Source organism: Barbus barbus, assembly GCF_936440315.1.
Source record: "Barbus barbus genome assembly, chromosome: 24".
In the NCBI taxonomy this organism is placed as follows: Eukaryota; Metazoa; Chordata; class Actinopteri; order Cypriniformes; family Cyprinidae; genus Barbus; species Barbus barbus.
The window spans coordinates 17,270,103-17,391,799 of record NC_136752.1 but is presented as its reverse complement, the minus strand read 5'-3'; the positions used below and the strand labels follow the sequence as shown (position 1 = coordinate 17,391,799).

General features: G+C 36.8%; 1 protein-coding gene across 1 annotated transcript; it reads right to left on the bottom strand.

The window, feature by feature from the left end:
- Positions 1 to 32,809: 32,809 nt before the first annotated feature.
- Positions 32,810 to 119,414, bottom strand: kif26aa (kinesin family member 26Aa; the record flags this gene model as incomplete). The annotated part of the gene is made up of 15 exons (XM_079375202.1): positions 32,810 to 33,197; positions 43,375 to 43,525; positions 48,098 to 48,288; positions 48,899 to 51,926; positions 52,774 to 52,936; positions 53,512 to 53,671; positions 54,756 to 54,939; positions 55,810 to 56,072; positions 56,875 to 56,968; positions 58,117 to 58,308; positions 63,513 to 63,702; positions 78,643 to 78,806; positions 92,483 to 92,962; positions 118,625 to 118,876; positions 119,355 to 119,414. 15 exons carry the CDS (start codon positions 119,412 to 119,414, stop codon positions 33,016 to 33,018), a joined length of 5,754 nt encoding a protein of 1,917 aa, XP_079231328.1. The 3' UTR covers positions 32,810 to 33,015.
- Positions 119,415 to 121,697: the final 2,283 nt, after the last annotated feature.

Genomic DNA, 121,697 nt, shown 5'->3' with positions numbered 1-121,697 from the left:
TAGAAATGTATTTTTTGTTTTCAGGCTGATTTCATAAGGATTTTATATGATTTTGATGCCATTTTATAAATAAAAAAAACTTAAATGTAAACAAAAATTAATTTAATGACTTTATATATATACACACACCATGTTATATACATACACAACCATACAAAAGTTTGAGGTCAGTAAGACATTTTTCTCTTTATTTATTTTTGAAAGAAATTACTTGGTAAGACAGTAAATACATCTATTGTTCTATTGTACTAAAGATATCCATTTCAAATATCTATTAAAAATATTTTAAAACGCTGCTCTTTTGAACTTTCTTTCTAAATATTGATAAAAGAATTTTGAAATATCATGGTTTCCACAAAAACAACTGTTTTCAACATTAATAATGATATACGAAATGTTTCTTGAGCACTAATGATTTCTAAAGCATCATGTGACACTGAAGACTAGAGATATTGCTACAAATTTCAGCAATTATTAATCCCACATGGGATTAATCCCACAAATCCCACATGGCATTTAGAACCCGAGCTTACTTACAATAATACATTTCACAGAAGAACAGATGTATTCAACTTATTGTATTTATGAATTTTCAATAGATTAAGTCTAAAAAATGTCATGTCATTGACCCATATACTTCGTGAACATATATGGGAATTTAAATGCACACACACTGCTTGCTTCAACCATTTTAACCACTCAGTAGTGATCAGAGATCTGACACTGATGCTTGTAATGGGTTACGCGGTTCGTGTCCACATTAACCCAGTTCTGACCCTGGCCTTTGCCTGTGATTAAGTTCATACACTCAGAAAATCATCCATCCTTGTTTAATTAGTGAGACGATATTGCTAAATATGTGGGTAACTGTACATTCATAACAAACCTATTAATATTTGCATGTCACAAAGAGCAGTGACAAAACAATCAATAGAAGCTGCATCTGCACACCCACTGGCTGTCAAATATTGGCTTGCAAATTATAGCAAGAGAGACAGAGTGCGAGACACAATGGAATAAACCAGACATGATCAGGTCGACAAAGGTTGTTTGAATGATCTATCTCCTCACACCCATGCAGTAACATGTATTTCCAGCAAATATCCAATTGTCATTACTCAAAAAAGCTCATTCACACTGGTCAATGGACATATCAGGTTCATAAAGCGTGCCTTTTTCATTTATTTCCATCTTTCTTGGATTCAGCTCATTTCACTGGGCATTTCAAAGCGTGTGCAACAATAAAAAGGACACATAATCAATGTTCCTTTGAAATCATGTGTTGGACATGGCATGGTGCACATCAGTAGCTGTATGTAATAATGTACTGCACTTCGATTAAGTAAAACAACATGGATGTAAGAAAGAAAATTCTGTGCACCTCGCCCTCTTTCTGGAAAATAAAGCAAACTACACAAATTCTAGTCGTTTTCCATTTCAGCCTGAAAGAAACGCAGTGTTCGTCTAATTGTTGTCTGACTAACAGGCAGAAAATCTCTCCTGAATTTGAAAGTCTCACCGCCTCAGGCAGCTTCACACAGCTCGCATAGCACGCAAGTTATTTAGCCTCTATCTCTCTGTTACTCTGTCAAGGCTGATAAACATTGAAAAATGAGGCAAGGTTGGCACTTTTATGCCCATCCTCACTTTCGTGAGAAGTATGTGTGGTCTCTGATGACTGCAGGTACTTGTGTCAGCTATATTTAGAGCTGCATATATAGACCGCAGACATCCAGAGGAGTTGATCTAAAGACAGATGTGAGAAAAAATCCCATCAAGCATGTGCGTTTTGATGAGAGCTGACTGTTGTGTTATGGTGGTGCAGACATTCGGTTGGCTTATTGTCTTGTAGAGTCAAGTTGGTCACAATACTCTTGGACTAGTCTCAGCCTCAGACGTCACGCCCATGGACCGTTGGCTAAACATTTGATTCATATGGCACATAAAAGTGGAAACACTTCAGGAGTTTCGAAGTCGTCATCGGATTGGTTGAATTATACAGGATTTCTGGGAGACGTGTGTGTCGCGGTCTTTAACGTTCTGCCTGGAAACAAAGATGCCATGACACCAAACCCCCCCACGAAAGAAGACGACGACTGCATATCAGGATCAACTAAACGCTGGAGTTTCAAAAGTATGTGAAATATTTAAGGTTCGTGGCATAGAATCTTTAAAATACGTCAGAGAGTTTTACACACTGGTCTGTTATTGTGGCGACATTTCCACACCCCGAAACGTGACACTGAACGAAACGAACTGTGATTGGTTGTTTGACATGCCTCATGGGCGGGCCTTGGCCAATGAAAGCAGCCATGGATCTAGATCTTCAGCTGTCAGTCTGAAGTCTGATATGCGAGACTACTCTTGGAAGAACAGAGTCTATCCTGGCAAACATAAAAAAAAAAAAAACATGGCTCTAAGACAGACAACTTGGTTCATAAAACATAATTCTTTTTTTTTATTTTATTATTATTAAATACAAACAATGCAAGTTTAAAAAGGTTTAATGAAAACATTATTATAGAATTCTAACAAAATATTTTTAAGTAAAAAAAAATGCTAAAATGTTTAAGGGACTTATAATAAGAGAGGTATAAGAATATTTGTGTTATGCATTACACTTTAGATTAAATACATAGGCCTAAAGCATAAGCAAAATGAATAATATAATGAATAATATAATTTATTAATAATTATTACTCATAATAAATCTAAGACTAAGCTATTTTTATTACAGCTGATGTATACTGTTAATTTTAAAATTACACTCAAATAATTTCCAATAAAAAACTTACAATAAAATACTCTTATATTCAATTATTAAAAAATATTCTGAATAATAAAGCAAATATATTCTATTTTTATTGATTATAATAATAATAATGATTGTGTAATAAATAAACCTAAAACTAAAATATATTAAAGCTAAAGTAGACTTAGGAAGGGTTTACCCACCCAGGACACTTTGACAATTCCTTCTTTCTTTCTTATTTATTTATTTATTTATTATGTATGTATTTAGTTAGTTATTTAGTTATTTTTAGTGGAGAAGACTTGAGATGTAAGAGGTTTGCATCCTAGCCTGTGTGTATTCATACACTGACATCAAATTTTTATCTTTATTCATCCATCCATACTCTCACATGTGAGACCAACTGCCCATTTTCTCCATCAGATGTCTCTCAGTGAGCATTCTGTCAGTGATTTAGAGAAGCCGTTTGACATGTCTGAATATCCCAAATCAGTCATGACTAATGAGTTCATGTGATGAGCACAATTACCAATGTCAGAGCTCAGAAGCACACTGAACTGACTGACACAACAGGCTTTAAGCCCACACTGAGATGAGCCCTACCCTTTGGGGATGGGTCATTATAATACAGGCGGGACATGAAAAGTAAGGTAGAGGGGGGTCACCCCGTATATAGCAGCTGAGGGAATAGCTGAACCTCTGAACCTATGATTAATTTTAATGAGGATATTAGCAAGTAGGTAGCATCTCCTCCCAAAAACCTGCCATGCCTGCTGGAAAACTCACCTTAAGCTGGTAGCTGTGTTTTAGAACATGATAGCTGGTCATCATAATAGCTGGTCTGGTTATTAGCTGGTCCAAGCTGGTTATTATTTGGTATAACATGCTAGACAAAAAATAAACCAACTACTAGCTGATGATAATACCAATTTAAGGTAATTAATTTCAAGCTGTTTTTTTAGAACATTGTGCTTAGGTTACCAGTCTAAACTGGTCATTGGCTGGATACCCAGTCACCATTTTCTAAAAATCAGCCTGACCAGTTAGTACAGTAGCTAGTTTGTTGCTAGTCCAAGATGGTCTACTAGTTATTAATCATCTTGACCATAGACCATCTAAAGACCACTTAAGGCCAGCTACAAATGCTGTTCCAAAGCACAGTTACAAATGACCATTTTTGCCTAGATTTTCCAGCAGGATTTTCATTTTCAAGATGATGGGCAATTCTATATTTCAAGCAGGGGTCGACCAATTTTCAGCCTGGGGTGGGTTTCCCAAAAGCATCGTTAGCTAACTATGGTGGTAAGTTCCACTGAACTCTATTGGTAATGACAGAACTTGCGACCATATATGCTTTTGGGAAACACACCCCTGGTCAATTATCGGCACCAATATTAAGCATTTTTATGGTCATCATTTTCAAAACGATTTGCCGATAAAATTATTTAATCCCTGAGAAAAACATCTGTTGACCCCAAATTTCAAGATATGAACTAAGGGTTTGAAATAAAAAATGAAAATATATGATTAGTCACTACTCGTGCCGTTGAAAAAAAATCAGCTATTTAGATCATATGTTGTATTATTTATAGTTTTGTTTTACTTTTTAATCCAATTTTAAATAATTTAGCACAAAACACCCAAATACTGCCTGCTCAACACTTCTTTTTCCCCATTAAGATAATTCCTAGGTAGCAATGAACTTTCATTTTTAAGACCTATAACTAGAGATGATTGATTTTCACAGAAACACTGATTGACACACACAATTCACTTGCTTCAATCACAAGTAATGAACCTCTCTGCCTCTCTGACCTTCTTCTTCATCACCATTTCATTCTATCCATGGGGTGGTTGCACTCGGTAATTAGAGAAAATGGGGCTATTATTATCGTTACACCTTGATGAGTAAAGGACGAAGCATATGTATTCCCCCACACTCTTTCTATCACTCCCACTCTCATCTCAGAGCTGCAGTGATTAATGCCATGCTGTCGTTTGGTATTTGGACTGCGCCGGCATTTACCTGACTAGCATGATGATGTATCTGCTTGCTAACATGGGCTTTAGGAAGAGTTTAAGAGGCCAAGCCCAAAACAACAGCTTTTCACCATATTCTCATAACATGGCTCTTATTTGACAAAGATAATCACGGTAACTCACTTCAGTGACAAAACAATCATATTTTTAAGTGCTTACAGCACTGATGCTCATGAATGTCTGCAAGCTCAGTCTAAGAAACCCCAGGAGAGCTGCTTATTACCTCCTATTCAATTCAGTGTCAGCTTTCATCATGTGTTCACTTGTAGGGTGGTATAGCGAAAAATCCAGTTCTCATTATTCATTCCCTTAAAGCCCATAAAGATGCCCATAAACAGCTGCCCATGCATATATACATGCACAACTGTACACTGTAAAAAAAAATCCACATATTAGGATATATAGGATAGAACAAGGACTGGTTCCCCAGTCGCACTGAAGCCAAAGATTTGTTATTATACCCCTGGGCAATCAGCATTGCAAATAGTTGGGAGAGTGTCAACAATGGATAAAGGCCAATACGCTGACAGGGGCAACAGATCAATATCTCTGCCATTGATTCACCTGTTTGAGAATGCAAAACAGGTGGTAATCATGGGCACCACCTATAAAGCTTGGTGAACAGCATAATTAAAGGCAGTGGAAATGTTTGGTGAGGCGGTGGGGTTATTCAGATTTACTGAGGCTTTATTCTGACAATCTTACTAATGTGCAAAGCTATCACTGGTATCTCTTTTGACCTGTAAAGGAGAAAGATACAGAGGCGCTCATTACTGACAGAGCTGCAGGGGGATGTGACTTTATCAATACCCCATCCTGGTTCATCTTTGTTGCTTTGTCATATTTGTTTGGGGCTAATTTTTAACGGGTACAGAGAAGAGCGGGTTAGAGAGGGAAATTGTAGTCACACAACTGAAGGCTGATTGTAATCGGTTGCTCTGAATTGATTTGAATCAGAACCGTTACATTTTATGAAGGCTGAAAAGCTCCACAGTAAAGACATTACAAAGAAATGGCAAGTGAGAGGGCAAGATGAAAAAAATTATAATTAAATGCGAAACCTGCAATATTTTCAGATAAAAAAGAATGAATGAATTATTTAATAAATCAATTATTAAATTAAATGAATGATCATTATATTTAACAATAAATGACAATTTATTAGCTTTTTACATTAATAATACACTACTATAAAATGATTGATTTAGGTATGATATTTGTTTTGCAATAAAAAAAAGCTTTTAGAAATATAATCAATAATAATTAATATTATTATTATAATAATATAATAATAATAAATTATTATTACTATTATTATTATTACTATTGTTAATAATAATAAAACAAGGTTATCCAGCCCTAAGAAAGATGAAGCAAGGACACACATTATATACTTGCACTTTGATGCACACACACACACACACACACAAATAAAGTAAAAAAATAAAATAAAATAAAAAAATAAACTAGCGGTAAAGTCTTGATTTATTCCCCAGCCCGAGATTGAAGGTGATTCGGGACACACACTGACTGTGTTTTCCTCCATTCAGCCTGCAAATGTTCAGTCTCTCTGTCTCAAATCGAATAGAGTGAGCTCCACTAATACTGTGGTTTGACGTGTGACCTGATTTCGCTAAACTGAGGTCATAAATGCTGACTCAGCTGTACTTTGGTCTTATAAATTAGAAATGTAAAGAAGAGAAAATTACCCGTAAGTGACCTGTACAGTAATGAGGAAGAATTCTACATAGCCAAAGGTCTTTTAGAAATCCTAAAGCCATGAGCAATCACAATGTTTTAAAGCAGGCTTCTGTGGAGAGATCTGTTATAATGAGATCTCATAAGCATTGGCATGAGATGCTCTGCTTCCTGCTTACACTCACTTACAATAATAATGAATGGACTTTGTTGACTGGAGTCAGGGCCTTGTAGCTTGTATAAAACATAAGGAATAGCGTATTCAGTTATCCAGTATGTTTGATTTTTGCAAGAATAGGCTAATACTGATGTTCATAATTCATTATGTTTTATACAACTACATCAACAAATAATAAGCCTAGTTTCTGTAATTCCATAACGCTTACTTTCTATTCGCATAACTCTGATGATTCATTGAAATCACCCAAGGCCAGTAATTTCACATTTGCTGGTGCTATTCGTCAATGACTGGGTGAAGGGAAGCGATTAGTGAGATTAATCAACCATATGGTGTTTCATACTATGTTGAGCCGACATTCTGTTTACTGTTCCCCATTGATCAGCTCTACAAATGCAGAGCACGAGTCCTATGACAGCCTGCAAGTGTGTGCTCATGAAAAGAAAGCCAGTAGCACATAGATGAGAAATTGGGCTTATGAAGGATTTTCAGGGCAGATGGAAAGTTGTTCGTTACACAAAAAAAGGCTCACAGTCTGTGAGTCTGTTTGCTCTCAATTATTTTCACCCTGATGCCAAGTATATATAATTTTCCAAAAAAAAAAAAAAAAAACAGTTGAATAAATCATTAACTAAAACTTGAAATGGAAACTTAAACCAAATGTAAATTAGACTTAAAATAAGTTAAAAAATTGACTAAGTGGAAATAAAAACAAAAATTTAACTAAAAACTGAAATGAAAATGAATTTTACTACTACTACCTTAATAGTAGTAGTAAAATAATAAAAACATAAAAAACAAACAGTGGCAAAAATAAAAATTTAAAACATTAATGGAAACTATAATAGTATATAAATAATATTGAAATAAAGTTCCCTGTGAACAATATTTAGATCACGAACAACCAAGCAGTGAAATATAAAAGTTGGAAATAGTCTTTCATCCCAGCAAAAGATTATTATTATTTTTAAATAATTACATAAAAGTTAAAGTGGAAGTGTGTAATTTCTAGTATCATCAAATGGAATAGCAAAATAATCATTTTAAAGCAGGTAAACACTATAGAGTACAACAGTTTCAGCAGTGAATGATAATTCACTAAAATAAAAATACATAATAAATGCCAATACAAAAATACATATACTAACAAAGATACAGCTTTTATCACTAATAAAATACTAAATAATAGTGGATACATTTGGCTCTCAAATGAGTATTTCGTTTTACTATATTTGGCTCTAATGATACTTTAAGACATGGTGTAAAATCTTGATTGGTATAACTGCATAAAAATAATTACGGGCTGTCATTAATCTGCCGTTTTTGGATACACGTCGGTTGCTGCGGGACACAACAAAGGGGAAGCAGTAATTGGCAATGAAACTGTTGAGATAGTGGCAAACAGCCTTGCGTTCTGTTTCTCTGGCTTTGTATGATGTGTGATTAAATCCCTCTTTGTCTCTTCATAGCCTCTCACTCACTCACTCACTCACTCACTCACTCACTCTCTCTCACACACACTTATACACATGGCCCCGTTCCATAGCAACACAAAATTGAATTAGATCTCCTGGACCCAATCTGAAAATGATTAAAGCTATCTCTGGAAGGCCGGAAATAACGTTTTATTCTAACGCACCTGGCACAAGCACATAATATCTCTCTTGAATAACAGAGTGAAGAACTAACATTTCCTCACAGGTTTTCAATGTTTATGCTTTGTTTTAACCTATTACAGGTCACTTTATTGTTTACAGTCTTTTCTTGATTTTTTTTTAAATGTTCTCAGAATAGATGTTTATATGTTTTCAGGGGCTATCATTAGTGAAAGTGATGAGAAAATATGTTTTTTTCAATGTTTCCATGTGTCAGTCCATGTGAAATAAATACCTGTATATTAAAGCTTCCGCTAAAAAATGTAAATCCATTAACAAACGTCCGAGCAAAGAAAGAAAGAAAGAAAGAAAGATTCAAATATTCAGGCATTTAGAAGCTTTGAAGGATATGATACAAAATACTCCATCCTTATAGTCATGAAAAAATATACATCTATAACAGAAAGAGATTGAAAACTGCAGAGATGAAGAATGCTTCTTACTCAGTGCACCTCTAGAGCCTAATTTAGCAGTCATATTAGCTTTGAGGAAATACCCAATGTGACCATACACAAATATCAGGCAAAAAGGAGAAACTACCAGACTCAATTATCTTTTGAAGCTATACAGCCACTCCAGGGACTCCAGCCTAGTGTTTGAGCCTCTTAGCAAACTGTCTGTATCAATATGACGCCCCTGTTTGAATAAAAATCACAGATTATTTTATTGGTACTTTTCCCCTCTTTGAATAACTGAAGCTATGTATGTCCCCTTCCTGTAGTGCTTCTCTTTTCAAGCCTCCCTCATGTTTTAAATTGTATGCAGGAGCAAGACAGCGCCTCTCATCCTAGTGTGCGTCTCATCCCAGAAGGGCATCAGGCATCCATATCTTTACACCAAGTACGAGACCACTTTTACATTGTAAATTCTCAAAATGACTCTCTGGTGTATAAACTGCAGGAGGATGTAAATCAAGGGTACAAAGTGTATCTGATTCTTGTCCTCAATGACATTGCTAAAGTGTGAAAAGTTTTCCGAGGCAGTGGCTGCACATTTATGAGGTCATCCAAGGTGTGAGCATGCATAGACACGGTACAATACAGCAATTCACTTTCTCTACATTTCTCTGTGTGGTGACCAGTGGTCATGCTGTATAAATAGTGTCTGACACAATGCTCTATTTCTGTCACAATTTCTGCTTTCATGCATAACCGGATTCGCTCTAACTGATCTACTCTAAGCTCAGTCTTTTATCAAGCCGCTGTATCTTCCATACAGACAATAAACAAACAAAGAAAAAAACCTGAAACTAGAAACTATCTGTTGTGGCCTCACATAATATAAATAAATAAAAAGTGCTGATGACATTAGTGCTAATTTACTCTTGAAATGGATATTTGCTGCATTAACAGCCTAAATCTCTTCTGGTATTGCTGATAGCATTTTAATTAGTTGTTATGTTTCAACTCGTTAAGCTCTGAAGATCAATGCTGACTCCTGTTTTGGATCATTTAAGTCTGCATTGCGCTATCAGTGGTGCAGATCAATGGTGCTGTGTTTGTTTTACATCCTTTGTTTTGAATGAACTTTTTATGCTATGCAATCTGTCTGTAATACAACATAATATTTTTAAGCTCATGCAATTTTCTTTGTATTAAACAACAGTATATTTGTTTCTGTCTATTTTCAAAATTAAATAAACACTTGGATAATACATATTCGCTACTTTTAAAAAGTGATTTTTAATAAAAATGCATATTTTTATTCAGCAAGGCTGCTTTAAATTGATCAAAAGTGACAGTGTAGAAAAAAATCAATTTCAGATGAATGGTTTCTAATCATGAAATCACGGTTTCCACAAATATTAAGCAGCATAAACATCTAAATTGTGATAAGACACTTAAGTATTTTAATGTTAAACTACTATACTAACTGAGCCAGTGCTGTTTTAACAAAAACACATCTTAGAAAAGAAAATCATTGTTCATGCCATATTCCAAATGAATCCATTAGCAACTTGTTCAGACATCCATAATGTGATGTAATGATGAAGCTGATGCCGCAGATAATCCTAGAGTAATCTGGTAAATATTGATTTAGCAAGAACTTGATAAAAACACAATCGAGTGGGCGGCAGAGTGTGTTCTGCTTGGACAGTTGTGATAGATGTGTTTCTACCCTAATGACAGATCCCCAGCAGAAACATTAGGCTGATACTTTTTCATAATTTTAATGCATTAATATTATTGATGTTAGTTGGTCTCCCATAGCATGTTTGCTTATTAGCTGTAGATCAGGGGTGTCACTCACTCTGTTGATTTAACTGTAATGGATTACGGAAATTTTAAGGTGGGCTTTAAAGTCATGTCATGAATGTAAGTATGTAAGAATTATAAACACTGGGCATAGACTTGACTTACTAACTATAAACTAAATATCTTTATAATATTTAACAGTACAGCACCAGGTGCACTTGATTTATGAAAAATCAATTCAATATCTGTTCTCTCAAAATTGCTTATATGACCTGTAAAGATATAAGTGCTGAGCAATTTTCAGTGGGAAAATTATAAGAGAAACCTCTTCTGTGAGGGCCAGATAGAAATGATCTGCACTGGATTATCTGCATTGAAAACATATATTAAGAAGGTTATGGTTGAAAAGCCTGTTCTGGTGAAGGATATTAAATATTTAGTGTTCTGAGACTGGAAAGCAAAAACTACTCTATAAAACAAAATGCTGCTGTGCTTTTCATTCTTAATTGTTATACAGAATGCTTCATCTTGGGTCTGGATTAATGGTTCTGAACAAATGAAAAATAATATAAATCAGTATGTGCATGTGTTTGTATGTGTGCTTGAGCATGAGCGTAAACACCGTATGGTGTAATTTTGCTGGACTATTCCCCTATGTCTATGGTTACATGTGGAAATAGGCCCCCTGGTTCCCACTGAGGCAGGTGAGTAATGTCTTAACATCAGCAATGGACCAATCAACTTTATTGCAGTTGTAAGGTGCTTTGCATTTGTGGGCACTTACAACTTGCAACATGAATAATGCAAACTGGTTATCATTTTAGTAAAACGTTGTGTGGGAGCACTTCAGATGATTCACGTACTAAGAGAATGTGCAGTCATGGCACAAGATCTGACTGCTTGATGAAATTGAAAAGAAAAGGGACTGCAATGAGCTTTTAGGTTGTAACATAACTTTGACATGCATCTTATTACAAAATAGAGATGCATTCTACTGCAGATGCTTTACGTGTTGCATTTGTCTACAGTAGTAATTAAAGCAACCAAGACTCAAATGTTGGCAGGATAGAGGCATTCACAAAGTATATTAGTAACTGTTGGTGCTCCGCTTTGATATGTGCATCACTATGTAAAATACAAGTATACTTTAAAGTCTGTTTACTAATCCAAGGCAATAGACAGCAATGATGACTTTTACAGAAGTGTCATTTTCTGCTCTGGAATTTAAAAAAATAAATAAAATAAATCCTAAGAATAAAATAAAGCATTCTAAGTCATGAATCAAACCAAGCAGCTCTGAAATCACTCACAAGATTACAACAAACTCAACAAACAAACTTTTTGATTTGAAGCAAAATGAAAACAATAACTGTTCAAGACATTTAGGATGCACTAAACATTGCATCTGAAAGCCCATGAGCACAGCAAATGGCATAGTTGGATAAAAAAAGGTGGTACAATATAAAATTACTGATGTATAGACACAAAAAAAAAACAAGAAAAAAAAAAAACTTTGCAGTACCATTGCATTGTTTTACATTAAAAACATGTTTTTGTGTTGAAAACGCAAGCTATGAATACTAGAGTTAGAAACTTGATATAATATCACATCTCTCAAAAGAACATGAGAACCTAAAAGGCAAAGGCCTGTTGTTGGCTCAGCATGGCATGAAGGTTTCCCATCAGCAGAATGCTCTCAAAAAAGGAGTCCTACATCTACACTCTTTCTGTAGGTGTCTGACCTTTGACAGCCCTTAGGACTGTCAGTATACAAACAAGCTGGGTTTGGAGTGGATGTATTAAAATGCTGGGTTGATGGCTGTGGGTGTCTGAAGCTCAGTTCCAGACTTGTAGCTGTAAAGCATTAGTCAGGGATCATACACATTTTTCACTACGAAAATCCATACTTTTACAGACTGAAATTTCCAAACCTGTCAGTAGAGTTTTGGGCCGTATTTAACCTAAATGGTTCATACTATTTTCAGCTTTATTTGGTATATATTATAGTAATCTGTAAAAAAAGTTTTTCAGGGTTTTTTAAATTGATTTTCTCTAAGTGGCATTTGCATGCACACAAAAAACTTTTTGTGCCCTCGAGAACCTATTCATATGCGCTTGGGAATTTTCACATGCTTACGTATTACAATTTCTAGTTTTATATAACCTATTTCCTTGGTGCATCACTGCCATCTTACTAATAAAGTGAGAGCATGGATGCACAAGAATTAATAGAGATATACTTGCTCAAAATTTGGCTTTCCTTGTGGTAGTACCTCTAATATCAAGGCCTAATGTCCAATTTAACACATCCTCTGCGGAAGCAGATAAACCATGACACAAAATAGGCTGATGGCATAATACAGCTGTGTGCATTGTCCTATTTGCCAAGTTCAAGGGTCTATTAAAAAAAAAAACTGGCCTTGTAAAAATAAAAAAATGTTCAAAATGTGGCTTTCATTAGGGCAGTATGTCATATTTCAAGGCCTTAGGTCTCTTTGATGCATATTCTTTGGCGGCCAAGACACCACACCATGAAATGAGCCGATGGCACAATAGGTGGCTCAGTGTGCACCGTGCATACGGTATGAAGAATATTGTGAGAAGAAACCCAAAACTCATAATTAAAAACATTTTGCATAATTAAAAAGTGCACCTTGAATTCATTCAGTCGTGTTTGACAATCACTAAAGAATCACTAAACAGCTGCCATGAAAACACACTTCTTGTATGAACTTATTTTAATTTTTCATGTTAGTAATCATCAAAGACTCTGTGTTGCATCTGAACTGTTGTTACTAACCATTAAGCTTAGAAGCAGATGGATATTTGCCATTGTGATTCAAGCTGAAATAAAATCCTTAAATACAACAGCCAAGCGTGATGAGAAAGCATACGCTCTATCCAAAAGCACTGAATGAAAGAATGACCAATATCACATGTCTGTGTATTTTTTCATGAATTTTTTTTTTTTTTTAAATAAATAAATCTCTGACTGTATCACAAGATGTGAAATTGGGGTGGCAATTGACAGTGTTACAGAGATGGGAAAATGAGAGATAAAGCTCATCTATCCATCTATTTACAGTCTTGAAATGATTTAAGAAGAACTGGACCTCAAGCAATCCTTCTTAATTTTAACAAACAAAACAACATTACATTGTCTTTCTCTATCTGTATTGACTAAGTCATCATTTATTTCATAGTGTGCATGTGAAAATCTTTTACGGAGACATCTCATTAAATAAAGAACAAAAACTCACAGCGGAGATCTTCAGAGAGAAAGCAAAGCAAGCCAGCACATCGATCAATGAGAATGATTGGAGTGGTTGGAGCAGCAGGGAGGTGTCCATCCTGCTGATCTAAGCACCGTCCACACCAGGACCATCGATCTCCGCTGGGCTGCAGACTTGGCCATAACTCCTCTATCCTAACTACTTGCTGTTCTGCCCTTGCTCAACACATCCTCTAGGAGGTCACAAAGTCGAGTCCCAAATTCTAAATCAAAAAGTCCCATACATATTTCATCTGATTTATTCATTATGAATAATTGAAATGGAAATTTTATTAAAAAGCACCGCAACTATTCTGAGGCCTATGAACATAAACATTGAGGGATACAGGACGCAACAGTCTCCACAGGCATAATGTAATTTACACTATTACAGGACATGCTTGAACATGAACAGCTTTGGTTGTACCTGCTGATAAGCTGAGAGATGCTCCATGCTCCATGTTGATCCAGGGACATGTCCTACTTGGGTAAATCACAAAAAATGTCCAAGGGTAAAAGACAATAATTATGAAGTACCAATATTAAAATTTACTCAATTACTTTCATGATCTGATGACTGATAGCTGATAAATGGCAACTGTAAAATTCCACACTATTTAGTATAAATAAACAAACAATAAAACACTAAACACTGAAATCAATCATTTTTATTGCTAGAAGTTAATTTAGGCATCTAACATTACAGTATGATTAAGGAATATTTATTTAAGACTACATTTAAAAGTGCTAATCTTTTAAGATTAACTTTACAGTCATCTAACACTCACTTAATATTAAATTAAATATTAAAGAGGGGAAATGAGCATGCATAATTAATTATCCAGTTTTTGTCTGACTGTGGATGGAAATGGAGCAAAAAGTCTTATCAGCTTAATTCATTTCAGTAGAACAATAGTTTTGAGTTGTCCTTTCATGACCTTGACCTTTCAGCTCCTGGGTTTGGCATATCATGCTGATCTCTAACTCACCTGTGTCACGTGAGTGTATGAGGACACTGTTCACAGCCTGCCAGCTTGTTTATTCTAAATGGTACATGCTAGTTAAAAATGCTTCTACTATATGCCCGCAGTAAAGAAGAGAACATTGTGAATGACGGGATTTACTGCATGTGCAGATTCCATGTGGGCTGCTTCATATAAACAAACATGAATGATGATATTAGAATCAAGTAGCACATTACTGTTGTATTGCCTCTGTTTCAAATTCTCAACAGTGCTTTTCCCCATTCAGATTATTTATGATGTGTTTTAGCCATTTATAGTTTGGGTTTTGCAGCATCTGTAAATGTTAAAAGCCTTTCAGATATGTCACAATTCAGGCGTATTCTCACTGTTATAGCTTTCACTGTTCAAATTTTACTAGCTATAACTGTCAGCGGCTGGGTTTCAGTGCCAGTAAGTGATTTCAGTGCCTCTTTCTGGCTGGTAATCAGTGATGTGTCCAGATTTTCTTGACTGGGGCGATCCATGTTGGACTCACTTAAGGGGGGAAAAAGCATAATGTGATTACCCTAATAATAATAACAATACAACTAAAAATGAATTACATTAATACAATGTAATTATAAAAAGAATAAAATCTACAAGGCGTGAGGTTAACAGAACAGATTTGTATAAAAATCAATTTTAATCTCACAATAAAATATTTGTGATATTCCCATATTTGTGAAATATTAATGGATGTCTTCAGTAGTATAACTTTGCGTGAGCTTGCTATTGAAAAAAATAATCCATGATAATTAGTGAAAACAGTTTTTCTAATTACCTATTACTAAGGGAGATGATTTCACTCAGGAGAAGCTCCATTAAAGAATGAAAAATAAGTAATAAGCATTGCATATCTATATGAGAGATTTCTCTAATTGCCTGCTGAAAAACAAATACATTCAGCTCAAATGATAAATGTAACAGCCAGTCCCTTTCAGGGAGGAGGGATGGTGATTTTTCTTGCTGAATGAGTTATTTCTCCATGTCTATGGTAATGGATCTTTTAGGTGGGAAGAAAAACAAGAGCCTTAGTTCTGACATGTAGTGAAGAGGTTGTGTGGGTTTGAATTGCTTGAGACAGATTGTATGAACATTAGGATGCAGCTAAGCTGGAGCTTTCTCTCAAGTCGAGACATCACAGGTTCACAGAGTGTATTTTCTAAGAAAAACGGCAGAAACAAAATATTACATAAAATATTAAAGATATAAAATACTTATATAAAATTCTACTATTTGCAGATTTCAGAGCACATTTCCTTGGCTTGTTGACCAGGTCTTTGGCAGACTCCCTCCTAGGTTGTGCATGGAATAACCCTCATGTTTACAGATTGTTTGGAGCCGGAGGTTGTACTCCCTTGGGTAAAGTATGCACAATGTGTCACGTCTGTTCTAGCCCTCTGTGTCCCGGCAAACCCTACTTCAAGGACACAGCTCCATCAGTCCTGCTCACAGAGACACCGGCACAACACATTAACATAATTGGGTGTGAAAATTGCAACTGAAATGCATGCATCTCTTCCCTCCCATTCTCCAACCCTGAACCAGTCAGGAATAAGCTCTCAATGTAACTTGTGGAGTAAAGCACTCTTGAGGAGGAGCAGGACTGAAATGAAAATCTTCAGAAGCAAGCCGTTCATAAACAAGAGTATGTATCTGTGTCTTCACTTTGTCAGTGTGTCTGCTGGTGTGTCATTCTGTGGCAAAAATCCGCAACTGCGGGGAATCTGCAGTCCCAGCTGGAGGCTGTTGAGCTGAACAAACCCATGGTGTTATGACAGACTGAAATGAATGTGGCCTAGCTTCTGTGGCCATTAAGAGGAACTTCCTAATCCTGGAGATAAATAAAGGGGGGGGGAAGAAACATAATTTCCAGATCATTTATTATTGATCATATTGTTACTGGCATTTAACAAATACTTATCTAACAATATCATTAAGCAAGAGATGCATATCTTATCTTGCTATTTGCTGGTGTATCTACTTAATTATGATGGTATTAATAGTACAGAGCAATATATATATATATATATATATATATATATATATATATATGTGTGTGTGTGTTTTTTCTCTGTTCTGGCTCTACAATTCCAATAAATAAATAGCTCTATACTATTAATACCATCATTATTAAGCAGATAGACATATGTGACCCTGGACCACAAAAGTCGCTGGGGTATATTTGTAGCAATAGCCAAAAATACATTGTATGGGTCAAAATTATAGATTTTTCTTTTATGCCAAAAATCATTAGTACATTAAGTAAAGATCATATTCTATGAATATATTTGGTAAATTTCCTACTGTAAATATATCAAAACATAATTTTTGATTAGTAATATGCATTGCTAAGAACTTCATTTGGACAACCATAAAGGCGATTTTCTCAATATTTTTTGCACCCTCAGATTCCAGATATTCAAATAGTTGTATCTCGGCCAAATATGGTCCTATCATAACATATATCAATAGAAAGCTTATTTATTCAGCTTTTAGATGATGTATAAATCTCAATTTCGAAAAACTGACCCTTATGACTGGTTTTGTGGACCAGGGTCACATATTATTGCAAAAAGTTTTTTATGTAATTTTTTGTTGTTGGCTTATAGTTTAGTTTTTATTGCTCTCTTTTTATTGGAAAGCACTTTGGTTCACCTTGAGTGTTGTAAAGGGCTGAATAAATAAATGATGATTAATTGATTGATTGAAAACAAATTTCCATTAAAAAACAGTAACAGAAGTCTTGCAGTTCTATGTATTAATCACAGATAAAGCCAGATTCTCATAATGTACCTTTAAATGACCACTGTGGAAGCCCTGATCATTTGTGACAATGTCATTCCATTTTTTAATTCAAGAACTTTGCAATTTACTATCATTATGAATTATTGCTAATGTCCTGGATTCGATCATTAAAACCCATATATACAAAAGCCAAAGTATATTTCATCCCTGCAGTTAACAGTCACTAATTTAACATGGGAAATTACAGCTGTGTTCTATTCCATTTGATTAATTTGTGCAACTAATGCAAATAATGTAAGCATCAATATGCTATTTTTGGTTCTCTATACATCTAACAATCTTAATAAGATAATCTGCTCAAAGTTTGTTGCCACTGGTGATTGTAAACTAGCCTTACTTGCAAACAACCTAATTAGAGTTTAAATGGCTGAGTGTGATGTGTGTTTTCTCAGCCTATTTCCTTGCTAATATCTAATTCAGATGAATGTAATTGCAAAGTTGCAGAAGGCAGCTAAACCAAAGTGTCTGCCATTTCCTTTTTTCTGCAGCAAGGTGGAAACTGCACACCCCATTACTCATGCAGTACTTCTACAAGACAGGGACATCAGCTCACATCACTCAGACCGGGGACGTGACACTCACTAACACCTCTGGACGTTTCTAGCAGCAGGTCCCACCATGGGCTGTGGTTTGGAGTCTGAATATGATTAATCTCTCACAACTTCTGCCTCAAATCTCTCACAACTTACAACCTCTTACTTGTTTCTAAATTTTAACTGCTCATTTTCAATTTTATATTCATTCTTCTCATGCAGTTTTCTCAGATTTAATTAGACATGCTTATATGTTCATATCTGGCCTGTGTAATGCCCTTATCCCATATCCCTTAATCTCTCCGTCCACTTTCCTTTCAATCTCAACTGTCCTCAGGACCAGTACTCATGGTAGTACTAACACAAATAGACAGAAAATCACTTTCCTGAACATTCCACCATCAAGGTACAATATTCAACTTCCCAACGTCAACTGTGTAGATGAAGCCCTTTCCATCTTCAAAGAAGCTCCTGAAGACAATGAATCTGCAATGTAATACATTTAAGAATGTACTAGTTACTCGTTTCATTCAATTACAATAACTGAGACTGGAGTTCTTTCAAGCTTTAAAAAGAACACAAAAGCACCAAGTATCATTTAATGGCTTCACATGACTTTTTGTGCTGTACAAGAGTATATTTGCCCATTCTTATGTTATAGCATTTCCTCATTTCTAAGAATACAAGTATCTGTTAAACAAATATAAAATTGTAACACTTTTTCAGGATCAGGTGCTTACTGGAGGTGCTCTGAGAGTATTTTTCTACACACTTCATGAGTTCTGTGAAATCTCCAGGAGTCCTATCAAATAAATTCAGCATTCCCCTCAGCTCAAACGCAGCTGCACATGACAGGTTTATACAGCAACTGAATGTCAATATGCCCTAAATATACTTCTCCAAACACACCCTGATCATAAACACAATGTAATATGTCTCCTGAGAGTGATATTGCCTGCTATTTGAAGTGTTGCCATAAAACTACTGATGCTACAAACTAAACACAACATTGTATAGCCTTAAGTGAATTTACAGCATGCACACGCACCCTACCGTGCTGTACCAGGTGTTTACAGCAATCAATCCAGATTACTGATGCTGTTAAACAAAACAGTGTGACTGCTGGTATTGCAAAGTCTGAGGACTGTAATGCCTAGGTTAAAACAACCTTTCAGCTCTCCACTGCAGGATTTTTTTTGTTTTATATAGTTATATATAATTCAAATGGTAGATCATGCAAACTGAGTCAATGTGTGAGTTTACAGTCCTTGTGTCATTGCCCTAGACTGATTCATGAATATTCAAAAGGTAATTGCATACATAGGCCTTTAAACTAAGAGCACAACTGCTAGTTACTGCCTCCTAGCAAAGAAAGATCATGTCTTTCCCTCTGTCTCACAGCTTCCAGATACTAATTAATGATGTTTTCTACATATAAATTATTGTAAAAAGAACAGTTAATTGGATTCTGAAATTGAGCAGACAAACACTTTCATGATGCATTACAGTGTTTTACATCAAGCAATAAAGCAGGATGGCATTTCAATTTTATGTAACAGATGTGTGTGGTTTTAAAATCTAAAAGTTAACTTTATGACTGTTAACAGAATGTGCATGAATAATCCGACTCAAATAATCATTCAGCAATCATTTACTTTTCAAATCACGTTTGCTGTGACTTCCTGACAATATCCTTGTTTTAATAATTTATTCTGTCTTTCAAACAGTGTGATTGTTTACTGCCTTTGTGTGCTAAAAAGATAAATGACATTCAAAGGCATAAATAAATGCCAGCTGAATACCAGAGACAAAACAATAATCTGGCATTTTAATATAAAAGAAAAACAATAAATGAACGAGTTCCCCTGTTAGGTCCATATGCAGTTTCTTAAACAGGATTTGTTATTGTTTTTAGAGGCAGACCTCTTTGAAATCCATATGAGATGCTTTGTAGTTATGTTTGATGCTAATGCCTTGATTTCTTTACATATGAGAATTAGCTGGATTCAGTTTGTACTTTATTTTCATAAATTTCTTTTTGTAATTCTCCCTATTGTGTGTTTGTGAGAAATAAGTCTAAAGCTTCTTTAACGTCTTATTTAAAGGAAAGATTTTGAGGTCAAAAACACAATAGTTTGTCACAAGGGAGAATATATTTAGCCTGATTGCATAATCATTTTACATTTCTGAACTGGAAATGATAAGATCTTTTAGGAATTACACTAATACAACTTAAAGGGATAGTTCACCCAAAAATGAAAATTCTGTCATTAATTACTCGTACAATGTCGTTCTGACATGAATGAATGACGCGGAGGAGACGAATTGTTGAATAAAGTGGTTATTTCTGTTTTCTTTTTCTTAAGTATTCTCGTAGCTTCATAAAATTACGGTTGAACCCCTGATAATTTTACCAATCTCCTTGCTACGCATCTGGACCTTGATCGTGGTAATTACATTGCTGTCTATGGGAGGGTCAGAGAGCTCTCAGAATGCATCAAAAATATCTTCATTTGTGTTCCGAAGATGAATGAAGGTTTTACGGGTTTAGAACAACATGAGGGTGAGTAATTAATGACAGAATTTTCATTTTTGGGTGAACTATCCCTTTAAGAGTTCCAAGACCAGGGGCACGTTCAAGCTCACACAGGTACACAATGTTTTACTCCGGTTTCCGGGTTGAACATATTTCCTGGAAACGGTGTGCAACGGGGTTTGAGATACGTTTTCTCTTGTTTGGTCGGTGTGTCAAAAAAGTCAGCCCAATCAGCAGCAACATGTATATAAACCACGTGGTATTAAAGAGACAGCGCGCACAATGGGTCCAAGTGAAGTCGTTTACAAAAAGGCTGTATGAATATTTACTGGATGAAAAGTAAAAAAAGTACATACTACACAAACAAATCTGTAAAGTAACTTAAAAATTATAATAAATAAAACTGTATAAGAATAATAAGAAATAAAATAGTAAAATTATCCTACTAAAAATCTGAAAATATCCTCCTTTATTTAATGAACTTTAACAGCACTTATTATTACCTCAGAAACCATAACATGATAAACAATTTTAAACTGTTTCTGTAAACAGTTAGGCTTCATAGTGATGTATTCAGTTTGCTTTCAGTGGAGACAGAGGAAACACAGCCGGATGGTGCAATGCAATTAGCATACAGCTCCAGCCAGCAGCAATCAGCAGAACCTAACCTCATTACTGTCTATGGACTACATGATCTGTTTCACTGAGAGGTGAATTAATTACACCAAATTACAAGACATGTTCAGTATGAAAATACACAGAATATTTCATATCAATGGAAATGAATAAGATCCTTTGGACATATTATACTACAACTGAAAGTGAGAAATACTTTACCTGTCCTGTGTAATGTCGACGTTAAGAGAAAAACCATGTGAACAAAATAATTAAACATTCCAGTTCCTGGACAGATGCTGATTATCTCGTAACACCATTATACTGAATTAATCAGTGGTAAATCATATTTCCAATGACTGGCTTTGAAGAGACTTGCATGAGAATAGATATTGGCATTTCTGTTTAACCCAGGGGTCAGATTTGTTCATACACGCACTGAAGGAGTTTATATGCAATACTTGATTAGATTCTGCTATCCAATTACTCCTCTTGTCATTATCATTACATCAGCCTGCTCTGGACTCAAGTCCACTCCACAATATAAAAAAGCTTACCTTTATGTGGTCTTTCAATTAGTATAAATAAGCTTTTATATGAATCATAGTTGAGACTAGTCCAGATCAATGGAACGTAATGGTTTTAGAGGTTATAAGGACTATAAGCTTTATAATGTCTAGAACATTATCAAAACACAACCACCATTCATATTCAGCCCAGACAGCAAGCAGTGTCAGCCCAGATCCGGCCCACATCTGGCCCGCATGGATTTCACACTGGCCAGATGTGGGCCGGATCTGGGCCAACACTATGTTGCTGTCTGGGGTGTTATCATAAATAGTGTCTTATCACGTGGAATTAAACTGCATAATGAAACATGCCCCAGAGTAACAATGGAAAGTGGCAGTAACTTACACCAGCTATCGCATTCTATTAACCTCTTTCTATCCAGAAAGAGTCAGTTTGTCCGTTTAATTTAACTCACGTTCTTGAGCTCAATGACCAATGTCATATTGACCACGACACATGCATGCCTCCCCCTGAAACCTGAATGTGATCCACCCGTGAAGTCACAGACTAAAGAATTAAAGTCATTCAACCCTGAATATAATGGAAATGCGTGTGCCGATAGCATGTATTTATACAGAATGTAATTACGGAAGAGCAAGTAAATTGAAGCAAACAGTGTTCTAGACCTTATTTATATTTTGCAGTTGTCCGACAGTAAATTATTCTGGGCTATGGACTAACTATACTATTATATGTTTTTTAAAACAATTTTTAGCGTCCTATTTTGCCAAATGTGTATCTATGTCAGTGCCACAGAATATGTGGCTTGCAGAATTGTTTTTTCCAATTTGAGGATTTTTGGGATAAAATAGAGCATTCTGAGAAATTAAATGTCCCATCATAGTCTATAAAATAAGGGAAAAAAGATTAAATATATACACATTAAATTCACATTTCTATGATGGGCATTTGGTTATTAATATTATCTAATGCTTCTTTTTACCTTAAAACAGTAAGATAAGTATGGTTTTTGAAAGTTATTGCACAACTATTAGTATATTTCAATTGTTAGTATCATCATTATACACTTGACTTAGAGCATAAATTTTGTGGAGTGTATCATGTTTTACCTCAATTCAAATTCCATTGAGAATGTAGGCATTCTCAATTAAATTCTGAATGGTTCACAATTCAGGCCAGAACTGCAAATTTACTACAAACTGCATGCTGTTCTTAAATTTATTCAGAAATAAATATGAAAAAAAAAATCAGCTCAATTCTTTCAGTACTTCATGCCAGATATACATGTGATTCATAATTCACACACTCCTAAACCTGCTGTGCATCAAAATGCCTCTGTTTTATATGAACTGACGGTCCATAAAGAAAAACGAGAGATTGTGTGAGCTTGTATGACTGCACACTGTGCTGTAGAGTCCAGTATTGGGGGTCCAGTACTGCTGCAGTTGATAGTGACGTCATGACTCAAATGCTCTCACACCAACCCAGGAGCTAAAATACAGTCTATTACATTATGCTAGCATATATATTTCATATCACTGGTAACATATCATCTTGAAACAAAGCATTTTCTGCATGCTCATAACTCAAGTTTCTAAATGAAATCTGACAAATTTTTTTTCTCCGCAAATCAAGTTATTCTGACTCTGCCCTGTGTGTAGTATATGCCACCAATATAAGAGAGTGGCTTCAAAGTGTATTTGTACACTTAAGTGACAGAAAAATTAGAAACAAAATATCAAACCAAGCAATATACCTAAAAAATGCTATCGCTTTTCTTAGAAGTCTTTCCTAAAACTAATACAATTACTTTTAAACAATGTAATTTTGAGTGAATGTATGAAGTCAGTTCCCCTCAAGTTCATACTTCTCCAAGCACGGTAGTTTATCACTTTTACTATGAACATGTTCCACTAACATTTGTCAACAAAAAGGTGTCATTTTCCATGGTGTCAATTTTCAACAATATATATGTTGTGAAATATATTAAATCCTCATAAACATAGTGCATTTCTTTTTGTTCTTTTGTCTTTTTTTCATTGTATTTATTTTTGCAAATTGCTTTTTTTATTGCATTTATAAATAAAACCTTTTACATTCATTGGTACGTTAACTGTTGACATTTTAATGGAAATTACTCCCATAATCTGCACAAAGCATCATGGAAACGAAAGGTAGCTGTAATGCAATTCAGTTCTTACATTTTTCATTTTGATTTCAATGTCCAAATACTTTTGGGAGGCACTTTATGGGGCCACTATATGTCAGACGCTTATTAATTTCATAAAGTTAAGGCCCAGGCTCTCATTGTTTGTAATACAGAGAGACTTCCACTGTTTCATAAATTATTTCTCCTTTGCTCTTCAAGCCGTTTGCTCATGCTACAGTTGGGCAGCACATGCAAGCCTCACTAAAGCTGTCTTGGCAATTGACAGGCCTGCCCTATGTGAGAACATGCTGTCTGGGAGACGTGGAAAGCAGCCAGGATTGATCGGAGCTCAAGGCGGGAGCTGAATCTTTCAGTGTGTATGAAAACTCTCCGCTTTTCTCTCTTCTCTCTTTTCATCAGCACCATCCTCCTCGCGGTGGATAATTGAGGTGCAGGGGAATGGAGACAGGGGAATCTATTTCAGCACAACATCAGGCGAAAAGGACGCTTGGATGGATGGCCAGCCGTGTCCTGAATGTAAAAGCCTCGTGGCTCGGTGGAACGTGGCGGGTAATGGTTGCCTTATCTTCTCAGTCACAGCTCCTTTGTGCCTGTTAGAGTGTTTTCTGAGGCAATACAGACTCAAAACAAACAAAACTGGAGCTGTTTGGGTCACAGCACAGTAGTAAGACAAAATCAATGCAGGTGCAGCAGCATTTCCACATTGTTCAGGGTCCAGTTGCTGGGTCTGACAATATGAAGATTAGAATAAATGCTTCTCGGGCTGGATGTCAAGAAGATTGGTAACATAGAACTGGACTAAAGTTTCTTAGCAAAGTAAGGTCAAATATCACTCACAGCTTCATTGCAAGATACACCCAGCGACCGAGCCATTTACCGTGGATAATGATGACTTAAGAGGAGTCCCCAAATCAATACGGTGTCGAGACAGCCAGAGCATGAAGGGGACTGAGTGACACTACACCTATCAGAAGTCACAGCTGCTTCTTAAAACTGTCATTTCTGATCATATATTTACTCGCCCTCATGTCATTTTTGGATCCTGCTACTTCAAAGTCAGCAACGATGTACAGGTTCTAATCAAAAATAGCTTCTTGTAATTCAGAGCAGCACTCGGAACAGCAAAACCTTATCGATTTTCCCGCTGTACCAGAAGGCAGTACCAAGACTGCTGTCTAGTAATTTCCCTCATATAACAGTTATTTTGTTTTTTAAAAGCTGCTTGATATAACCGCTACTCACACATATATTGCAATTTAACGACAAGTGAAATTCAATTGTATAATGTAGGCATATTTTATTTCAACTTAACTAACTTTTGCAATAGTGTGAAATGATTTAAAGCATATGTTCTTAACTGGGGGCAGAGGCCGACCAGCAGTTACATAATTAACCCAGACTTAAAACAATACAGAATACAGACTTAAAAATTATTTTAATTAATATTAATTCATATGCATACTATTATTAATATATTAAGTCAATCTAAAATAATTAAAACATTTAAAAATAATAATAAAAACGATCATGATTTAAAATAAAACCATACAGTATTTATTTTCCTGCTCAATAACTGTTTTTATTGAAAAACATATGGTTCCGAAACATCTGAAATCACAAAATAGCTATATTGACATGTTTATGCAAAGTCAAAACCAGCTTCTATCCAATAAATTGAATGTTAATTAAAAATGTATAAAGAAATCTGCGATTCTATGAGACCCCTCAAATTAAGACATATTTTTAAGTCCAGGCCCGTGCTGGCCTGGAGGAGAGAGGACAGATGTCGTCTAGACAAGAGGTTAAGGTAGAGCATAAAGTGTCAGTAGCTGCATTCACATCCAGAGAAGAGAAATGGGTAGGTGAGGGAAGAGAGGAGGATACTACAGAGGAAAGAAGGGAGGGGGAAAGGGAGCGTAGGTTGCGTCTGAAAGTAACCGGTAAGGGAGATGGTGGCACCTGGGTAAAATGTAAAGTAAATGTAATGAAGAAATGGTCAGAGATATGTAGTGGTTGTACCAGAATGTTATCTGTAGTACAATTGCGTGTGTAAATTAAGTCAAGTTGGTTGCCTGATTTGTGTGTGCTATAGTGGTGAGGCCTTTGAGATCAAATGAAATTAAGACTTACTGTGACTGTCCCAAGATAAACATCCTCTTATTTTTTGTATAAAGTGTCATATTGATTATAGTTGCTATATAATCCCCATTTAAATGTTAAATATAATGAAAAACTTGTGGATAAAAAAAAAATTAATTATAAAATAATTTATTTTTAATTTATTGCTCGTGTAATTCCACCTTAAATAGCTAAATGTTAATTAACTTAGAGCTTCAGACTCTCCGCTATTACTACTACTTTTATTGAATAGGCCTATCGAAATTATGACATACTAGTCAAGTTGTTGGAGAAATAGCCTTTTGTGTTACACGTTTAGGCACATAAACAGACAGACGTGGCAAGATTCTAGCACAAAATATTTTTTCACACTCTTAACAATGGTTCAATGGTGCACTCCAATTAGTGAACGAGGTCATGTCATTGCCAAGGAGGTCAGCAACAGAAAAAAAAAAAAACATTAGGAAGGAAAAGGCACATGCCACTTCTCACAATGTCCTCAATCCTTTTCCTGTCACAGTTTAGCCTTCATTTAAATCTGCCATGTCTTATAAATATAACATACTTTCAATGTCTTTGAACAGAAACAAAGCCATCTTTCTGGAAGCAGAAACACTTTATGAACGTCTCCACAGACCCCCTGCAGAGAAAGTACATTTGAAGTTTGGGATTGAAGAGACATCGGACGGCTTCTTAAAACTGTAAAATCCATCTCTTTTCTACTCATGCCCGGGTTTAGGAGGCTGTGATACTCAAGACCCCTGGATGGTGACAGGCCCTGCAGACTCCTTAGATCCTTAGCTCTGTTTGATGTCTGAGGCAGAAGTCTGTCGACACAATTGACCCCAGGCACAGAAATTGGGCCTTGATTTTACAAAGCTGTTACTGCTGCTGCATTTTTACCTTTTTATTTTTTCAGAATTCTATTTTAAAGACGCACTCAGGTTGTGTCCTCATTAAAAACATTTAAAAAATCCATCTGTATTCTATAAAGAGCAGGTCAAGATACTTTACAAAACAAAAACATGACATCTAAACAAAATAAGCAAACGTAACTATATAAAAACACAGTAAAAGACTTAAATCTAAGTAATCAGTCCATATGAGTCAGTGAGAGACAAACCAAAAAATGGCGCCACATTTTCCACCTTGAGGATCCCGAGAGCCATTTGAGGGATTTTCTTCCTATGTGTCTGTCCAAGCATGTTTATTTCTCGAGGGCCCCAGTGGGCTTCAATGTGAGAGCAGCTTTTTCCATTCCAATACGAAAGACATTATCATGGTAAATGGGCTGGAACAAGAAATGACTCCAATGTGGGAATCATCCACAGATTTAAAACCGCAAACTCAAAAGCCTATCCTCATTTTATAGCGAAAGATGAAGTAAACCAATGCATGCACACATATATTATTTAATACTTTTTAGCCTTCACAGAAAGAGGAGATTTCAGTATGTCAGTTCTGATGGTTTTATATTTACTGGTGGTCCAATTTTAAATTCATATAAAAACAAACCTCACAGACCAGTTATTTTCAATAATAATAAAAATCTAATGAGCTAAAATTTGTCAGTCTGTAACCACTAGACCTCGGTATTAAGAAAAGGACAATCTGGAAGGATAATGCTGATCAGTGAAAGCAACAAATGCAGTTACAGTTCAATTAATGCCACTCATTAAGACCAAATCATGAAGGCAATCAGTGGACCTCCATGTAAGTAAAAAACTTGATTGGACACAAGTTAATTCAAACCCAAATCAAATAATAATTACAGGCAAGTTTAATTAAAGCATTATTGCCACCCAATCACACAAAAGCAGCAATGAATATGGCTCACAGCTTTACAGCCACAAAAAGGTGCCTTATTGTGTTTCAAACATTTTTTTTCATGTGCTTTTTAATGACCCAGGCTTTTTAATCAAACTGGTGCAATGTACAATGCTTATCAAAGTACTGTGTTTTACGACTACATGATTTACACACACTCCTGACACATTAATGACAGCTAGGCTCAAACGCCATCCATATGAATGGAAATACAGCATTGTGAAGGGAAAGGGTGAAGAGATTTAACAGAAGCTTCACTGAAATGGCACAAATATACAACAAGACAGACCCCCAAAGTACACACAAAGGTCAGAGGTCAACTCGCAAGGGAATTGGATGTAGATTAGCAAAACTGACAGGAGATAAGAATAAGTGCTCTCAGGCTGGGTCTACCAGTGGTCTGCTGTGGTTCATTATGCACAGGTACAGCTGTTGCACGTGCAAATGCAAGCATTCACATTGCTTCTTGACTCTAACAAAGAAATTAGTGAGGCTGAAAAGCAGCTCCGGTGCTCAAATAGAACATATTTTCTGCTTCTTATTTACTTTAATACCTTTAAATTACTTAAATAATAGAAAAAGAAATCTTAGGAGTGGTTCAATTTATATTTATTTACTAAAGGAAAACTAAATGAAGAAATTCTGTAAATTTATCCTTAAATCAGTGGGACTAGGAACAATTGTCTTAAAACATTGCTGGCATACTTGCCTGTTGCTTGTTTTTACATTAAGGCAGCACAAGCTTGTTGCTATTTGCAGAAAAATATGCTGATCTTGACCTGAATGAACTGTGCCATTAAAGCAGCTGACAGCTAATTGACACAAACAGTTTGGCAGAGGTCATATCTGCGCAAATACTCAGTTTGAGGATGGGAAAACAAAATAGATTGCTCCAGGCTATCTTCAGAGCAGAGGCTAATTTGCTCTGAAATGAGTCAATAAACCCCATTTAATCTGAGCTAGCAAGGCACAACAAACAGTAAAAATGATATATAGTCTCCTCTCCCGGGATGATAAAATATCTTTCAAACTATAAAGGCATAAACAGCTTTCTATGATTTAAATGTGTGTTCTCTACCTTTCTGACTGTGGGATTTTTGAGTGCTTGCTTGTACAATATTGTCCTGTTGCAAAATAAAGTAACCCATTTCACTCAGTATAGCTAGCAGCCCAAAATGTCTGTTCTTTCACAAAGTGATGTACATCTACAAAGAAGGAAAATATCCTAGCCCAGTCTACACAGCAACTAAAAATGAATTTTAAAGCTATTACCGCAGGCAAGGCAAGGCTATATTCGCAAATGGGAGCCACAGCAACCATTGCCATGTATTTGATGGGCACATGCTGCCTCTGATGGGATTAATGCAATAGGCGTGACAGGCGGCACATTGGCTCCTCACAACAAGGAGCAATTAACCCCGATACTATTCACCCTTACATTTCAAAAGAAAGATACATCACCCTGTCACTGCTATGTGCCAATCACACTGTATTCACCAATGCATACTCACAGTTTGGACCTGTCACTGCAGGAAATAAGCCTTGTTTATAGTAAATGACTTCCCATTGCTTGGTTCACTGCTTCAGCTCCCCAATCAAGGTGTCACAGCAACCTTAATCATCACAGAAGGCAATGTGTTGAGAACAAGCATTCTTGCATACCAAAAATAAATGCCTATACCCTTTTCATGAACAGGCATGGGCAGGAAACATAATTTGAATAAATCAACCTTAAAATTCAAAGCAAAACAACAAAACAAAACACAAAAAATTAAACCAAAGAAACATAGAATAAAAAGCAAAGCAAAAAAAAAAACAAACACACACACACACACACACACACACACACAAATCAAACCAAAACAACAGAAGAATAAAATAAAAACAAAACAAAAAACAATAATTGTTTGCTTGAAAAAAAAGAAACATCCAGAAGTAAAAAGCCAAAAACATGAAAGCCAAAATGCTAAAAGCAAAGCAAAACAACACAACAAATCTAACATAAACAACAAAATAAAAAGCAAAGCAAAGTGAAATCTAAACTAAACTAAAAACAAAACAACAGCACAACACAACAAACAACACAACACAAAACAAGATTGTTTGCTTAAAGAATCCATTAGAGCGGAAGTTGTCAGAGAAAAAACAATGAGTTTGTTGTTAGGATATTAGTTATTCAATGCAATATAACCACTTTTTTCACATACTGTATATGCACACTGATATTTGGCTAATGCTTCAGCCTGCAGAAACATGGTTGGTGTGTTTTTTTATCACCACTGTTATGCTCTTATTATAAGATTATTCATGCTTTCTGTCATGCATTTCAAAGTATTTTTCCATTTCTGGTAGTTTTGAATATAAATGCAAGAAGTATAGCATTGTGTCAGAGGATGGAATTGAAATACTACGGACTCCACCTCCATTTTGTCCGTTTCTGTTGCACATATTCACAGGGTGACGGAGAACTCAATCACATTCAGAGCCTGGGGGTCGGACTGTCTGCTTTTGAACCTGCCCTCCCCCATCCATGTATGTAATGAACAGAGGAAGACAGATACAGAATGTCACGCATCAAAGGTTTTCACTGTAGGAGACCAACAATCTGGGGATGTGTAGAACTTTAGGAATGACAGATGATCAAATTCTGCAGGCTTTTCTGCGGGAACAAATTCGGTGTGCTTCTAGTCAGCAAATTTGACAGGGTCACTTGGTGACTCTCAATGACACATTATAACATAAATGACTAGATGTCTTAAGAGACTGATTAAAACATCTCAATCTTGTTGATGAGACCATCTGCTGAGGAGAACGGGAGAGAGCAGGTGGAATAACCCACCAATGGAATCAGTCAAAGTGATTTTACCCTGTTGGCCTTTACAGCGCTCAGGTCTCTTCTGCGTCTTTATACTCACAATGCCCAAGAGCCTAAATTAATCACAAAGCCAGTAAACCATTATTTATAGAGCTGAAAACCTAATGAAGATCAATCTGTGATATGATTAAATTCTCAAATTTGTTTTGGCTCCAGCCATCTGTGTAGGAGCATCTTTTCATCAGCCCTATTGTTACCAGTAAAAATTTAACAAGTCCACAATGGACGATTGCTTTAATGTCAAGTTGTCATTACTTTACACAGTTCCTTCTCATGCACGTGTGAAATGTGATCTTGTTCATATGATTGGTAGCTTGTACTGTTATTATACTGACATATTACATTATACACTACTATTTTAAAATTTTGGCTTTGTAAGATTTTTAAACGTTTTTGAAAGAAGCCTTTTAAAGTTAAAAATACGGTGAAACTTTTCTTTTTAAATATATATAAAAAAAAAAAAAAAAAAAAGTTTATTCCTGTAATGGCAAAGGTGAATTTTCAGCAGCAATTACTCCAGTCTTCAGTGTCACATGATACTTCAGAAATTATTCTAATAAGCTGATTTGGTGGACAAGCAACATTTCTTATTATAAATTAGAACATAAAATGCAGATAATGTTACTTTTTAAAGTGTTATCATTTGTTAGAAAGAAGAATAATGGAATTCATTCAGTTGTCTGCTTTGCAGATATTTATTTATGTACAAAATATTTTTGTCATTTGTACTCTGACCTTTATAACAGAAGAAATCTTAATGTTCTTTTATGTAGAAAAATTAAAGAACAAAGAATTATAAAGAGGAAACATTCTTTTTATTCATAACTTTATGTTAATGCAAACTTAGGAGTCTATACATGGTTTTTAAAAAGGATAAAAAACTGTACAATACAAAGCAGGAACACTGATAACGTCATAGACATTGAAAAAGTCTAAATGCTTCAATTTAACTTAAATTATTAGTAGAAATCACAGACTAACATACAAAACAAAGAAGAAAAATTAAATAAATGTTTACGAAGAACAAATAGAAAATATCATGCAGCAACTTGGAGAAAAAAGCCCAAATCTTTAAAGAATCATTCAACAACAAAAACAAAGAAAGAATTTTAAGATGTAAAAAAATAGCCACATTTTCTACTTCAAACCCTTGCAAATCCCAATAATCTCTTCTATTTGTTTCTTTATGAGAAACAGCAGTCACACTTCTCTCCAGAGACACTTTAAGCATTTGACAAACAAAAATCATCAAACATTAGAGGCTGAAGATAAATCACGGGACACAGTGAGGAGAAGGTCCTGTGCTGTGATACTGTCAACAGATGATAGCCGTTTGTATATCTGAATAAGTTCATTTTCAGTGTAGAAAGGCATAATCTTTTGAAGTTCAGGTAGATAGAGTGAATTTGTTTACCACGTTAGAAGAAACCAGCTTGTTGCTGGATGTTACATGATCAGAGAAGAACACACACATGCATACGTTACAGTATGACACATACAGCACACACTGAAATTCATAAGTACAAACTCACTTCGGTTTGATGTCCTGAGAAGTGTTTGAGACAAGCTCTAATTTCTGATTTGCCACCAGCTGCACCAATCAAGTAAAGTAGTAGATCTGTATCAGAGAGCCAATCATTATGCAGAGCGACTGTCACTAAATGAGACAGATGACAGTGCCACTGTTTCAGCATCTTTATCCAATCGAGTGGCATCACATCTGTCAGGGGCAAGCACGTTTTTGCATTATGCTGAAGAAAAATGTTGAAGAGTTCTAATTGTGGTAATTTAGATATTAGAAAAGGCAAGAGTTTTTTCTTAACTTTTTATATTGTTTAATACTTAAAACTAGATTTTACACACTTTAGCACTTATAAATACACTATACACTGCATTGCAATGCAAAATACTTTGTTTTTCAAAGTGTACTTGGGAAAGTTGGTCTCAATACTAGCACCAATCATAAAACAAAGATAGTTCCTGGGATTTTTTTTTTTTTTTTTGGTTTAAGGCACTTCCTGGTAAAGTTTAATGAAGATCTCAGGACACGGTCTTGCTCTTACTCTATTCAGACTCTTTGTTTCTCAGCATTTCTGGGAGTTTCTAACCATGCTATATCTTGTTGAAGAACAGTCCCCCACCCCAGAAAAAAAAAGTTCTTGCCGTAACTCACAGCTAGCTTGCAAACAACGTCCTGCTTTGTTCTCTCCTAGACCTCCATCTCCTGTTGTCCACTCTGTCCTGGAATTGTGGGCACAGCGATATCGAAGCAGGTTTCCATCATCACACGAGACTTGCATAGGTTGACACAAAACTCCAGGTCTCCTGTGGCCTGAGCCAGAGCCTCCAGGTAGTCCTGCGACTCCTGGTCCAGATCAGGGTCCACATCAACTAATGGAAAGAAGAGTGAGAAATGTCAACAAAAGTATTATTTTAAAACGTAGGGTTGTCAATTTACCATTTATATTGATATTTAAATTAATGTAATTTTTTAAATGTTTTAAATAAATGACAGGCCATGGTAGGCCAATTTAACATTCTAATTTTGTACAACATTTTTTAAATAAATGAAAACAATTCAACAATATGGACATAAAATGAATACAGTATACTCTTAAAAAAAAAGGTGCTTTGGGACCCTGTATGGTTCCATGAAGAACCTTTTATATCCAAAGAACCTTTCCATTGCACAAAAGGTTCTTTGTAGCACAGAAAGGTTCTTTGTAGCACAGAAAGGTTCTTTGTAGCACAGAAATCAAGGTTCTTTAGACTAATGGTTTTTCACACTCAACATGTTGCAAATATATATATATATATATATATATATATATATATATATATATATATATATATTATTATTATTATTATTATTATTATTATTATTTATTTATTTATTTATTAATTTTTTTTTTAAAGTGAACTAAATTGTCCTGTCTGGTGAAGAACTCATTCTAAACTCATTTTCTATTAGTTGGGTTTAGTTATAGTGCAATATAAAGTATTATTTTAGAGTTATATAAATAGTTTATTAATTAAAGAAAGACCAGTAGATCAGTCCTTTTATATCTATTTGTCTGCAATCATGTTTTAAAATTAAATAAAAAGGCTGAGGTATAGGCTCAAAATCTTAAAATATAAAAGTTCCACTTTGTCTCACTAAATTTTGCATCTATATGAATTACAAAATTAGATTAATTAGCTGCTGATGATATGACACACTGAATGATTTAATCATGATGGTGTGACTGTATCAAAAATAGAAAATATTATTCAGCAATTTTTTTTTTCAAAATCCACTTGACTCAAAAACCTGAGGGGGCACATGCACTTTGAATGGGCATGACGCCTCTGCGTGTGACCTCATATTGTTGGAATAAATCCCAGAATGATTTTATTGATTCTTAAGAAAAAAAATGTGACACAAGGCATCCGATTATAATAAATAGCACAATGTCATTTGCATAGCCTATAGTGCTTTTCAATGCTTGACCCACAGCTCTGTACATTTCGTATGTCTCCCTTATTTAACACACCTGAATCAAATCATGAGCTCAATAGGAGAGTGATCTATGAACTGAATCAGATAAGAGAGACTATGCCTTGTGATTTCATATTAAAAATAAATATTAGTCTGCTTCATATGTAATAATGTAATAATTAAATTTAATGTAAGCTAGTGTTTTAAATGCCAACCTGTGTTCACATAGTCCTACTTACTTTTTAAACACATGATAAAGACATAATTAATTATTATCGTTAATTATTCATTATTATTTTATTTTGGGGGGGTTATAGTTTAGTAATGAGGAAAATCACGGCCATGACAGGTCTTAGCTTGCAGTGACTTAAATCTAAGTTTGGAGAGGACTCTCAATTTCTGACGCCGTTAAATAGACGAAGTGATCATTTGTGGGAAATGATTCTTCCCCTCCCCCTCCTTTCAATCTTTATTGCGCGGTGAGGCGAGTCAAGAAGTAAAATGGTGTGTTTGAAATAAAATATTTTAATTAACGTAACATGACATAACAGGATGGCTTTCCCAAACTTTATGAATAAATTGTCCTATTTTATTTATTTATTTATTTGTAATTTGGCAAATGCAGTTTCGCGCTGTTTCTTCCTGCTCATTTCATTTGAAGTTACGCCCGCGCTGGAAGAGGATGCGTTTTTTCAGAGAGTGACAGAAATCGACGGTAAGTGTGCATACATAGAACTATTTTAATAGCTAGAACACAATATAAAGGTTTATTTATTGTTGTTTTTTTCTAACTGGTGAAAAATAATCTAATTTTAAATGGTTTTATCTGCCCAAATAAGGTGTAGAGCAGTTTCTTCGCTTTATTCGCCGATGTTCGAGGCGTTGGGAAGACTGTCCGTTATTTTTGAATCTCCAAAAGGCTCACGGTAAGTGAATTCATGGAATCATTATAAATATCATATAATGTACTGAAATAATTATAATATTTATTTGTTCTTTGTTTGTGTGGTTAAATGGTAAAATCAACCTTAATCCAGTGAGGTAACGTTAGACTAGTCTGTTAGTTAAATGGGCATTTTAAATGTTCTTATCTGCCCAAATGTGGTGAGCAGGCCTCGGCCTGTCGCTCATTCCTCCACACGCACACACCGATCACACCAAACCTCCGACTATCGCTAAACATATCAGAAGGATCTGTGAAATACTTGATCAAGAACGACACATACTTTTACAAGAGCGAAACTTGTTTATGACTTTATTTTATTTTTTTGCCCTATGCAGTTTCGCGCCGTTTCTTCCTGCGCACTTCACTTCAGGCTACGTTACGCCCGCGCTGACAGGTTTTGTTTCCTCAATCTGACAGAAATCGACGGTAAGTGCATAAATATAAGGATTTTAAATAACCAAAACACAATATCAAAGGTTTTTTATTGTTGTTTTTCTAATTGGTAAAAAATAATAATTTTATAAAAAAAAAAAAAAAAAAAAGATTCTTATCTGCCCAAACGGGTGAGCAGGCCTCGGCCTGTCGCTCATTCTTGTTGTTATAATGAGAGATGTCTGTGATGCATTACCCAACGATGCAAAAACACGTTAGAAACCTTTGAAGCTCCCTCAGTGCAAACCAGTGTGCGGGTCAGAAGCACAGGTGCTCCTAAATATTTATTTACCACACGTGGTAGTTTTAATGGTCGTGAGCCCTGAAATCAAGTTTTGTCAAAGTTTTAGACATGGAAAATAGACATGTTAATTGTATAGTATTCTGTCTTGCATTTATCTCTCAATGATCTCATGCTCTGAGTTGCCTCAAAAAATTGAGCAGCAGCAAAAGCATGTTGCCGGAGACAGACTAAATATTCAATATTTAACTATGTAACGAGACCTTTTTCAGCATCACAGGTTTTAAAACAGTTCTACGCATAATGGTGGGAAAATGTGCAAAATTGTACAACAGTGGATGTTTACTTGTCTTGGATGCAACACGCATATCAAAATAGTGTTCTCATAGATCAAAAACAATATAATTTTGAAGTGAAGTGACATACTGCCAAGTATGGTGACCCATACTCGGAATTTGTGCTCTGCATTTAACCCATCCAACGTGCGCACACACAGCAGTGAACACACACACACCGTGAACACACACCCGGAGCAGTGGGCAGCCATTTATGCTGCGGCGCCCGGGGAGTAGTTGGGGGTTCGGTGCCTTGCTCAAGGGCACCTCAATCGTGGTAATGAGGGTGGAGAGAGCGCTGGACATTCACTCCCCCACCTACAATCCCTGCCGGCCCGAGACTCGAACCCACAACCTTTGGATTACGAGTCCGACTCTCTAACCATTAGGCCACGACTTCCCATTTTGATGTAACATAAGTGAACTTTAGAGAACACTGAAAGTTTGACATGCAGGTCATGATCCCTTTTAAAATCACCAATTAGATCAGAATTATGCATATTGCAACATGTGTATTTGTGAGTGATTGATATTGTGCAGCCCTGCTTTGTAATACTGTGCACATTCTACCGAATCTATACAGATGCCACTGTACTGATACTTGCATCAACTTATTTTTCTGCAAGGATTCAGACAATGTTGATGATGGGGAAGATGAGCACAGCATTGCTCAACATGTTAAATACATGCAGATGGAGTCAAGAAAGCTGAGACCAAATCTGGACCACATAAGGCAGAGGCTTAAAAGAACAAAAAAATACAGGGCTGAGTACATTTCTCACCATTCAACCAAAGAGGTTCTTTGTCAGTTCCCCTGCCTTCGTCGACCAGTCTTTGTAAGTATTGATGGTGCTTTTGTTTGTTTTTTAGGCAGACACGCTTTAATTTTTCAAGCATTAAGAAGTTTAACAATTTAGGAGAAGTGTTAAGTTTGTGGAAAGGGTAGTGTGTTCAAAGCAAGACCAAGTTCTTGGTTTGAGTACTTCATCCAAAATGAATTTTCCTCATTTACTCACCTAGAGACAGTGATAGCTGCAGATCAGAGTAATGGGTGTGTCGAAAGGGGGCTTTACTACAACAGAAAACCCCTTACCCAACCCCAGACCTTTCTCTATGCCCCTACTTTTTAGCATGCATCTACTTTTTGTCATGGCCATTACTCCAACTTGCAGATACCCACACTTGCACCACCAGGCCATCCAAGTTGTATATGACTCATTTTAGCTGAAAATGTTTTTTTTTTTGTTTTTTTAAGAAAACATTCAATAATTGACATGAGCACAGCTGATAAATAAATGTAATCATTTTTTATTTATTTTTTTACAAAAAATGTTCAGCTTGGTCCAGCTCTGCAATGTCCATGATTCCCTTAGTATACAACCTCTGATCTTTGAAAGATCACACTTCATGTAGGTGGACCAAGGTAAACAATTGTAGTCAAAAAGAACGAACATCACATACAACTTGGATGACCTAATCAAGAAATTTTCATTTTTGGGTAAACTTAATTTCTTTAAAACAATAAAATATTTTGCCTGATAATAAAACACCATGCTATGACTTAGAAAAATTCAGTGTTTCCCACAGCATTTTGTGAGACTGCGGAGGGATGTACCATAAGAAAACTTTGTACAATTACTATTATTATTAATGACTAAATGCTATTATTATTCTTGTGAACTTAATGGCCATATATTGTAAAACAAATGCACTGTAAAATATAATAATTAATATTTAATGCAATACTTTTTTTCTACACTTGCAAAGCTTATTTTGGTGGACAACAACCGAGACACAGAAAATACTGGATCATAGGTTGATTGTGTGAGCTTTTGTTTTGAAATGCAGCACAAACAGACTATATACTTATTTAAATCAATCTTTTGTGATTTCCTAAGAGCACAAAGCTATATTTTAGTGTAACACAATTTTCCTATCCAATTCAATGGTGCAAAACAACATGAAATACCTTTTATGTTATAGAGAAGTTTAAATCCTTTTTCCAATATTTTCCATTCATTATGGGACAGTGGCGTGCCGCCACATTCTCTGGGAAAACACTGAAATTACTTTAAAGCTTATGATTCTGTATCTTCACTTTTCTTTTTCTTTTTTTTAATTGTTTTATTTATTCATCATCAGCTTCTAGAAGAAATGAGCAGCACCACCACCAATGTTGACGTGGACAAGTGTGTTATTACAAATTTAAGAAAACTCTCTCCCCAACTTCTGGAGAAGGCTCCAAACACCGCAATGAAGCAAATGCTGAAGCTGGCACTGGATGCATGCGAGACTGAAGTAGAGCGAAATGGTGTGTACTTATCAGCAGAATTTGTTTCACTAATAATGTTTTAATTGTGCGATTATAGTAAATGTATTAGCTATTTAGCTAGAGGTGTTTTGTTTTTTTTCCCATTTTTTAATGGAATATGGATCTTTTTTTAAATTTGCAGGCTCTGAAACTCTTAAGGAATTAATGCAGTTTATACTAAACTTGTTCATCATGCCAAGATATACTGTTGTCCATTAACAAGTAGAAACTGTCCCTGTTTGTGTGCGTGTCTGTAGTGTCTGTCTGTTTTAAGGGGCGGTCACACTGCACTTTTCGTTCCATTGACTTCCATTCAAATGCATCAGATCGGAAACGCAAGCCCATATGAAAAGTTTTGCATTTTGCTACATTCCAAAGTTAAAGCTTGGTGAACTCTGCCATGCGAATTCACATAACGTGACACCGTGGTCCAACGGCAGATCGATACATCACAGCATGACCTCGTAGCTGAATTAAAAGAACAAATTTAAAACTGCAGCGCTGCAGAAAAGTGTAGTAGATTTGTATGTTTTTACATTTTAGATGTATTATTTGTCATGTGTTAAAATTAAACTTTTTAAAAGACGCTGCAGAGCATGACGTCATATCATGATCGTTGTAGCTTCCAAGGGAAATTCGCATTAAAGTCTAGTGTGACCGTGGCTTAACACTGTTGTTCTGTAGTAACCCCTTCATTGCTGTGTGCTAACCCTAACAACCAGGCTGCCAGAGAGATAAATGCATGTTCCCCACTGTGCATTGTTTTCCTAAAGCTCCTGAGTGGCACTGCTTGTAGCTATATTCTTCGTTTAATTTTTGTCAATTTAATTTGTTGTGTTGCTCTGACAGAAACAATGAATATTTATTTTATTGCCAAATTGTGAAAATTTATGACTTTGTTTTTAGGCCAGATGGTTAATGCAGCCATTCTTCTAATGCCATCACTTTTCAAAGAAAAGGAGTCATCGCTCTATGTCATTGATCAGGTAACTTAAACAGAAATGATTTGTACCCTTATAAATGTGTGGTATTAACATCACTTAAATACTCTGTACATATCAAACAATCTGTAATAACAGACAAGGCAACAGTGACCAGATAATAAAAACAGTGTCCTAGTTCATGACCCCTTTAAAATATTAAGCAAAGTAAAAGGGTCATAAACTGAGAAACTGTTTTTATTATATTTTAAATCACCGCTTATTTCCTACAAACCCTAAAAATGTTTGTTGTCACAGGATCCTCTGTACCCAACCCCAACCATCGTCCTAAAAAACTGTGAAGACGGGAACCCTTTAACCAGTGGCTCAGTTACCATTCAGATGGATGGAGAGGACATGGTCAAAGATGATGGGGGCACTGATATTTCCCTCGCTCTCAGCCTCCTGTACTCACTCTACCAAATATACAATGTTGCGTATCCGAAATATTTGAGAAAGACCTTTACGTTTTTGGAGGCTTTCGTTTTCCAAAAGACTATACCTGTCCCTGTATGTGTACAGAGGGTTTATAATTCCCTGTAGATTCCCTGCAATCCAAACACGGTGTCTCTCACACCGTGTTTCACTCACACACACTTCTCTGTATGTATAGATAACTCAAAACACACTTACACAGACACACAAACATATTCACGGGTGTAAATATACGCGAATCGCAGTTGAACGATTCACAGGCATTTTCCAAATGGAAGTGATCATCCCTGTTCCCTTGTTGTGGGGACTTTGGAGTGAGCAGGGCACGTGTATCATTATGTAGTCGTTTGGAATGCACTTGGTAAAGGGAGCAATGTAATTTCCTCATCTTCAGCTGGGATGTTCCTGTGACAACGCAGCATGGTGTCTGTCAGCAGATGTTGCCGTTTTAATGTCTTTTTTTTTTTTTTTTTTTGCATAACTGTTGTAAATAAACCATACATTTTATATTTAAATATGCTAATATATAAAAACTATGTATGAAACCTTTTTAAATATCAAATAGGCAATTTTTTATGCATACAGATCGTGCTGCATTGTCACAGGAACATCCCAGCTGAAGACGAGGAAATTACATCGCTCCCCACTACAAGGGGACGGATAATCCCTTCCATTTTGGAAAATGCCCATGAATCGTTCAACTGCGAGTTGTGTATCGTTACACCCCTACACACAACACATACAGACACACACACACACACAACACATACACTCACACGTTTATATTAAACTGTAGATAATTTTCATTGTTCATGAAAATTCATAGTCTCTCCATCACTTTTGGATGTTTTAACTGTATTTGTTTGTAGCTACAATTCATCGTTACAATTCTCAAGTCTTAAGATGGATCAGTTTAAGGCTTTCTTTTTGAAAGAAATGCGTTTCTCTGGGAAGGACGTTTTTAAATTCCCTGTAGTTAAAATTAATCATAAATTGCATATTTGTTGCAGCTGCTGTTCATCTTACAAGTATCAGTACTGTTTTATATTGTACTGTTTTTATTGTAATTTTTCTGGTTTATTTAATGCTGTTTTCAGTTTGATTTTGGGCAATTTGTCTAATTTATTCATCTTGGTTGCCTATTCATATGATTTTTGTGGCACAAGGGATAAAAGTAATAAACATGCATTTATTCCTGTTCCTGGATTTCTTTGTATGTCTATTAAAAACATTGGGGCCATGAAGAACCTTTTCATAAATGGTTCCACAAAGAACCTAATAAAGTGACATGAAGAACTGCAAGGGGTTCTTTTAAGAACCTTTGAAAAGGGTTCTTTGCAGTACCAAAAAAGGTTCTTTATGGCACTAAGAAAAAAAAGGTTCTTCAAGGAACCATTTAATAAAAGGTTCTTCAGGGAACCAAAAAAGGTTCTTCTATGGCATCGCCGCGAAACCCCCTTTTTGGTTCTTCCTGGCACCTTTTTTTTTAAGAGTGTATACTGACTCAATTTACATTTTGTAATGTTTATTCAGTGAGTAACAATAATAACCACAATAACCTAATGTTTAAATGATCTTTATTTGGTGGCATTTCTCAGTAAATAATCATTTGTGTGGTAAATTTGTTTTTCATTTTAATCTGAATAATTAATTTGAAACAGTCCTAATTAAAAGCTCTATAAATATAAAAGTCAAGCAATCTCTAAAATAAATGCACACATAGAAGCCACATTATTGTACTACATAATAAAAATGTGAATATAGGTGCTGTGTAATGCATCCCTACTGACACACCTAGACAGATCATTCAAGACATAAACAAAAATCTGTCCATGTGATGGTTGGTTGGTGTGGGAGATGGGCTTGTAGAAACCCCATCCTCATTTTACTAGGCTCTGAAGAGGGGCTGATTTATACTGCATGACAGCCCCAATCACAGCTTTACCCAAGACAGCAGTCACATATGAATGGTAAACATCACCTGGCCAGTGGGCAGGTAGTGATTGCAAAAGAGAAAAATAATACCTTATTGATTCAAGAACACACACAGACACACATATTCATTCCCTCTCTCCATGCGCCTGCCATTTTCTCTACATTATTCCTTTACATCCTGAGATTTTTCTCCCACATACTGTTTACAAAAGTGTTTCTTCTAGCAAAGTGGAGACAGATATTTTGCAATATCAAGGTTGTTGTATTGGTGTTTTGCAATAGTTGTAATTCAAATACAGAATGAAACAGACATACAGAATCAGCAGAGCTTTCTTTGCTGCTGGCAATATTATTTTTCCTCAGTAGAGTAAATAGTACTAATAACATGATTCAGCTTCATTTTCTTCAAATCATTTTCTTGCCCTGTTTGATACTGAAGGTCTTTACAAATGTATTTGAGAAAATCCTGAAATATAATAATAAACCGAGTCTAAGATCCTGGTGATTGTTGTAAAGTCTGTGTCCAGAGTTCGTACTTACAGTTTAAGCATTGAAGGCAGCAACGGTGAAATAGAATCACAATTACACAAGCTCAACAAATCATTTCCTAGTTTACATTTATGGAGAATATTCTAGAAAGCCAATGTCATCCATTATTGTAATTCATTGTCTCAGGCACCAATTCAAAGTAGCCAATGCTCAAGACATTTCTGTGAATGCACCATTACCTCAGCATTTTCTTGTAAATCCTCTGGCACTAAGTTCAAACACTTAAATTAAAGTCATAAAGGGAGCCATTAGTCTACATCACATTACTGGGAAACTTATGCTGTGTAAGATGCCTGGTAAAATGAATCATTCCTGACCTTGATGCATGGTAGAGTGTCACAGTAAAAATGCCAAAAGAAAGTCCTTTTGGCTAAAAGCTTGTGACATTTGTAGCATGTATATCACACCACTAAGTTCAGTCAAACAAAAGTGTGAAAAATATTTTTGTGTTATACTCAGAAATATTCAGTGTCACATATTAGAGGTTTTCAAATTGAGGTCAAAGAGGCCACAAGAGGACCAGCGGAAAATTAGCATCAACGAGGCAAGTTAACTTGTCAACTCAAGATTTTAAATATGCTTGTCACAAATTTTCAGCTTTTTAAAGTCAGAAATCATGAGATTATTCATTTATTTTGTTCTATTGACAGTCCTAGTTTTGAGACTGTATGAACTTAATACAAAGTAATATTCTTCAGATCATTTTTTAATAATTGGTTTGGATTTAGTGCAGAAAACAACAAAATTGTAGGATTTCATTTTGAATGCAATCATGCGTAGATGGGTCATACAATAAAATATATGTTTGCCATAATACTTTAAAAAAGGGTGTTTTTCATAAAGGGAAGGTCATCATTTGATATTCATTAAAATAGAAAACGTTTGAAAACCCTTGACATTAGACAATAATACACTTGGGAACTTACATTCTCCCATCCATTTGCTGGGGTCCAACATGAGACGAGTCTTGGCGTCCTCCAGCTCCTTTTTCAGCCTCTCGTGCTTGGCTCTTAACTCCCTGATCTGCTGCTGCCTCTTCTCCAGCATCCTAAGGCGGGCGTTAAAGTACTGCAAACCCTGCAAGTGTGGAACAGCAGTGTGAGTTGCTTACAGTCAGCCACAAACCTTTTGCACCTATTCCAAGCACCTTCTAGATTATGTGTGGCCGTCCTCAAGGCCGATTTAAAGTGCAGTGGCTTAAGCCGAATTGATTCAATGTTCGCTAACCTGTACAGAGGATTTAGGTCCTCAGCCCTTTGGTCAGATTAATTAGGGCCAAGCTGGAAATAAAATTAGCATCCAGGTTAAACAATCACTGGTCTTTAGATGCATGTTTGCTTAAGGGATTAAAAAGAAAGATCGTGTTCAAGTGGAACCTGTTAGGTTGAATTACATTATAGATTACCCTCCTCCTATCATGTGTATTGTGTCACTGCCAGATGGCCATTAGAAAGTAAATTAAAACGCAAAACAACTATTTATTTTCAGCAAATATCTCAGGTTTGTCAACTACAGATGAATACAAACTCATTCGAGTTTTTATGCTATGCCCACTGCAAACAGAATTTAATTTCACAAAACATAAACTTAGCACTTATACAACTTCCTACTCAAATACATACAGATTCACATAACACAAGAGGGTGAACAGCCTAATTCTTCATGAGCAAACTGCCAGACTCTAATATGCGAGCTGAGATCATTTTTTCTTAATTGAAAATAAATCAGAGCATCATTCGACTGAGTTAATGTATTTTCCTCTCGTCTTCTCTACACAATTGCCTGTGTGATCAGGGTTAGAAACTCACAGAGAAACGGTTAATGACCCATTGACGCGCTGTGTGGAGTGGGCTATAAAGACTGATCAGGCGGGCCACAGATTGTGGAGCCACACCTCATTCATCACAGGCACCCCTGACTCCTCCCCAATGCTCTCTTTCTATCTCTCTCTCACCATCACTTCCTCTCTCTGGAAAGACCTTAGCTATAAGCTCACTTCTTTCCAGTGTTGCCAATTTAGCTATTTTGTAGCAAGATTAGCAACTTCCCTGCTCCTTTTGAGACATTTTTCAAAAGTTTAGGGACAAATATAGCAATTGCGTGGATAAACCTTATCTAAATTCTCATCTGCTCACTGATCTATATTCATCTTTATATAGATCAGTGAATTTGCCATTATGATGTCATCTAGTGACATTTAGCTAGTAGTTTTAGCTACTTTCAATTGAAAGCAGTTGGCAACACTGCTTCTTTCTGTCTTACAACACCAGTCATCCCTGTCTAACTAAAGCTATCAGTCCAATCTAAAATCAATTAGCCAACATAAGTAACTGTCACAAAGATAAGCTTCATTCCTGACAACTGCACTTGTCACAGGATGTGAGAGAAACATCACAATCTCATTCTACAGTATGATGCTATTAGACAGAGGTGGAAAGAGTACGAAAATATTTTACTCAAGTAAAAGTACCATTACCTTAATGAAATTTTACTTAAGTACAAGTAAAAGTGCAGTCTAAAAATCTACTCAAGTAAAAGTAAAACGTAACTCATTTAAAATTTACTCAGAGTAAAAATCACTTTGTTACTTTTTAACAGTGGGAGGGATGCAAAAATGGGATAGGCCAAGGGTGTCAAACTCAGTTCCTGGAGGGCCACAGCCCTACACAGTATAGATATAACCCAAATTAAACACATCTGATCCAGCTAATCTAATCATTTAGGCTTATTTAAAAACTACATGTTATGTGTGTTGGAGCAGGGTTGGAACTAAACTCTGCAGGGCTGCAGCTCTCCAGGAACTGAGTTGACACCCCTGGGATAGAAAATCTCAAACTAGTTGTTTTTAATTAAAGGAATCAGTTATTTAGAATAATAAGACATTTGGGCTGTTACCAGGCAAATTAAATCAATATCAACAAAATACATCTTTGCAATGCAGAGGAAACACAGAAGCTTCATCTGAAGTGGCATTTAGATGTATTTATATACTGTTTAATGCAGGACATGAATGCATTAAACAAAGGCAGAAATAATGTTTTGATATATAACACATAAAATGTTGAAAACTCATCTGACATTTAAAAAAAAAAAAGATACTTTAAATGTGAAATTAAAACCGCCAGTAGGTGTCACCAAGTCACTGTTAATAAGTGAGTCATTGTGATTGAACCGAATCATTTAAACGGTTGATTCATTCAGTGTTTTGTTTGGTTTTTGGCTAAATACTGATAATGTCAAATCACACATCGTTAAAGCAACAATTACGATATTGTCGCAGACGATATCACACACCCTGCACCACTGTCTTTTTAGCTAATTTGTGCAAAACATTTTGCTAAACTGCCAAAGCTTCATTTTAACCACCAATGCAATGATTTAAGTATTTACCTTACCTCTAACTGTTACATGCTTGCGAAGGGGTATGCCGAGATTTTATAAGCTGCTAGTTTGGTCTCCCTAGGCAAACACAGTTTACATTGCATAATAGAGAATAAATATGGCCAGGGGTTCACTTAATTTCCTTGGTTTTCAGCTGGGTCTGCACCACTAAGGCCTGTCTGTCCATCTGCATCTTTCTTGTGATTTTAGCGCCAGTTTGTTCTCCAGCCCATTATTTACTGCAGTAGTTTCCAGGAGCGATTTTTTTTACTCAGTAATTAATGTGTTTTAAAATGTAGCGAAGTATAATACTTCAAACAAAATATACTTAAGTAAAAGTACAGATTTGAAAAATTACTTTAAAAAGTAGAAATACACAAAAAAGCTACTCAATTACAGTAACGCGAGTAAATGTAATTCGTTACTTTCCACCTCTGCTATTAGGTTTAGCATAAATGAAAAGCTGATGTTATTCCATGCTGGGACTGTGCCACATGCTGAACACTAAAGTAAAAAAAAATCAATAGTGGGATTGTTTTACGAAGAATAAAAATGAACAAAATAAAGTCACATATCCCTGTGTAACTGGATCCTGGACTTTCTAACTGGAAGACCTCAGTCAGTCCATGTCGGCAACAACACCTCGAGCACTACCACACTGAGCACAGGTGCCCCACAAGGCTGTGTGCTCAGCCCGCTGCTCTTCACACTGCTGACCCATGACTGTACTGCCAAGTTCAGCTCCAACCACATCATCAAGTTTGCTGATGACACAACAGTGGTAGGGGTCTCATCAGCAACAACGATGAAACACACTACAGAGAGGAAGTGGCACAGCTGGCTGAGTGGTGTGGCACAAACAATCTGTCCCTCAATGTGGAGAAGACAAAGGAGGTTGTGATGGACTTCAGAAGAAACTCCGTTGACCACCCCCCACTGACCATCTACAGCTTGACTGTGGAGAGAGTCAGCAGCACTAAATTCCTGGGGGTGCACATCACAGAGGATCTCACCTGGACCACCAACACCATGTCACTCTCCAAAAAGGCACAACAGCGCCTACACTTTCTCCGCCGGCTGAAAAGAGCAAGTCTCCCTCCACCCATCATCACCACATACTACAGAGGCACCATTGAGAGTGTGCTGACCAGCTGCATCACTGTCTGGTACGGGAACTGCAGTGCTGCTGACCGCAAGACCTTCCAGCGGACAGTGAACACAGCTGCAAAGATCATCGGTGCCCCTCTCCCCTCCATCCTGGACATTTTCATTACACGATGCTCCAGCAAAACCAATAGCATCGTGAAGGACTCCACCCATCCCTCCCACAGTCTCTTCCAGCTGCTACCATCAGGAAGACGGTACCGGAGCATCAGAGCCCGCTCCGCCAGACTGCTCAACAACTTTTTCCCCCAGGCTGTGAGAGCCCTGAACTCAAATCACCCCGCCCCCCTCTGAAACCCCTACCTCCTGAAACATGGACCCCCATGTGCAATCCGAAGTGTGCTACACACAGGTGAGTGGACCTGTACAAACCACCTGTAGTACCACACTCTCCTCTTTGTGCACTATGGACACTTTACACTATGTGCACTATGGACACTTTACACACACTGCTGCGTGTACACAATCCCACAAAAGACTCAGCAATATATGTATATTTACATGCTCATGCACTACAAATCATCCCGCACTGTTCCCCAACCAGCTGCTGACTCAAATGTCTCTCTTTGCACATGTACAGTATTTGTGAAGCATTCGTATAGTTTGTATTTTTTATCCTTTATTCTTTTAGTTTGTATAGGGTAAATACTTATATAGTATACTTATAGTTAAATCTGTCAGTAGGTTAGTTGTGTATAGGTTTATAGTGTTTTTTACTTCATTGTTGTATGTCTGTATTTATGTAGCACCGTGGTCCTGCGAGACACGATATTTCGTTCCACTGTATGTCCCCACATGTAGCGGAATGACAATAAAGCTCAACTTGAACTTGAACTTGATATAGGGGAAATAGGCTACCTTTACTCCACTTCTACTAGCCTGTTAGCCTCATGCTAACTAAATACCAATTTTTAACCAATTTTTAAAAATCTTTTTTATTTATTTATTTTTAACCAATGATTTAGCATTTCTTGGCAAATAAACTACTTAAACACTACTTGAACTTTTGATATACACTTCGTAAATGAACCAGAATGAGACTGAATTCAGCGATTAGCATAAAAACAGCATGTAATGCACTTGTCAGACATACTGTCTTCTTACCTCTGTCAACCCTTCTTTGCGTCTCTGAAGGCGTTCCACATTATCAATTTCGTACACTTTGATCTCAAAAGGCTCCTTCATAGCACCCCCCAGTGGAGGTAGATCGACCCACTGGCCTGCTGCACCAACCTTCCTGCCCAGAGAAGAGGTGTCTGGCAGAGGAGCAGGAATCAGACGGCGTCGCTGTAGGCCTGGAGGGGTCACACAGGGTAATGCTCTTCATGTGGGCCGGAGATAAACAGCAGAGTTTGCTGGCATGCTTTTAAATATGCTTGCAAGAGGTTACAGGATTTAAAGCAAAAAAATTATTTTTGGGTAAATGCAGATTACAGAATAGAGTGAGTGCATGTTAAACACCAGATATGCCTAATAACCTTGGGTTCGTAATTTAAATGGACTAAATAGACTGACTGGCTAGACGGAATGCTTTACTAATATTTATTGTCCTGGTGGAATCTTAGGTAAAAGGCACACTGTGGCACACTGTGCAACATCAATGGTCTTTTATGTCAGACTGTATGAAACATCATTGTGGAGATTTTGGACCCATTTGTCTCCAATGATTACTCGTAGGGGCAGTTATACTAGAAGACTGTGATGTAAACCTCGGCTAAGACATTTGTGTAAAAACATTTTTAGGAAATAATAATTAATATTTGTGGTCTTCATTAACATAGTCTAGATACATTACAACACCCTTCACTGTACTACCTATTTTCCATTCTAACCTTTGAAGGCCATATAATAAATTTTGAATTGATCACCAGTAAGTGCCCTGCGTGGTTTCCCAGTAAAACTCACCATTAGATCTCTTTTTGGGAGATTTTGAGGCCTTTGTTCGACTGGACGTGGACACTCCACTCTCACTCATGGAATCATGGGCAGAAGATGCACTGCCTGTGGTTTCACTGTCCCTGATCATGCTCTCATAGCCACTGCTGCCTCCGCTGTGATAAAAAAGCGCTGTGCGTCCCATGGCAGGAGGCAGTTCACCGCTAAGTACACTGCTGTTGTCACTACCGTGGCCACTACTATAGCGCTGAGGACGGCGAGGGGCTGTGATTTTGCTGTAAGGAGAAGGCAAAGGAGCAGCCAGTGGTGTCTCACTGGAAGTTCTGACATCATTGTTGCCTTCTGCTTGGTCAGAGCCCCTGAGGTGTTTCTTTGAGCTACCAACTGCTAATTCACTGACCCGACTATTGGCTGCACGAATCGCCTGCTTTGTGCCCATAATAGTGCCCTTTCCTTGTTTAGTATTTGAGCTTGTGACAGAGCGAGTTGGGGGCTTTCCATTTGGAGGTAGACTGTTGTTCCGAGCAGCTGAGACGGCAAGGAACTTGGTGGAGGAGCTAAGAGACTTTGAACCAGTACTCAACAAGGTCTTCCCTTTGTTGCCATTCCCAACAATGGATCTAGGAGTTATACTGGCTTTTATCTGTCCAAGCTTACAAATTCCACTAGTAGATGGAGGGGAAGTAGCGGTTGGTGTAGATATTGAACAGGGTGTCCCAGATTTTGGCACCATTTTAGCAGATTTGCCAGTGCTACTGATACTGACATTACCGTTTTCCCTTGATGTTATTGGTTTGGAACCCACTGAGGTTAAACTGTCAAACCTTTCAAGCGACATAAGACTACCAAAATGCCTTCCATTGTCTCCTTTTGCACTATGTGATCTGAGACTAGAAGCTGTCTTCAGGCTGGATGACTTAAAGCTGAAGGATTCCCCTCTAACTCGAACATCAAAGTCCTCCTCAGAAACCGATGCTTTAGAGGAAGATCTTGTTCCATCATTACCTACAGACTTTAAGGCACTAGGAGACAACAAAATGCGTGTTCTCTGGTCGAGGCTTGACTTTCGGACAGGTGGAGCAGGGGGTGACATGCTTCCGGACTTAGGGAGCATACTACCCTTTTGTCCATTAGCTCTCTTTCCTAAGGATGAGAATTTCAGGCTACCAGTTGTTTGCGAGACATCATTACCCCATTTCATCTCAGAGGAGCTATGGGGCACTGAGACCATGCCGAGAGTGGTGGCTCCTCTCCTGAGCTGAGGCATCTTGCTCAGGTCCCCTTTCTTAACACTCGCCTTCTCACAACCATCCCCAACCCTTTGAGATGTGGACGACACATGCATTTTAGGAGGGCGAGGTACACTGTTGCTATTCCCGCTTGTTTTTCTAGACGGAATCCCACTTGCGCCATTTTTCGGTGGTTTGCTAACAGAGCTAAACTCAGAATTCCTGGCTGAGTGTAGCCCACTACTAGTGTGGGTCCATTGTTCATCTATTCTGCTACCTTGGCGTTGTAGCTCATGGCTATAGCTACTGCTAGAAGATGCAGTTTGGGTGCTCTTTCTAGGAAGTGTAGAAATGTATGAGATCTGGGCAGACTGTGAGGTCATGAGTCTATTAGATCTTATCGACTTTGGACCACCAAGGAATGCTTTGGCACTGTCATGAGATAGAGGGCACTTAGATAAGGACAATTTGTCAATGGTTGCAGAATCATAGTCTTGTTCTAAAAAGCAAATTCCACTGTCACCCAGTGGACTATTTGTTCTTTGTTTGGAGAAAGACTCATTGTGTAAACCACCAGGTAAATCCATCATGGAGCTGCTGACTGGTCCCTTGCACACTCCCTTTGATGTCTCATCACTACTTGGGGTACAAATCTTTGGCTTGCAAGACCAGGAGCCGACTGAAGTGTGCGCAGTTGCATGCCCAGCTGTAAATTCCTCCTGTGACTTGGAAGTATTACCTTGGTTCAGCTGGGACCTGTTCATCTGGCATGTGTACGCATCAAACTCATCGTTGATGCTGCTGATAATGCTAACAGGCCGTGAGTGAGATGCCAGGGCCTGCAAAGAGCAGTCTCTGTTGAAGTTAATGATGCTGGATGGTCTCCCATTGTCTGGAACCAGACCAGCAGGTAGCTCTTCGACCACCGTAAACACCAGCTCATCCTCTCCATTGAGCTCCACCGGCTGCTGCAGTGTAACTGTAGTCCTTAAAACATCCCTATCAAGGCACCTGTTTCTCAGAGTAGCACGCAGATGGCTCACTTCCATAGGACTTCTACTGAGGTGATGGGATCTGTCAGTCATTGGGAAGTCATTGCATTCTCCCTGCCTTAGGGCTTGCTGGCTCATACCCACTGGAGGTGTCCGTGTGGCTAAGCCACACTCTGTATTCAAAACTGAGGTCTTTGAGATGTTCTGCAAGGATGAAGAGGCATTGGGTTTTTGTATAGGTCCTCTACTAAAGACTTTCTCTCTCACAACAGGCTCTGAATCTTGTCTTAAAGTCGTGTTAATTTCAGATGTGGCCCCATGTTGCACGTGCGCAGGCTTTTGAAGAGAAGACTTGGCAGTCCTGGTTGATACTGAAGCCCCTTCTGACACTTTTTCCACTCCACTTTTGAAGGCTGTCTGTTGGCCTTTTCCTTCACTGGTGAAAACAGATGTGCTCTCACTGCCATCAATACACTCAAGCCGTTCCTGTAACTCTGCAAAAGTGTTGCATTTGAGGTGGTCCCCATCAGATTTAGGTCCCTCTTTTACACGCTTCTTGTTCAGGGAGGGAATGATAGGAACAAATGCAGGTGGGCCTTCATTGTCGCTGAGTTCACGATCAGAGATAGGGGTCCCACCAGGCCCCACATAGATCACTGTATCACATGAGTGTTCACTGCTGGAGGAGTAATCTGGGTCACTGGATAACACTGCAGGGTGGTCTGGGTCAAGAGCCACAGTCCGAGGGTAGAAGGGTCTCCGTCTGATGTGTCCCTCTTCACAGGAGCTCTCCCCTCCAGAGGAACTTGATGCATACTGGACAAAATAACATACCACACTGACTTCAATATATCTTTGCAGACAGCTCTTTCACAGCAAGCAATAAATTCAGAGAGACACCCCTTCATGAAACAGCATGTCAATATCAACAAAGATAAAAAGTGCATACCAAAGGAGAAGCTAAAATAGTTGTCAATACTATGGTATGCATACATTAGACAGAAAGCATTTTTAAGTTAATAAAATATTAATATATTCTGTCAAAACAGCTTAATTATGGTGAAAATTCCCTCTGTGATGGGAAAGGTTACATGCTGTTCTCCCTCTGGAACAAATGCATTGATTACATTTGTTGATTACATGACATAGGTCACCGAGAAATATTGTAGTAAAATTATCACTGTAACATTTGTTTCTCTAACAATGCATGAATCATTATTTAAATTGTGAATGATTCTGATGAATAAAAGCCAAAATGTAATTTAGGAAAATTACTACATTCTATTGTAGAATGTATAAAGACAAGAAGAAAATGTAGACAAAATACTGATAAAATAAATACTTTTAGCAAATATCATGCTGTCATTGTACCAAAGTCAAAATAAATTATTTACAAAAAATATATAAAAAATAATTAGGAAAATATTATTGTTAATTCAAATAATTAAAATATAGTTACTAAGCATTTTCACAATAAATAATGGTCCAAAACCTCTTTTTTTATTTTGAATGTTTTTACTTTTAGAAAGGTTTTATGCAGTACTTACTGCCTTATATGATTATCTTGGTACCATGAATGAGTGCCTCAGTTACTTTTTAAAGAACCATAAATACATAAGCATACACAATTCAAATGATCAATACATCAGTTTGAATCACAAACCTTGGATTTCTTCTTTCTCATGCGGTGAATACGGGAGGCAAGCTGCACAGTGGTGAGAGATTCGGCATAATTGGCTGGCGAGTCAGAGATGTGGGCGATCATGGTGGTTCTACAGTTGATGTTGCCCAGCGATTCCCTCAGCAGCATGGTAAGCTTGCTGTCTCTGAATTATACATCAAAAAATATTCTCGTTAGCCAAAAAGGAAGCTAGGCTTTACAACGTTCTGCCTTTTTCCCTCTAACACCATTGAGAGGTTGTCTTAAAATAGAGGATTATGAATCATACTTGAATAAAAAGAATCCTAAAAAAATTATGCTCACTTTCTGGTGACCTGATTTGGAATGTTTTTATTTTACTCTGTTGTGGAGGATGCTATTTTCTGAAGCCACATTTAAAAGAAAAAGATTAACTTTCTCTGCCCACATCACTGTATTTACTATCGCACCTTCCGGGGAGTATTTCTTAATTTCCTTTCAGCATAAATCTGGTACTTCCTGACCCACATTCCTATCAATAGGCCTACATCCCACCTCAAGTCCAATTCACCTTGGCTGCCTTCTCTCTCTGCAAAGCTGGCTAATTGGCTTCATTGATCTGAGGAGGGTGAGAATGAATCCCTTGCAGATGCAGATCAGGAGGACTCAGTGTGTGCTCAGAGACACATTACCACCATTAACAGAGATCTATCATCTCCCACTATTGGTTTATATTGATTAATTGAACCACACAACACATACCTGTATGGCACATGCTTAGCTCCATTGGCCAAGGCTAGGATGACATTTCCAAGGGCACCCAATGACAGACACTGTCCTCTCCCTCCATCTCGCGTTTGACTCAAATCAGACTCACAACTGCCCAAGTCCAGAAGATGTAGACGGCTACGACTCCCAGACACTGCAAAGTTATACACAGCCTGTTAAAACAGAAATTGACTCCCAATGTTGAAGACTCTTTGGGCTTAAAATCCTATTTAAACACAATCTACGAATGGCTTAGTTGCTCTGTACATTAAGCTGAGATAGAAGAATGTATTTTATCATCAAAAAGGCCACAGGTACCACATGTCACAGTGTTGCTGGGGACCTTATGAGACAGCAGTTAGATATAAGATCTCTGCTAGGTAAGTGGTGATTCAATATCCTTGGCAGTCCATCAAACAGCAAGCAATAAAAGTAAGTACAGCTAGTTAGATTACAGTACCACGTAGGTCACTAGAGTAAAATGCATTCACTATCATTACAGAAGAAGCATTTATTTCATACTGAGATGGAGGCCATTAACCTCACTTCGGCAGGATTTACAAAGCTAGCGCTCAGAAACGAAACCCTCTGTGGAGCGGGAATGCAAACGAGCTTCTCATTTCATGCTGGACTCTATAAACATCTCTGCAGAAGAGACTCCAGCCTCATTACATATTAAAATCTATTCTGGCTAGTGTCAATGGCCAGAACCCAGCCTGCATTGCAGCGACGGGAGCGCAATACTAATGATCATTCTAATGTTGACATGCTGACTTGACAGGATGGCTATGCCCAGTAATGAAAATGTGCTAACCATTCTTGTTAGCATTCTCGTAGAGCCGTTATCAGCGGGACTAAATTGAGGTAACTGATACTCTCTGTGAACATGGAGAGCATGATAATGGAAAATTCAGGTATCGGCCGACCCTCAGTAACAGTCTTCTCAAAATACTAATGGTGCAAGATATATGATATGAATTCTCAGACAGTGAAAAGGTGGTATAACTTAATTTTTGAGGTTGAGGTAGATAGTCTTAGAAGTTGTTTTATTTTAAGCCCTGGAAGTTAAGGTACGGCTGTTCAAAATATTATTTTAGCATTTCTTCTCAACATTGAAAGTATAAACTATTATGCTCTTAAAAGACAAACAACCATATATTAAAAATCTTATGTCATAAATATCACTTTTCAATAAGGCTTTCCTAAATAAATATGAAAATGAGCACAGTTGGCCATACTTCCTGCTTTGGTGCTCTTCTCCATACGATACTGGGAAATGTGTAGGGTGAAGAGCATGTGAGAATTCCTACGGTCCTCTTCCTTACAGTCAGATCTGCTGGTGCTGCGTGCTGCCAGAGCTGCATCCAGGAAGAATGCCGCCCTCTCTGCAGAGTAAGCCCGCAACTCGCTCTGGTTCTGCAGCTGGACAAATTTTAAAGTGAGAGTGAGACACAGAGATAAAGAAAGAGAAGGGAGACAGAAGCAATTTGATGTTGATTAATTAGTTTAAAGAACATTTTCATTTTGGCAGTAGTCAATGAATGGTGTCTTGCGATTACTATATTCTACCATTCAAATGTTTGAGGCCAGTATGATTCCTTTTATGAAATAAATTAATACTTTATTTGGCAAGGATCCATTGAATTGATCAAAAGTGACAGTAAAGACATTTAGGGCCAGATTTGCTAAACAGGGCAAATTAGTGTTAGAGCGCAATTCCATAAAAGCTTTTTTGGGCGTTAAATAATGGCGCAAATACCAGTAATTTGATGAGTGCAAACATTAGTAAATCATGTTGCGTTAATTATTTTAATACTCTGCTCACATAAATTTGCATCCGAAAGTGAAAGAAATGCATATTCAATAAGATGAATAAATTACATGTATTTATTTACAAATGTTCAAATATGTTAAAAATTACATCTACATTTATTTATTTTAAAATATATTAAAATAAAAAACGTTATATAGTAATAATTTATAAACAGTTAAATTGTAATAATATTTTGCAATATTACTATTTTTTACTGTATTTTTGATTACATAAATGCTGCCATAATGAGCATAATTAATAGACTTTTGAATGTTAGTGTGTGAATAAAAAAAGACATAATGTGGCACCTAATTGTTACATTTAACATTTTCAAAATTTTTATCTAAAAACCTAATTGATCTATTTAATCTAATCCCTGGGAATCAAACCCATAACCTTGGTATTGCTAGCACCATGCTCTATTATTTGAGTTACAGGAACACTAGACCTATACATACAAAAAACAAACTCTAATGTACCTGTGATCCACAGAGCGGATCCTCTCGCAGGGAAATTCCTGGACCCTGACTGTCCTGGGAAGTCCCTGTGGAAAAGTCAGCCAACAGGTCTCGCAACACCTCCTCCCTGCCACAGATTTCCACAGCGGACACGCGGATGGAGAATCGCGTGCCAGCTTTCTCTTTCCTTTCCTCGATGAGCTTGAAGAGCCAAGAGATAGCACAGGGTGCCACACCCAAGCTCTGTGTAGAGCTGTCCCTGCCGATCATGGTGTAGCTTTTGCCTGTGAAGTAAAAAAAAACTGGCTGTTGCTAATGAGGGATGTAACCAAACATCAAACAATGTTGGACGACCGGAGATAAAATTCATATTATTTACTCAGTTACTCACTATATTATGTTTTAATTGTCCTTACATGATTAAAGTGAAAAAATTACATAAAATAAGTTTGCAGCATTTGTCAACATAGACATGATAAAAATTATACTGTCAACTGATTAACTTAGCTTGACTTAACTACATAATGATATAAGAGCAGGTCTATAATAGGATTTGTGTTAATAATAGGACTGTCTATGTAAAACGCCCCTAAGCTAATAAAATTAACCCACAAGGATGTTAGTCATGAGAGAACATACCACGCTAAAGCGCATGGTATATTAAGAGCAAATGAGCAGCCAAGCTAACTATGGGGGATTGAAGCAGCACGGTGGGAGGCACACAATCTCTCACAGTGAGGGGCTGATCAACAAGAGAGTAGGAGAGAAACTGAGCGCTTTTCAAACACAAAGTGTAAAACGAGGGCACTTTGTGTTCAACAAACCGCTATTACTCCTCAAACACATATGTGCTCCCCGCATTTTCCCTGCCTCGTTGTTAGGAAATTTCCAATGCAGCCAAAACAGTGTCTTTTGCGGCTATTTTCCTTTCGCCTCATGTGACTGAAGGCTGCTCCATCAAAAAAAGGATTCTGTACAATGCATTAACCGTCAAAGCATGGGTAGTTGTAACAGAGAGAGGTGGGTTATCATAACAATAAAGTTAATAACTGTCAAATATGGGCTACTAGATTGATATTTACTAACCGAGGTTGGCTTGACCAAAACAGAAGATGCAGCCGTCTGCCCCGTTGACCACAGACTGGATAACCTCTGCCACTGTCCCTGAGCACACCTCCGCCTAAGGACACAAACCCAGATTTAAGCACCAACTCAAACAGTTTTATTAGTTGTACATACAGTATGTATAGTCTGACAGACAAACCTAAGAATGACAGACAAAACGATAGAACAGTAGATCGATAGATTCATATAATGACAGACTAGCAGAAGGATAGACAGGACATCAGACAAACAGATGGACAGACAGATACATAGTTAAAACAGTAGACAGACAGAAAGAACGACAGACAGACTGGATGACAGACAAAACATTAGACAGACAGAAAGAACCGAAAACAACCGTGAGACAGAAAGAATGACAGAACAATAGATAGAATGATAGACAGACAGACAGACAGACAGACAGAGATAGAATAGACAGACAGACAGAGCGACAGACAGATCGGACAGAAACAGACAGATAGACAGAGCAACAAACAAACAGATAGCTAGAATAACAAATAGCCAGAAAGGCAGACAAACAGACAGACAGTCAGAGATAGAATAGACAGACAGACAGACAGATAGACAGACAGACAGTCAGTCTGAAAGATAGACAGATGGATAGATCCTTGCAAACTTGATCCTTGCTCATCCTTGCAAACTTCCCAAAGAGATGCAGAATACAGTGAGGACACAGATGAAGATTTCAAACCCTGGAATTATGTGTGTGTGTGTTTTGCAGCTTGAGGAAAGCTTTGACAGTGTTGTTGTAAGAACCACCTCTGATGTGTGCTCGCTCAAAGCCTCTTTTGTTCCGAACAATGTGGGGTAGTCATTGATCATCAGACCTGATGTTTCTAGGACAGGAAACCCAAAGACTCCAAACTCCCAAAGAGTTCAGGAGGAAGCAGAGAAAAGAGCTATGCTATCTTTTCCTCTGAGATCCCTTCAGGCGCTGTGGGCTCGGAACGATAACCCCAGCTCACCAACCCAAACCTTTTATCTACCTCGCAAACCAAGCAAAACTGAATATCTCCCTTATGCATTGCTTTGATCTCAGCATGGATGTCTTGTCTGTTTGACATCAACTCTGTGAAGATTTTGTTCAAAATAAAATTATAAGTACAGACAGGAAATAGAGGATATCTCCTTGGTATAACTTGTAAAATGCTTGCTTTTATTACGCTGATTGCCAAAAATTGAAGCATTATACCATTACTGTACCTGTGAAGCATCTTGGGTAAAGACGGCATCAAAGGTAAACATCTTTGGGGCGGTGGCAGAGGTGGAGCGTGCACAGGTGGGCGGCTCACAAAAGGTCAGCTGTTTCTTATGGGCATCTACCTTGAGAAAGGACATGGATCCTGAGGTGTCACGCGATCCTTTGGCAGGGCATATCTTCACCATTACTTTCACCTGCAAAGCACACAATTATATTCATATCGTAATTATTTTCCTACATAATTTTATTTGTGACAAGTTCTTTTTGATTTTGCGGCTGAATTCAAAGCATACGGCTGTAATCACACCCTCCCACCCACTAATTGACACAATTATTGAGTGGTTTGAGAATAATGTATTTCAGTTTCCTGGCCAAGAATTCCCCTCATACTGGCAAATTTGAAAGCTTGTAATCATCAGAAGCCCTTCTGCTCCCACACAGGGGACATCCTGCTGTAAAGTGTGGCTGGATTCAGAAAACAGACCTACCATGCTCTGAATAGACACTTTATAGGCACTTAATATTAACAAATTTATAAAATGCATCACGTTTTCCATGAAAATTTTAGTAGTAGTAGTAGTAGTAGTAGCACAACTATTATCAATATTGATGATAATAAGAAAGGTTTCTTGAGCGCCAAATCAGCTTATTAGAATTATTTCTGAAAGATGTAAGATGTTTTGCTGAAGACTGGAGATTTGCCATCACAGGAATAAATTACATTTTAAAATAGATTAAAATATATCAAAATGATGTACTTAACACAAAGCATCAATTCCCTTTTTACAGTCATAAACATGAATGATAGCAAAGTGAAACATGACTGAGGCAGAACAGTTCATTATTACACCTACTCAATGAAGAATAATGTACTCAACTGTCTGTGTTTAACACCTTATTTTATAGCTCTGCCACTAGGGACACTTTCAGCAACAAACAACCCCCGAAGTTTACAGTCCTCCACTGAAATAAAGCATTCAATTGGCAGAGAATAAGGATCTCTGTTGACCAATCAGGCTCACTGTGTTCTTTATCATACTAACATGTTCAGCATTAATGACTGTTACAGACTAAGCTTTCCCTTCCAATGAATAGACAGAAGACCAGCAGCTTTTAAAGGTTTTTTTGACATACAAAAGGCCATGGTGCTATAAAAAAATCTGTAAATTTCAGAACTCAAACTTTCTCGTTGGTATAAAAACAGCTTATATTGAAGCTGGGCTTAGGTGATATGGCAAAAAAATTAAATCTAAATGTTTAAATGTTAAATTTTTAACTAGTCAACTTGAAAATGTAATTACAACATGACTCAAGTAACTTTTTTTTTATTTACCCTCTATAGGTAAAGAAAACACATGAAATTGTCAACATGATGTAAATGTTAAACAAACCACTTGTTAAATAGCCTATCTTTGCAGAAAAGATGCATGAAAAACAACTACATATTGTACAAACTTATACATATTATACATATTATATTTTCAGAAATAATACAAGGAAAATGCTTTGAAAAAATGCTAAGAAGTCAAGGGAATTCAAATTCAAAATGACTGAAAGTATAACGCCAGTAGACTATTATTAACTATAAATGTTCTGTAAAACAATGAACAGCAGCTTTCTGCCTGTCACCATGATGCAAACATGAAATATCAGACATGCAATAGTAGTTCTTTACAGCTTTTTCATTCGATCTATTCATTGTTTTTTCTATGTAATCATGGGGGAAAAAACAGCGCTCAAGTTAGAAGAAATTCAGTCCCATCTTGCATTTTTTCCTATTCCACTGCCCACATCAGTTAATCATATGCGCTGACATGCGGTTGGATCATTCTTTTCTCTTTACTGTTATATTGGCATGTTGTCGAAGTGTCTACTTCTAATGTCTGGTAAAATTTCTTTTCAAAATCGTGATTCTTCAATTTCTAAAAAATAAAATAGTGGCAAATCATTAAAATCAAATTAATCGATAAAATCTGAAAAATCATCCAGCCCTAACGGAAGCCAATCTGACAGGTTGTGGAATGTGCCACTGCATGACGTACTAGTGTGGTTAAGCTCTGCCTCCGCAGAAGATCAACACCTGCTTCCACATCACTGCCTGCTTAGCCCCACCCACGATTCACGCACGTCATAGGTAAACGACAAGAGCGGTAAACGCAGGTCTACACAGAAACCAAATGTTAAACTTTATTTGATGAACTTGGTTCCAGAGTGTGTCAGCAAGAACTTGGTCCTTTGTTTACTTCATTTTACTGCGGATTGATTTACAAACAAGTCACAATTCGACGCAGGATTTTCAGAAAGACTGAAACTAAAAGACAATGCTGTGCCGACTATATTGGATCTGATGTCACACGACAAGTGTGATTAACTGTTTTCATTACGTGATCACTATTGCTTTGTCTGTTATTATTACAGATCGTTTGATATGTACTGAGTATTTATGCGTTTTAACCTAAAACACAGTAGCATTCATCTATGAAAGATAGGCTGTCAAATATAAACAACAACAACAAAGGGCATTTACTTCAGAGTCTACAATCCGTCACGCCTATTCAAACAGAACGTCCTGATGAGGGGGTCAAAACAGGACAAAAAATAGCCTATTAGTTATAATTATACATAATATAATATTACTTATATTATGTTTTTTGATGTAAAAATCTTGATAGCATTATAAGTGGACCTAAATAAAAAAACAAAAACAAATATAAAAACACTTTTTTACAACATAGAGGTTGACATGGTAGTCCAGAAATTTTCATTTAGCAAACTTGTGGATAATGATCCAATAATTAAATGAAATAAAAAACTCAACACAATTGCAACTAAATCTAACAGCAAGTGATCATCCTGTATTGAAAAACAATGGCTTATAATGGTAGACATTCCTTTGGTGTTTTAATTACTATGAGTTTTAAGCATTTATCAATTATACAATTCAAATCCTTTTTTTTTTTTGTTAAACTTGCAATAAAAAAGCAAATCAAGCAATTCCCTTCAATGCAATAGCACCAGTGATGTGTCAATCAGTCTTTTCCACACACATGTACTTCCATTACCCTCACTGCATTAGCGCTGCCTTCCCACAATCACCTGATCCTCTCTACCTGCTGCCTTCTAAGCACTTTGACATTTACTTCTTCCACAAATAAAACAAAAAATGAGAGTGTTCATATCCATTTCCTTTACAAGTGTCTCAAAATTAACAGGCAACATACTTCAACTCAGTGGGGCTTACTAGCAATCACTTCACTGTCTTTTTCTTGATAAAATAAAATAAAAAAAATTCACTGTGTTTGCACAGTGCATCAACACAATCAGGTGCACAATTAAGGGAAGGAAAATGCTTTATTCACATAGACCTCCAAATGCAAAGGATATGAGGATGATGTAATAAGCTGACTCCTCCAGAGGTGTCTGGATGCATTTTGAGGAGTAACTCAGATGACCTCACCATTCTTAATGAGCGAATCATCTCCCTGCAGACATGACGCCATATAAACCTGCACCACTTGCTGGTGTTTATGAGTCAGCAGTCTATTATAGTATCTTATGCTAAGAACACACATTATCTTCTTACTTTCCCACGGAGAAGTCATCCTAAAGCACTCTAATGGGTCCCATCTCTTTGAATGTATTTAAAGTGCATCACCTGTGCTGGAGGAGGGTCATACGTGGGTCAGTGTAATCTTCCATGGCTTTCAGACCTCCAGGGGGTGTTAAAGAAAGGAATGAGTTTGTTACCCAAAATAGCGGCAACATGCTGAGATGCTCATGATGCTCTAGAGAGTCCCATGAGAGAGCATATATGGAACTGTCAGTTACATGACAAGATGTAGCAGTATATGTACAAATGTTCCAGAGAAGACAAGGTGAAAGGGCATGACCTCAGCTCATTATGGTTAGTAGGTTAATATTAAGCAGATGCTCTTTATACAAAGTGACTCAAAGTACACTAATTGCAGAAACAGTCCCCCTGGAGTGACCTCGGATTAAGTGTTTTGCCTAATGGATGCCAACATGCTTTAGCATGACAGTGATCATTCAGTCACTGAGAATTATTGCATTTTTATAGGAAAAACCCAATATGTTCAGAGTGCTGCCTTTAAGAACACATTAGGACGATCTAGGAATGCACGATGTACTGTATATCGGCATCATGAATATTATTGGCTATTATTAAACTGTTTTTTACATTCACATAACCTTTGCACTATGCTAATTAAATAAAGTGTTCTTTTAAAAAACACTAATTTAAGAAATCTTCAGCAAATCTAATTTTTCATTCTGTACATTATAAATGTGGGTACAATAAAGCTTGTGATGCATAAAATTCACTTGCAGCATTTAAAACATTTGATTTTAGTTTTCGTTTTATCTTTTATGAATTCAAACAAACCTGTATAGAATTTGAATATCTGTCAGTTAATATGAAAAAATAAATATCAGATCCCTAAGGGAGATGTTTTATTAATTTAGTTAAATTTAATCTACTTTACTGTTATTTTCACAAAAAATATGACTTTTTAATACTGAACTCCAGCATTGATACTAAACAAATAGCATGGAGAAACAGGGCTGTCAGTTTGCTTATTTCATCCCTGTTATCTTAAAACTGACTTGTCTTACGTTGCTACAAGTTCAGACAATAGTTATTCCTTTACCTTACAATCCCAAATAGCAAACAACAACATCCAATCTGTCCATTGTTTCTTATATACTTAGAGGAAATCCTCAGACACAGTGTTCCAGATCACCAAAAGTAATGCTCATACAGTAATCTATTGTTCAAATAACCCATGGACAAGACACAAATATGGATGGCTCTTGAGTCGTTGGGATATCATAAAAATTTGTCCAGCACTAATAAACAGCTCTATTCTGAGAGAGAAATATGTCTTTCATTCAAATGCCCCCTGATGTCATTCTTTGACCCTTCTGTTTTCATACATTGCTTTTCCCACTCCCAAGGCCTGTCAGTCACTTACAACAAGGAATGCTGTCTGGCATTCTGAAGGAGCTTCTTGGAATTCCAACAGCCTGGGAATCAGGACAACTGGGCCAACCCATGCTGTCACACACAGTCTGCTTTGATGGTAACCCGAGAACTAGCCAAATCGATAAACCCACGGGGCATTCTTAAGCAGAGGGCAACCAGGGGTTTATGCATGATGTCATTTTATTAATAAAGTAGAAAAAAATCTCTACAATTTTGAAATGCTGTCTAAGCAGTCAACATGGTTTCAAGATTACCTATTATTCATTGTCAGAAAACAATAATTTTGGAACAACCTTGATCATCAAGACTTCATGTTTTACAAACCATTCCCATCCAAAAACTGGTTTCGGAGACAAAAAAACTTCTTAAGTTTTAGCAATGATGACTTTACTGTACCTTTCCCATCCCAGGGCTGTCCTTAACCTTTGACCCTGCCCTGAGGAGACATGGGGGTACAGGCGGGGGTGAGAGCTGCAGGGCAGCGCTGAAGCCATCAGTGTAGAAGAACGGATCTTCTGGGTCAGGTGGGGAGGATGGAAGCGGCTGAGGCTTCTTCCGTTTGGAGAGGTTCAGCTTCTGGGCTGCCCTGTGAAAGAGCAGCAAACAAAAAGTTAAGTCAAGGAGTCATGTCCAGGAGGTTCTTTCTGCATTGGACCTGCATTGCGATACTTCTCCAGATCTTTCCTCCATAGATTTGAGATGAACACGGTTTGAATGGATGAGTAACAGTTTCCATGTTCATGACAATCCAGCAGCAAAGAACATGATTACAGACACAATAAAACTACATGAGGTGACTAAAAGAAAGAAAGGCTGCATTTATTTGATCAAAAACACAGTAAAAACAGAAATGTTGTGAAATATTATTACAGTTTAATGTAACTTATGTATTATAATATATTTCAAAATGTAATTTATTCCTGTGATATTTTAAACATTGATACAATTTTTCAGAATTTTTTGATGAGAAAAACACAATTTATTTTAAACCAAAATCTTTTGTAATTATATAAAAGTCTTTTACTGTCACTTTTGATTCATATAAAGCAAGCAAAAACAAATCTTTCTAACCCCAAATTTGTGAACAGCAGTGTAAATATGAAATAATATTATTAAATATAAAATAAAATAAATGTAAAATTATGTAAAATTAAATGAGAGAGTGGGGTACATAAAGCCTCATAGACAGAGAGAAAAGTTTTTAAAAAAGACAAAAGTATTTATTTTAGCCACAAAACAAATACAGGCATAAGATTGCTGACAATGGGTAGTTAAATCTGAAAAACCTTCTTTTTATGGTGTAATCAGAAACAACCGAAAATGGTTCATAAAGACACAAAGTCGTCTTTATTCTAGAAATGCCAAATGTTTTCTTTTTTTGGTTTTGGTTACGCTGAAGTAATTATAATTAGCTACACAGTCAAAAGTATGTGGAGACTCCAATTAAGTCAAATCTTCACCCAACGGCAATGCCTGACCTCACTTATGCTCTTGTGAAAACCTGCATTCATGTTCCAAGATCTAGTCGAGAGCATTCCCAGAGGAGCAGAACCTTAAGGAAAGACAAGATTCCTATTAATGAAAATGTGCATATTGCTGTGGTGTTTGGTTGTCCAGATGCTTTTGGCCATACATGTCTTTTAATAGTAAAAAGATGCAAGCTACCTAAAGCTGTGTGTGTTTTCCAGCAGACGTTTGTCTTTATGCCTGTTAGCATGAGGTTGAAGGGCTCGAGGAGAAAAGCTTGAGCTCATTAAATGCCTCACTCTTCCTCACATCCTTTCTCTCTCTCCCTCCAACTCCTTCAGCACAGCCTCTTCAGGGGTGAAAAATCACAGAGAACACTGTGTAATTACAGTCTCCATGAAGGACACAAGAGGAGGCCCCCACAGGAAATGTGCATGCGCCATGCATTAAAAGGTGCGATGAGATGTGTGTGCAAACACACACAGATTACAGAAAGAAATTAGCACTTAGCATTATCTCTACATGCATGTTTAAATGGGGGACAAAGCACAATTAAGTTAGCATTTTTGGATAAATTGCAAAAACTTTACTGGCATTAAATATATCTAAGTTGATATATTCTTTGCATTATTTCCTAAAATATTATATATAGAAATTTAAATAAAAATGTAAAAATGTATAAATAAATAAATGTTAACAGCAGGGCATTTTGTATACTCACCAAAGCCAATTTTTATTCTCATTTGGCACTTGTCAAATGTTAATTTTGACTCTGGGTGTGAATGAGGGAGAGAGACTGAGAGTGAAGATGAGGAGCTTGTAATAGGGGGCATAAGAGGTTGCAAAAAATACTTGAGTGAGAGGAGGAGGGTTGTATTAATGTTAAACCCACCTATGGAGACAAAGCCTCTTCTTTGCCTCCTCCTCCACACACCTCACCTATTCACACACACACATGCAGCGCCTCCTCTAACATAAAGAGGAGACCCACGCCCACACGAAGGGCAGAGAGCTGCATTGACCGCGTCTGACTGCACGACAAATCCTTTACAAGCTCTTTATGAAGCACGACACAGTAACACACACACAAAAGATTGAGATATCAGACTGGAGCGAACAGAGGTGAGTGACCAGAGTGGGTGAAAAGCAGCATGGTAGAGTGAGCTCCGATACACTAGGCTGGGCTTTATCCAGATGCACCCACCTGTTAAATCTCCCTTCCCTGCCCTGCAGTGAACAGTCTCCCTCTGGATTTGCTGTTACTGCTACTAGCTTTACTACAAGTGAGGTTTCAGGGTTTCAACTGAGAGCAAACCAATGCAACTGTGGTTAATAAAGCACTTTTACAACCTTAATTAGCTTTTGAACAATGGAGCAGAATGTTAGAGAGAGATCACCCAATAATGAAAAAATCTATTAATTTACTCACCCTCATGTCATTCCAAACCTGAATGAATTTCTTTCTTTTAAACAAAAACTTATGAATCAAACCCAACATCCTTAGTATGCTAGAACCAGTTGAACTACACAAACCCTACCGAAAAACGCTTATAACGGTCAATTAATAACTCAAACGAGCCCACTATACTTACAGTTCTCTCCAATCCATTATCTCAGTTCAGAGGTCATATCATCACAGCGGTGAGAAAAGCAGCTTTCTAACTTGTTCATTCCAGACCCCGGTAAGAGCACTCCACGGCTCCCGGCACATGTGAGAGCGAGGCGGGGCAGGTGCGAAAGGCAGGCTGGAGACAGGAGGCTAGAGGTGTCTGCTGGAAGACGGGGCGATGTGATTACTGTCACTGTCATCAGGGGTCCATTTCATGCAAATTCCCAGATGAGGAAGTGGATACAGGTGCGACAAGATGAGCGGAATAAGCAGATGTCAGAAACGCTCATGATGACCCTCAAAAGTTTTCTGCAGAAGGAACAGGTACATGGCACTCCTGCAGAGAAGCATTTTCCACCACACTCTAGTTCCAACGATCGACTTCCCAAAGTTTAGCGCTTCCGTTCACCTTTCGGAAAAGTTTGTAACCCAAAACTGTGATCAACTTTTCCACTTCCCTGCAAGGTAGCCCTCACCTCTGCATTGAGGCTGGGCGGGGGCACATCGTCCCTCTCTGCTGCGCTCCTTTCCTCCACTCTTTTGCGCTCCTCTCTGCCACTCTCCCAATGACAGAACTCCCAGGGAAGGCAGTGGAAAAGGCAAATCCCCTGGGATGAGGGAAAAAAGAGTCGATTTCTGATTCTGCTGTTGCTGGGAAACCCTGGCAGAAGTCCAATGGTCCTCTCCGTCTACTCTCTGCGTCTCTCTCAATCTGGTGAGTCGCTCTCACCTTCTCCCTCTCGCTTTGCTGCACTCGCTCTCTCCCTCGCCTCTCCTTTCCTCAGCCCAGCCCCCTTTCCATTCCCCTCACAGACAGAGTGTCAGTACACAGCTGCTGTGCAAAGCGCCACTGATAGGCAGCATGCTCCACACACACTTGTCTGCACACACACATTCTCTCTTTCAATCACACGAACACACTTCGCTGACGTGCAAAGCATGCACTTTCACACACACTGGCATAAATACTTCATGAGTGCAGAGGAGCCCCCTTTCCTCATTCTACTGGACTTCAAAGAGACTGAGTTAGTGTGTGTGAAACAGAAGCAAGGAAACACATTATAAGTGTCTTCCTGCTCTAACACACGTGTCAATCCGTTTCCTATTATTAACATAACAAAAAGAAACCAAAGAGCCTAGATGAATCTTATAACAGATGACACTGTGACAATAGAATGATAATTTAAAAGGATAGGTCACCCAAAAATGTCATTTCAAATCTGTAATCTTTGGCTATACAATGAAAATCTGTTTTGGCCATTCAATGAAAGTCAGTGGGGTCTAAAAATTTTTTTTTCTTTGTGTTCTATACAGGTCATACAGGTTTGGAATGACGTGAAGGTGAGCAAATTGTCGTTTTAGAGTGAACTGTTCCTTTTAGGAAGGTGATTAGCAGAATACAAATAAAGGCTGGTTAGATAGATGTATGGATGGCAGCACTGATGGATAAATCAATGAAGCAAGATAAAACAAACAAAGACTGCATGCGGGCTGAAGGAACAGGTGAGCTGTGCGATGTTAATGAGGACATTAGCCCGCAAGCAAAGTTACAGACCTCCACTGCTTTCACTAATAGTCAGAAAACAATGCTGTTAACTATTAACCATGCAGACCCTGCCTTTAGGTGCTTGGGGAAAAGAAGTGTGCCAATTAACATGTAATATTCATGTGTGTGTGTGTGTGTGTGTGTGTGCATGTTTATGTGGTTTATGAGGACACAAATTTGTATAATGACATGGGTATGACAGAGGTATTACAATATGAAGGTGGTTTATGAGGACACTGCCTATGTCCCTGTAATTCAAAAGGTTTAAAAAACATACTAAATGGTGTTTTTTTTGAAAATCTAAAAATGCACAAAGTCTCCTGTGAGGGCTAAGTTTAGGTGTAGGGTTGGTGTAGGGCAATAGCACACTCAGTTTGTTCAGTATAAAAACCATTACGCCTATGGAGAGTCCCCATAAACCACAAAAACCAACATGTGTGTGTGTGTGTGTGTTTGGGATGATGAATTGGTGAATGAGGTGGAATGAACGAAGAGGGATGTTCTGTTCCAGCAGGAAGTATGACATATAGCCTTGCAGGACTTAGTCTGATAGCTTTTTTCAATAGTAGATTCACCTGCTCTGAGTCGCCATTCCCTCAACAATATGTAATATGGCCATTGGTCAAGATGACAATGCAATAAGCTCAGAGAGTTCTGTGGTTTGTGGGTTGGTGAGTGTTTGTTTTGGTGTTTCTCTAAACTCTAATTTCTCCAAAACGTATTGACCTTTCCAGTTTTGTGAGTTTTAAAAATAACTCAAAATCCAGCATTTTACATCCAGCAACAAAGATATGACAAATGTTTAAATGTCAGCTGCAGCCCATTTTACTTCTATAATAGATTTATTTGTATGTGAAAGATATTGGATATTCGGGAGAACAAAAATGTTTGATTGAGAAAAGTGGATGTTACATACCAAAATCAAGAACAAATTCTAATTTGCTAAAGCAATATTTTAATAGTTATTGTGATAGAGGAGTTATTACATTTTAAACATGTACTAAGCACTAATGAATTGTTCATATAAGACGAGATACACTACTGTTTAAAAGTTTGGGGTTGGTAACATTTTTTAATTTCTTTGAAAGTATTTATTCAAAAAATAGAATAAAACCAGTAATAATGTAAAACACTTTTGATCAATTTAATGTGTCCTTGCTGAATAAAAGTATTAATTTCTTAAAAGCAAAAAATCTGCCTTTTTCTTTTTGCTGTAACAATTTATGATGTATAGTAGTCTTCAAGCTAAACTCACATGTACAATATTTATTATTTTAATTATTAACATAACATTAACATAAGCTAATTTGAATTCAAATCACTTTCCTTCATACACACAGACTGTGAAACAGTTTTCTGTCCACATAAATTAAATCAGACCCGACTCATCATGTGATTTCAAAATGTAAAGTAAAAACAGCCTTTATAAGTAGACTTCATCTTATTCAAGTTACATGATAAAAAAAAATTAAGCTCAGTGTTTGTGAAAGTACAAGAAGGTTATTGTTAGCAAAAACTCATAATATTATCTTCATAATTCTTGAACAATTTTCCCAACCAGTCAACTGTTGCACTTTAAGATCTGACCTGGAAAAAAACTAACTAACAGCGTTGCTGCATTTGTTACCAGTATATTCTCTTTCTTTCCTTTTTCTCTCACTCTCACAAACTTTGTGTTGAGATGTTTCCACTGTTGGTTCACCTGAAGTCTCCTTCACTATCTCTCTGTCTCTGTCAGCTGTTTCCTGAGTGTCAGAGTTCCACACACTCACAGACTGATGTTTAATTACCACTTAGACAGCATCACCTACATACCTATGCATACAAATACACTCACACACATCTGTGCGAGTACAGCGCTGACAGGCAGCGTTGGTGCTCAAAGCACCTGAGAATATTCTCTCTGTAAATAGCATTTTAAACAGACTTCATGTCATGAGCTACTTACTGCATGGAAACGAGGGATGAGGAAGGAGTGAGAGAGCAAGACAAAACAAGGCTAGAGGAACAAGGCTGACAGGGAGTGATTGTGGAGAGAATTGAACGAATGAGAAATAAAAATAGAGCGATGCAGAAAAAGAGAGAAAATTTGAGCTATTTCTCATCAGACTTTGGCTATACCCAACAACAACAAAACACACTCAACCTGAGAAACAACAGCCGACACACAACCCGCACACTGATGCACTGTACAATACATCCTCACCAGAAACATGATGAGAGATGAGAATGAAGTGCCTAGATGAATTAATAAATATTGATACCAAATTTCACAGAAAACACTTCTAGATATAGTGGTGGACAACACTGAAAAATGATGCTAAATGCAAATAATAAAATGCAACTAACCATATAATCAAGCAAAGTAAAAAATAAATGGACTTTTCAATCTTTAAAAGAAAGGAGAAAACTCTTCTCATAACTTTTGCTATATTCAAGGCCATTATATTATTATTTTGAAATCCTTAGTTGTCTATATTATATATTGTGTTTTTGCTGCTTTGTACATTGCCTATTTGGATATTTGGATATTATTCTTTTCTGTCCTGTCCTGTTGCTGTCTTTCTGTTGCACTGTGGAGCTTCTGTCACTATAACAAATTCCTTGTATGTGTAAACATACTTGGCCAATAAAGCTCATTCTGATTCTGATTTTTATACATCTTTACATATTTGGGTGTAAATTCATCTGTCACCTGGAAGAAGCTATAGTAACCAAATTAACCAAAGCAACGAAAGTTAAATAAAAGATTTAAAAAAAACTTGTATTGTTAATTCATAGTTTATAGTAATATTAATAAATATTCATATTTATCATAAACAAATACAATGTTTACTACTGCATACAATCCATATAAAACAGAAATCCTCTTACATACAAAACATTGGTCTTGTGATACACAACTAAGGTTCAAATCCCAACCTAAAATACATTTTTACTCTTTTTGCCTGTTCAGTTAAGCAAAATGGCAGCTTTTATGTATTTCTATGTATTTCATTTTGTTAGCGATTTTAGACAGTTGCTGTAAAAAGATTCTGACCCACTTTATATTAAGTGTCTTCACTATGTGCCTACATTTAAGGTAATCATGTAATGCAATGCTCTTTTTGTGTACATACAGTTTTTTCCATTGTATTTATATTTAAAAATACCTTCTTGTAATTATAACTAATTAAGTTATAAATTGTACCTCTACACCAATCCTGGCCCTAACCTTAACCATATCCCACCTCAACAGCAGCAAAAGTGATTTGCAATACAACAGGTACACAATAAGTACATTGTACCAACCAATTCAATATTTTTAACATAAGTGCATGGTAGTTAAAAAAGACACCTAATATAAAGACTCTTTTGCAACAATATGCAAAACGCCCCCACCCACCCTCCAAAAAAACCCCCTCACAGATACACTTTTTTGGCAGTTCAATGAAAGTTCACTTAGCTAAAAAAGAGGATGTTTCACAGTTATAGATCATCATATTTTATATATGAAATCTAATATTATATATTTTTTCAAGCATATGTATCTGTACTGCAGTAGCACTGAAATCCTGTTTTATCGACAACATATAAGTTATCTGGAAAAATGAATAATAGCAACCATTTTCAATTTCACTGTAATGCAACACAGCCTAATGCAAATTGATAACAAAACAGAGAGAATACAAAATGAGGAGACTAGCAGAAAACGATGTCATTTATATTACGGAAGCTGTGTATTTATACTGCTATGCTGCAGTAAATCTTGTTGCATTGAATTTTGTATCGAAGCATTAATACACCATCACAACAAAAATCTACATATAAGCTTTTGCCTTTCGGAAGTTCTGCAGGTTATAACTTTTCCTAACTGCGATAAGCCGAACACATTTCTACAAAGTGCATATACTATCACACAAAGAGAGAGAGAGGTTATTGTAAACCTAAAAGATTTTGTTAAAAGCAGGTAACAGAAGTTGTTAAAAGCAGAAATGCGTGTTCAACCACATCAGTTACATGATGCATTCTCGACCCCTGCATTCATTACGAGTACTTTCATTCACTGCAAGCAGGTGTCGGCTCTGTTGTTCCCTGATGATTATGCATTTCAGCACAGCAGTCAGCAGGACAATAATGTGGTGCATGACTCCAGCAGCTAATACACACTCAGCGTGCCGATGAAAGCCCATGGAAAAGCACATGAGAGAAGCCCTCGTCCACAGGATGACATCAAAGCAGGGGAGAGACGGTCCCCATCTACGGGAATAGAGAAGCCACTTTGCTTTTATCTGTAAATCTTTAAAGGCGAGATTACAGCTGGCCTTCAGTCGTAAAAACCCACTTGTTCCTGGTACTTGCTTTTTGCACACCTCTGCACAATTCAGCATCATGCATGATGTGAAGTATATCACACACAATACATGACACATATATGTTTGCTATAAAACATAACACTGATCTCCTATATCCAGTCGTGATCCTAAAGGTCACAAGGCTGCTGATTGCAGGAGATAAGCATAAATATCCCTCCATCACCAGAGCTGAGTGCTCACCTCTTCACTTAAGGTTATGCTGTGCTATATCAGAAAATAAAGAACAACTTTATACCTGAAACCTCCCAGGCAAATCTGTGGGTGAGAATATGTGTGTGTCTGTATCTGTTCTTACACTCCCTCTGGCGTGTTTACTAGACTGCCACTTTCAAACAGATGAGAGGAAGGGAATCTGTCACAACAACCATCATTGATCTGTATCTGTAAGGGAAACAACTGGGGTTAAAGGTCACAGAAACCACAGTATGCCTCCAGAGTCTCATGCTGAATTGAAAGCCCCTTCATTCACACAGACACAAGGCTTGGATGGCCCAATAGGAGCACAAGAGGAATATGGGAAGCTCTAACTGGGTCATTCTCAAAAAAAAGTTGGCTTTCCAAATAAATTAATAACTTATGAATTAATAACTTCTTCAAAACGGTGGGAATTTTAGCCTTTTCTTACTCTGAAATGTGATTGTAAGTACTCTTTGTATTTTTTAAAGAACAGATTTGATAATAACCGTGACATGGAAACAATTCACAAACATTTTTTTAAATAATGTGTAATACTAATTTTGTTACTTTGTTTTCTAATAAATAAATAAAAACATTGTTTTCCGGCCAGGTTAAGCAATAACGCTAAAATAAAATGATTAAGATAGGAAAACAGATAAAATTATAAAATGATAGAACGTCAAAGAATGACATATAGAATCATTGATAAAACAATAGACACAGAGATAGAAAGAACAACAGATAGAACAAAATCCAGAACGACTGATAGAACGACAGACAAGTAGCATGATAGATAGATAGACAGACAGACAGACAGACAGACAGACAGACAGATAGACAGACAAAGAAAGAAAGAAAGAAAGAAAGAAAGAAAGAAAGAAAGAAAGAAAGAAAGAAAGAAAGAAAGAAAGAAGACAATGATTTTTCAGGCACTGGACAATCTTAGATGTACAAACATGTAAAACAATAAAAAAGTCAAATCTTAAATTTATGACCGAAAACTTAAGGTAAATGTTTGCCACCATATCTTGAGAATGACCCATTTAAGGAGTCTAGTCACGCAAACTTACTAGTTGATCTGAGCTGATCCCATCATGTCATTCCCCCTCAAAATGCCAACCAAGATGACAAATGGGATTTTTTTCCAAGCAGATTTTCCCTTATTTTTAACTCTTTTTATTTTTTTATTTTAACTTGATCTCCTTAACATCCATAACATCTTATCACATTCACAGTTTTATTGTGTGTACAGTTCATTTACATATCATCTATGGTTCCGTTCTGTTGTAAGTACAAACAATTGGAAGGCTAGTACTAGGAAAGGAAATATATAAATATTCTGATTCCTTTTTAACAAAACATGCCTTCAATACAGGAAAAAAAAGCAACAGGGGGTCCTAAATTATATGTTTCTGATCACCTCTCCACCTCCTCTCTCATAATTATTTAGCCTTTTCTTCCTCTCTTTCTTTCACAACTGTGAAACCATGGCAACTTGCTTTTAAAGACCCTGTGCAAGGTGTGAGCTCCAGGTGGAAGTCAAGGCCAGGGAGAGGACATGAGCCCAACGCATGACATTTGAGCTGCTCTGACTCGTATAATTGAGGAAAGCATGAAAACATTTTGCCATGAATATGGATATTTTGCCACAGGCAGTCTAAGCAATATTCAAAATGTCTATTTGTCGGTCGTGTCTCATTTACATAATAGCACATTCTTTCATTCGCAGGATTTTGGACTGACTGGGTTTACACAGAAATCACTGCCAAAAGCTTCCGTTATGACCCACCTTATTTATCAACCACTGTGTGCACTGGGCATCAAAAGGACAGATGTGCTTTAGCTGACAGTGCATACTAATTCGCTAGATTCGGGTCAACTCAAATGGAAAAAGATTAGCGGTAATACCCAATGATGCACACAGAAGCACAGGTCATACAGTGATCAGTGTCTAAAATCAATGGCATGACTAACCCACTGCCTCTTTATTACTTTTTTTAAGGGAATGTAATGGCCAAGGCAAACCCCCTGGGGTCTGTCAGTCATTTACAGAGGGTGGTACTGAAGGTGGTGAGCTAGAGATGAGGAGCGCTGCTGTCAATAGGCTAATTGTATGCAGTGTCACGCAGCAATTAGTGTCTCGCACTTCTGAGCATCTCATTCTATTCCCAGACATTCGGTCACAGACACAAACTCCTGTCTATGTTTATTAGGTGAGCCACTGTTGTTGATTGTTGCTTTGTCTTTTTTGTTGACCATAATAATGATGACAAATAGAGAGATATTCTGAATATCTGTATATTTTTTCATCCTCCCCTGTGCACCTGAGAACCTGCCTTAGTTTTTTATCAGTACATTAGTGAGAACCAAAAGTACGAGAGCATATTAGAAATATGGGATTCAAAATTCTATTTAAACCTGCTAATAAACATTTTGACAATTTTTTTTTTTTTTTCTAAAAATATAATGAAAAAGAACAGGCGATATTCAGTAGGCACGATTAACTGGTAGAAATTTGTCCACCGGACTATCATCTCTATCACGGTCAATGATCACGAAAACTTATCGTTTGCATGTTTCAAGCATTGCGGTTTTAAAAAACATGATTTAAGCAGTTAAAAGCAATCAGCAGCCAAAAAGAATTCATTTCGCTATATGTGTGCATTGTCTGAGACACAGTTTCTGTATGCTGTCAGAGAGGCACACACGCACGAAGACGGTGCTCATAGTTATTTTTGCCACTTTATAGACCTTGAACACTTAAATACACATACTTGTATGTGTCTAAATGCCCATCTCTCGTAAACACAGTAATTTAGGTCTTGAGTGAAAGCAAACAGCTGAGAAAGAAAACATATGTGATCCGAGCAGCTCTTAAAGTGCCAGCAGTCTAATATTCCTGCTGTCTGTCATTCATGTTAATCAAACAACAAAAGAGAGAAAAACTCATTGTTATTGACAATCACTTTTGTAAGAAGAAATATGTATTTAATTTACACAGTGAAAAATCTACCGGTTTTCTCCCAATAAGTTAATATACAGCCTATTACAATAATGCTGTAAATAAGAATCTGAAAAGAAAGAAGCTTTAAATAAATGTTTTAACGTACGTTAATAAATCCAACCACCCCTACAGAGCGATACAAAAAAACAATGCAGAATATTAATGACTATGACTGGGACTGTCATACTCATAACATTATAATGAGAACAACATTACAATAAAACACTGTGAATTATTAGAGTTTAGTTGCCATGTTTCTGCATGTTGTTGCGTGAAGAATGCGTCCTCAAAAGGAGTTCATTCAGAGCCGTGCAGACACGTTCATGTGCATTCGGGGCATTTTGTGCAGATAGCCTATAAGTCATAATATTAAAGTTATGTTGTTTAAATAATGAAGCGTATTCTATATTAGATAAATGAGTAAAATTTATTAAAAACCTGCTATCAAATGCTTCATTCTACTGGTAATCTTCAGCGTGCGCAGTTCAAAACAGAAATGCAGAATATTAACAACTACTATCGTATAGCCTACATAACATTATAATGAGAGCACTATTGTAAAGAAATTGTGTGAATTCTTAGGGTTGTTTAATGTTAACTGTCTTTTGATCAAAACATAAAACATTATTTACCCCCGTTTTTACACATTTTTTTCAGTGTTAACGTCAGTATTTATGACTGTTGAATGTCTGACTACTTGACTCTTGGCAATTTTGCCCCCGCCCCCATATATATGATCTGACTATCAGTCGACTATCAGCAAGATTCGAAAATTACCATTCGACTATAAATCCTTAGTCGAGGACACCCCAAATACAATGTAGCATTTCTTATTTATTTGTTCTATTGTAGTTTTTGGTCCTATTTCTTGTAATTATTTATTTAATCGCTGACTGTTTACTTGTCTTCAGTGAGCTTGAGGTTGTTGTTTTTTTGACATTTAGGATATTATTCTTTTTTTTTTGTAATCTTGACACTGGTGACAAGATTTATTAAATTTCTATGATATAAAAAATTTTGAAAAGTGAAAATAACTATATGAGTACATTTATCACATTGCCATGAAATAGCATTAATCGTATCACAATATAAGATTTTGGGCATATTGAACATGCAGCACCATTTCTATGGCATTAATGCATAAACTAAATTGCAGACACTGACTATGTGAAGTTCTTTGAACATAAAGTCAGGTGTTTTCACTTCAATTAAAGTGCAAGATTAACAAAAATATTTAAAAATTATAATTTTTTTTTTTTTTTTTTTTTTTTAATATATGTTTTGTTAAGTGCATAGATAGAATGTATTTTAGTTACACTAAATAATACATATATACAGTGGGGCAAATAAGTATTTGATACACTGCCGATTTTTCAAGTTTTCCCGCTTACAAAGAATGGAGAGATCTGTAATTTTCATCGTAGGTACACCTCAACTGTGAGAGACAGAATATTAAAAAAAAATCCAGAAAATCACATTGTATGATTTTTAAATAATTAACTTCCATTTTATTGCATGAAATAAGTATTTGATTACCTACCAACCAGCAAGAATTCTGGCTCTCACAAATATTAGTTTGTCTTTAAGAAGCCCTCCTATCCTCCACTCATTACCTGTATTAATTGCAACTGTTTGAACTTGTTACCTGTATAAAAGACACCTGTTCACACACTCAATCAATCAGACTCCAACCTCTCCTCTATGGGCAAGACCAAAGAGCTGTCTAAGGACACTAGGGACAAAATTGTAGACCTGCACAAGGCTGGGATGGGCTACAGGACAATAGGCAAACAGCTTGGTGAGAAGGCAACAACTGTTGGCGCCATTATTAGAAAATGGAAGAAATTCAAGATGACTGTCAATCTCCCTCGGACTGGGGCTCCATGCAAGATATCACCTCGTGGAGTATCAATGATCCTGAGAAAGGTGAGGGATCAGCCTAAAACTACACAGGAGGACCTGGTCAATGACCTGAAGAGAGCTGGGACCACAGTCTCAACGGTTACCATTAGTAACAAACTACACCGTCATGGATTAAAATCCTGCAGCGCGCGCATGGTCCCCCTGCTCAAGCCAGCACATGTCCAGGCCCGTCTGAAGTTTGCCAAAGACCATTGGATGATCCAGAAGAAGCATGGGAGAAGGTCATGTGGTCAGATGAGACCAAAATAGAACTTTTTGGTATAAACTCCACTCGCCGTGTTTGGAGGAAGAAGAAGGATGAGTACAATCCCAAGAACACCATCCGAACCGTGAAGCATAGGGGTGGAAACATCATGCTTTGGGGGTGCTTTTCTGCAAAGGGGACAGGACGACTGCATCGTATTGAGGGGAGGATGGATGGGGCCATGTATCGCAAGATTTTGGGCAACAACCTCCTTCCCTCGGTAAGAGCATTGAAGATAGGTCGTGGCTGGGTCTTCCAGCATGACAATGACCCCAAACACACAGCAAGGGCAACTAAGGAGTGGCTCCGTAAGAAGCATTTCAAGGTCCTGGAGTGGCCTAGCCAGTCTCCAGACCTGAACCCAATAGAAAATCTATGGAGGGAGCTGAAACTCCGTGTTGCCCAGTGACAGCCCCAAAACCTGAAAGATCTGGAGAAAACCTGTATGGAGGAGTGGCCCAAAATCCCTGCTGAAGTGTGTGCAAACCTGGTCAAGAACTACAGGAAACATCTGACCTCTGTAATTGTAAACAAAGGTTTCTGTACCAAATATTAAGTTATATTTTTCTATTGTATCAAATACGTATTTCATGCAATAAAATGGAAATTATTCAAAAATCATACAATGTGATTTTCTGGATTTTTTTAATATTCTGTCTCTCGCAGTTGAGGTGTACCTACGATGAAAATTACAGATCTCTCCATTCTTTGTAAGTGGGAAAACTTGAAAAATCGGCAGTGTATCAAATACTTATTTGCCCCACTGTACATAGGCTACATACATGTACTGGATACATGGTACACTAAAACATCAATCCTCAAGAACAATTTTGGCAAACAATTGGTCTGTTACATAGCGATTAACCATTATCCCTGCAGATACATGGCCAATCCAGCTCTGAGACCTCTGCCATTTGGATTTTGCACTCTCTCGGACTGCTAAGCCTGAGCATTGATCGATGACATTTAAACACATTAGGCTGAACTGCCTTCAAAATCGCTGCAGTCTCCACGGGCACCGAGAAAGCATTGCCATGACGTGACTGCCAGAGGCAATGGAGGATTCTGGGTCCTTGGGAGTGAGGGCCTGAGGAAGTGCTAAGGGACCACAACATTGAAACTGGGATCCACAGAGCACGATTAGCTGAATTGATGGCTGTGCACCGTGCAAATCACATCCCCAACAGGCTTTTAGGCTTACCTGAGGAAGAATGAGGCTGCTGTGCTGGTTTGGGTTGCTGGTGGGATGGTTGGCTGGTTATGGTGACTCGGTTTATGTCCTGATGGAGAAACCAAAGGTACAGCACTGGCCTGACTGGACCTGGAAGCTACAGTTGCCAAACTGTCCTTCTCTACAGTTGGACTCTGTTGGGAAATAAATCACAAAAGAACAAATAGTGTAGTAAAAATGGATAATTCATCCAAAAATAAAAATTCTGTCATCATTTACCATCATGTCGTTCCAAACCTGTATGACTTACTTTCTTCAACGGAAAACATTGGAAGATATTTTGAAGAATGTTTCAACTGTTTATCTGTCTATTCAAGTTTGAAAACAACATTGACTTTCACTTTATGGACAAAAAACACAGAAGCAGATCACACAGGTTTGGAATAACATGAGGGTGAGTAAATGATGACCGAATTGTGACTTAGTATGACCAGAAAAAGTGTGTAGATTATTATAAATGTATAGAAGTGATGATCAAAGCAAATGAACCATCATAACTGAGGACATGGGGGGAAAACATAAGCTGGATGGCATTATGGAGAAGACAGCAGTAATCATCTAAGGAATAAGTTGGCTCCTCAAGAACACTTTGACAATTTTTCTGACTATTTTAACTTAAAGTTAACTTCATTCACATTCAGAGAACATATGGAATATAGTATAAGTTCTTAGATACAGTGCCCTCCAAGTATTGGAACAGTAAAGACAAAATTGCTCTGTTGGCTGTGGAGTCAAGACATTTACAAATATGATTAATAGATGAATATGAGACAAAACTACAGAATGTCATATTTTATTATTGATTCAACACATAGATGTTTTACCAGCTAAGAAGTTCAGCACTTTTAGAGTTTAATCCCTGTATCTGATGTGAGCATAAGTATTGGGACAGTTGCCTCACAGGTCTTTCTAAGTGATCAGCTGTGTCCTGTTACATTAATTCTTCAGATAAATGCAGGGAATGTGTCGTATCAGTTATATCCATTACTTCTGTATTCTGAATCTTGCATTCGATGATGACACACACAAACCAGGATGAAGATGAGGGAGCTGACTTTGAGAGAAAAGTAAGCAATTTGGATGCTAAAAGAAAAGAGGAAGTCAATTAGAGCTATAGCAAAAATAAAGGGCATGGAGAAATCAAGAGTTTGGAAACCAGAACTTCCAGAAAGCTGGGGTGATGCTCTGACAATCTACTGTCCTCAGGAGACTTTGACACAGAATTACAGATGTTACACAGCAAGATGCAAACCTTTGACCAGCACCAAAAATAGAAAGGCAAGATTGAAGTTTGCAAAAAAGCACAAAGATGAGCCAGAAGAGCTTTGGAACTGTGTTTATGGACCGATGAGACAAAGATGAACCTTTATCTAAGTGATGGGAAAGCAAAAATTTGGAGAAAAAAAAAAAGGGAACTGCAAATGATCCCAAGCATACAGCCTCATCTGTAAAGCATGGTGGAGGTGGCATCATGGCATGGGCATGCATGGCTGTCTCTGGAACAGGCCCTCTCAACTTTACTGATGACTTAATGTATGATGACAGTATCAGAATGAATTTGGAAGGGTACAAAACCATCTTGCCAATGGTTACCATTATTCAAGAAAATGCCACCAGATTCATTGGGAAGTGCTTCATATTGCATCAGGACAATGACCCAAAACACCCTGCCAGTTCAGTCAAGGAATTTATAAGGGCAAAGAAATGGAAAGTCTTAAAATGCACAAAGGCATTCTCCAATTTTAAATCCGATTGAACAAGAATTTCACCAGCTGAAGAGGAGAGTAAAGGCAGAAACTCCCCAAAACAATTGGAATTGGCTGCATTAAAGGCTGGGAAAAGTATTTCAAAAGATGAGAGCAAGAGTCTGGTGATGTCTATGGGTCACAGACTCACTGCTGTGATTGTGCACAAGGGATCTGCAACTAAATAATAGCTTTTAATCTTTTATATCTGCCTTATATTCAACTGTCCCAATACTTATGCTCACATCAATGAGTGGGATGAACTCTAAAAGTGCTGCTCTTTTTATTTGGTAAAACAGGTATGTGTTGAAAAGGCTAATAAAAAATGTGACATTCTGTAGTTTTGTCTAGTTTTAATCATATTTGCAAATGTCTTGACTCCACAGCCAACAGAGCAATTTTGTATTTACTGTTCCAATACTTCTGGAGGGCACTGTATATATACTGTATATCCTTGTATACTTAGATATATATCCATATTATATCTATCCTAAATAGTTTTGTTACAAAACAAAGCAAACCACAGGATTAATCCCTCACTGAAGAAAAGTGATGAAATGCTAACGAGTCTAATGGCAAAAAAAGTTTACCTATAATCCTTTCACCACCCTGTTGATTAAATGTGCCTTTGCTCTAGTTTCTACCAGATAAACACTGCGGTCATGGCACGATTGTGTCTGGAGGAGAGTAGGTTGCTGAAGAGTGTGTTTTACAGCTTTTTTACTTCGCTCAGTCTTTGGCTAACAGGATTACAAACACATTCCATAATACCACAAGCACAGCCTGCTGTAAAGTAATGAAATCCTGTGGGATACTGGTGTCAAAAAGACAATAGCTACTTGTGCAGAAGTAATGTGAATTCAGCCAAGCAGCCCATGAACTAAACATGAAGCCATTTCTCAGTAGTAATGATAATTTTGGCAAAACCATTTTCTCTTTAGAACTGCTATAACGCCAATCATCCACACTTTATGGGTATCTTTTTCATATAAATGCAGTGGTGTTAGGCTATTGGCTGATGGAAACCTAGCAAAGATCACATACTAACTAAAAAATACTAGAAATCTATACTCTTGAGAGAGGCACTCCAGGAACTGTCCTTGAGTAATTTAATAAGAAGCTCCAGATCAAATGCACCTGCTATTTGTTATGTAGGAGCAGCTAGTGAGCTTTCAAACAGTGAGAAATGAGTCTTCTTCAAGGTACAGGGACCAAACAGAAGCGTTATGCTCATTCAAGCCCCTTCAGACTTCTAAGCCCAGTCTTTTGTAACCCAACTTCAATAAATATTGCATAAGTTGCACCTTCTGCAATTCATTTGCTTCAAATTAAAGCAAAATAAAAGTCACCCACACTCAAGTTGCTTGAAACCTGTCATGTATGACTTTAAACACAGAGTTAAGAAAATGTCAAAGCTACTCTTTATTAAATTTATCATTTAAAAAAAAGCCACAACTATGGGTGCCAGAAATTGACAGTAAAAAAAAATGTCAGTTTCATGTTTTAAAGTATGGCATATTGGCACTTGAATTTTTTACTATGTATGATGACTCTATATTTCATATAAAGTTAATACTTACCTACATGAACTACCAAAATCTGCTCTTTACCTTTAAATGTACAGATAACCAATATAATACAGGCGGTAAAATAGAAAGAAACACGATGAGAGGCCTGTCCATAAAATATAATGCAATGAACATTAACTAAGTAACAGATAACTGAAAATGTAAGACTTATTATTCGAATTATATAATATCATTTATATTAAACATAAATTCTATCAGGGACTTCTGGGAATGACTTCTGATTTCTGAAAGTACTGGGAATGTCCTTTTACTGTTTTTAACTTAAAATTAAAATGACCTGGTAATTAATAGCTTGTACTTGCAGAAACCATACATTTGACATTATTTTACAGTAAAAGTATAATGTGATGTTAAACCATTTAGTTTTTCACAATTATATGTATAATAAGATAATTTACAGTTAACAATTAACAGATGTTATTGTCCCATTTTTTCATTACAAACATTTTTACAGTGTACAATTACAAAACAAAACAAAACAAAAAAAACAAGAGTTCCGCTTCCCAGGCTTGCTGAATTTAAAATTGTAGTACTGGTCTAGCAAATCATACACTTTCCCAATAAACCATTAAGTTTGTAAATAACCTCTTTGTTCATGTGTTATTTCATCTAGGGCACCAAGTAAGCCAGGACGCTCACTGTTGTCCCCTCAAATAAAACAAATAGGCACATGATAGCCCTGGAATGAACACTGATCTGGCAGCTTTCTCTACATCTTAAAATAACTTCATCTATGCATCCTCAGTATGTACATGTGCTCGTAATGTAAGTTTTAATTCGAATTTTCCACGTAAAAGAAAAGAGAGCAAGTAGTAAATGGCAGCACACGCATACACACATGTACTCATGAATGCACAAGGAGAGAGGGCAAATGAGAAGGCATGAATAGATACAACAGAATCTGGGAAAAGTGGAATAGCTGTGATCTGCTGACAGATTGATGTAGAGATAACGAGCATAGAAAAATCTCTCGCACACATGTGCAGTGTCTTCTGCTCCAGAGAGACTCATCTCAAACACCCACCATGGCTGTGTGCTAATTTACCTCCCTTCACTCCAGCTGTAATTACAGTTTCATGTCAGGGTCCACAATTAGAGCCCAGAAGGATACCAAAAGAGGGACGATTTGAGATAAGAATGGACAGGCTGTGTTCATTTGAACTAATTATACTGTACTAAAAAAAAATATGCATTTGTAGAAATCAAACATTAAAACATGAAGGCAACAAGCTTACATGAATTAATTTTCCTGATTATTCTACTTTTCCAAAGTTTCTGGGTCAGTATGATTTCTGTTCAGAAATTAAGACTTCTATTCAAGGATGCAATAAATTGGTCAAAACTGAAATTAAAGCCATGTTACAAACAATTTATTTTGAAAATTAATGGGGTTATTTTGAACTTTTCCAAGAATCCCGAAAAATGTAGCCTATCATGGTTTCCACAAAATATTACGCTGCACAATGTTTCTTAAGCAGCAAAACAGCATTAAAATAATTTCTGAAAGACACTAAAGAATGGAGTAATGGCTGCTAAAAAATCAGCTTTCTCATTGAATCTTTCTGACCCAAAATCTGACATCTTACAGACCCAAACTGAACAGTGTAGTGTATTTTAAGAAAATGTCTTGAGTGAACTTAAAATGTTAAGTTTCCATACTTCAAAGCTCCCGTCACTGAAATAGTTACTTACTTAAAGTGATCATCAGATGCCCATTTTTCACAAGTTGATATGATTCTTTAGGGTCTTAATTAAAAGTCTATAACATACTTTGGTTAAAATTTCTCAATGGTAGTGTAAAATAACACCTTATTAAACCTGTCAAAATCAGCTCTGTTTTTAGCAAGCCATTATAGTCCATGTCCCTTTAAATGCTAATGAGCTCTGTTGACCCCCCTGCATTATTAGGAAAGTCGATTTGCAAAGATTCATAAAAAAATGTTATACTCGCTTCTTCTGTAGGTGAGGCTGGATCACAAATGATATAGACGCAGAACATAGACGCATTTAGGCAGATTGGGGATCGGCGCATTCACTTCAAATCGAAAGTAACGTCAATCCTCTGTGTCTTCAGCGGCTCGGATGTCGGGAGCAAATGACGACTTCTATATTCATCATTACATCCAACAACAAAACGCCTCAATCGCTTAATTGGAGACATTCTTGTTTTCCCCTGCACCGGAGTCAACACAATGGCGGTCGGACTGTTTACAGTTCACTCAGCTCACTCAGGGGTGGGTCTAAGGTAAGACGGTCTTGTCAGTCAACTATCGTGGGAGGGGCCTTGTAAGAATTAACTCTTATTTTATTATTTTAATTTTAGGAAATCGAATCGTAGGCATTCAATATTGATTTGATTAATTTATATTAATCAAAACGTCTAATTTATACTTTATCAACGATCTTCCAACGAGCATTAAAATCAGTATATCTTAACAATTCTGTTTATTTTGTGGCCACGGTAATAATACAGAATTGGTTGGGTAAATTTATGAGCACAGGTAGCGGATCTGGGCAAAGTTTTGGCATGAATATTACACAACAGAAGACGGAAGCTTTCTTTATAAATGAATCAAAGTTTATTTGCTAACTGTTACTCTACAATACAACGAAGCTAAATAAAACAAAACACACACATACACGCTGCAGGCAATGAATTGTTGCGATTTGAAGACTTAAAGTATAGCACTATTTGCTAGTTATCTTTACTTTTAAAGATGAATGTAGCCAGCTCAGTAAGATGAAGATAGTTGTTTGCTCTGGGTTGGGTTGATCTGGTGTTTCCACATGTTCCCGCATGGTCCAAGGAAACCTCCGGGGCTGCTGTTGATGACGTGCGTGAGGTCAGTGGGGATGCCCTTCGGTGATAGGTTGGCTTCTCTGTGACGTGATGACGCTCTTAGGAAGTTTGTTTGGAGTTCTTACGGCTTCAGGTGTTAAAGTTTATTTGGTCGGAACTTGGAGGCATGTGTGGATTCTTGCCAGATGGTATATGAGAAGCTGAAGTTTTAAGCAAGTCAGCGAGTGAGCAAGCAATGAACAAAGCTTTTGTGTCCATTTTAAACGGCCCGATTTGGGTCCACCCACGTTTATGTTTATTCAACTTTATTTATGGTATACCGGTCAGGAACAACACTGACAATTCTGTTCTTTAAAGGCAGCCAGATGTTCTCCTCAAATCTATCATTGTTTTATGGGTCTCATGAAATGATAAGACGATTGTCCTCTAGACAGGGAGGCGTCAGTAGGCTTGGTCAATTTCTGACTCGCACATGTTCAAGAAGGGAATCTTCTCAGTTTTGCCTTCGGTATGTGAAATTCTATAATTGTTTGGTCTTGTTCATTGAGGTTCTACAGACTGTACAGAACTACATCATTCTGACAGGAACCTCAGAACAGCCTGACTTGAGAAAGGGGATTTTAAAATAGGGATTTAAAAAAAAACACTGGGTGGATTTTTATCATTATAGGATGGATGTGTACACACACTTCCAACACACATTTATGTTCAAACAACTCGAAAAGTGAATTTTGCATCCGATGACCCCTTTAAAGTAACTACAAGAACATTTCCTGAATTCTGCCAATTTCATAACAGCTCTATGCAAATTGTTTCATTTGATTTGAAATAATCCAGTTTCATTCAGCATTTTAAATGTTTGTCATGTATTCTATGAGAAATTTACACACTCTTCATGCTTTAAATGTCTACACAGAGACTTGTGAATGCGGTATGTGAATCAACTCATTTTTAGCAAATGAACAAACTCATCCTAACATCACAATGTAAATTGCTAAATGTGACCAAAAAACATGTAAACTGGCAAATAAGCAAAAAATACAATACATGAACTACTGAGGCATTAATAAATAATATGTATTGCTTGATTGTTCGCCAGTGTATTCTGGGAAGAAGGCAAATTGGACTGAACATCACAATTGTTTAAAATGCAGGCTTATTTGAAGTCCAAAAATGAATCAGTTAAGCACTTGCTCAATGCTCACTTACTTTTCATGTTGGTTAGACTTAGTATATTGCAGTGTTTCGATGTACATACGTTTCGATTGCTTGTTTCTGAAATATGTTGAAACTTCAAAAAAGTAAATAAAAAAAACAAAACAAAAATGAATAATCAATCAAAGTGATTCTTTGGTTATTTCAGCATTATTCCCTCACCTTAAGAATAACTTTTACAGTGTAAGTTTGGATACATCAGCCAGTGGAAATAAGGGGGCTCATCCATCAAACAAATTTGCTATCTGTAGAACAGCCATGACAATCCATTTGAGTTTGTCAAATTAAGGTAAACTGCATAATGACCTTTCCCTGTAGTCAACATTTCAATACAGGGCTTTTCATTTCGTAGTGCAACATTGTGCTCTCTCTCTCTCTGTCACACACACACACACACACACATGCACACAGGCTCACAAGAGTGTGTTAGATAGGCACAGCTGTGTTCCAATAAAACCCAGCAGCAGATGGAGCTCAGTGACAGTGAAGAGGTCACATTGGACTTTAACTTTGACATTTATAGAGCATTCACTAGCACAAGTGGTGACAGGAGAAAGCAGCCCCTCTGAAACGCTATTAATTATCAGCTTATATTAAATGTTGTCAGACAACAGCAATCTGCTGGCCACAAAACAATTTATAAACTCTTAAACCCTGTTACCAACTCAAATACAACCTTACTGCCTTACTATTAAAAAATCACTGTAAATAATGAGTGATTCTCCACTGCATGACAGCACAGGAAAGGAAATTAAATTGTTAAACTCGGTCCGCTGTTTTTGAGTGTTGCAGAAGAGGCCCTTATCGTCCTTCACAGAATGAGACCACTGCCAAGTTAAAGCAGGGCAGCATGTGCAGTCTAGCAGACAACCATCCCAGATGGACGTCAGGTGCCATTTTTTCACCCCAGGTGAGACTGCAGTCCCATCTGTTGACAATTTGCACTTTTGGCTCCCTCCACACATTCAAATAAAGCTTGTGCGGCCCTCCTCAAGGCTTTAAAAGAGCCCGGCTGCCAGAGGAGGCCCATTAGTGGGCCGCGGGTGTCACTTAGGCCTGAGGACAAGCTGATGAGGCCTGTCCTACACTACAGAAACACACGGGCTGGATGCCTCTAGCTGCCTCCAAGCTAATATTATACTAAGCGGGATGTATGGATGAAAGATATGACTTTCCATCCCTGCTTTCTTGACGCAGCTTTGCAGTCTCCTAAATGTGTATTATGGGCTATGGTCTGCACAATGCTGAAGTATACAAAACAAAACATGAAAAAAACACCTTTATGAATAAAAAAAGGACAAAGTACTTTGTCAAATATGGCTCTATTGAAATTCATGGCACAATGTCTTTGTCTTCAAGGGTGGAAACGTTCTCCAGGGTACCAACAGCCTTGTGTTTCTGTCTGGTTTGGATGTGCTGTGACTTTCAAGGTCTAATTGCTTTTCATACCCTGTGAGATGAGGGGGAAGACAGCATCCATTGTGCTTCTTTGACACAGGGCCAGTCAGCTTTTCTTTACTACAATATTCTGTATTATGCAGAGGTGTTAAATGAGGACTACCAAATGCAAACTTCTTGACATTGAAAAAACAATACACAAGTCATTCATTCCAACTCGATGCCAGTGAGCCCATCTTTCATCAAGAATTTCATGTTATACTTACTAACAATATCAAATCAAATTCAAATTTTATTTGTCACATACACAGTCATACACAGTACGATATGCAGTGAAATGCTTGTACGGCAGCCAGTGACCTTAAAAAATATTAATAAGAAGAAATACAAAAGAAAATAAATTTAACTAGTAAATAAACTGTACAAATAAGGGCATAAAAAAAAAAAAAAAAAAAATATATATATATATATATATATATATATATATATATATATATATATATATATATAAAAATTTTAAAGTGGCAATGCAAAAGTGACTTATGAAACGTTAAGGTGACTTATGAAGTGTCATGTGCAATGGTTCAGATATATAAATATGTATTGCATGAATGTGTCCATGATGTGTCCATATTTTACACACAGATTTTTATATATATATATATATGTTTGACATCCTATTTTCTATTTTTCATCTTATATTTTTCATCCAGTGACCAGTCATTGTAACTATGACTGGATATAAAAATATCAAGTCCTTCAGAGCGTTGTTCCAAAGCTTGATGAACTTGCATGTATCCATAACTTATTATAAAGATTTATGATGCATAAATCTCAAGGTAACACAAACTGCTAACAGACATCAAACTATGTCACACTATAAAATTGTCACGGTATGCTTTCCCAGGCAGACAGGGGATACAAAACAAAATTCAACTTTATTAAAAGAAACAGAAGAAAACTCCAGGTAAGCAGCATTAACGAAACTTCAAGACGAGACAGGGACAAAGACTAAACTGAATGCTTATATAGGAAACGGAAACAATAGAGCAAACTAGATCATTAATTAAACACAGGTGACAGGACTAAATGATGATTACGAATTAACTAAATCAGAACAGGAACTACCAAATAAGGTCAAAACAGAACTGAACAGAAACAGACACATAACAAAAATAAAATAAAATAAATGTAACTAAAAATTAAATAAAAAAAAAAACTTAAAATAAAATAACTATAGACACCACACTATTTCACACTAAATAACAAAAAATAAAATAAAGACTGTTAACACGAACCACTACAATGACTAGAGGCAACTCACTTTGACACTAAATAGCAAAATAAAATAAAATAAAAAATACCTATAGACAACACACTATTTCACACTAAATAACTAAATAAAATAGAATAAATTGAAATACACTGAACAAAATTATAAACGCAACACTTTTGTTTTTACCCCCATTTTTTATGAGCTGAACTCAACTTTTTCTATGTACACAAAAGGCCTATTTCTCTCAAATATTGTTCACAAATCTGTCTAAATAAAAGGCCACTCTAAAATGTGCAGTTTTACTGTGCTCATAAGTGCTACATGCTGCTTAGTATGACTTGTTATAGTACATCATCTATGTAAATCATCTATGTAAATATTAATATATGATGACAGGTAGCATACAGATTTCCAAGATTGAATATTCAGAACTAATTATCCATTGAGAAATTGACTGGTCAAATTCTATGCTTACTATGCAGGCAAGGTCACTCTCTCCGATCAACACTTTATGGCTTGAATGCTGCATTTCCATGGAAACCTTGACATTCCAAGTTACTATTGACAAGAGAAAGAAGTGAGCTCACAAGCACATCTGCATCCTCTCAAACATGTCTCCTTCCTTCATAAAGTGCATAAAACTAGGGGTAACTCACATTCACAGTGCTTAAGTTTTTTTTATCTTATTCATCTCTCTAAGCATCAGCCATGACAAATGGCTCATCTGTGATAATGGGGGTCACCGCAAGCCATCCAAATGCCTATTAAATTGCATTCCATATCAAGATGACTTAATGCTCAATCTCCTGACGGGAAGGTCAAGTAGAACCGAGAAGGCCAGCATAAGACAAGCAGTGGCTAATCTACAATACCTGATAATAATGTCTGGCTAATGCTAAGTCACTCAGCACTCAGCATATCAAAGGTGAAATATTCAAATTGTTACTGTTTCTTTTGAGGACTTACATCTGTGGTTGTGGAATTTTGTCCATTTTGCCTTCCTGATGTGCCACACATGTTTTCACAGCATGCAAAATCAATTAAGATGTCCATGATAACCTTGAAGCAACTCCTAAAAAGGCATCTCATTTTTGAAAAACATCTATTTATATGTTTACCTTTAAGGACGAAAAGATCAAAGTAGGCATACCACAGCTCCAGAGATATAGAAGTATTTAATTATGTTCTCAACACAGTTTCGAGCTTAAACGCTCTTCATCAGACAATGAATATACATGACAATGCCCTTATATACACAACACTAAATCACATGATTGCCCACATTACAAAAAAATAAAATAATAATACTAATAAAATATTAAACAAGCAGTATTAGGGACCTAATGAGCACGTTGATTTAAATAATATTCTGCTGCTTGTAAACCCCCTTCAAAAGGGACATTAGTATATAAAGCTTCAACATCCATTGTGACTAAAAGCACTTTGAATACTTTACTTTGAATACTTTATCTCCCAATGGTCTCAATGAAGATTTTGATAATCGCCCTTTTCTTTAATTATTGTAAAGATTTAGATGGTAAGATTGATGTTATTTTATGTTTTGTTTTGGATGTATGTTTTGCATTTTTTCTTTAGTTTAATTTAGAATGTTTTGCAGTCAGGTATTTAGTGAAATATATTTGGTGTTTGTAATTTATTGCTGTTTTCACCTTTATTTGAATTGCTTTTTGCCCTTTTCCTGCATGATTTGTTGATTGCCCAATTTTATTTTTATTATTATTATTATTTTATTTTATTTTTTTTGTCATGTGGGCAATCATGTGATTTAGTGTTGTGTATATAAGGGAATTGTCATGCATGTTCATTGTCTGATGAAGAGCGTTTAAGCTCGAAACGTCACCTGTGGTGAGAACATAATTAAATACTTCTGTATCTCTGGAGCTGTGGTGTGCCTACTTTGATCTTTGACCTACATTGAGCTTTTTTGGCCTAATTGATGTGCACTCTTGGACTGTTTTATGTTTACCTTTAAAACATTCTGTTTGACTAAGTCTCCTTAAGCCAGAACACTACCATCTGACTGAGACAGATATTATTAAAAAGCTAATATCTTATTCTCTCTGAGAAGGGTTCTTGAGTCCTGTCATAACAGCCTGATCCTCGGCCCTGAACTGGACATGAGCTCCATAATGGCATAAATATAGTCACATAAACCCTGTGATGAGGGACTCCTTTATGAAAGCTAATAAATAATTCTGCTCAAGGTGAAACCATAAATCAAATCACTAGACCATAATCACACAGACTTCTATATTTGCAATGCAACCATGATGTGCTTTGTGGCCCAAAAGGCCCTCAGCAGAATCAACCCAGACAGTGGCCTTGGTGGGCAATTGGACCCAAGGACCATCAGAGATATCTCTGTAAATCTCTTTTTTTTACAGTAATTACAGTTTGTACAACTAACTTAACTCAGATTTGGATATATAGCCACTTGAACACTAAGAAATTTGGGAATGTAGTAATAAAAAAATAAATCAACAAAAACGCAGTAATAATAAAAAAAAAACAATAGTTTAATTCACCTAGGATTCATTAAATTGATCAAAAATTTGCAGTAAAGGCATTTATAAACTTACAAAAGATTTCTACAGTTATTAAAAGTTAAATTAATTTTTTTTTTTATCTTCTAATTATCAAAGAAGCCTTGAAAAAAATAGAGGTGTCCACAAAAATACTAAGCAGCAAAACTGTTTTCAACATTGACAATAAAACAAAATGTTTCCTGAACATCAAAAAAAGCATATTAGAATTAATTCTGCAGGATCATGTGACACTAACCTGCAATAATGGCTGCTGAAAATTCTGCATTGCCATCTCAGGAATAAATTACATATTAAAAAAATATGAAAATAGCTATGTTAAATTGTAATAATATTTCGTAATATTACTGTATATTTTCAACAAATACATTCAGCTTTTAATATGAAGCCTAATAAATTTATCATAAGTCACAGAATTAAAAAAAGATAAATTTTATTTTAAGGTGTCCTTGTTACATAAGTTACATGTACTTAATATTATTTACATTTACATTTATTCATTTAGCAGACGCTTTTATCCAAAGCAACCGACAATTTGGGGAATACATCAAGCGATTCATCCTAAAGAGGCAAATAGACAGGAAGTGCTCATAATATCAAGTTTCAGACATTTTTCAAATAAGTACAAGCTAGATTGGGGATTAAGTAAAGAGAAACAAAGTTTTTTTTTGCTTGTTTGTTTGTTTGTTTTGTTTAGGATGAAGTCAGATGTAATTGAATAATTACATGCAAGTAACCTAAGCCAAACCCTAAAGCTAACCATATAGTAGGTACATGTAGTTAATTAATATTACTCAGGCACTGAAATGTATAATTACACTGTAACAAGGACACCTTAAAATAAAGTGTAACTAAAAAAAAGACAACCTTACCAACCCCAAACAGCAGTTTATTTATAAATTTGAAATTTTTGTACGTACAAAGGGTAATTTTTTTCATTCAGTCCCTGCCAAAAGCTTGCACTTCAGCAAATTTAACAGGACTAGTGGGTCTATTAAATATTAATTACATTGATGCAACAAAATTAATATTCATGAGTGTAACTCACTTGTGTCCCTCCCACTTTTCAGATCTTTTCTACACTCTTGATCATAAAGAGGTTGAAATACTTACTAAGAAAGATGCTTTCTAATCAGCACTTTCACAGTAAATAGTTTTTAACTTCAAAAATAGAATATTCAGATTGCATAACATATGGCTTTAGAATAGCAACTCTTTCTTACCAATGAGCGAAGATGTTCTGAGGTGCTTGTCACATGCCACACTCCCTCAAGGTAGTGTTGAGCATGTAGAGGAATTGGAGTGACCGTGGCCAAACAGGTCCGTTTGCCACCCACTTTCGCAGCTCCATCTTGATTCCACCCCATTTCCTGCGTTTTCTCCCTGGACTGTGGACCACATGGATGCCCGGTAAATTTTTGACTGCTAGAAACTGGAGAACACTGTGTGGGCCATTCCCAGGAAGCAGAGGGTGAGATGGAACTGTGAGATGCCACACGTGGTGGCAGCAGGCCAGAAAGGGGTCCGGGCTGCAGGTCAGGCATGTCGTCGAACGCTAGCCCCAGGGCAGAGTGGAGTGCCAGGCGCCTCAGGTGGTGAAGGGGGGTTCCACACACTTCACAGCTGCTCTGGGCACCGCAGCCCCTCGGAGGCCATTCCTCAGTCTGAAGCTTGTCAAGGAGGAAGGCTGCAAAGCTTGGGTCCTGCAAGGAAAGTCAGAAACATGACAAGTTTTTACAGCACAGCTGCTGAAAACATCTTGGTTTTGCATTTTGTTCACGCATTCTGGTTAAATTAACAGACTGATTATATTTTCAGAGCTTGTGGATAAATATTTTCCATTCACAAAGCAAAAGCTGGATGTAATTTATAGCTGATTAGCTTGTCAATCACATGCAACACAGTATGATACAAGTAATAACCAGAGTTGGCAACACAGGCCACATGTTGGCATATATTATAATTACCAGCATTTAACATACTCTGAAATATGTAAATGACATGTTTCATAAGAAAAAACATATTTCTTTGATATACAATACTGATAACATATCTTTATAACTAAGATAACTAAAACTGAAATTAGTTATTATAAATGTTTGGCAAAAAAGTATTTAGTCAGCCACCAATTGTGCAAGTTCTCCCACTTAAAAAGATGAGAGAGGCCTGTAATTTTCATCATAGGTACACTTCAACTATGAGAGACAGAATGGGGGGAAAGAATCCAGGAAATCACATTGTAGGATTTTTAATGAATTAATTGGTCAATTCCTCGGTAAAATAAGTATTTGGTCACCTACAAACAAGCAAGATTTCTGGCTCTCACAGACCTGTAACTTCTTCTTTAAGAGGCTCCTCTGTCATCCACTCGTTACCTGTATTAATGGCACCTGTTTGAACGCGTTATCAGTATAAAAGACACCTGTCCACAACCTCAAACAGTCACACTCAAAACTCCACTATGGCCAAGACCAAAGCGGTCTCGTCTAACTAATGTTTATAGTTAATGTGATGAAATTCACCTGTAGTTACTCTTCTGTGTGAAACTGAATATCCTCAAAAATCACTTTGAAACCAGTTGGTAGTCCAAATACTTTCTGGGCCCACTATAAAATATTTATATGAAGATATATAAATTATTGTAAACTTTTGGTGAACTTGTGCATATAAATGTCACTCCTAACAGCTGCTCCTTTAAAAAACCACAAAATCAAAGCTCTCACTCCATGCATTGCAACATTGTGAGTAGCTTGATTTAAGGATTGTAATAAACTTATGCTGCCAACACCCCAAGTGTATATTTTGCGGGAGTGAAATGAAGGTCAGGGGCCAAAACCCCGACCTCAGCACAACACTATACCATGATTGAGTGCTTTTGTCTGGGACTGGAGGACTTCTACAGCAGGTTCACTCTCTAAGGGGGGAAAGCATACAACATTGGCATGCCAGATGCCTGCAATCTGCTTCAACTTCAGTCTGCATGCAGGCAGCCCCTCCAACCTGTTAGAGCTGCCTGTGGGCATAAGACTTTACATTTATTAATTTAAGCAGACTTGGCTAACATCTTTACAAGGAAGTGCTATAGGGAACATAGCCTAGAAAACCGGTAATATTATGATCAAGACTGAGAATACAGAAAATGATACTGATAGAGCTATTGACACTGCATATGAATTAGTTGAAACTGAACAGAATAGTTCAAATCTGACTCAAAGATGTTAAAATAAAGTAGTAAGAATGGAAAAATAAATGAAGACAGTAAAATCACTGAAATGCTTGTTACAAAATAATAAAATAAATAAAAAAAGAAAAATAATTAAATTAAATAAAAATTCTTCCAACAAATATATGCACTTTAAAAAGTGATAAGTTGACTTAAATTAAAAAAAATTGAGGAAACCTATTGCCTTAAAATTATTAAGCAAATAATATATATATATATATATATATATATATATATATATATATATATATATATATATATATATATATATATATATATATATAAAAAGTTAAGTGAATTGTCAAGTTCACTTAACTTATGTTTTTTAATTATTATTTACTTAATCATTTTAAGGCGACGGGTTTCCTACACTGTAAAAAGTGATAAGTTGACTTAACATAAACAAATTGAGGAAACCCGTTGTCTTAAATTTTTTTAAGTAAATAATAATTTTAAAAAATAAGTTAAGTGAACTTGACAATTCACTTAACCTATTTTTTTATTATTATTATTTACTTAATAATTTTAAGGCAACGGGTGGTTTAAACCAACTTCTTGCATTCATACACAGAATCACTTAACACACAGTATCAGTCTACACAAAACAAATTAAAATAATAAAATAAAACTATTCTTCCACCAAGTAATATAGTTCATTCATACCAACTCCCTGTATTCATAAACAATGAGCGATTACAGGTGTGCATTTATTTTCATTTTACAGCTGCTTTGAAAGCTGCTCATCCAATCAGAATTCAGAGTCAGCTCACATACTTAAATCATTTGATTTGGGATGTTTGTATTTTCTGTTAATGGTTTTACTCTGCATCTTTATTAAAACATGAAGAGTCTAGTCATTAATTGCTTTTGGAGCAGTTCAGTCAACATGTGTCCTCGGCAGCCTTTATGCATGTACATTTAAACACTGCGAATCGTAAAAATGCAAAATGACAGCTGCAGAATGCAAAATAACCAGATGACACAAACGCAAGCACAAACGTGGCGTGTGTTAGTCCATCCTGCCACTCAACAGACACAAGCTGCACTTGTTAAGTGCAAGTCACACCACAGCGCTATTGGAGAGGTCCTTCCTTTGTATAGAGATTTAAAGCCAGGCTGCTGTCTGCATCCTTTATTGTGTCTGTGGTTTCTGATGTCTTCCTACGCAAACACATAGAGGTTATTCACGAGTCAATGGCTTCCTATGAGCCCGTGTCCTCTTGAGTCCCACCCCACATGTGCTCGCAGTAGCCACTGCATTCTGATAGATGGGACAAAGGGGTGAGGATGAGCAAGCACACTTTGGGAAACAACATTACAGATTTGCACTCCTCCACCAACAGTGACCCTAAAGGCACAATGGGGAGAGTGAAATGGATGTAAATTGTAGGATCTATAACTACACCTGCGATAAATCAGAAAGGTATTAGCGGTGATGGACTACCTATCTCTGTCCACAAAAATGAATAAATAAAGGAGTAACTTAAACAAAGAGGAGTGTGACATACTGACACAGATAAATAAAAGATAGGATCGCGGAGGCTGTCGACTATATGATGCAGTGCTAGATATAAGGCTAAGAGAGAATTGAGGCCTTCCTTCGAACACTTCATCCATGCTCCACAGAGGGGAAAATTGCTGGCGAATTGCAATTTTCTGTTCTGTTAGGTAACAGACAGATGATGGAGGTACTGAAGGAAAAAGAGGAGAGTAACAGAAAATGGAAGGAAGACAGGCACGGAATAAGTAAGGACTGTCACAAAGGTTGGGTGAAATCCGGTGTGCATGAGAGAGCACAGTAAGAGGGCACATAAGAGTGACTAGAATGCAGGACGTTTGAGAAGATTCATATTACAAAAGGTTCTGAACACATAATATGGGCTGTTCGCATGCAGAACACCCTTGCGTTTTAAAATTGTGAGGCACAATAGAATGGATAGGAACACTTGAGAAGTGTTTTAAAATGTGTGCAAAAATAAAACAACAAAATAAAATACACAATGTTCAATAAGAGGCATTCTTTTAACTGCATTTTACAGCAGATTTGAAAGTTGATTCCCAATCCCATACATCAATTAAAGACTTTCAAAGACAATAAATTTACATATATTTGTAAATATAATCCATTCAACAGCTCCGTCAAACCTCTTCTTTGAGCAACTGCTAAGGCCCACGCACAGAATTGTGGGTCATCATACAGTAAGCAGTGAATCTATTCAAAAACCAACCAGATAAAGGCATCTTAGCAGACAGGAGGACACACATACATTGGATTTGGACATGTCTTGTGGTCTTTCAAACTTTCTGCCTTTTTAGGCTTTCAGACACTGTCACATTCTTAACAAAAAGAGCAGATTTCTCACTTATCTATTCTACAACATGCACATTTACATAAAAACAACCTACAGTGCAACACATCAAGCTGTGTTATATATATTATACATGCTGCAATGCATTTGCCAAAATATGTGACATTAAAGGCACCTGCACACTTCAAACAGCTGGAAATAAAAGTTGGATTTATATTATATTATGGGACTAAACAGAACCCTGGAACATTCAACCGCCTTGCCACAACAGACGTTTGTAAAAATGTAAACTGTTTATTAACTGAATGTTCTCAAGAGCACAACATCTTTTTACTTTTACCCACAATTCAATCCTAATGTACGTTTTTTGTATTTTAGTACATCAAAAAAAGAAAAAAAAATGAATTACCAGCTTTTCTCAGCGATCCAAAAATGATAAAACTTGACTGGTCCTGTCACTTGATCACTTCATGTTGTCGTAACCCTCCAGCCAAGGCTTCTGGTATGCAGTCAGACCACAACTGACTCAACTCAGAAACAATTCTACTTACTCGCAGAGCAGTGTCATAAATCACTTCACACAAACAATGGCGATTCATCCTCATAAGCATAGCAACAGACGGAGTGCTTTGTGTGCTGGAGGTCAGGGGAAGACTGGATGTCCTATCAGAAGTCTAGGAATGAGCATCTTATTTCAGAAATGCCAACAAGTCCTGATGATGTAAACTTTAAAATGATAAGATGCTTAAGACATTAAAGACAAAAAATAAGATATTTAATATGTCATGCAAATTGTCTTCAAACAAATGCATTTTACTCACCCACAGGCCATCCAAGATGTAGATGAGTTTGTTTCTTTATTGGAACAGCTGATAATAACATCACAATAATCCACAAGTAATCCAGTCTATCAATTAACATCTTGTGAATTGGAAAGCCGTGCGCTTGTAAGAAACAAATGTATCATTAAGACATTTAAACTGTTGCTTTCAGCTAAAATACAAGTACTTCATCCATGACATTGCTTTCTCCAGTGGAAAAGTCATCTTGTCTAAATCAGGAGAGAAATATGAAAAAAAAAATTTAAAACTGTTTTAAATATGTTGGTGGCTTTTGGTGTGAGAGGACAAAAAGGGATTGACTTTTTCACTGGAGGAAGCATTATTATGGATGATATACCTGCATTATGGCCAGAAGTGACGTTTAACATTAAAATGCCTTAATGAATCATTTGTTTCTTACAAACATGCAGCATTTCACTTCACAGGACATTAATCGATTGGCTGGAGGCATGTCGATTATTGTGATGTTTTTTATCTGCTGTTTAAACTCTCATTCTAATCGCACCCACTTAATGTAGAGGATCCATTGGTGAGCAAGGTATGTAATGCTAAATTTCTCCAAATGGTTAAGTAAATTTTCAGCAAATTTTTATTTTTGGATGAACTACACCTAATGTTTCAACAACAAAAAAGTATCTTACCCTCACTAAGACTGCATTTATTTTATCAAAAAGACCTTAAAAACAGTAATATTATGAAATATTTTACAAATTTAAAAGAACTGTTTTCTATTAGAATATATTTTAAAATGTAATTTATTCCTGTGATGTCAAAACTGAATTTTCAGAAGCCATTACTCCAGTCTTCAGTGTCATATTGTCAATGTATTATTGTACTTTTATTATTCAAGTGATAGTAAAAAATGTGTGAACTTGATGAGACGATATCAAGTGGTAGCGTCACGGTTTCTATGAGAGAGGACTCAAAAGTGAAATGAGCTGTATATTAACACGACTGACAGGACAATAGATGGTGAGGAGGGGAGTGAACACAGTTCAGACAGTAGGCAGGGGTAAGGCTCAGACAGGCAGGCTGAGAGAAAGGCCGCTGGGTCCTGGCCTGGATGAATGAAGGCCAGTCAGGAGAGGAGGCTGTGCAGATGGAGAGCGGAGGCTGGCAGAGGTGGCCTGACAGAAACACGAAGCTCGGCCACTCCCCACTCGTGGGGTCTCTCAGGCACTGCACAGGCCTAGCTGCATGGCAGATCAAGGGAGAAGACCGGTAGCTCAGCCTGCAGGACAGAACTGGACAGGACTGAAGACAGACAGGAAGATTAACCACACTCTACAATCTATCTGGCAGGGAGAACTTAGTAACACAACAAATAATAGTACCAACAAACATGCAGATTATAACAATGAACTGACAACGCAAGAGGGAAAGGGAGAACAATATAAAGGACAGGAGAACACGAGGAACAGGTGAGAACACTCAGACAAACAAGGAGAGAACTAGAAGGATGGGTGACAACACTCAGAAAACGAGGACTAAACAAGGGGGTGTGTCAACGGGAAACAAGGACAGGAGGAGCACATGGCAGACAACAACAAAGATAGAGCCATGTGCTCAGACACAAAAAAAAAAAACACAGACAAGACAGCGAGGGCAGGATCCTGACAGGTAGAGACCAACTTGACAGCTATGACACAATTTTGTTTCTCCATCTCTTTTTCGTTATAGAAAATAAAGTATGATACCAAACAGAGTTTAATAAGTGTATCACCTCTGTTTGATCTCATTTACCATCTGCAAGTCAATGTCTCATCCACACAAGGGCTGCCCCCAACGCTGTCTTCAAGAAAACCCTCATTTATTCACCTCTTGCTACCAGCAGTCTCCTCATCAAAACACCTGTGTACATCCCATCCCTACGAAACCTGTTCCATCCCTCAATAGAAGTGTACTTCATTAAAAAAATAAAAAATAAAAAATAAATCATTAAAATCTAATTATGCATGTCACAAAATACTTTCAAATAAGAAACTCTAATTAGTAATGCAAATTAACCCTGTTCACATAAAACGATGAACTGGCTGGATACAAGCTACATTAACGTCAGGTGTCTAAACTGGTGTAAAAATATGTGTCATGAGTAAAAAGGAAAAACAAACAACCATGTTCCCTAAAAAATGACACACATAGACATAAGATCAAAGAATGCAAAAGTTTGTGAGAAGAATTTCTCAACAGATAAATATAAAAAACATAACTGAGCCTTGTGAGATTATTCTCCTTTCCTACAAAATTTGCCTTAACACTCTTTCTGTGACACATGAAAGCATCTCAGAAATGTAATAACTTATTTAGTCTCATGTATGTCAGTCTTAAAAGAATCTCTCCTAGAATAGATCACCTTTGAGCACCTGGATGCATGATATAGGCCTAGTCATCCTGCATAATATATAGTTTATTTCACTGCCATGACATAACTGACACCCTGGCCATCTTGAAATATTTACTCAAAGTCCATAGCACTGAAATTACATACAATATTACATGTATACTCTGACAATTAATTTGCTTCCGTTTGAGAACATTAATGATTATCTAATCAAAATAACAAAATATGGCAGTGGCAGCACCACGTTGCATCACGGCTACTACAACTCACAAGTTTCACACATCAGATGTGTTGCATTCAATGCAGCGGGCCAAGAAAGTTTGTTTAATCAATAAACAGGCAAAAGTTCACTTAAGGAACGAACAAACTGGCAAAAGTGTTGCATGAACATATCAATTAGCTTATGTGCAACTTCCCTGGATAACGAAAGCATGAAAGTAACCAGCTGGACATGAACCAATCCAAATAGATGGTAACTATCATGACATCAAACATTTGAGTCGGACTTGAGTGTGTTTTTATCACACCATTTTAACCGCTTGAGATGCTATTAACGTTAGCATCGTCTCAGCCCTGTCAGCAAACATACTTCTATTCTTTCTGTACTAATTCAGTATCTTAGCAGCAACAAATACTACTACATAGTAGGCGAAAAACGGTATGTGACAAAACACGTATGTCTGAATTCACAGTACTCATAAAAGAGTATGCAAAAAGTACCAGGATGACCTGCTACTTCCGGCTTAATTTTGATTCAATGGGCACTTTACTATCACATGTACATCACAAAAGATCTGTTGCTACTTCCATTTAATGGCAACTTGAAACTGATGCGGCTCCACAAACCTACAGTCCATTCCAGAATGTTATAGTGTTAAAACAGTTGCTTTACGTCTGTTCTCCAAATCTGCAACTGTCTTACAGTAAATTTCAGGAGCCTTCCTAATGCAGATTCTCATCAAGGGCCCTTTTATTATTTCTACAGAGTACAGTTTTTCTCTTTGACAGTGAAAGCATTTATAAAAAAGTGCTTCTTTCCCAGTCAGTCATCAGTCGCTGATTGGTCATATGGCACCAATGATAACAAAGATAATGGTGTTAACGGAACAGGAATAATTGACTATGAGATGCAGGGAGAAATTGTAATGATGGCACTTAATAGGGCAATTATGCCCCATTAGGATAACATCTCACCCAATAAGCTGCCATTATCATAAGCAAGTGCAAAGATGATGACAGCATTTGATTACATGTGGGTGGGCCTACATTACACGTTCAATTGACCGTCTATAGAAATGCACTTTTTTATGACTCCCAAAACATTTACACAAACCTTGTTGTCTAATTTACATTTAGAAGACTAATTTAGTAGAGATTCGTAAACAAACAGGTTATGCCAGACAGACAAATTACAGCACCCTACTTGAGTAATTTGGTTGCATTTATAGTCTCCCTAGTGGGTAGAATTTATGCCAAAGATTTTTCTTAATTAGTATTGTATTGTCACTTACAAATGCTTTCCTGATAATATTAAGAAAATTACTGCAGTGTTTATAAATTACTTGTGTGGCAAGGAAAATTCCTTAAGAAGGGGAAGGGAATAACATGCCTGCAAACTGTTTTTGAGGAAAGTCATAAAAAAGATTGCTGTACATTGTTGAACTGTGTGTAACAGAATACCAGAGTGGGGATTTACTTCTGTAAAGAATCGAGGGATGAAGCATGAATAATAATATTTAAAAAAAACAGCCACCCTCCCACCACAGTGACTTAGCAAAGACTTGTTTATCCTGGGTTTCTCTTGCATTCCAAGTCATCCGTATCAAAGCAGAGTTCCTGTCACTTTAATGAGACAGTTACGTAACTGAAATTACATACACATACATCAGTGATGCATTCAAAGCAATGCTGCCTCTGTGTAGGTTATTGCATAATGTGCTGGCGGATATATACTCAGGTAAAATAAGAATGCAAGAAAGATTAGGTATCCACAAGCTGTGTTTTTAAAAAACAGAAGCACTTGGTGCCACTTTGATTGTTTCAAACAAACCGAAATCGAGATAGAAAGATTTGTTTCATCCTGGCTCAGCTCTGTGGTCAAATAAAGCGACTTTAGAGGGCTTAATTAACATTACACACAATCCTTCTAGCAGTGATTATGAAGCAAGTATGTCATCCCGTATTGAAAAATGTAGCACTCTCATAAGAATCATTAGTGCCCCACTGATGCATATCAGCCAAGCCAATTAGCCAGATGATTAATACAATCATTCAGCGGAATGAGTCATAATAAATGAATGGAATAAATGAATTTTTCAGATGGTGCTGAAATAATTTCATACTTTGAACATAAATATTATCCTATTCCCATATGGCTGTTTCTAACTGTTTGTATCTGCTGGAAACAAAAGCAGTTTTCTGTGTAGAAATATTCTTAGGGACAAGCAGATTAAGTAAGATAACTGTGCACTTTGAAACCTAACAGGGATGAATGTGGGGAAAAGATTTTATCTGTGGTAGTTTTAAGTGTGCTTTTGGTCAAAAAGACATCTTTTGATGCAGGTTAAAAAGGAAATGTTTACCTGGCTTCCTTCTAAGTGAAACACTTCCAACCCACACGCATAATATTTGACTGTCAGAATGTACTGTCTGTAATGTAGAATTTATTATTCTCATTTGTCACATTCTCTAGAATGATGATATAGCTGTATAGTCACAAAGATAATTGGGAAATTACTTCACTCTTTGATGGATATTTTTTCATCTGCATGTTACTAAACCAACACCCCTTTACAGAAAATCTTCTATGTTTAGTTCTTCTGCTCAGCTCTATAGAAAATCTGCTTTTGCCACCGAGGATAGGTGAAACACTGTAAAAAAAAAAAAAAAAAAAAGGCAGCTGTGGTTGCTGGAATTCTACCCCATAAAAAATATGGTAACAACATTTTAGGTTTTACGGTTATAACTTAAATTTATGATTAAATACCGTAATTTCATTAACTGGTGTAATGCTAAAATACCAACCTATTGTACTGAAATCTGTTTTGTACCTTTGAAATACACTGATAACCATCACATGGTAATGAGAAAGTCACATGATGAACCAAAGCCCATCAGAAGCAGCTTTTAAATAATAACATAAATAGAAGGTGCACCGTGTCATTCACACAAACACTAAACACCATCATGGTGAGACTCATTAAACTGAAACATGCAATAAACATTAATTTAACAACATTAGATGTAACATACAACCCTAATTAACATAACTGATAAGAAAAAAACTAAGAAGAAACATAGTTATTTGAAAGAAAAAACATCAAATTCAAACAAAATTTGAAATGCAAAGCAGGGAATTCTGGGAATGTCAGTTTACGGTTTTTCACTGTAAATTTTACAGGAACTTACCGTTAACCATTTAACAGGTTTTTACTGTAGCATTTTCAGTTTTTTTTTATAGTCAAAAATGAGCTAAAGCAACACCATTATTCTCTTGTTTTGTTTTTACATGAATGTTGCAAACAGGCCCTTATAGTGTTGGGAAAAAAATCAGTTTTTCTTCAGAAATGTTATCGCAGCAGACACATAGATGGCCTGATACATAGTGAGCAAGCATCAAAATCCATATCTGCTCTGGCCCATACCAAAAAATGAGGAGGATGGGTAACCTAAGAGTTTTCCACAACAACGGGAGATACGATTCAATGTTCCATGTCAACAGGGCAGTCAAAGTTCCTATTTTAGGTACCTCACCACAGGTTTAATCTTTTATGAACTTGTTTTTGAGCCAAGAAGGTCAAAGCTGAACATGCCAGGCCTCCAGTCAACAGAGATCAAATGAACAGTTCCACTCCTCCCTGTGTCCACCTTGTAGTTTCCTGTTTTTACAGGCAATGTACAGTGATGACACCACCTTTTAAAGAAAACAGTTATGCCTTAATATTTTTTCCTTTTTAAAGCTCTGCTGTTGTGTCCTCTCACACGTTACCTCTGTTTTCCAGCAGGCCACCAGCTGAGTTTCCTCTCTCACATTATATGTGTGCATTCTGCTGGACCAACATTCAAATTTGTCTGACTTCAAGAACATTGACTGTTTATCACCAAGTGTTAGAAACTACTTTACGCACCTCTCTGCAGCAAAACACATTTCACATATACAAGAAAGCTGTTTAAAAATGTCAATGAGATAAACTTCAAGCATTCACTTATTTTATATGCTGAATGTAAATTTCACACTAGGCCCAAAAAAAAAAAAACGACAGGCTTCAATCTGAATTTATACATTAAAAGATATTCTTGCATGTGCGGTAAAAGATAAGTGGAGAAATGCTTGACCACAGGAAAGTGGGATTGACCTATATGCACCCTCTCGAAGAATGGCCATTGGCAATATTCACAGGAAGTCCTGAGACTCAACATTAGAGACACAATTAGACCAGTGTGTGGTTCTCAACCGAAGGTCGGGGCCCACTAGGGGGCTGAAGGATGACTTTTTTAAGTCAAGTTATTTAAATTACTAAAATAGTACACAGTAGTACAAAAAAAAACAGTATAGCTCAAAATCAAGATGTAAATTGAAATTGTGTATTTTTCCCCCAAAATGCCATTTTTGAAACTACGTGAATCACAAAGTGAATCATAATTCATTAAATTTTTAAACACTCCTAGTTTTTGTTAATAAAGGGGCAGGGGCCTTCAGATATTGTGTTGGACAATGGGGGGTCTTTGAGTCAAAAAGACTGACAACCACAGAACTATAGGAAGCCCTTTGTTGATAACAACAGGAGCTCAACGTTATGTGGGCTATCAAAATATACCTCAAATGTTGTTTTATGAGATCATTATCTTAGAGGTCATTGTAAAGTTTTACAGTTTTAATTTATTATTTGCGATGCATTATGTATTAACAACACAATCCCTAGAGCAGTGGTTCCCAACCTTTTTTCACTCCAGGGCCAAATAATGTCCACAGGAAGTATTTAAAGGCCTCGTGACTTTTTTTTGGGATTTTATTTACACAATTTAAAGTATTTGCAGTCTTGGCATAACTAGGTAATTTGATTATAAAATGTTTGTTATAAAAAAGTAACTCCCATAAAGTTATTGCTAAGATTTTATTAATTTACGTGACTTTTCCGGGTATAGAAACAACATTTTTAAAACTAGGCTTTATATTCCAGTTTTTCAAGTTCCTGGATGAAAGAAATTGCTCATTTGTTTTCTTTCTTTGCTAATGTTGCTTGTTTTGATATTCTGTATCTAATGCATTACAATTAAATCTATACATTTTATTTGACTAACTGTTGATCACCACTGAACACACCTCTTGGGTCCCATTTTCAGACTTTGTGTGTTTTTAAATACTAAAAACAGGGGCATGCACATTATTTACAAGATATCAATCTGGAAATCAATACACTAGATTCTCAGTGCAAGATTTTTCCTCTAAAAGAAAAAGTATGAAGTCTATAAAACTTTTTAATTATTTCAGACAGCTTCTTTTGATGACATTCAGACTTTGTACTCTAAACTTAAACTCAGTCTCAGGTGTGAGGATGCAGCTATCTGCTCAACACAGCTGGTGTGCGTCTCCCAAAACACCAACATCTGACATTCTAATCTTTGAGCCATCACTAATGACAACTAATCTGAAAATGTGACCGCCAGGCAGGCTGTGGCTGAAAAGAGATAAGGAGGTTGAAAGTAAGACAGAGGACAGAGACAACCTGGTTGCATGACGTGACAAGAAGGACAAACGAAGGGACTTAATCAAAGATGAGTTAACGCACCCATAGCAGTAATCACAAGTACAAAGAAGCTGAAATAACACCAGGAAGCTTGTACTGACTTGTCTTGTATTTGCTTCACTGGACCGCTTTTATCCCTCCTCTGCTACAGCACTGGCATCCAGAACTCATGAGGAGAGAGCCGTAACCCTGCAGCTTTATTGCTCCGGTAGCTACTGAAAATGACTGTGGTGAGAGTTGTAAAGCCAGTGTGAACTTAAATATTCCAGCTTTGACAAGGCGTGTGGGGCCTCTTTGGGCAAACTGGTGCATAAAACTGTGGCGGTGCAGTACTGAAATATTCTCTTGAGCATCCTTTAACAGATAAAGTGTCTAAGCTACTACCTGCTTTGTCCTAAGATTTTAGGATATTTGTCAATGAAGAGAAGCCTTTTTTGTGTGTGTGTTTTGAGCTTTCAATGTGACTTATATGATGCACTTATCTCAGTGCCAGATGATGAAAGTTGATTGAGGTGCAGGTTCAGGGTCAGAACTGAATTACGGCTACCAAACCACTGCATTGATCTGTTTCACAGCTCACTTAGCCTGTTATTCAATCTGTTCCAGTGTGCTTCTATCAGCTTACCAATCCCATATACTCGAGCAGATCCAGCTCACCGCACTGTCAGACCCCCATTGCCTTAGGTTAATGACAGGCTCTGAAGGATACAATGACAAACATCTATAACTCTTCCATCAACTGTCTTTCTTAAGCTGGATTTGTCACCGTTTTCTTTACGTCTTCTCGCCACTGATATTTTCTGGTCTTTTCTAAACATTAGACTATTTCTTTTTCTCAAGGGGTGGTTACACTAGACTTAAAGGGGTCATATAATACGACTTCACCTTTTTAAGTTTTGGTAGTGCGTAATGTAGCTGTGTGTGCCGTGCATAAACAACATCTGCAAAGTTACGAAGCTCAAAGTTCAATGCAAAAAGGGAGAAATTGTCTTTTACAGAATTAGCATAGCATCGCCTACAGCGAACTGCTGGTAAGGGACTACAACAAAATAATTCCAGGTTAGTGACATCATAAACCCAGATAAACCCTGCTCCCGGGAACATGTAACGAAGGGGGAGAGGCCATGCTGCGCTGCTTTAGAGAAGAGGAAGAAAACTAGGTGTCCACTTAAAAATGTATTCGTATACTGTATGAATAGCAATTCTGTCTTCTAATGGATTCACAAGTTTCAAAATCAATGTTCTAAAAGCAGCGGTTCTCAAAAAATATATTTTTGATGCATATGCCTGGTGTTAAAATTATGACTAGCACTACTATACAAAAATTGACAGTACAATACACTTGGAACTCTTGATACTGAAATGTTTCTTATAAAACAAAGCAGAGAAACAATTATTTTGTGAATTTTGTGCATTTTCATAATATTAACCCTTCTATTACAGTTCAAAATTAGTCGTGCAGCTCTATTCTGGACTAACTGTAATTTAAAAAAAAAAAAGTCTTTACTTGATGCACTCGGCCATACCACTGGACAGTAATCTAAATAAGTAAGAACCATTGCTTGCACAATTTGAGAGATGCAATACTGTGGTAAAAAATGTGCACATCTCTTAAAAACTGATAGACCTCTTTTTTGCACAAAAAAGAGGTCTATAAAAAAGAGGTCTATAAAAAAAGAGGTATCTGTTTTGACCACTTCACCCTACTATCAAGAATAACTCCAAGAAGTCTAATTTCCTCTACCTGTTCAATAGGCACACTCTTTGCAGATAAATTTAATTGTGGTTTAAATTTAAGTTTAAAATTTGATCCAAATACAACACTTTTGATTTTTGTCAAATTTAAAAACCATTTTATTATTCCGTACCCACTTTACCACTAATTGTAACTCATCATCTAAATCAGCAGATAATTTTTCAATTGATGTTGCTGGTAGATATAATGTTGTATCATCTGCATACATAACTGCCCTTGCACGCTTTAAAACCAAGGGAAGGTCATTGTAAAAATAGAAAATATCAATGGTCCTAGACAACTTCCTTGAGGCACACCACATTGCACACCAACTCTTTCACTTCCAAATAACTTCCATTATAAAATACACATTGCCTCCTATTAGTCAGATAACTTTTAAACCATTTCACAGTTTGAGAAGTAAATTCATAACATTTCAATTTTTCAAGCAATAATTTATGATCCAGTACATCAAAAGCGAAGCTAAAATCCAACAATATTGTTCCTACTAAATTACTATCATCAATCTGTACTAAACAATCATCAGTTATCTGTGTTAATGCTGTTCCTGTTGAATGTCCTACTCGATATGCATGCTGAAAATCAGAGAATAAACAGTTTTCCTTAAAGAAGAATTGAATTTGTTCACAAACTATCGTTTCAAACACTTTACTAAGAACTGGCAATAAACCTATTGGTCGACTATTTGCACCACTAAAACTCAGTGCTGCATTTTTCTGTAAAGGAATGACCTTTGCTTCTTTCCAAGCTAAAGGGAAAATCCCTTTTTTAATACTGATATTAAAAATGTGGCAAACTGGTTCCGCCAAACAACTGGGTGCTAATTTTACAAGGCGACCATCTAAGTTATCCATTCCCGATGGTTTATCTATATTTATCATTGATCATTTTTGTTCCACTTGTTGTACATTTACTTTATTGTATTCGCGCATATATACATTTGTACTTTATTCAATTCAAAGCATAGGGCTGGCTTATCACTTGTTATTTCTTCAATTTGCCTTTCACTTGATGTAATACTATAAATTAACATTTCTTCTCTAAGTTTATTCACTTCAGTTTATTAATCATGATAAAACGTATATTAAAAGCTAACATAAGCAGTAGCATAATAACAGCGTATCTAAAAGTATGAGACAACAACAAACAAAGAACATATGCCTACCATTAAAAGCCGTGCTTGCACAGGTACTGCGTGATCCTCTTCACTAATATACTCTGCATCTCAATCGGGCTCAAATTGATAAGCAATATAGACAACGCATTGTTTACAATACAACCGAAGCACATGCCGCTGAGGTGAGGGGCGTGTCATTTAGACATGCACTAGAGGCAGTTTAGCCAATCACAACACACTGAGCCAGCTAACCAATCGGAGCCCATCGTTTATTTCTGAGGGAGGGGGTTCATAAAACAAAGAATACAAACTTCAAAGCTGGGTGGATGGTCGGGCTGGAATAGAGAGGTATATGGTACATTTAAACATTTAAAGGGGTCATCGGATGCCCGTTTTACACAAGTTGATATGACAAGTTGATAAGTCTTTATGGTGTTAATGAAAGTTCTATAAAATACTTTGATTAAAATTTCTCAATGGTAGTGTAAAAACACCTTCTTTACTCTGTCAAAAAAAGCTCTGTTTTTAGCAAGCCATTCTAGTCCATGTTGCTTTAAATGTTAGTGAGCTCTGCTGACTCTGCCCATCTCTTCCGTGGAGTGACGAGCAGACCATAGATATGTGTAGATTCCCTATTCAACTGCTCCAGATACGTTGATGCAGCAGCTATCTCGCATTCACCATAATAATCAATGTAAATTAAAAGATATACAAGCGTATAATTTGCTGTTGTTGACGCACTCAGTGCGCTCAAAGATTCATAGACCGTTCCAAAAATGGCGGATGGCTTACGTATCGCGGCCAATAGAAACAGTCCATAATGAGGAATCTAGGTATATCTATGGAGCATACTAAACTTCAGCCGCGAAACTGGCTAACTAGCACATTATTAGGAAAGGCAATTTGCAAAGATTCATAAAAACCCTTATAATCACGTCTTCTGTAGATAAAGCTGGATCACGAATGATTTGGGCGAACATAGACACATTTATGTAAATCGGGGATCGGTGCATTCCCTTCAAAATGAAAGTAACGTTAATCCTCTGCTCTGCTTCTTCAGCAGCTCAGATGTCAGGAGTAACTGACAACTGCTACATTCATTATTACATCCAACAACTAAAAACTTCAATCACTTAATCAGAGACATCTTGTCTTCCCCTGCACCGGAGTCGGTAGGACTGTTTACAGCTCACTCAGCTCACTGAGGGTGGGTCTAAGGTAAGACGGTCTTGTCAATCAACTATCGTGGGAGGGGCCATTACAGAACTACATCATTCTGACAGGAATATCAGAATAGCCTGATTTGAGAAAGGGGATTTTAAAAAACCACTGGGTGGATTTTTGTCATTTTAGGATGGATGTGTACACACACTTCCAACACATATTTATGTTCAAACAACTTGTAAAGTGAATTTTGCACCCCATGACCCCTGAAAATTGTGATGTATTTTCATTAACAACACAATCCCTGGAGTGGTGGTTCTCAATCTTCCACAAAAAGTATTTGAAGGCCTCATGACTTTTACAGGTTTTTATATTCCAGTTTTTCAATAAGAAATATATTTATAAAATATACATTATAAAGTTTTGGGGCTCATTTTAATGCTTGTTTTGTCATATTTTTAATATTTTTAAGCAATCTCGTGGCCTACTTAGAAGTTAAGAAGTTCACTAAAGCCCGAGACACACTGCACAATTTTCGGCTGTCCCAGACAAAAGACTGGCATCGTGAAACAATCGTGGTGATTTCTGATTCGCCACGATTGTTTAACGATGCCAATCTTTTGTCTGCAACAGCCAAAAATCGTGCAGTGTGTCTCGGGTTTAAGGCCCACTGGTTGAGAATCACTGTCCTTGTGCCTGACATCATATCCTGTTGCCGATTTTCTTCGTGTAGTCAAAGTAAATTTGCATTTTCAAAGTTTACTGTGACAGGATATTCACTATTTAGATATTTTTTTGTGCTGTCAAGCGATTAATTGCGTTTAATCGTATCCAAAATAAAAGTTTTGTTTACATAATATATGAGTGTGTACTGTGTATATTTATTATGTGTATATATAAATACAAACACATGTATATATTTAAGAAAAATGTATTATGTTTATATATTAAATATATTTATATATAATATAAAATATGAAAATATGAATATATAAATGTATAAACGTGTACATATTTTCAAAATATATAATGTATGTGTGTGTATTTATATATATATAATTTCACAATTTCACTGCCGAATTTCACAGTATCCAAATATCAGTTCAAATCTGAAAGAGGGCTGCACATTCAATCTGGGCCTGCTCATGATCAATTTGCCTCTTCATGCCAGATGTGCTGGGTATGTGATCTTTTTTTCCCCTGTGTGGAATTAGAATGACAACTGTTGGTGGAATACTATGGAGTTTTCCATGCTGGTGTTTCTCCCACACAGGTGCTGATTTGTAGGTTCTCCATATGTAGTGCATACCCTGATTAGCTCCTGGCTCGGTTCCACAGCCCGGGCGCTTCATAACCCACTTCTCACACATGTTCCCACTCACACATTCATCAGTCATCATGTATTAGCCGTGAATGAGCACTCTGGAGTGATTAATGCAAATGCAGCATTGATCTGAGCTCTGCGCTCAGCTGCAGGAGTGCTGCCGCTCTTTACCTGCAGAACAACTCACCCGGTCTCTGAGACTCCAGAGAGAATCAAAGGTCACTCTCATTAGATTGGACTCACCAGAGACAAAACTCCACAGTGGCCGGATAAGCATACAAAAGTGCCATGGTGGCCAGATATGCTAACATTTCATTAATGTGATTAATGGACATGCAAATTTAAAATGTTAGGACTGAAAAGTTAAGACTGTATTATAGTATATGTAAATGTTCTATTATATTTTTAACACAATTAATGCATTTATGCGATTAATTTTTATCTGTAGGATTTCTAAAAAGATAAAATTATCATAGAAGCCAGTAGCATAATATTGTTAGTCTATTTTTTATATATTGTTTAATTTGCATTCCACAGAAATATTAAGCAGCACAACTGTTTTCAACATTGATAAAAAATTTGAGAAGTTTCTTGAGCGGCAAATCAGCATAATAGAATGGTTTCACTTGACTCTGAAGACTATAGTAATTACATTTTACTTAATAAAAATATTATAATTAGAAAAAAGTTATTTTATATTGTAATAATATGTGACAATATTATTATGTAAAACATTAAACTTAAAAATATATATTTTTTCAAAACTAAACATATTTTTCATTTTATAACTTCATTCACTTTTATAGATTTTTTGCAGTTGTTTAGATTACTACATAATCAACAATTTTAATTAAGTAAAACCTCTAAATATGCTATAAAAAGTTAAATATTTTGGTTTGTTCAATAAGTGGATACATGCATATACAGGCAGATGAGGATGGATGAATGACTAAGCATTAGGAAATGCAAGAAAGCCGTGTGATTCTCCTTCCATCCTTCAAACAGATTGCTATGACAACCAGGTCCCATCAGTGTGATGGATTGATCTGTGATGGACAAGTTGTGACCCCTCAGGGCATGACATAATCAGCACAGGATGGAAGTGGGAGAGTGACAGAGAAGAGCACAGTGATGATATGTCATCTGGCCACAGACGCTCAGAAGATTACCTATTTACTACAGTGAATCATACTCTTTACATGTCCAGAGTTTGGAAGGAGAAATAACAGGAAGGAAATGGACCTAAATAATGAACCGCTTCGGTGATGGAGACAAACAAGGCTTTGACTATATAGCAGATTGCATCAAGTGCACAGATGATGTTTGAAGCTGTCGCGCACTTTGAGCAAAAGGATAAACAGGAGGAAAAATCCTCAGGAACCACCTCAGCCTTTTGCCCTCCACAATGTATTGCAGTTGGAAAACTAAAAAGAGTGCTTGCAGTGCCAAAAGGTCACCTGCTAGCAAGCCAAGGACAAGGCGACAGGAAGAATAATCTCATAGAGGGAGGGAGAGACCCTTGCTATAGGTATAGACCTGTAAAAAAGAAAGCCATAATCCCCTTGGGAAAGTACCCCACTTGCTTTTCTCTATAAACTGCGGTCATGCCTGGCAGGCTGACTGCTGAGACAGCAGGGACATGTACAGGTTTAAATTTTCATCACATGGACCAGCACATCATTCCATCCCAGTTTATTTCTTTAAGATTGCTTCACCCCCTCCAGTGAGACCACAGCCGGCCTCTTCTGAGATTTTCCCATGAATTTACGGTCAGGTGATTCTCCATAGAATGGTCCTGGCTGATTGTAGTAATCATCCCTTTTACCTAGAATGCACTGCTTGGTAAGTAGTCCTCTCAATACCTTTAGTAGATATTTTCAGAGCTGGATGTTTCCCGCGTTGAACACAGGGGGGCAGTCAGATTCTTACTGTGTAATCTAAAGCTCACAGATAGGAAAATGTTCAGGGGTGATTTTCCCAGTAAACGTGAAAGAAAAACATGCTAGGATCCTTTAGGTTCTGTACTCTGGCATTTTAGAGGATTTTCAAAGGGCCAGCGCTCAGAAATGTCCCAACATGCCTCGGGACTGGTTAAAGAAAACCACTGAAGTGGATGATGACTGTAAATTGAGAAAACAAAAGCACAACATTACATGTAAAAAAGCACTATCATTTAGAACAGCAGGATTATAAGTATACCTTTGCAGAATACTGGACAAAAAGGTTAAAGTTTGAGAACATGTGTTTTTCCAGCTTTTCAGAGTTACATGTCTGTAGTGATAACAACTCCCACATATACTCAAAAGTGAAGTATTGTGCCAAAATGAAAACCACACAGCTGACTAAATAATGCTATGGTTAGCTTTACCAATAAATATTTAATATCACATGCCTTTGCAGAGATCATAATGTGGCTTTAAGCCATGTAACTTCAAATACTACAAACTGTGATGGCCTGGAGTAATTCAGACTTGATTTGCTTTTGCTAAGTTGTATGCGAATTTAACTGAACATTAAAAAATGTAATAACATTTACAATGGCTTTCAGACCTTTTGAAAATGCTTATTATATTTCAAGCCAAATATCAAGTCTCCAAAACTTAATCTGCCCCAGAACCACAGGAAAAGTATACAAAATATAGCCAAAATTGCTAATATTGTTTTTTAAAATATATTTACATGTTTCAATTAATTTTATTTACTTTTATTTCCTTGTATTTTTGAAAACATATTTTGGCTGTGGCCTTTAAAGTTAATGTTCCTTCTGCAGATCTGCTACATAAGGATTTGTTTTTAATTCACGGGGTGACCCACTGTTATGTGATCATAATGATCTGAAATTGAGATAAATCTCTCCATTCTACAATCCAATTTGTTTTCCATTGATGAGTCAGAATGGATTTTGACTGCCATTACACTTTTTAATTTAAACTCTTTCTGTGAGATACGACTCCATGAGGCAAACTTATGGAGTCTGGTATCGACAGAATCATTGTGTGCTAAAAGTGGCCTGAGATTCTTTCATCTTGCTTTTGTTGAACGCTCAGCCTTTGCAGGGGTATCTACAGCTTAATCTGACTGTCTGGACCCAGACCTGATTGTCTGAGCTGACAAATAATTTAACTCTGTCTGAGATGGCTGAGAAGAAAATGTCCTTGCACATTTTACAGCTTTACCACATCTTATCTGCAGGGTTTGTAATTAGAATCTAGAAAAGCAACTATTTATTCTGTCCATGCGTTAAAGTCTAGCTTTGCTAGTCTTCCTAATACTTTTTATGAAGAAAGCAAGATTGGATTGTAGTTTGTCTATCTATGTTTTTTGAGTGAATCCTTCATAAAACTGAATCAAACCATGTTTGTTATATTTGAATAGTTGAATAGTTTCACAGCTCTATTCACTTGTCTGAAATTCATCTTTAATTATATCAAGCTGCACCTTTCTAATGTGCAAAATGATTGATCAAAGCAATAAAAATTCTCAAAGGGATAATTTACCCAAATCAAAATTCTGTCATCATTTACTCACCCTCAAGTTGTTCCAAACCTTTATTTTTTTTAAACCTGAGTTGTTGTTTTTCCTCTGTTGAGCACAAAAGATTGATGGCAGACTTCCAGAGTATGGAAAAAAAAATATTATGTATTACGTACTATGTAATTCAATGGCTACTGTCAGCTGTTTGGTTACCAACATTCTTCAAAATATCTTCTTTTGTGCTCAACAAATGAAAGAAAGCCATACAGGTTTGGAACAACTTGTGTGTGAGTAAATTATGACAGAATTGTAATATTTGTGTGAACTGTCCCTTTAATAAATACCTAAAAAACGGCCTCACACTGGATGAGCTATAGTATTGGGATGGAATTGTTATGTCCCAGTGTATAGAGGAGGGACTGGAAACCACATTTTTGTTAGCCCACTAGCAGAGCTGAACTTTCCCAAAACAAGTGACTGAAATGTACAACTATCCCCAAAATAAACCTTGAAATCTGTTGTAATCAAAAGGTGTGAGACTGAACAAGACACTAGCTTTATAGCCCAGCACTGCTGCATTATGGTACTGCCTTAAAGTGTTAGCTAAATATGGTCTTTATTAATTATGTTTTTTATTAAATAAATCCTACCCATCATTAAGAAGAAGCAAATATTATTTCCAGACAGAATTTGATTACAAAAATTCTAAAAGGAAAGGTTCATTGTTGGAATCTATGGTTCCATGAAAAACCTTTAACATCCGTGGAATCTTTCTATTCAACAAAAGGTTCTTTACACTGCAAAATGGCCCTTTAGATTATTTATTATGCAAAAATCACTTTTATAAGGTGTTTGAACACAGTTGTGTGGCCATAGTGTGTGAAAACAACCAGCCTATAATGGTAAAAAAGCCACCCACTCATTTTTTTATAGAATCAATCAATCATAAACAGTCTCTCAGAATGAGCTGTTTCAAAAAAAGTCCCGCCCATCTGTGACGCTCTCTGCCCTATTAGCATAAACATAGCCCTGAGTGAGAAACTGCAATCTGCCCTAACTGGAGATATATACAATGTCAGCACCAAAGAGGCTTCACGAGTGTTGTGTTTTGGGATGCACAAATAAACATAGGAGTCTTCATAATCTCCCCCTTCTGAGCCGAGGACACTGTGGTTAAATGTCCTTTTCGAAGGAAATATCCCGGAAAAAATCGGTAATGTCCCTTAAATATTTAGGAATCAATATCAAAGATTTGTGCGCAAACGTCAGCTTCAGACAAAGTAAGTATCACGCGTTTGTTTTCCAAATTGCCTTTCTGAAAGAGCTTCTTGGCACTCTGTAATGCTAATGATGCTAAAACTATCATTGTCTCTGTCTGTTCTTACTGGTGCTGTCTTCATGAATGATCGTGAATAGGAATGTGGTAGTTAAAAGTTGCATATGAAAGCAATGTGAGGTGATGGCTTGAGTTTGTTGAGCTCATAATCACGAGTGGAACTTATAAAGTTTGTTATAGCATGCCATGTACCATGAGACCAGCTATGTTGTTATTTTTATCCCGTCTGTGTAATTCATAAACACAAATTTATTATGCACAGTATAATCAGATGACTGACTTTGAATCCGAGTATAGATCTGTATAGATAACAGGCTTGTATTAATAGTGGAATGTTTATTTGCAAAGGCTAGCACTGCTAATGCGGAGCTGGAGCTCTTGAAGCTCCGCCCTCTTCTCCGGGAGCAACAGCTCATTTGCATTAAAGCAACATACTCCAGTTCAGAGAGTTTTGGCTCATACCCTAAAAGTGACAATTTTAACAAGCTATAAAAATGTATTTGTGTGGTATATTGAGCTAAAACTTCACATATATGCTCTGGGGACACCAGAGACTTATTTTACATCTTGTAAAAAGGGGCATAATAGGTCCCCTTTAAAAAAAAGAAAAAACATGGTTGCTTGCTAGAAGGTTCTTTGGGGAATCCTAAATGGTTCTTCTACTACAGCATCACTTACCTTTATTTTTAAGAACGTATAAGTATCTGAAAATGTGCTGGCCTGCTAAAAATGATTCATTCCTGTGGCCGGGTCAGTTTGAAAGACAAAAGTTCAAAACAGGAAGTTACGGTCAGGTCCAACTCTTTATAATCCCAGTCAACCTGAAGGAATGCACAGCCTCTGGTCATTTGAGGAAATGCATAACCAAGCCAACAGGATCACACTTTCATTGAGTGGTAAAAATTAGGTGGCTTTAACTTCCTTTTCAGATGGTATCACTTTTACACTTCCCTTTACATGCATTGTTGCTAAGAACAATAACTACCAAGTGCTGCTGTATACAAGCATGGAAACAAGACAATATTAACACTCATAAATAATGATGTCACTGCATAATAAATACAAGCAATAACAAAGAAAACAAGTGGGCCAGCTCTAAATAACTGTAAGTCAGTGACAATATTTAATGAGTCAGAGGCTAAACTGTCAATTTAAGATGAAAATATTAGCTTTATACATTTATAAATATATAAGTTTTGTAAGTATAAAGGGACTGGAGAGTTTCATTAAAAGTTATGCTTCTGCCATAAACATTCTATAAACTTACTGTAGATGCAGTTTAGTTTGAACTGATTCTTCAGTGAAAGAAAGAAGGTGGGCCGCAACCTTCTCTTTATGCACTGCCAGGACAGTTAATATAATCAGAACTCTCATCATCAATGATAGGCATGACTGCTTACATTCATCTCAGCAGATCTTCTCTTGAATATAGCCACTCAAAGTGTGTCATCGCTCACGATTAATGGGACCATAAAATCCTGCTGAGTTGGACGGTTCTACTGGTCATTGGAATGTGTTTTACCTGCAATACATCTCACTATAATCTAAAATAATCATTGTGGACAGGTTAGACGCTGGTGGCTGTGTCAAAAAGAAGTAGCACACCTCATATTTTTGAGCATTGCCGAAGGGTATTTTAGATTCATGGTGGGCTAAAGAGGCAGACAAGTCAAAATACTGCCATTTCAACTTCATAGAGTAGGCATTATCCTTAACGACAGCGATGTGTCCAAAACTGTTCATGTCAAATGGTGTTTTGAAGCATTGCGGATTGTAACTTTTAGATGTTTGTGTATTAATATGTGGACTTCTTGAGATCGGTAAGACGTCTTTTATGTTCACCAAGGCTACAGTCATTTGATCAAAAGTAGAGTAAAATGAATAATACTGTGAAATGTTATTACAATTTAGTAACTGTTTCTATCTTAATATATCGGGGAAAAAAGTCATTTATTCACGTGATAGCAAAGCTGTATTTTTAGCAGCCATTACTCCAGCTTTCAGTGTCACCCTTCAGAAGTCATTCTAATATACTGATCTGCTGCTCAATAAACATTTATTATTATCATCACACTTTAATATTTCTTGTGGAAACCGTGATAAATGTTTTTTAGAATTCTTAGATGAAAAGATAGTTCAAACATCTTTAATGAATACTTGCTGAATAAAACTATTTATTTATATCAAAACAAAAAAAACTTACTAACCCCAAACTTATATATATATAAAAACTTGTTAAATTCTTTCATATTTTTCTTCATGCCATGTTGTTCTACTCCTGTTTGATTTTCTTTATTCTGTGAAACATAAAAGGAAATGTAAGGCATAATGACAGTCTCTGTCACGCAACACTTTCAGTCTTAACATTTAAATATTTTCTTCTCCAAACAATAAAATTGAGTAGAGACAGAGACTGCCAATATACCAAACATTATCTTTTGTGTTCCATGAAGAAAAAAGGTGAGACAGGTGTGCAACAACATGAGTGTGAGAAAAAAAAAAAAGATTGAATTTTCATTTTTGAGTGAACTACGCCTTGTAAGGTTTTTGAACTCTTCTTAATTCTTTATTATTATGTAATGGGTATTGTTAGAAATGAACTTTTACTGCTTTTAATTAGAGTTTAGTCTTCAAAGATGAAAATAATTATTTCTAAACCACAGTCACGTGGTGTTCATGGTGTAACAGGCCCTGAGATGAATTGATTTAATGGTTTAGTTGAATGCACAAACCTTCAGAGTTCCTGGCTCGGCCAGCTCACGCGCCTGCCTGTTCAGTTGCTTTGCAATGATTTGACATCGCTGACACAGGCTTTCCCTCCCGTGCTTGTTCTCAGAATAACTTAACTCTGTTACGGACACTGAACCAGCACCCTCCGGGTTTGGCCGGCTGCCGCATTGCACTTCCTCTGCAGAATGAAGCCTTTTCCTAGGATTGAGTGCTGGACTCTGCACTGATTCGCTGCTTGCTGATACTTCAAAGACCTTAAGTGAGAGAAGATCATAAGATAATTCAAACTGAGAGAGAATGAAAAGTGGCTGCTGGAAAAATGTAGACTGTTGACACAAAACTTCACTTCAAGACTCTCATTATATGGTCCTCCAAAAAACAACACTGTATTGCTAAAGAGAGAGAGAGAGAGAGAGAGAGAGAGAGAGAGAGAGAGCGAGAGAGAGCTTGACCCTGTGCAAGATAGTTGGCTGGTCTTAGCACGTTTAAGATGATTTCCAAGCCTTGCTAAACTGGTCTTCAGATAGTCTAGCTATTCTCCCATCCAGCTGAAAGCCTTTGAAAACCAGCTAGACCAACCTGACCAGGCTTAAAAACCAGTTAAGACCACAAAACCAACTTTTCCAGTAGGATAAACACTGTTCATGAATCAATACGTGGTTTCATTTATCAAATACTAAGTATTTAAGTCAATAAAAATCATTTTAAAACTTTAATCATACTATATCTCACCGTGAACCTCCTGAAATCTGGGCAGCGTCCTCCACCTTGAACCCAATAATGAGAATGCATGTTTCTGTTTTAAATGTCCCCGCGTGTCAGACAGTCTGATGTGCTCCGACTCACTGCGAGATTCGCAAATTATCCATTTGATTTCAAAGATGGTAACTCTATGCAAGCGTTTAAAGTTTAGTTTTTCCAGTCTTGCGAGTTGTTGCGCTTCTCAATCTCATGTTGACGATAAATGAATTTAAATCAGCTCTCAAAGTTAGTCAGATATTGAATCGCTGAGGGGCGGAGCAGAATCACTGCTCACACAGCGCGCTGACTCTGATTCACATTGAAGGCGCATCGTTCTCTTTTGAACGGGAGAAATGCAACCTGTTTTCATTGACGGTACGGTGGTGTAGGCAGAATAGACGTATGCAGATGTATCGAGGCGCACTTTTTCATTTACTACCATGGATTCCATATAGTTGAGTGAAATATTTGGAGAAAACTCTAATCCCATTCCTCATTTTTCTGCCAGAAACGTATAAAATTCACACCTGCAGGCAGTTCATTGTGTCCAATTGCTTCTTTAGATTGTGGTGGAAACCGGAGCATCCAGGGGAAGGAGGAAAGCCAAACCAAGACAGGACAACATGCAAAAAGGCTCAGCATTTTTATTTTATATTCCTTTACACTTATTATTTTATTCACATTACTGGCACTTTATAGGCCTATAGTTTATATTTCATTAGTTTTCTCTTTTTTGGCACTAATCATTTGTGTATAGTATTATAGGAACACAATGTAAAAAAAGACATGCTAATAAAGTACTGTGCGAGACAGAGAAAAGGAGAATTTTCAGTGGTGCAGTCAGCCATTTACTATTCCTATAGCGCCACCACATGGTCACCATCCGCAACTGCATTGCATAAAAATACTTCAAAAATGTGTGAATTTAATTTAGAAACGTTTGGATGCATTTTAGACTACATTGTGATAGTATTTGCTTTCGTTGTGGTCAGCGCACTTAAGTGTTAGACGCGCCGCGTAGATTTCTGTGAGATCTAAAACATGACATGAAACACTTTGTGCAAATACTTTGTGGGATTTGCTGTGGTTGCAGTAGACACACATTTATGGGTCTTTTCGAAGGAGCTGTTCGTGGTGCTGAAATGTCCTTGATCTTTTTGCACTTTTTCTATTTGACAGATAAACTAAGCGTCTAGGCTTAGCCTAAATGTGCTATATTTAACAGATATATGAAGTTAACAAAGCATGCAAACGGACAAGGAGCTATATTACCTTTTGTTTTCTCTTCAGATAATGACTGGTCAGTCCAAATATTATATCGGCACCCAAAATGAAAGTGTCAAGTTCCACAGGTGCTTCCCTCTGCTGTATATTCCTTGAATCTTGTGGTGCATCATGTAAAGCCATGGGAAACCTCTTGTTTGAGTTGTGTTGTCATCTGGGTGTTAGCTTTCAGACAATTTCTAATTACCAAGTCATGCCGCTTAATGAAACCACGTGAAAGGGCATCAGAATAAGAACGAATACGCTACTTGTGACTTTTTAAAAGACAATGTTGTCCTGCAGGAGCTCCGGTGTCTCTATCCTTTGCGCGCACACCTGGTAGTCTAAACGAAAACCATGTGGATCGATTCAAAGCGTCGCTGGTGTCTCCGCCTCTCTCTCTCTCTCTCTCTCTCTCTCTCTCTCTTCTTCCTCAAAGACTTGTATGAGTTACAGTCATGTCTCTCTTGACAGTAGCTTCACCTGTCAACCATTATTTTATTATATTAATTAACACCGCAGTGCAATGAGCAGTCTGTTTCAGTGCATTGAAATGATTTCTCATTATCATGTCTTACTTAAGTGTAAAATTATTTTTTCATTGGTAGTTTAACACGCGGTGTAATTATTTACTATTTGCGTAAATAATGTCTGACCTTTTCAGGCCTTTATCTCATTAATGCCTTCCTGTATCTACCTAAAAATTCACATGAGTCTAATGGGGGGTAAAATTTACATTGTTTGGGACTATTGGGGTCCGATTTTTTTTAATCCATGTTGAAATGATTTGTATCATGTCCAGTGGTCCCTGGAGTCTCACTATTAAATTTGTTTTAAATCCAAGGATTAGGATTAAGTAGCGTTAGTAAAAAGAACCTACAGTGCGCAGCCAAAGACAAACAGCTTTGTAACAAAAATAAGAAAGAATAGTTATAGGTTTCATTTTGAATTAGGTTTATTATTTTCAAACAAAATACGAAAATCAAATACATCAAATGTGAAGTCACACAATAAGACATTTAACACACAGCAATGACAGAGAGCGGAAATAAGACAACAACGCAGTCATCG